The following is a 144,179-nucleotide window of genomic DNA, read 5'->3' as shown; positions in this document are numbered from 1 at the left end:
CAAACATGCATCGATCGCACGCCATTTTCCCGCGTCCCACGGGCATTCCACGCATTACAATAAATAAAACCCGCACACTTGGGTGTCACGCGTGCGGGGCAATCCCGCATGCGCGATAGAATCCACACGATAAAACAGCCTGACATTTGCGGGTTATCCGTAGAGTTAATTCGTTTGATAACAAAGCTATCTCTTCAATTCTGCAAGCTAAAGAGGCAGTGGGCTGGCCATTATAGTGGAATAAGTAATAACCGTTAACCGTTGTAGACAATTTCTTGGTCGCGCAATAACAGGCATCGTAGTATGCGACGGCCCCTCCGCTGGACCTTACACTGGGTAGAGTAGAGAAGGAGAGGACAGAATGGTCTGGTGCTCCTTCGCAAATATCCATGTCGACCAGTGAACTATTATTAGGCACGCTCGATACTTAGGCCGACCGCGCACTTAGGCAGCCAGTAAAATATATGGGAATTCGTGGCTGCCTAGTGCGCGGGCTCCCATACAACGGTATATTTTTACCAGGCTGCGCAGGAGCCCTTACCGTATACAGCATGGTGGAGGGGTTGCTGTACGTGGTGTTGAACTTGTGCCGGAAGCAGACGGCCTGGTAGTCCATCATGTGCACCGCGCGGAACACCTCCTCTTGCAGCAGAGTGCTCATTATGTCGGGACGCACCTGGAATTGTTGAAAAGTCCTTTAATTTACTTCCTACATTTTTCTTTTCTTTGTTGGATACGTTTTCTATTACTCAAGCCGTATTAGGTCTGAAAGAGATTTGTTCCTTATAAGCTAGAGGATCGAATGCTTTTATAACAATGGTCTATATTCATTATTCGTAAAATATTGATTGTTTCCTAATACAGTTTCTGTAAACTGCTACCGTTTTGGTATGTTCATCTACTCAAACTGCGTCATCAATATTTTCCATCACAGTAACTATGTAAAGGTAGCGACTAAATTTGCTTACTTTTCCAAAGAACTGTCCCGTATTAGAGGAGTCCTCGCTGACGACGACCCAGCCGTTGTTGTCCACCAGGTAGCAGTCCCAGTTGTCCGACTGGCACGTCACGCACTCCTTGTTGTGCTCACACTGGAAAATGTATTACGAAAATATGTTAGAATACTTTCAATAGATTTCTTCTAGTGATGTTTTTATTGGAAGCTGTATTTCGTTTACGTTACATTTCTTTTCCCATTTCTTCCTATCCTTCGAGGCCAAAACACAGCGGTCAACCCGCAAACTCATCATCAGCCTATTAGCAGTCCACTGCTGTATATAGGCCTCTCCCAAAGCACGCCACCACGCACTGGGTGCTATCTGTAACTTTCCTCATCACCAGCCATTCTCAAACTCACCGATGACGTAATATTCTCGAACCACTCAGTCAGCCTATCATGTCTGAACTGGAACCCGACGGTCGCCGCTGGCGCCTTCCTATGCCCATCAGCGTGGAAGACCGCATGTGCTGCTGTCACCATGGCCGAGCTGATATTCACGGGGAAAGTGTCGGTGTTCAGCTCCAGGGAGTACACGAAGCTGAGCGGGTCCACAGCGTGTTGCTCCACGGCGCGGCGGTACCACACCTCGTCGATGGATTTTGGCCAGCGCTTGCCGAATTCTAGCCTGGGGAGGGGAGGGAGGGTTGTTGAAGTGGAATGCGAGCTGTGATGATGTTGAGGTAAATTAGTTTTCAAGAGGAGATCAGGATCAATACAAAAAGCTCGGGACGCTTGCCACAAAACTTTGATAAACAGTCCAGCTATAGTGTCTATGGGGTGAACCGTTCCGGTGTACCGGTGTCCACCACACACACACTACGATAAACGGAATAACTGCGCAGGCATACATGCACAAGCAGCCTCTCCGATACACCGAAGGCCTACTTAACATTTCGGAATGAAAAGTATGTAAAATATCACAATACACATACTTATCTCCGTCGTGGTCGGGGCGCGGCGGGTGCGTCTGCCAGCGCGTGAGGCCGCTGTGCGTGGACAGGAACGCCACCAGGTGCCCGAAGCGCTGGATGAACTCCGACCTGCAATGTGTGGCTATTGTTAGTGCTAGAAATGGCTATTCTACGTTTATAGAGAGTTCGGTATACTGTACAAAAAAATATGTTTAACAAATCCTTAGGAGTCGGTAATTTTACTCCGATGTCAATCTATTTAAATAAGTACTTATATAGCTGTTTGCTATTTACGAAATGTTATAAAAAATAAATGAAATACCTAGGACCAAAAGTTTAAGGATCCTTGCTACGGTGCTACGCCGTAGCAAGTTCGTAGCAAAATATTGTTTATGGCTTAGTTGCTTGTTTAACTTATAAATAAATAAATAAATAATAAATAATCATTTATTTCAGGTCATCATTTGTTACATTAAAATTAAAATCACAAAATAAACCCATATGTAAATACAATAAAAGTACAATATTTAAAACTGAATAAACATAAAAACACAAAAATATAATAAAGTGCTGTATAGGGGCAATAAAACTATGGACAAATTACAATTAAAATTATAAAAATGTTAAATGCATTCGCCTACTTCTTATTCCCCGACTGGTGCATGAAAAGCCAGTGCTTAATGAACCCATTTCCATAAATATCGTCGCCGACAGCTGCTATCAGCTCATTGCTGGAGCTCCGGACTCGGTCCCAGAACGACGCCGCCCGGAGCCGCAGCACGGCGAAGTAGTCGGGGACCCCGGCGTCGGCGAACATGGCCTTCGCACTGCAGTAGCGCGGTTGTCTCAGCAATATGCGTAGTGCGTCATTGTATTGTACTCTAAGGGTGCTGTATGCTCTCCTTGTGTAATTAATCCATAGTTGGCAGGTATAAAACGTTTGACAAAAGGCCTTGAAGAGCACAATTTTTACATCCTTAGAGCACTTGGCAAACCTGCGTGCGAGCATGTTGCACCGCACCGCCAGGGCCCGCCGCTCGCGCTCCATGTCGGCGTCGTTGTACGATACAGACATGTATGTAGGTAGATGTATGTACATATAGTACTTATGAGTCAGTCACACGTCGTACGCCCTGACAAACACATGTGTAAACTTACAAGTTGAATAATATACAGTCCATTCAATATTTTATGTGGGTTTTATTACCAGTGCCCCACATTATGGTCCTTCATCGGAATTTATAAATCTACCGTTTGGATCAGGGCGCTGTCGCGAGTGTGGCTCATCTTACATTTCATTGCATTGGCCGTACCAACGCCATTTTTTTACATCGGACTCTCGTCGGACTTTTTTGCGGTTGTGCGGAGCACCGGACTCTTACACTAACATTTACAAGTGCCGTCAATCGTGGACAGTGTTACAAAATTACCAAAGACTTTATCTGGTCTTGCGGAGTGTTTGCTGCAAGTGCACTGCTATAAGTGTTTTCACCGGACTTTGGACTTTACATTACATTACAAGTTGGTTGCTGCTATAAGCAATCGACGCCAGATTGCCCTTGTTGCTTCTGGGAATCATCGGGTCTCGCGGCTATAGTATTTTCTGCGAGTGCACTTCTATAAGTGTGTCACCGAGGTTTGGACTTTACATACAAGTGGATTGCTGCTATAAGCAATCGTTTTCAAATTGCCCTTGTTGCGGCATCTTTACATCGTTTTATGATACAGTTTAAGAGTGAGAGACTATACATTCGAGCTGCATTCATAGTTTTACAAACATTTACATGTGCTAAATTTCATGGTTCACCAATACACGTAGCCATTTCCATCGAATACGGTTGGCCAACATAGCTTCAAGAATTCTACGTCGAGGTTCCTGATTGGTGGAAATCGCGTCAAATTGACCGTTTCCGCTACTGCGAGAGGAGGATAGCTGATCCAATCCGTAGAGGGTTAGAAAGGGACGGCATATCGTCGGGAGCGCTCGTCCCAGGCGGGCCAACTTCGAAAAAAGCAGCGACGCGAGCGCCATCCGCGGTCGGGTGACTGCAACTCGTCGAGTCGGCAATACTCGGAAGCGCTCGTCACAGGCGGGCCAACCTCGAAAAAAGTAGCGACGCGCGCGCCACCCGCGGTCGGGAGACTGCAACTCGTCGCATCGGCAATACTCGGGAACGTTCGTCACAGGCTAGCCAACCTCAGCGGTCAAAAAAGGCGACGCGCGCGCCACCTGCGGGGACCGCGGACCAAGCTTCGATTGATTCGAATTCGACGTTCGACGCCATTTTATCTCTTTGAAAATTTCTTTGTTGTTTGTGTTTTTAGTATTTTTCAAAAATATAATATTAATCTATATTAATATAACTAAATACAAGTGTAAAAAGTTATAGAATCTCCAAAATGGAGGAAGATTTAAAGAAATTGAAGGCTGCCAGGGGGCAAGCCAAATGTAGTATCACGAATATTTGTAATTTCACAAACGTGATTAAAAACTTAGAAGAATGTACGTATTCTCAGCTATTAGTAAAAAAAGATAGGCTTGTTGAGGTATTTCAGAAGTACTGTGATTATACAATAGATATTTCTGTGTTGGATATTTCAGATAAGGAGGAGTTTTTAGAATATGAGGAGAAGTATTTTTGTGCTTTGTCTGCCTTGACTGAGTACCTCACCATGAAACAAGGTTACTCTGCTTCGTCATCAGGAAATGCTTCCACCAGCTTAACTAACAACAATCACACATTCCAACGCTTGCCACCTATCGATATAAAAAAGTTTAGTGGAAAGGTATGTGAATACTATGATTTTATTAATCTTTTCACCAGTGTAATTGCCAATAACTCAAGCTTATCGTCCTGTGACAAGTTTTATTACTTAAAAACATCATTAGAGGGCGAGGCTGCTGATGTAATCAAGCATTTAGGCCTAACTTCTGAAAATTACACAGTAGCATTACAACTTTTGGCTGAGAGATATGATAACAAAATGAAAATAATTAACCACCACATATCTGCTTTATTAGACATAGAATGCCTAACAAAATGTACTGCACCTGCCTTAAGAAACATTGTTGCACAAGCTAAACAGCATCTAGCTGCTTTAAAAACGTTGGAGGTACCAACTGATCAGTGGGATCTCATCATCATTTGTATTTTACAAAGAAAGTTGGACCAACAAACGTTGCGGTATTATTATTTAGAACTTAAAGACGGCTTACATAATTTGCAATCTTTTCTCAAATTTATAGAACAACGAGCTGCTGCGTATGAGACTGTGGCAGATGGCTATAGTTCCAGCTTAAAAAGAGGTCATGCAGTGAGTGGGAGCCGCACCGCAAGTCTGGTAACAACCTCCACCCAAAATAGCAACAACAACAATGACAACTGTAAGTTTTGCAATTCAAAATATCACTTGCTTCACCAGTGTGAGAAGTTTAAGCTATCTAACTACTCAGATAGAATCAACTTTATTGAATCCAATAAGTTGTGTAAATTATGTTTAAGGTTACATAGCCAAAAGTGTAGGTATGCATTTAGGTGTAATATTTGTAAAGAACGGCATAATTCTTTACTGCACCAGGAGAAAAAACCAAAGCAGGTGGCATTGTCTATGAACATGGGTAATAATATTTTATTGCCTACATTAAATGTGGGGTTACATGATAAAAGTGGGAATGTAATTTACACTAAGGCATTATGTGACTCGGGGAGTCAAGTTTCATTAGTGTTACATGATTTAATTAAATCAATTGATTGCAATATTTACAATGAACAGAGTGTTATTACTGGCATTGGTTATGAGACAAATAATATTTCACAAAAGGCTGAATTTACAATTCATTCAACCACAAACCAAGAGGCACTTACATTATCATGCTGTGTAGTGGAGAATATTACGTGCAACATGCCTCAATTTTCAATAGATGCAAAAGAATTAAATATTCCTGATCATGTACAGTTAGGAGATAAAAACTTTTACAAAAAGGAGAAGATAGGTATCCTGTTAGGGTGCGATATTTTCTTTCAATTGCTCTTGCGGGATCAAATCCCAATTGTACCTGGAGGTCTTTGTTTGTATAAAACTTTGTTTGGGTATGTTGTGGCTGGTAAGGTCCCTAGACAGGGTAATACTATACAGGGTGATGAAAATAGTTCAAGCAGTCATCTTTTGAACGTTGAGTCAGAGTCGCAACATAACTTAGAATTATTAAATGAGTTAAATACAAATATAAGTCAACTCTGGGAGTGTGAAAAAATTACTGAAACATTCACAGAGGCTAACACAGAACAAGAACTTGCTGAAAAAATTTATAAAGAGACAGTAGAATTAAAAGAAGGCAGGTTTCATGTTTCATTAACTTTGAAGCAAGATTATGATAAAATAAAGTTAGGAGATTCATTGACAAGAGCTTTACAAAGATTTCACAATTTAGAAAAAAGATTTGCAAAGGACAGGGACCTATTTTTAAAATATAAAGCATTCATTGATGAATATGTATCTTTAGGTCATGCACAGTATATTGAAATTGAAAAATATAATATAGACGATGTTCCATTTTATATTTTACCGCATCATCCTGTATTCAATGACAAAAGTAAGACAACAAAAATGAGGGTAGTTTTCGATGGGGGGATGCGTACAAATGAGAATGTGTCATTAAATGACATATTGTTAAATGGACCCACGGTTCAAAATGAATTATTTAACATTCTAACTTTGTTTAGATTTCACAAATATATTCTTATATCTGATATAAAAATGATGTTTAGAAATCTTATGTTAGACGAAAACCACTGCTCATTGCAGAACATTTTATGGCGTGAGACGCCTGAAGAGAACATAAAGGTCATTCAACTTAAAACTGTGACGTATGGGCTTAAATGTTCAAGCTTCCTAGCAACGCGATCTCTGATAGAGCTAGCTGATATGTATGAGGAGGACTATCCCCTAGGAGCTTTTGCATTGAAGCATAATGCATATGTTGATGATATTAATACAGGGTGTAATGACATTGAAGAGCTCAAAGAAACAAAAAGGCAGTTATGTGAACTGTTACAAAAGGGAGGGTTTGAGTTACACAAGTGGTGCTCAAACTGTCCAGAACTTCTCAGGGACATACCACTCGATAAACAAAGTATAAGTGAGGTCGATTTATTTAAATCTGAACATGTTTTGATCAAAACTTTAGGTCTTACATATGATGTCAGTACAGACACTTTACGAATTAACTGTCCTGAGCAAAATTTATTAGATATCTACACAAAACGACAGGTATTGAGCTTCATGAGTAAAGTTTTCGATCCGCTAGGTCTAGTAGGGCCAGTTGTAGTGTTAGCAAAAATTATTATGCAGAGAACTTGGGCTTGTAAAATTCAGTGGGATCAGCCTATCCCTCAAGAACTAAACAGTGTTTTTATAAATTTTGCAAAAAATTTATTTAAAATGAATGTTAGCGTTCCTAGGTGCATAAATACAGTATCTGTTAAACAGATAGATCTTGTAGGATTCTCCGATGCATCCAGCAAGGCACATGGTTGCTGCTTGTACATAAGGGTCATTGACTCTGAAGGAAATATAAGTGTAACTTTATTGTGCTCCAAATCTAGAATAAATCCATTAAAACAGCTTAGTATTCCTAGGCTTGAATTAAACAGCGCGTTGTTATTAGCGCATCTTGTAAAAAAGGTTTACGATGAAATAAACAAATTAAATATTAATCCCTGTGTGTATCTACATTCTGATTCACAGATAACGTTGGCTTGGCTTAAAACCGAGCCCCAACAGCTGACAGTTTATGTTTCAAATAGGGTAAAGACTATACAAGAAGAAACTCAGGGTTTCTCGTGGTTTTATGTAAACAGTCATGAAAACCCAGCAGACGCCTTATCGAGAGGAGTTGAACCTCATTTATTAGAGACAAATGAGCTGTGGTGGCGAGGACCTGGCTTTTTATATTGTAAAGAATTCCCCAACAATAGGGACAATTTCACGATGCCAACTGATATACCTGAAACAAAGGTTTGTTTGGCGGTAGATAAAGCTGAAAAACAAAAAAAACTTGAAGTGTTTTCTAAGTTTTCAAGCTTAAACAAATTAATACGTGTGATGGGATATGTTTATAGATTCATTAACATATGTAGAAAAAAGGCTAAAAGAAATGCAGGTCGTTTATCTTGTCAAGAAGTAGATGCTTCATTAAAAATGATCATTAAGTATGATCAACAACAGCATTTCAAAGAGGAAATCGCAGGTTTATCTTTAGGGAAAGAAATTGCATCACATTTAAAGGCATTAAATCCGTTTGTTGACGGCATGGGTCTTATGCGAGTAGGTGGAAGGTTACAACATGCTGACCTACCTTACTATCAAAAACACCCAATCATATTAGCCAAAAAATCTAATATAACCCATCTAATTATTGAAAATGAGCATAAAACTTTGATGCATGCAGGTCAAAAATTGATGTACGCTTCCTTGAGCCAAAGATACCATATAGTAAACGGCTTAAGGGAAATTAAGCATGTAGTACACAAATGTCTCATATGTTTCAAATTGAAGGCAAAAACGTCAGAGCAGCTGATGGGATCTCTGCCTCCAGACCGAGTCAACCCAAGTAGGTGTTTTGAAAAGGTAGGCATTGATTTTGGAGGTCCATTCATAGTCAAAATGCATCGTATAAGAAAAGCTCTTACGTACAAGGCATACATATTATTGTTTGTCTGTTTTGCCACAAAGGCAATTCATATTGAACTTGCATCTAGTTTAACAACTGAATGTTTTTTGCAGTGTCTGAAAAGATTTATAGCTAGGCGTAATAAGCCCTCTGTTATATATTGTGACAATGCTTCGACCTTTAAAGGCGCGAATAACGAATTAAACGGATTGTATAAGTTACAAGATAATCAACAGCACCAAGACCTGATTCTTGATTTTACTACTAGTGCAGGCATAGATTTTAGCTTCATTCCAAGCTACTCACCAGTGTTTGGAGGCCTTTGGGAAGCCGGAATTAAAAGTGCCAAAGGACACATTAAAAGAGTGGTGGGTAATCAAATATTAACTTATGAGGAGTTAAATTCAGTTGTTATACAAATAGAGGGAATTTTGAATTCAAGACCACTGTTATCTTTACAAACAGCTGACTTTAATAATATGTCTTACATAACACCAGGCCACTTCCTTACTGGTGCCACCTTGAGCACTGTTCCTGAACCTAATATCAGTAACATACCAATCAACCGTTTAAAATTTTGGAAACAGTGCAGTCACATGACTCAATGTTTCTGGAAATCATGGTCTAGAGAGTACCTCATGCAACTTCAGAGTAGGCCTAAATGGCGTAAGCCACTACCTAACATATCAAAGGGTATGTTGGTCATCTTACGAATTGATAATGCCCCTCCTTTGGTTTGGCCTATGGCTCGTGTGGTGGAGACATTCCCTGGTGCAGATGGGAAGGTAAGGGCCTTAACTGTCATCACACCAAAAGGCACAGTAATGCGTACTAGTATAGGTAAGGTTTGTCTTTTGCCTATAGAAGACAATCAGAATCAAATCTGAGGACATAAGGTTGCTATCTGGTTGTTTTCAGGATTGCTGTGTGAATCTCACTCACTCACGGTTAGGTATATAATAATAAAATGTATTCTAATACATAGGTTAGGTCATAGAAAGATTCTCGGCCATTGTTAAGTTTTGTCGTTAAAATTCCTAGTTACTACAGGAAATTACGAAGTAAAAAATAACTTAAAATAAGATTTAGTTTAAGTAATAAAGTAGAAATAAGCATTTGTCATAAGAACATCTTGTTCCTTTTTGTTGGTTGATGTTGTGTAATGTTTAAACTATTCAGTATCATTTCAACACATTCTCAGTATCACAAAAATAGTTTAAAAATTGCTCATAGTACCTAATTATATGAAAGGTTGTAAATTGTTAATAGTTTTTCATAAGTACTTACAAAGGTATAATATAATAACAGCTCTAAGCATCAACATGAAAGAAATTGATAAAACATTAATTTGTCTGTTTCCACTTACTGATACTTAATAGGTACATACCTACTGTGTTTTCTTACTTGCAAAAATAAAACCACCTTTTTTAATGTTTGTATAAATTTATATTTGTTAGGATATATCTTTATGATGTACACATCATGTTGTCAAGCAATAAATTTAAATTGAAACTAAATGAGTAAACTCCTAAAAATATGTAGTAGGTCAATCCTATTGTAACTACTTTAAATTAAAAATAGAAAACTTTTAATGTTTGTTTAATACTTTTAGCTTTTAAGTAGTTTATCTTGCTGGGCCCCCAGTTATGTACGATACAGACATGTATGTAGGTAGATGTATGTACATATAGTACTTATGAGTCAGTCACACGTCGTACGCCCTGACAAACACATGTGTAAACTTACAAGTTGAATAATATACAGTCCATTCAATATTTTATGTGGGTTTTATTACCAGTGCCCCACAGTCGTCACTCAGGGTCTCCGTCAGCACATGACCCAAGTACTTGAACTTATCTACAACCCGAATCGATGAGCCATACATGTAGACCGGGGGTATCCTCTCCGGACCTCTCCCCACTCTAAATACCATTACTTCACATTTCTTGGCGTTATATTTTAAACCATTACTATTAGCGAATCTCTCACACACAGCAATGAGCTTTCTTAATCCGCCGACCGAGGGGCTGAGGAGCACCATATCATCTGCGTAGCTCAAGTTATTGAAGCATACATCCCCTACGTGACACCCAATGCCGGTGCTCCTCAACTCCTCGATCAGGTCATTTACATAAAGGTTGAAGAGGTCCGGAGAGGTCAGCCCTCCCTGACGAACGCCACACTCTAGTCTATATTCACTAGAGTGTGCGTCGCCCCATCGTACAGAGTTAGTTTGGTTCTCATACCAGTGTCTCAACAGACCCACTAGGTCAGAAGGAACCTTAGACTTTAACATCTTCGACCAGAGCAGGTTATAGTTTACCAAGTCAAAAGCACGACTTAGGTCTAAAAAACATGCATAGACCGAAGTTTCTCTATGTCTGTAGTAATTGACTGCGTGCTTAAGACTCAGTATCGCAGAGTCTGTTGAGAGACCAGGACGAAAACCAAACTGCGCGTCACTGATCTTAACATTCCTCATCAACTCGGGCTGCAGAAGCCGTTCAAGCACCTTGCCAGCGACGGTACCCAAGGAAATAGGTCTATAGTTTGACACACTCGAGAGATCTCCTGTTTTATTTTTGATGACTGGAACCACCACCGTCCTCATCATATGATCCGGTAGGTACTGAAGCTCTAAGCAATAATTAAATATTAAAGCCAATATTTTATATACCTCATCACTAGCGTACAGAATATGCTCGATGCTGAGAGAGTCATGCCCGGGGGACTTTCCCCGGGTCATGCAGCGCACCGCGCGAGCCACGCTCGCCGCCGTCACACGCAGCTCGGCCGCTGGGGGCTGCGGGGCGGGGGCGGGGGCGGGCGCGGCCGGCGGGGGCGACGGGGCTACCTCCGCATCGGGCACACACTGTACCTTAAGAGGAGCGACTTTGAAATGGTTTGCGAAAATGTCCGCAATGGCCGCTTCATTACTTTCATTCTCTACAGATACTGGCAACCCTCGTTTGTAGCTTAGAGCTTTAGTACCCTTCCAAAACTTATTAAAGTCTTTGTTTCGTTTCTGTAGTGCTAGTATGTTCATTTTAATTATCTCTTCGTTATTTTGGCACCAGCGTAATTTACTCTTAAATATTTTCCGGCTAGCGTGCATTTCATCATAAATTTTACCCGTATTGGGTTTACCAAAATTTATCCACATCTTAAAACAAATTCTAGCCCGCTCATGATTATAGCATGAAATTTCATCATGTGGGAATAATCGCAATAAATACTTACCATCCCAAAGCTGCATAAATGTTATGATACCTTACGAATTCTTACCGTTCCTTGCTGCGTTATTTCCTAATGTTTCGAAAACGTATGTTTTGTACAATATTCGGATATAGTTAGGTGCTTACTTTAGTCATGTTCTTTCTAGTATTCTAAGATTCGAACTCAGAATGCGTACGTCTTCAAGTCTTACAAGATTGAAAGCCGCGAAGGATAGATCCACCCACTTTTCGCTGTATAAATTTTGTGCTTGATGGTTATGTCCTTATCATCATTATGAAATGCTCATTTGTTGTAGCTGTACCCCTAGAGACAGACCTTATCATACACATATTTTAGTTTACCATAAATTCCTCGCCAACTGTTTCAAGATAAAATCTCATGCAATATTGGTAGTTATCAGTTGGAGCCATGAGTTACTTTACCTCGGCAGTAGTCCGATCACTTTGGTCAAGGGGCTATCCAGGCGAACGTAACATAAAAGTGTGGTTGCTAATTACTACATTTTTTTAATTCACTTTATATGAAATCTTCATATTACAGCATTTTAAAAAATAACAAAACACGTGTTTAATTAGAACAAAAAAAAAAAATTTTGTGTGATTTCATTCAAGTATCAAACATAATTTAACTTTTATAGTAACTTGGACTCGACTCTGTATCTCAACATAAACATTATTATAAAATTAAAAACTTATTCAGTTCTGTTAGTGTGCCTTCTCGTTTGTGAAATAAATTGGAACGAATTAATACGAAGGAAGAAACAACAAAAATAGGTAAATACTTACGCTTTATCATCCGAGGCTGAGTCTGAGATGGTCTTGTTGAACCAGGCCGTGTTGCGAGCATCGTAGACCAAGGCCTGCATCAGACCGTGGTCACCTGAGACACACAGAAATAACATAAGTATACATTATCATCATCATCATTAGCCCGTAATTTTCCACTGCTGAACATAGGCCGAGTTGTTGAGCCCGATAGACCTAGATATATTAGACTGTTAGTTGGTTATGGTTTGGTAATATAAGTCAAGGACGGAGACAATAGAAATTATAAAATCTTGGGTATACTCACAATAATACTCATTCCTTGGTGTTGTGCTAGATACCTTGTTCCTCTCCTTTTCCGATGATCCTATTTAAAACAAAATACAATATGAGATCAATGCAGTTCAATTACAGCAGCCTAGAAAATTTAAAGCTGTACATGACGATGTCGGTTTCAAAGTTCGGTCGGTCATCACATCATAGCTAGAGTCCGGATAGACTTAATGAACGAAGTTTCTGTTGCTGTTGTTGTTGTAGCTTTGCCGGACTCTTCTGATTTTTTAGCAATAGCAAATTGGCTAATCATAAATAATCGACGACGTCCGTAGTTGTTAGTGACCCTGACTGCAATGCCGAAGGGCCCGGGTTCTTTGACCCGCTGGTGCAGATATTTGTTATTACTACTCGTACAGCTAACCTACTCACTACGTACCGTTATTATGTCGCTCGTGCTTGTTCCTGTGGTGCTCGGGTGGGCGTGGCTTGGCGGGCCAGCGCCAGCCGGGCAGTGACGGCAGTATACGTACCGTTGTTATGTCGCTCGCAGTGACGGCAGTATACGTACCGTTGTTATGTCGCTCGCAGTGACGGCAGTATACGTACCGTTGTTATGTCGCTCGCAGTGGCGGCAGTATACGTACCGTTGTTATGTCGCTCGCAGTGACGGCAGTATACGTACCGTTGTTATGTCGCTCGCAGTGACGGCAGTATACGTACCGTTGTTATGTCGCTCGCAGTGACGGCAGTATACGTACCGTTGTTATGTCGCTCGCAGTGACGGCAGTATACGTACCGTTGTTATGTCGCTCGTGCTTGTTCCTGTGGTGCTCGGGCGGGCGCGGCTTGGCGGGCCAGCGCCAGCCGGGCCGCGCAACGCGCTCCAGGAAGTACAGCAGCTCCTCCTCGGGGGAGGAGAAGGTGCGCTCGTAGTGGCGGCAGTATAGCCTGGAATGGAGGGGGAAATAAGTGGCCGGTATTTTTTTTATATAGGGTGTTAAAAAAATATGTAGTAAGCTGAAAGGAGGCGATACCAAGATTCATTCTGAATAAATTTGCTCTTAAAAACGGTTTCATTACTATACAAACTTTGCTTGTCGCTTATGACAAAGTTTATTATTTACCATAATGGGTTTCTAGTACATATATTTTAGAATTTATTTCTAGTAACTTGGAATACTTGTTATTTTCGGCAACTAGACGCCCTTACACAGTAAAAAAAACCATTCACCCTCAAACGAAACCCAATCAAAACCCAAACCATGCACCCACCAATCAGGATGCACGCTCCACTTCTCCGACAGGTACTGCCTGGCAGATATGTTCTTCGACGTGAGCGACAGACGGTGGATGTCGTCCGTGGGCGGCGGCGTGAGGCGCTGGCGGCCGTAGCCCTCGGGGATGGCGATCACGAGCGTGAACGGCGAGTCGGCGATGCCCGTCCAGTAGAAGTGGCGTTTGCCGCGGGACATGCGTTTCTGGGAATGAGAACATTGAAAGAATTTAGGCCGGCAATCTAATACCTTTTGCGCCAAAGTCAGTATAGATAAGCCAAAATAATATTATTTGTAACACTTGTACATCTAGGTATATAATTATTCTACATGCTATTACTGATTTCACAGTTGCATAAAACTATGAAAGTTTTTCTCGGACACAAAGAGGCGCCTTTAGCGGAAACTGTCATCAAACATTATAAATACCTAATAAATACGCATAAAGCCTCGTATTCACTAGGCGACAAATTGTCGCAGAACCTGTCTAGGCACATGTCGTCTACGTGTCGCCGCGACGTCGCGCTCTGTTCTGCGACGTCGCACGCGACTATATAGCGACAGTCGCGTGCGACGTCGCAAAACAGAGCGCGACGTCGCGGCGACACGTAGACGACATGTGCCTAGACAGGTTCTGCGACAATCTACGTGTCGCAGAACAGGTTCCATGTTTTGTCTCGCGAGACAGAACTTCCAGCGACATCAGTCTAGCGACCGCTGTTGCAGAGTGTGGACGCGTGCGCGACTTCTAGCACGCAGCACTAAAAGCCTCGTATTCACTAGGCGACAAATTGTCGCAGAACCTGTCTAGGCACATGTCGTCTACGTGTCGTCGCGCTCTGTTCTGCGACGTCCCACGCGACTATACAGCGACATCTACGTGTCGCAGAACAGGTTCCGTGTTTTGGCTCGCGAGACAGAACTTCCTGCGACATCAGTCTAGCGCATAGAGTATATTTTTTTTACTAGGTCTAGCGACCACTGTTGCAGAGTGTGGACGCGTGCGCGACTTCTGTATCACGACATGTTACCAAAATGTTCTGAGAACACGCACCGTAGATGTTCTGTAACAGTCTCAGAACTTGTGCCCTAGAGCCCCCCTTATACGAACGGAGAGTAGTTTGTAAAAATTGACGTTCATCAGAAAATTTTATATTTTTACGATGAATAAAAAAAATTGAGTTTGAGTTTGAGTTTAGTGAATTCGAGGCTTAAGGGCCCGTACAGGGTGACGTGCCGCGCCAATTTTGGGTTTTCAATGCTCTTCACACAGCACACGCAGTGACACGCACACATTTAAGTTTGCACAGTGGGTCGATAAATTTTAACTCGCCAACTGGGGCAGATATTTGTTTAAACACAGATATTTGTTCTCAGGTCTTGGATGTGCCCGTAAAATGGCAATAGGCCCGCCCCCTATTACATTGGGACTAACATAACACTCTGGCGAAAAGTGGGTGCAGCAATGCACCTCTGCCTACCCCGCAAGGGAGTACAGTAGTACAAGGCGTGAGTGCGTGTTTTTTTTTTTTTTTTTTTTTTTACTTGTAGAAAGGTAACTACAAGTATTAAAGTGTAGATAATAAGTTTCGGGCATCCTCCAGCCAACTGAACCCCGACGACAAAGCAAAGTAAATACATAGTGTCGCAAAAGGGCTATACTAAGCCAAAAGGGGATGACTCAAGGAGTCATTCTGGACAACTTTTGTTCTACGAGATTGGCAAATTCGCGAAAAAAAATATTCGTTTTCCATGGTAAAAAGTCACATGTCCAACAAAGTTTCTATTTTGACGTATGAGGTATTGTTAGAAGCGTATTGATGGCGCGATGGTTATAGGCTATGTGACGTTCCATTAAAATGTACATAGCGCCCTCTAGAGGACATAACGTGATGATCGAAAAAATAATAATTCAACTTTGCCGTGTAAGGTATCAAATGAAAGGGCTTGATTTTCACATTACAAAAATATGCATATTGAAGGTATTTAAATAACAACACCAAAATTATTGAAATAAAAAATGATCATGAACTACTGACGTAAAATTTCATAAAATAAATACAACTAAAAAGTTACAAATAAAAAAATACAATTATAAACAAACGAAAAACCCGACTGTACGCTAAAAACATGAAAACAAGTCCCAATGTTAATGGAAAGTATCGCAGGCGGGGAACAACTTGACCGCCACTCAAGGCCGTTTTCTAAGTAACATTCACAGGGTGTCCACTATCTGGAAAGTCAGGGAAAGTCAGGGAAAAGTCAGGGAAGCTCTAGGTGGTCAGGGAAAGTCAGTGAAATTGATGGGCCACCTGGAAAGTCAGGGAAAAATGACCTTTTTCTAGCAAAATTGTTAGTACTTTCCTTTAGTAGAAATACTTCTTTTTTACGTGAAATACATAAGTCATAAAATAAAATCTCGTTTAGTTTTGGAATATTTTTGACTGATATAATAGTAATATTATACTATAATAATTACTTATACAATTAATTTTTTAAATCTACGTGATTTAATAAAATATGACAGTTGTAAAAAATAGTAGGAATTCTAAAAGATTAGCTAGATCCCAGACTCAGCTCGTATAAATACAGGTTGATGCAAAAGAGGGTGACTCATCTCACCATTCAAAACAAATGATGATGGGCACCAATGTATGGAAGCTGGGACCATCACCAATAGAAATGAGTGATACGTCGTTGAAAAGGTATTTTTTTGCAGAATATGAATAACAGAAGCGCCAGTCCTGATTTACTGTTCTCCCATTTTAATAATACGTGTTTACGTGTATGTATAATATCACCGTATATTGTACACGTAACTGCCTCTGTGGTCTAGTGGTAGAAGCTTCGCTTCATGACCCAGAGGTCCCGGGTTCGATTCCCGGGTGGGATCATCAATTTGTGTTTCTAAATTGTGGTTCTAAGTTTGGTTAGGACACACAAGGCTGATCACCTGATGTCCGAAACAGTGAAACGATCCATGCTGTCGGATGGGCATGTAAAGCAGTCGGTCCTGCGCCTAGCTCTCTCCAGTCGTGTCGGTCAATCCGTCCCATTGGGTTATGAGAGTGATGGAACAGAGAGTGCTCCTGTGTACTGCGCACACACTTGGGCACTATAATCTACTCCTGCGTAGATGGCTGATCTCAAATGAGATTGGCCGCCGTGGTCGAAATTCGGCTAGGAGGACATTATTATTATTATTATATTGTACACGTTGTTATCAGACCATAGATAGGAGATAGTCACGGAAGGACGCGACTGAAAATCAGTGCCGCGTCAGGTGGGTGGATACCACCTCACTTGAAGCGGTGTAAGCTGAGGCGCGGGCCTTTTCGGTGCTGGACAGCACACACCGCTATTAATAATAAGTTTAAGTATATTATATAAGGTTTTTCTTTTTTTTTTGTTTGTTTGTTTTGTTTTACCTATTTGTTATTTTCCTTTCTTTTTTTGTTTTTGTGTATTTTTGGTGAGTGGTGCTGGACACCGAATAAGGAATTTTTATCTTTATATCTTATTACGCCCTAACTGTCATCAGGAGAGTGAGTGCAATCCCATAGAAAAATACTTCCTTCCGACGAATATATTTCAAAATGGACAACTTATACGGATTTGTCGTCATAATATTTTTTTGCTCACTTGAAAAGAGCTATCCAACGATGTATGACTCATCTTTATTGGACATAGGTCCCAAAACGCCCATTGTCATTTAGTTTAAAGACTTTTAGAAAAACGTCATTTTGTTGGTGCAGATGCGCTGAGCGCAGCTCATTAACTGACTTGGAAAAAAGGAGGAGGTTCTCAATTCGCTAATTATTTTATACGTCAGCGAGATCGCATACGCTGCCTCCGCGCGGCGTCTATTTTAGATTTCAATTTCTACTTTTATGGTAGGTAATCAGTAAAATTTTGGTCAGACATTAAACTAGGCAGTATAGCAACTTGGACTAAGGAAGCTGCAAGGCGGATGCGGATGATGATTTTTTTCGGACATTTTCAATACTCACACAACAAAAGTTGTTTAGAATGACCTCCTAAGGCTCAAGAGGGAACCTCGAGAAATAGGTATTTAGGAAAACGTTTGCTATCGTTTGTGCACTCATGCCCCGGGGCTCGGGTGCTATAGAGATAATTGTAGCTCGTGACAAACATAGGTACTTTCCTTGAATCTATAGCAAATTTAGAGAACAGAAATAACTATAAACCTAGTAATTTATTGTGTCGTTAATATCCTAAAAAATCATGGAGATTGGATAATATTTCGAAGTAGAACAACGTTAGTGTGTGTTAAGTGCTTTACTTCCCTATTAATATACCATTTTTGCCGACCCTGTATACATATTTTACGCAGTCAACTTATAATAAGTGTCAAACAAATGAATGTAAAACTTTGAATTCAAGATTTTGTCTTCAAAATACTTAAATTTGGTTTATATGTTGATATTTGGTCAGGGAAATTTTCTGAAACGGTCAGGGAAAGTCAGGGAAAAGTCAGGGAATTTTTTGGAGCATTCTGAGTGGACACCCTGATTCAGCTAAATGGTGAACCCTCTGCTGGTCCCCGCCTACGATACTTTCCATTAACATTGGGACTTGTCAAGAAAACTCAACAGGGGTTTCCATACTAAAGTGAACAGGACTGAAAACCATCACACTTTTTACCTTTAAATTGCGCTAATTTTGTTAGTTTTTCTGTTGAATTTTGTCCACCTTTTCTGATTGTTTTGGCCATATCTTGGTGATGCCTAAATCGATTTGATATTGAAATATCTCATTTGAAAGCTTATAAGTTGACAATGCTTTTAAGCTGAAGTGCAAAAAAATTGTTGTATGAAATTCTTTTTTAATTTAACTTATTTCTTTTTAGGTTTTGAATATTTTTAAAAAATGTTTATCTATTTTGAGGTATTGTGTCTAATTTAAGTCAAATAATGCACATTTGATCATTTTAATAAGTTTATTAAGATGTTACTAATTCAAAACAAACAAAAAAAGTATTGAAATATGGCTAGTTTTTTTATTTTCGGTTTTAAACATGAAATTTTGGCAAAAATTCAAAAAATCTTTAAATATTAAATATCTTAGAAATGGTTAAGTTTCGGATAATGCATTATAGGGTATAATCGACTGGAAATGCCTTCCTCTATCACCTCCTGAAAGGATCAGGTCTACTTACCAATAACCCTGTATACCGCTTTTTCAATACCTTTAAGTACATTTTTTGGTAGCAGCATAATATTTTTACTTAATTTTAGGGTTTCGAACGTCAAAAGAAAAAAAGCAACCGTTATAGGATCTCTTTGTCCGTCTGTCTGACTGACTGTCTGTCACCGCCCTTTTTCTCAGAAACGGGTAAAGATATCAAGCTGATATTTCGCATAGATGGGGAGTACCCCCAAAAAAATATTATGGTACTCCCTGTCCCACACAAGTAAATTGGGGCTTATATTTTTTCCAGTTATTTTGATGTGTATCCTTTCAAGTCGCGCGCCTTAGACTCGCGCGCCACGCGCGAGTTGCCCCTCCCGTATTAACCTACTTTTTTTGTCGTCAACTCGCTCGACTGTGAAAATATGTAGAGTCAGCCACAAAAGTAATAATTTATTATGCTTAAGGTAACTACTTAAAATGTATAGGGTATTTTATAGGACTTTACTTTAAAATAAAATCAGTAATTAATCTCGCTTGGCAAACTGTTCTCTGCGAACACCTCCAAACACAGGAACCATTTTTATTTGTTCGGTCTTTGTTATATTTATGACCTGCACGAAGCAGTACCGACTTTCCTTGCTGGGATGTTATGATTTCATGTGCAGTTTTATTACTAAATGGACCTGCTTGCGATGAACTTCCTGGAAGTAATTCTTACAGTTAGGTCTGTCTCTTTGACCAATGAAATAAACGAAATTTGTTTTAAATTTTAGTGCTAATTCGATATTTCATGTAACGGTAACACAACGAAAACGTAACACTGTGTTTATATTACGGCAAAGTAGACTTGGTAATATAGTAAAGTTAATTTATTATAGGCTTACCCCCACAATACATAAAAAACAGTAAAAACTGCCACATTTTAATATTTTTGCGCTGTAAGTAATGCACTGTACATCTCTGCTTCGAATTAGGAGTAACACTAAAACGACATCACTAAAACAATGTAGTTTTAATGACGGTTTTTGCAACATAAACAAGGACATAGCTATGGCAGGTAAAATTTTTGCATTTGCGCACGGCATGAGAGAGATAGCAAACTTGGGTATCATGCGTCATAGGTCACATCCCCTTTTGCCTTATTCCGCACTTCCAACAGAGGCTTTATTGTATCTTTATCCCGAAATCAAAGCATCTTCTTTAATGGCGACTGTCTAGTCGGTACCTTCTTATGCTAATCAGCCAGGGAGACAATATTTAACTATATTTTTTAGTTTCAATTCGTTTGCATCTGACCGTACTTTACATGGGCTCGCGAGTTGACGATATAAAAAAACAGAAGATGCCAACTCGCGTGGCGCGCGACTCTAAGGCGCGCGACTTGACGAAGGACTCCTTTTTTTTCTTTGTTGTTTTGTATAAGTATGTGTTTCTTTTCTTTAAATCTGTATTTTTTTTGTTGTTGCTGTCTATGTGTCGAATAAATGTATCTTTATCTTCAAATCTACTGTCTAGGCTACTGTCTATAGAAGAAATTCCGTCATTGACAATTTTACGTTACGAATTTATTTTTATTTTTTATTTTTACATTTTGTTAATAAATAATTATTACTTATGAACACATAACAACTTGATGCCATTAACAGAATGAACTTAGTAAACCCAGTAAACCTAACACATCCAGAGGAAAAATAAAATCTCTTTCTCACTCTCTGAAAAACATACTTAATAGCCTAAACTCGATGCTTTTAGCTATTAACATCTTTGAAATAAAATTAAGCCACCACCGTGTTACTGCCCTCATCAGATCCTCACGTGACCATACCTCAACCAGCACCAAGAGACTGTATTTTTGATCCCTAACCTAATGTTCGTGCGTATTGTCATCACTTAGATCCATTCGCTATATTCCTGCCATCAGACCTTTACGAGACTGTAATGTCACGAGAATATTGCACACTATCTAATTTAATTTAATGTATTGAATATACTGGAAGAATTATGCTTCCTCAATTTCAAATCAAATTATGTTGGTGTCATAAAAGTTGAAAAAGTGCAATGACAACCAATGTGCAGTGATTTTGTATCTGTACACGATAAGATCGCGAGCTGTCAGTGCTGCCTAAACCGACGTGACCCTTCTTTGGAGGCCAGCGGCCAACTGAGTCAAACGTCACTTGTGTTTATGATTTTATAACACAAAAAGCCGCCATAGATATTTGTATGAAGATTTGAGGGAAAAAAATTGCTCAAGTTTGGGATTAATTTACACAAAATAAGTGTGTGTTTATTAAAAAACAATGTATTTAGCGCCTAGTCCAAGCCTTTAACTTTATAATATGATAAAAATCATATGAAAATTCTTAATAATTACGACAAAGTTGTTACAATACGGGAGTGTGATTTTCTGGTTTTTCGTCATATTCTGAATTTTATTTACAGTTATCCATAATCATTTACTTGAATTCGAATCATTCAGCACCTAGCTAGACTCTTCGGCTACCTGTGTGATTTTTTTCAAGGTTGTAGAGCATCGTTTACTACATAATTCTATGACAATGCCAACCCTCGATTACCCCTTGCAGACCCTTAATGTATACAGATGACAGAATTATGACGTATAATATGAAAAGTTTTTCGTATAGGTACGCAAATTCCAAAACCCGTACTATACGTAAACACTTTATAGCTATAGATACGTACGAAATCATCCATATGGTATTTCACGTTCATGATCTTGTTTCCTGTCTTTTGATCTATTATCTCTTTGCGGAGCTGAAACAAATACACATCTCATTTAACATAATTGTTAATAGTGCTACTGCTTCTACTGTAGAAGGTAATCCATCTTACATTATATTTAGTTTAGTAATATAACGTACCGCATTTAGTTCTTTACTGAAGTTCCTGGGCCCTCTATCGTCGTCGAACAGTTCCACTTCGATCATGTCGACGCTGTTGTAGCTAGGTTTCAGAATTTGCTGAAACTGTATACAAAGAGCACATAAGTTCTGTTGATAGGGTCGTAAAATTTACCCTATCATTGCTTTTCACAAGAAAAGTAGATGACGTGCTACCAGATCTTTATTTTTTTAATATGATAAGAAGTTTGCGAAGGTTTTTTTATGGTGAGTTATAATAAAATTATAAGCAGGTTTTCGTACCACGGGGCGCAGGTCCGGGTGTATGAGTATGTACCCATTGTTTGTTACTATGAAAGCGTATCCATTAACTCCGATCTGAAAATATATCAAACATCATTTTCATTTTTTCACTTAATTATATTTTATTTCCTAAAAATATTTATCTATGTAAGTATTCAGTTTTATAAGTGTAAGTATAAGTTTAATTTGAATTTAACCTACTTAATACCATGTAAATGGCTGAGATTACATTTACGTACCTTATAGGGAGTCATCAGAGCTTGTATTTCGGACAGAGGTACATCGGTACCCGCGACTCCCAAGAGTCTAGCGATTCGCATCTGAAACGTTCGGGCAGTGCCTCAGTATTCACATTTACTATAGTTATTCAATACTACTTGTATCAAAATGTATAGTTTACTGTAAAAATAATGTAATCAACAAAATCACTCCAAGTGCACTCATACAGTACTTAGATAAACCAAAAACATCTCGTTCAAATCACAAATTCAGTAACGTGTTAAAAGTAATTAAAGTAGTTGTTATTGTATGTAGTAATAAGGTAGGTATATAATCACTAGTTGCTACGTAAATCCCAAAAATGCTAAGTTAAGTAAACAAACATTAAATAAATCTGTTGTGTTTTTATAAACGAACAACAAATTTATGTCTAGCTACAAATTCTTAGCAAATATAATTATTATTTAAATCTACTCATTGTCCTAGGTCTAGCAGTTTTACTGTAATTAATAAAATATGTCTGATTAGCAGCTACGCCCCGTTAGGCGACAAGTTCAAAATATATTGGTATGCTAGCTTAAGTTTGTCATAGTTAAGGGTTCTAGCTAAATACAAACGTTAGGTATGTAAGTATTAATAAATAAGATCATTTACTTTAAAATACTACTTGCTCTATAAATGACTACCGTCGTTGTCAGAACGGGTAGTACAGAGGGCTCACAAATCCTTCATTGTATCAGATGCCACTATAAGGGGACAGCAAAATTAACACATTGATCAGAAATTCGCAAAATTGCAAGGTTTCGAAAAGTTAGCACTCGAAGTTTGGAAAACTTACAAAATCTGACTCTCCTACCCCAGAAATTAAAACAGAAATAGATAAAATTATAATTAAGTGATATAAATATCCAATCGAAATCATTATAACTGTGCTGGCATTTGGTTCGTTCCCATGATTTAATGTCACGCTACATTTTAAGTTTATCTTAACCATTAAAATTATGATTATATCTTCAGTGTATAGAATATAATATGTAGGTATGTATAGTAACATACATGGTATTTATATGACGGGTGAGCCAGTGTCCCATGGTATAATAAGACCATGCAGTATCCCAAGTGCCAGCTCAGCCCATCCGTCGCCTCACACTCGATCCGCTAGTAAGTAAGGGCCTACCTCTTTCTGGCCGTTCTCCTCTACGGACTGCATTGGGTTGTGGACGAACGAATGCAATAAAATATAATCATATATATAAATGCACTTCTCAAAACCTAAACTAGAAATCAAAAAGTTCCCTCCATCGATCGAGGAAACTATATTTACACTAAAGACTTTTATTGCCAAAGTTTATCATTCGAGGAAAGAGAGCTTTAAATTCAACAAGTTCAGACAAATTCAAAAGCCCCAAACGAGTCACAGGTCGGGCGACATGATAACCATTAGTTCAAAAGTATTTACATTTCATGTAATACAAATCAACCAGTTATAAAATGTCTCTACGAAGACATCACTAAGCTCAGGCAAAAACATAGTTTATTCTCAAACAGTGTAATGTAATATAGTCATAACTCTTGCATACATAGTAGATAATTGATAGTAAAGTTGTGTATAACACCCTAGTGGTCTACTACTGGTACTAGAGGTAGCTACGTCTACAAGCCAAGAGGGCGCGGCCAGGGCTAGCCTGGGCGCTGTCGGGGACGATGCACGCTAACGGGGCCAAATAACAAGTTATCGTTACTGAAATCCAAAACTAAATCATAAAAAGTCTCTTGTATCTTGCAAAAACTTTACATTAAATCATCAAAACTTTCTAAGTGTAGTAATACCTCTTTCGTAACTGATACCCAGTAAGCTTCATTTATGAGTACATTCTCTGTGATGTTCTGAGGGGAAACCATCAAACAAAACGGAGCGTTATTAAACAGGTATTTGGTTATAGTCATCAGAAATACTCGGTACAAAATAACATAGATTTTACACAACAATGGAAAGAACACAGCTTACGGATTATATAGAAGTTGTAAAGGTTACCAATCTGGAAATGAAATTTCCCAAAATAAACACTGTTTTTGAAGAAGCATGCAAAATAATTATTAAAAAGTACTTAAGTATAAGGAATTAATTCTTAATTTCAGAATAAGAACAGTCTAAGCCAGAGGTTGAAAGACAGATAGATTGATAGTTATATAGGTAGGGAAGTCCAAATAGATAGTCGTTACTTTGGATAGGTTCACATTAATACTAGGCTTGTTCTTTTTCTGAACAACATCATTATCGTTAGACACGTCCTATCTCCGCGGTGGGCGGGGCTCACCTCGTTGTGCCGCAGGTCGTACACCGGCATGGACACCGACGTCATCAGCTGGTACTGCGAGTTTCCGATCTCGCTGTACTGACCCTGGTTCATCTGAAACGATTATTACTTTTTAAAGTTGGTGGTTCTACCTAAACTCGATTCAAACGACCTATAGTTCAACAATTTTCTATGAAGCAGACGTGTTACTTACTCAAAGTGCTACAGCCTCTCATCAGATTATAGGTACTTAATGAAGATTATAACAGTGAAGGAACTGTTAGAGTCCTCCGGTACTGTGCTGTGTTGTGTAGCTGCCCTTATTTGTATCCGTATATACTCTTGAATTATCCAATATACTCAGTCTTTAAGCAACCGGCGTATCACTCATATGTCCCCGTAGCGACAACACTTATAGCTGTGTGCACATAAACTTTACCTAAGCAATATAGTTAGGTAATCTACCTCTGCGCAGATGGCTCATCTGAATATGAATACATCATCCCCCGCCGTAGTTCGCCGCTGGTCCCACAAGAAGTCCGCCACTCGGGATCCTACAGGTGCAGGGCTCACCTTAGTGATCCTCCACCTCCGCTCCTGCTCCTTGTCGGAGTTGAAGTGCACCTTGTCCCGGCGCTGCGCCATGAAGCGCTCCTTCTGCTCCGCGCGCTCGCGCTGGTCCCACAGGTAGTCCGCCACTTTGGGATCCTGCAATTGAAAATTACATATTTGTTTTTGCTTACTTTCAGGAACAACACGAAAATAATTTAGTCGTATACTTAGGAAACAAAAATAAGTAACTATGACCCTAAAAAGGCTATAAAACATACCGCTTGTTTTCAGCTGATAAACTGTGCTTCAAAAATACTTATGAAGGTAGAGTGATTGTTACATAATTGATAACATAATCTGAATGGGGATAACCAACTCGTCATTCTGAACTACGTGTCTTCTAAGTAACTTTAGTAAATCCATGAAAATGACTAAAATCCATACTATGAAATTCATGTTATAAGCATGGTAAACTTAATGAAGTATTTATAATTCATGGCAAAATAAACCCCACAAACTCACGGTAATATTCGCATAAACCGGCGTCCACACTACAGGGTGCTTCTCCCGCTGCAGCACGAGCGGGCGCGCCAGCACGTCCACGTGCTCCAGCACCCGCTCGCGCACCTCCGCCAGCGTGCTCAGGTGCACGTAGAACCCGCGGTTGGCGCACGCCATCCACTTCACCTCTCTCACGTCCGCCACCTGGGTGGGTGGTGGGTTAGAGCGAGATAGCAAGAGTTGGAGAAGGTGGTCGTAGGGTTCGATGCAATCCTTGTTTTACATGAGGAGGATACAAGACTATTCTTTGCCTCGTCGTAGATACTGTTTTTACGCAACGCTTGCACTCTTTTTGATGTATTAATGAGGTAAGGATTGCGTAGAACCCTGTGGTAAGCCACCTAAAGTGCACAGCTATGTGACTGCGCCTAAGCTGCTTGGTTGCCTTGTAATCTAGGTAGTTACGGTTGCTTCAATTCTACGGGCAAATATACAAATTATCGTTCAATATTACTATACATAGGTACAACAACAGATATCTGGGGCGATTGAATCATGCGTTATGAAGGGCAAAATTAATTTGTAAACAATAAAAACTTACAGCTAAAAATTACACGGAACATACAGAAAACACTCGACTTTGTACATAGATAACCACAACTAAACGTAAAATACTAACTACTTACCTACATAATACATATATATCACACACACAGCACATTACTGCAAAGCGGGAAGCTTCAGAACGGAGGAAAGGGTCTAGAAAACCCCTTGTGAGTGGGTACTTTATTTGATATATTTAAGACGGGCAAGGCTACCAACCAGGTATGTGATTTGAAAATAGTGAATGATGTTTTATTCATCTAATGCACACTTACACCTATAGGTGTGGACATGTACTTATTTTTAACCTGATGCATTGAAGCCCAACAAGGGTCTACGTTGCAAAAGTGGTATATTTTATAGTAAGAGGTTGGCTAGCTCGTCATTCTGAACAAATTTTGTTCTACTTCGTGAAAAACATCCCTTAAAAAGTCACGGTGATCTAAAAATTTTCTATGGAGAACTTTATAATTCCCTGATAGAGAAGCAATATTTCTCCGTGAATTTTCAAATGTTGTTTTGTTCACTATGATACTCTTTTGGCTTAGATACCGATAACGTATACTTCATGAGCATGCAACCGCATACACATCGAAACTTCATAGAAACAGAACTCATTCCTAAAAAATATCGTTGCATCAATCCCATCAATCGAAATCATTTAAATATAGTTGAAAATTGGTACATGCTTGGATAGGATAGATACGAGTACCTACATCAGGTGAGGTTCTTATGATTGTATTATAAAAGGATTTTTTAGTCTAGTTTGAGTATTTGTAAAAATGTATGTGTAGAATGTTATGAGGTTGTTTTTTCACTAATCCACATCGATCATTAAAACATTTATGGATAAAATGAATTTTCAGGTTCATCGTTTGTTTTTGATAGATAATTTCCAGTAAAATTGATAGATTTTCTCATGAAACTTGCCTATATGTAAAAATGTATTACCAATGGGCTTGCTAACACCAATCAATCTTACAATTTATTGTGATAGGAAAGTATGGAAAGTGTAAGAACAATGTAAAGGAGGTATTCATTCCATAGTACATTTCCATGCTATGCAAGTACACAATTAATACACCTATTCCAATCACAGAGTTTATCAAATAAAGTATCTACACACAAAAAGTTATAAACTACTTTCTACACATGCTACAGAGTGGCGCCAACTTATCTGTACCGTTAACGTAAACTTATCGAATTATTTCAGTTATCATGGTTTAGATTCACGTATACATTTCAAACACCATGGATTATGGGCAATCTCATAGTGCACATTTGGATGCGAGTTGGTAAACAAGGCCAGGGAAGTCTCTTATCCCAATGGAACGGCTCGGCTATGACAAACTCGAGATATCAGGAGGGTCGACTTTTTTTTAAACCCAATTGAATGTAGAAACATAAAATGATTTGATGATAATTGGAACCTCTAGTTGTTTATATGAAGCTCATACATATGGATCAGATAAGTTGGTTTCACTAAGGGTTGCTACATACATATAAGCGGGCCGGCACTGTTGGTTTGACATTTATATCAATCGAATAACCCGAACCGAAACAGGATATACCTTGTTTCAGGTAAGAATTCCCCTGATTGAAGACCCTTACTAAAAATAAAATCCCTTATCTCTTTTCATATATGTAACTTCATAAATGGAACAAGGTAAACTGCACAAAACATCTATAGATCAGATACATTTGATCAGACATTCGATAATTAATCTGCAGACACATTCGATGAATGCCGACCCGCTCGCACGCAGCCACCCCGGTACGTAAGTTCGGAAGAGTACCACGGTCTAGGCGTACTGGCACGGGTACGGGGCCTGCACTGGCACACGTACGACACACAGTAATACCTGCAGTGTGTACTACCTTTACCTCACGCCCTATCAGGTACGTGAACACGCGGACTGGAGTGTCGTACTTCCAGTTGTACTTCTCGAATAGCTCCTTGTAGTTGTAGGGGACCCCGTCGGTCACCAACATGATCGCCTGCGGAATAAATAAAGTAATGTTACGGGTGATGACTATGAATACAATCCCCGCTGCACTGGTCCGTTGTCAACATAGATAAAAGTCACTTTATCGAGATATCGGGATAATTACGGCGCTATGATTGATGAAACGCGTTATCGACATCGATAACGGATTCCTGGCGTGGGGCCTGGAGTACCTATAGTGAGAGAGTATTAGGGCCTCCGCTGCAATGAGTGAACGTGGAGCAGTTTTCTTTTGTTTTCTATGTCTCTGGTCATATGCCACTCGAAAAAAAAACTTAAGAGTTTTAAGGTATAAATTACCTGGTTGCAGTTGGCCCCGCCGCTGTTGTTGCGGTAGATCTCGAGCAGCTCGAAGGCCCGCGTCAGCGCCGCGGAGAAGTTCGCGATCTCCATCGTTTCAAAATTATCTAACGCCAATTTGATGTCCCGTAGATTGCCCAGAGTTGCCTGAAAAAATAATCAATCAAATATTCTTTCAGCCTTCGTACATTTTAAATGCTGAGTATATTTATGGGCCAGGTTTCTTACAAAGATTGAGTGCAAGCCTCTTTCAGTACCTACATTGTTTGCAATACTTTGTCTAGTCATACTGTATACTACTGATCCTGTAAAGAATTACATATATAGACTACACCACTATTTAAATTAACAAATATTACCAACCTGCACAAGAGAATCATTGAAACACGGCACCAGCTCGACAACAGTATCCGCAAACGTCATAACATTCACAAAATCATTATTTCCCAATGTGTCCAGAATATTCGTCACCACATGCTTGGCAATGTCCCGTCGCTGGCCGGTCATTGACCCGCTACGGTCGACGAGGATGACCACGTCTTTGGGGCTGGCGGCCGCCTCCATGTACCACGCGCGGGTGCGGCAGTCGTAGATGTCTACTGGGTCGGCGCGCCATTGCATCGCTGGAATTGTTGGGTTTTGTGTTACATACAGGTGTAGTTAAAGTGGTACCTATAGGCACAGATTAGCTATATAATATATATAATAATATATTTATTCATTATCAGACAAGAAGTCCATAGTAGTTAGTAATACAATGTTCTTACATCTAGTGTTAGTAGGCATACACAAGAATGTTTTAATTGGTGTAACGTGTAGCCGCATCCATCTCTGAGACAATGCTTACTATACGTAACTATCTGGTAACTATAAGTAAACCGAAAGGGGTTAACACAGTGTGTTAATTTTGAACGACTTTTGTTGTACAAAATTTAAAAATTAGGAGAAAAAATGCTTCTGAAAAGATGTAAAACAGCTGAAAGTACGTGAACTTTTGAAAAAGTGCTGATACTACTATATCTACTGGTACAGAATTCAGTGTTATAAAGAGCAGTATTTACCTGGATAGTGCCTCATGAAGCCTGTAGAACTTCCGAAGAATTGCCAAGACAGTGTCGGATCACTCTGGTAATTGTTTATGAAGTGAGTATCCAAGCCTTCCGACCAGTGGATTCCTTTGATAACTTCAGGCGCTGACACATTGAAATAAAATAAATAGTAAGTCACATTAAGTTTCTTTAAATTACCCAATCAAAAATACGAGAACTTAGGTAACCGACATAGCTCTTAAGACCTGCAAGATGAAGTGGCAGGTGGGCCGGCCATATATGTATAATAATGTTAGCTTAGCACCCCTTGAGCTAGCCGCCCCAAAGGCATTACGTTGCAGTGGCTAAGGACAGAGCGTTATGGAGCTTCTTATATGTACAGCAGAGGATGATTACAGACTAATCATAAAAACAATACTAACCCCAAGCATACACATTGCTCGGCACGTGCACGGAGCTAAAGTTGGTGTTCACGGGTATGTCAGAGAAGTGCGCGTTGGGCGCGGTGTGCGCGCTCTTGGTGGAGGGGCGCAGGATCCAGTTCTCCAGGTTGAAGTCCGGCTCCACGGTCGTGGTGGAGGAACCGTCGTCGTACGGCTCGTCCATCTCTTTACTGTGAAAAAATACGAATAAACATTTCTAAGCAATAACTGTTACCGTACCACCACTGACACATTAACAATCCATAAGCGCGTCGCTCGTCGTCAAACCTCTGTCAGATTCATAAAGTTACCTACGTCAGATTTGATAATCGGGCGATTCGAGGATTATTAATTGCTAAGTTCGTTCGGTGGTGGTAACCACACAGGTTGGCAGTGTCGGTCAGGTTGTTTTTCGAATAACAAAGCTGCCCGGAAATATTTATACAATTCATCTGATTTATTACACCGCGCCGCGCCGTCTGGCTTTTACAATGCACTAATGCCACAAACAGACACGTTAAAACTCAAAAGTCATAACACATCTTTATTAGTTTCAACTATAAGAAAACGTATAAGAATTTAAGAATAATGTACTACAGTCACATTTTCATAAATAGGTACTTCTGATATTAAGTTAACATTTAAATGCGATTTCTGTCTGTTTCTTTACCAATACATTACTACGGTCCTTTATTGGTTCGCATACTTTATACATACCCTCACAGAACCCGAAGTTCGCTATTTCCCTAACTTTATGGGCCGGTTATCCATTGGTAAACCAGACACAATAGATTTTTAATTGTATCTAATTTCTCAGGATGTGACGGGTTAAAACACACCTGTTATAGAACTGGAAGTCGTCGGGCACGGGCTCGTTCTGCTTGTCGAAGGCCATGTTCTCGGCGGCCTCCACGATGCGCTTCACGGCGCTGATCTTGAGCTCCATCATGGCGCGGATGTCGTCGGACATGCTCTGCACCAGCTTCTCCCCGTCTCGGGACTCGATCTGCGCTGATTTGAAGCTCTGGAATTAGGGGGTAGAAAATGTTGGTGTTAGTACAGTCAGCTGTTAATGTTGTTAAACTTACACTGGGTTGCAGAAAGGAACATTGCTAAAGTCGGATTTAAATCTATGTCTGTCCGTCTGTCTATCTGTCAAAGCAAGGCAGCTATACATTTAAGGTGGACATTAGCTTAGTCATTTTCTGCAACTCTGCGATAACCGTAAGTACTATAACGCATCGGTAGGTATATATACACTTTACTTTTATTACGAACCAATTAAAATATCAAGTTTCATGACGTGCATGAATATTCTGAAAAGTTGATCTGTAGGTATACTGAACCACTTTTTTAGCTTTCAGCTTAGCTAACTAACCTATGCACTAAGAAGATTATTAACAACTGAGGTAAATTTCATTAATAAACCCTGATACCTACATCTTGAACCTCTTTCTTCCTGGTGATGAATTCTCCGAAGTGGTACAGCTCTGTCCCGAGCTTGACCGCCCACCCCTGCACCCTGCACCAACAAAACAAACGACATTAGCCTTCGCACTGCGAAACAAGTGCCTAACAACAAGTAGGCACAAACTATGCCAAGTTGCCGACCTACTTTCCTCTAAAGAAGAATAAAAATGAACTTTATGGTAATGGTACTTACGTGTTAAGCGATATCTTGCCATCATATTGAGCGCTGGCACATTCGTAGTCCCACGAGAGGAGAACCAGGAAAACTAGCGCAGCGGGCTTGCACATCAGAAACTCGGCACTAATTTAATTTTCACCTTCCAATCCTTGTTTTCACTCAAAAGCTTCCCCTATTCATGATTATATGAACTGCCTAACTATTTACTTGGTAATAGGGTTGTTAAAATTGTATAATTTGATAGAATATACTGTAATATTGTGTAAAGTGTGGATATGCCTGCAACGCCCGTGTTCCAGCGAGCCACCGCGCAGCCGCGCCGGCCTCGCGCATGCGCGGAGAGACACTACAAATTACCCACAGATAGAAAGATTGAAGCCAACCTACCGCGGGCTTGATTCTGCTGAACGAATTGTAGGTCACTGGTGTGAAGTTGTGATGGGATATAACTAAACTACGTAGTAAACATTCTTGCATGCATAGTATTGCATTGCAAGTAGATCTATGAAGAGAACATTTAGATTTTCTAATATACTGAAGTATATTTATATTTCGGACTAATATTTGGCATGCCATAATATACTTAAACAATTTTTATATTTTTTATTAGCAGAATTTAGGCACTGTGCGGACAGCTGACCTTGAATTTCCATCATATCATGAAGTAATCTACGTTCACTATAAGTAGTTTGTATGTGTTCACTGCAGCGGAAATTTGCATAATGCTTATGTATTTTATTTTCTACTTTGCATCTTGCAGAATATCAATGTAATGCTGAAGTCATGAAAAGAATTAACTATAGAGCTTCCACTATGTAATTGTATTTTAGACGTTTCCTTATGTCTGGTAAGTAAAGTTGGTTTTCCTTTGCAGTCGTCAAATATGTATGGGGTTTTGAATGTCAAAAAACCAATAATATAATGGATAGAGTATAGGAATAAACTTACAGAAAAAAAATACACAAGACTAGGTGCAACAAAGTTTACTGTCAAAGTAACAAAGGTATAAATATAAAGTATGTAGTAAGTACTAGTATTCAATCACATTAGTAGAACAATCTGGCGGCGGCGGCGAGGGCCAGCACGACGAGGCTGGCTCGCTGCCGGCTGCCCAGCCCGCACGCCGTGATGCGGGCCTCCTGGGGAATGGAAACAAATGAATGAGTTCTAATAATAGCATAGAACAACCGGTAATCGTGTAAGGCCTACGTAAGATAAGTGCTTATCAGCGCTGGTTCGGAAATAGTATGGAACTAACAGATCGACGCAGGTAACACTGTAACACGCTTAAGCCAGCTTTCTTTCTTTCAGTATAAGGCCTAATTTCAGAGATTAGTCGAGACTGGACGCAGGCAAAACGGACTAGCCGTCCGCTAGACCAACGATATCATACAGGTAGCTGTTACGAGATGGGTGATGAAGTATAACTTCAGCAGTGGACTTTTATTGGCTTCCACGTAGCTGGCGAAAAATAAATCCGAATCCTGAGACAGCCTACTACGTCATCAATCAGCAATCATCAAATGATCCTATAAAAATGATTGAACCTACTTATAAGTAATTTACATAGTAAGTAAAACTACACAAACAAAAATGAACTTACATCGTCATGATAGGTGAAGCAGCCCTCCAGTCGGCGGCGGTGCAGGCGGCCCAGGTCCAGCTTGTGGCAGGGGTCGGAGCTGGTGGTGGAGTTGCTGGTGGGCACCGGGTGCGTGCTGGGCGCCGCCGGGCACTCCGCGAACTCTGCCGCGTCCACCCTCCGCACCACCGCCAGCAACAGGTTAGTCTTCGTCACGTACGAAGCCCAGTACGGCGGGTGACACTCCACGTTCTCGCTAGATGTCGCTATCTCGTCCTCGAAGTGCTGCTGGTTCAGGATGTACAGGATGATCTGGTGGTCGCACGAGAACGACGGAGCTGGTTCTTTAGCGGACACGGTCTCGTTTTCTGCGGCAGGCGTCGCCGTACTGTTCACGTCTTCCTCTGCATTGTCAGTGTTTAAGATATAGTAGTCTGCGAGTGACACAAAGCATGCATGCGATTAGACAAAGCAGAAGTATTAGGTTCTACTTACAGTACCAGGCGTGGACATCGATCGCTAGTGCTACAACAGTGACAAGTTTATTATCTGTGGTCATTCAAAGCTTGGGGTGCCTTTCCGAGTGCTACGAAGTGGTAAGCCAATACACGAGTTGCTGAGATCGACGGTATTAATTTTGCATCATTCTACGACCAGCCTATACAGTTGCCAAATTGCTCACATATTTGTGCTAAATTATAGTACGTAAATCCAAGAATAATTTATATAGTGATGATTACAACAAATAAATATTCTACATTAAAAATGAATTATTTCTTTACTGCCTAAATAAATTACTTTTTTATTTTGCAAAAAAATCTATAATCAATTGTAATTAAGATGTTAATAATAATAATACTCGTATTACGCTACACTAGAAAAATGTACTCGCTAAACTCACCATCATATTCTCCAATAACAAATGCATTGGTGCCTTGATCATAAACACTAGACATCATTATAACTGCCTCGACAAGCAGCCAACGTATAAAACTGCCGATGATACTGAAAGGCTAAAACATAACAGTTAATATTTAAGTACAAGGTATAACTTCATCCGTTTACCTTCAATGTAACTTAATTAAATGCTGGAGGAAATGAAGTGTTAACGATCCCCGTAAAGCTGAAGAATTTCATTAGCTTCATCAAACGCTGAGCATCGTATAGATTAAAAAACTTTGGCAGGTTCGTTAGAGAAGAATATTAATTGCGACCTGCTGATTAGATAGCTAGCATACATAGCTAACTGCGTATAGTAAAAGCTGATGATTAAATTATCTCGATTTATATGCACCAATTTTGAGTTGGTATCTTTTTCAATTTAATTTGTATATGTGCAGTGCAATCTGCGATCGAAATCGATATACAAAAGAAAAATCAAAAGCAAAATGAGACAGTCATAGAACTTGTGATAGTAATATGTATTTCTGAGTAACAGAACCTTCCTGACTAAAATTATCATTTTCAGAGGTGCTTCCACCCATACTGGAATTATCAGATGTAAACAAACAAACCCTACAAAAATACCATTACTACTTACAGAGGTCATTGACCACGCGTGACTAGGTTCCTTGCTCAACGTGGACACTGGACACAGCGCCTGGTAGTTGAACACCTCCACGTGCTCGAACACGCCGGTGTCCAGGAACGACTGCATCACATACGGCTGGACTACTCCGAAGAACTGGCCGACCTCTGCCTTCTCCAGGGAGAGCACTATGTAGCCCGAGCTGTCCACTATGTAGCAGTCGTATACTTTGCCGTCGCATGAGAGACCCTGTGTGATATAAATTGCCGTTAGCGGTGCTTTTAACAACATAGTAGGGTTTACTCATGAGTCGTTATCGGTCAATTTATTGTTTACAAAGCAATTGGTAAAAGGTGGAAGTATCGGGGTTCGATTTCTGGCCTAGATAGATATTTGCGAGATTCAGATTATTCAGGGCCATTACTTAGTAGCTTTGGATGTAAATACATTTATGTTTCTTAGAAAAGTATAAAATATATTCTTTGTTAAGTATACTTAATTAGTTAAATAACTTAAACTGTGTGCTATAAATATATAACGAATTCTTACCTCAGTCTTGTTAGTAATGCTCAAAAATCTCGAAATAAAGTTCAGATACGAGAACTGAAAGCCGACGACCGACGCCGGCGTCTCGGAGTTCCCGTCTTTGTAGAAGATCGCGTACGACGCTGTTATAGTAATATCCCCCTCTTCGTTCTCTACGGAAGGTTCGTCTTGTATGGTGTCATCGAGCACGGGGAGGGGGGTGGCGATCACGAGGGACTCCTTGTTGATCATGTGTTGCAGGACGGCCGCCTTGTACCACGTCTCCTCTATGGAGTTGAAGTTGTGGTTGTCTCCGAACACTCTGAAAGGCATGGTTATTTAAATTTGATATATGTTTTTTGCAATTCAATAGAATTTAGCACTTCTTCTCTTTTTAGAAGTCGATTAAATACAATTGAAGTGAATGTGGATTTCACTGAGCGGTTACATCAATATAATGTAACCACTGTTTGTATAAAGTATAATAACAAAACAACGCCAAAAACCATACTAACTCTCCCTTAAACTTCTTCTCTCTAGTACCATCCTCCCTCACGATCTCATTCTTATCGCTGTCCTCTTCCCTCACATAGTGCCATCTCGTGAGTCCGCTGGCGGTGGCTATGAACCGCACGCTGACGTCATACTTCTTGGCCAGCTCTCGCTCGAAGTCCAGAGCCTTCCAAGTTCGGAAGTAGGGGTCGGTGAGCTTGGCGTCGAACACCAGTTGCTTGACTAAGTCTTCGTTGCAGTAGTAATCGTCTTTGCCTATGCTGGTGTTGCCGCAGTGTGCTGGTGGGTGATTGTGATATTAGAAACAACAAAAAAAATGTGTGATGGATAAAAGTAAAAGTACGAAGTTGTGTCGGATTTTGTTTTCAAAGTAATAGGCTCCGGCAATTCGGCTTTATCAGAAAATAAGAAGATTTATTCAAATTATCTGTGTAAGGAAAAGCCAACTCACTGATTTAATAATAATAAGGCTTGTAGATTTTATCCCGTATACCAACATCCGCTAATGATTTTCCTTTGAAGGGTATTAATAACGAAAATATACACTGTAAGTACTCACTGTCAACATTAAATTTCTCCTTCGCCTTCTCAGTGTAGTCCTCGTTATACTGCTTCTTGGTGATATCAATTTCATTCTTGGAAATATTCGCTAAAAACTTCCACATTTCTATTTCAGCGTTGTTGGACTCGTGACCCTCCAAATAGTGGTATTTACAGTACACCCTGCGAAAGTATATTATTTGTTTGACGATATCCTAAATAAACTTTCGCAAAAGGGATAACTTCCTTACTTGAGGTCGGAAATCCCAGGCAATAATGATACGGGTTTGAACTTTAGATACAATTTTTGTCACATGAATACTCTCGATCCTGACAAGAACGATACACGTGCAATATGTATGAATTGGTAATCCGTCGAAGTAACATTGTCATGTACATCACAAATCAAACTAAACAGTATAATAAACAGCCAAAGGTGCCTAAATAATCAAATATGTGCAAATTAATTTCGTTGAAAAATGCCTGTAATGAAAAGCATACGACGGCGCTACGAGCTACGGCGTAGCAACAGACCCCGACTTGCTACGCCGTCGTAGTCAATTATTTTTTCTTCGCTTCGGTTAGAAAAGCTTACACGTCGTAAACACGGGATAAAAAGAACCAAGTACGTGATATTTCAAGGTTTTTTTTTAAAACTTATTAAAATATTTGGTTTTGATATTGGGGATGCACGGTATACTTGGATCCGCGTTTTTTAATCAACTTAAAAAACAAAATAGAATTTTATGAAAAATATGAGTAAGTAAAGATAGACGTATATAAATTCTGAACTTACCAATCAGGATGAATCCTAAAAGTGTAATTGAAGTAGCTGGTGACATTGACTCCGATCAGCTCCATGCCCTGTTTGGCTTCCAGGGGGTTATCCTTCAGCAGTAGTTCAGTATCCCCATACCCCCTCGGCAGGGATATCCCCATGGAGAACGGGGTGTCATTCAACTTGTTGAAGAAATAATCGTGTTTGACGCGCGCGATCCTCCTGGGGGTTAATCATATTGATTAGCGTTATCTTTCCGTTATTATTGCTCGCGATAAAAGTTAGGAGATAAACTATGAAGAGGATTAAACGTTACATAATACAGTTGTGCTTTTAATGATATCGATATTTTCATTTAACATATACATATATAGTAAAGGGAATTATTTTGTTCATCTATTTATGTAAGTATACCAAGTTCTGGTCATCTCTACCTTCTCAGTCTTGTGCTACGAAGAGCAATAATTTAGAGCTATAAATTAATCGCATCCGACTATTGTTTCTTTTTAATATTACTGTAAATGGACTCGTGTGTATACAGGCAGATTTATAAGTCGATGTCCTTAAAATGGATTAAAAAAGAAAGCATTTTTAGTCGGTTGAACCATATAATGCCTTATCCGAAACAAAAATACAACAATTGTAAAGATACCATTTAAAAAATAATAAATCGACTTGGCAATCCCCCTGTATATGTTACATTAGAACCCACTGACCTCATGCTATCATAGTGGTACAGCACCTCCACGGCGGTCATGTTGCCGTCGGTGCCGTTGACGAGGCTCTCCCGCAGCCGCGTGATCTTGTCCCCGAGCTCGCGCGGGCCCTTCCCGTCGTCCACCTGCTCCACCTCCACGAAGTCCACGCTGTTGTAGTTCTTTTGGAGTCTGCCGTTTATCTGGGGGTGGTGGGGGTAAATAGAAAGTTTTGAATGGGGAGAAAAAGTAAAAGCTATTTACAATGGCACCTTAGGCAACTGTTCCCGATTCCCCAGTTCTAATTGGTTGGTTCAGTCGCCATTTTTTCTCCAAAGCTAGACTTGGTTTTCTTCTCTATTTAATGTCTATAAAAGTAATAAGCGTCCACATCTATCGGTATCGTACGTATCGCTTCAAACGGATTGCCATGAATGTTTGGAGAAACGACGTCGGCAATGCCAATGAAGTGGACGCACTTGTGTTAATTTCTTTATAAAGAGTACTGAATGCGATGCGTCCTTTGCGTACAATGCCGAAAAAGCCGACCTCAAAGTCTAATTATTGGAGTGAGTGTTGATTTCTAACCGAGCCTCATACCTAGTTGCAAACTGATGAACGCTTTAAATGGACGTGAGAAATACGCACAAAACCTGAACGTAACTGATATTTTTAAAAAGTCATAATAATATTGACAAAAACTATTACCGTAGCAATCAGGAGTGGATGCAAAAGCAAGTAGCCGTTGTTGCTCACGATAAACGAATACCCATTAACACCGAGCTGAAACAAACCGAAACATTTTTTAACACCTTGCACATAAAGTTTAAACTTTGTCATTTTAGAAGGTTAGTGCTTACCTGATGTGGCTGAGCTAGCTTGGCTAGACTGTCTATAGGAACGTCGGTACCGGCTACCCCAAGCAGAATAGCGTCGTTATTCAAATCGTTGTATTTCATGTCGAAAGCCGGTATTGCCACAGATGTCACTAGCTTATCTTCGTCGGGCTGAAAATTCAAAATATGAAGAATCCAGTATACTTAACCATCGAAAACGATAAACACCTAACTATTGCGTAAACTTCACAACCCACAAAAATATTACACTTTCTTTTTAATTAGCGGTTATTAAAAACAGAAATTTTCATCAGCCAGATTTATTTCCACTGCTAAGCTGATTTACATCCCTAATCCCCAAACGCTCAACATCGTAGGCAAAAAAATAATACCGGAAAATATTTTGCACTAAGTATATAAAAAAGTTTATTAATTAAAAAGTGGTGTTGAGAGAGACTTGTTATTTTTAAATCTTCATTACGTTACTTTTATATCAATTTACACTTCCTCTTGTTACGTTGTGGACGTTCATTAATTTAATTAATCAATTAAGTGTTTGTTGACGGAAGGTTGATAATGTAATTTGATGAAACGTACCTTCCACACATCACCACTCACGTTCCACGTAATAGTTCGCTGAAAATAAAAATATTTAAGTATTTCTTACATAATTATACAATGAAGTAATATTTCAGTTGTTGTTATTTTATACATTCAGAGTTAATCAACGTAACTCGTCATTCTAAAAACTTTAATTCTTATACAAATTGTGTTTGTCACTTTTCAGTATGAGCTTCTTAGAATTGCGATTTGTATCACCTCCTACCTACATGAAGTTTACTAACGGAACAGCCTGTATAAGCGACTATAAAAGCAAAATCGATCTCTAACAATTTGTCTGTGTCCTACATCGACAAAAACCATCCTTATGTTATCAAATTGTCCGTAAACTTCGTTCAAATACACGAGTACACAACTCACTCAAGTATCCGGACACAAAACAATATCACCGTCGTTACAAAACAAACTCAGTGCTCAGTACCGTGTGGTCTATATTGGCGTGCGTCCAGGTGGGCGGAGGCTCCTCATTCGCCAGGATCATGGGTCTGGCGATGACGTTGATGTACTTGAGCACCTGCTGCTGCACCTCCTCCACCGAGTGGATGTGCACGAAGTAGCCTACAAACGACATTATAATATAAATATGGTATAAATTGCAGTTAAAATAACCTACAGATGTTACATAGATTTCTAGGTAACTATTAAAACTCTCGTAAACCCCTATTAGTTATGATGAATTCGCGCATAACTTACGAATACTTGAAGCACGATTTTGATGAAACTTACAAACTTACACGTTACATACGACACTTTCAGTAAATTTTATATAAAGAAATAGTCAAGTCAGTCTTATAAAATAATACTGACAGACAAATAAGAGGTCCTATGAGTTTTTTGCTTTTTACACGTACGGAATCCTAGAACTAGATAACTTCCTACCTTTTCGGTCGGTCTAGTTGCTGAAACTTTTACATTATTTTATAAAACCATTTTAGTTTTAAGCCCTGGGCATTACCTAAAGCTGCCTACGTAAATTATGCGAAAAGTTATAAACCGCAAACACCCATAAACTTTGCGGCATAATTTAAAAACGCTGTAACTGAATAAATTTCTAGCTCCGTTAGAATTTTTAAACTGCATAAACAGTCCATTCCCCCGGGCAAGTAATATTGCGTGACACGAGTCGGGGACCGGGGTCACAGCGGTTTCACTACACACGAAGCTCAACTTTACACAACTCAAATATTTAACTGTAAACCGACCTGTCTTAACTAACTGGTGGGTACAAAAGGATCCTCACTGTAATATCTACTGTAACCTATGTACGTACCTACATATATAAACTCACGCGCAATGAAAAAATTCCACTCACAAAATGTCGACACCATTGAGTATGAATGGTCTGGAGACGAAATAGGCAGACATTCCCCTCTGGCGGGGTGGTAGGCCAGAAAGGCCCACCGATTTATAAAAACTAGTTGCAGTCTCAATTTTCACTAGACTCAATCTAGTTGGCAAAGCGTTCGTTTCATAGAAAATGATTTGTTTACATACTAAAATGACAGCTTTAATTCATAGAATATCCGGATTCCGGATTTGATATCAGATTTGGTCAAGGTTTATTGTTATTAGCTGTTTCTTAGCAACCAATGTGAAAAAAATGCAATAGTGATGTACCGGTATGTAATCGACAAAAAAGGTCATAGTTGGGAAGCGTCCGTAGTCGAATTGGCTTCAGTAATCGTAACTGATCACTGAGGTTAAGCAACAACTGACACGGTCAGCCATTGGTAGGTACAGCATGAGTTACCGATTTCAAATGGTTCTTTTCTGGACGCTTCCGTGCTTCGGACAGAAGTTAAGCCGTGGGTCCCGGTTGCTGCTTCGGCAGCAGTCGTTAAGCCTAGTCAGAGGCCGCCCGAAGGGGCGGCTTGAAAGCATCTGACCGTCGGGTTGCCCACTTACTCGACAACTTCAGTGCATTGTACTCATTAAAAAACGGCGATACGGCTCGCGACCTATCACGTGAGTATAAATGTACAGCGAAAAGCGAGTGACTTCTTTTATTAATCATTGCTAATAAAATTTAACTATACCTAGGTAATTAATTTGAAATTAGTATTTCTAACCCATGTTCTTGAATTCATCGATAACACTTATCGATAATTGTTACATCCATTGGCAAGAAAAATGAAGACACTGTGTTCATTATTAAATGTCACTTCACGTAACCCTTATTGCTGGGAATTAAAACTCATAATGATATGTCCCATGAGACATAATCATGGTAAACGGTAAAATTTCCCCCCGCAAAAATTGGCAGACTTTTTTGTATCAAGAAAGATCGCTATGACGCTTCCCGAGGGTACACCCGAGTCCGCGTTGTTCTATGGTCGACACGAAACGACCCCAATTTTTTATTTTTCAAACATTTAATTTAAAATTGGAACATTTACGTTTTTGGTCGATATCGCAGCTAGTAGTATTTGGTGCTAATGTCACTAGAATCACTGGAACTTTTTCATTGGTCGTGAGTGTATTATTCGTGCACCCTGGGCAGTCTAAGCGACTGTCTTCCTAATTATTTGTAACCGACACACTAAAAATTCATCACGTACCTCGATTAAGGCACGCCATCCACTGAGTCTCCCTCACATTGGTCACCTCCTTCCCAATAAGGTACGTGAAGACCCGGACCGGTATGTACGTCTTGTTGCCCACGGTCTCCCGATTGTGCTCCTCGAACACCTCGGTGAGGTTCCCGGGCACGTAGTCCGTGATTACCATCACCAGCTGGTTGCAGCCCTGTGTGCTGCTCACGTTGCAGTGGGACCTTCTCTGTGGTGCAATAGATGAGGGTGATTAATGCATGCGGTCCTAGTAGTCAGTTAGCAATTTAGAGCGTGCCTTGTAACGAGTGAGCAACTTGCAAACGCAGCTTAACCCGCCAGTGGTGACGTGAATTTTACTTACATCGTTGGTGACGCCGGTCTCACGCACCGGGATTTTCAAACTAATTTTTTTTACTTAATTAACTACACATGCTACTTAAAATTAGTTTAATTTTAAAGATAAGTATTTGTTTGACAATAAAACAAAGCATTATCATAAATCACGGCTCGTTTATTAGTCCTTTTACCATGGTACTTAGAACACTTAAGATTTACATAATTTTTCACCTACCATCTTAAAAATTAAAAAAATACAACAATGATGTAATTTTTTATAACTAAGTCCACCTTTTATAGTTTTATAACACTACGAACTTCATAAGAAAAAACAAAAATTTATATACTTCTAACAAAAAAATAATAATAATAATACACTAAAAGTCATTGTTTCTCCACAGTCAAACAGTCTCTGCAAGACGGCACTTACATGGTCGTAACACATATATATCTTACATTTTGTGACAAATATATTAAATTATTCTGTTATTTTCGCTATCCACATTCATAACATTGACAATTTTTTGAAGGTCCAGCTATCTCCGTCGTCATTTTCAAGGACATGCTGAAACTAGCTGATATTACTGTAAAAACTTATTGAAATCTATTAAGTACTTTTATTTGTATAAATACCTACAACTATCTATTAAAAATAGTTCAATCATGAAATTTACAATCACAAAACAAAAATACAATCAAGAAAAATAAAAAAAATGTATGAAAAATTTAAAAAACATCTTAAATTTGACTTACATAGTCGGTGACCCCGGTCTCACACACCGGGTTGGCGCCAAAACTCCGAAACCTGCGCACGAGTCACCGTCGCAGGGTGGACTGACGATGGGGGATGGGAAATGAGGCAGCTACCCGAAATCACAACAAAAATCGATGGCTAGTGAGAAAGTTATTCGACTTTTTCGAACCACCCGGTCTCACAGACATATACGTCACCACTGGCGGGTTAAATAAACCTAACAAGTCCAGTGACATATGGGACGGCAATGATAGGTGGAAGTTTTTCATTGCTCGTGAGTGTAAATATAAAATACAAAGGGTGTTTTAAAGTGTAAGGCAGAAGCTGAAAAACAAAGCTGACGGTCGAATGGCGTAGTGGTCAGTGGCCCTGACTGCTATGCCGAAGGTCCCGGGTTCGATTCCCGGCTGGGGCAGATATTTGTTTAAAGACAAATATTTGTACTCGGGTCTTGGGTGTCAATATTTATATTTAATATGTATCTATCTATGTATTTGTGTAGATATATCAGCTGTCCGATACCCATAACTCAGGATCTGCCTAGCTTGGGGTCGGATGGCCGTGTGTGAAGATGTCCCCACATATATTTTTTTATTTTTTTTAAGAGCGTTTGAACAAATGCTAGAGGGATACTTACTTCCTTCAACTTTTTGAAAGCTGTAATGTAAGCTATAGTCAAGTTAGCGTAGCCCTCCAGCTTGTCCTTGTGCACGCCGGTCTCCTCGTCCGGCTCTAGAGTGTTCTTGATGGACTCCAGATTCTCCGGCGTGGCCTGCACCAGGTCCACGAAACAAGCTACCACCTCCTTCGTTTCTTTCTTGAAGGAGTACACATTCACATAGTCGTTATTGGACAACGTGTCGAGCAAAGAGCGGAGGGTCCTTCTGGCGACATAGTTCTTGAACCCGGTCATTGACCCTGAGACGTCGAAGAGGATGATGACGTCTTTGGAGCAGGTGGCGGCCTCAATGTACCAGGACTTCACGCGGCAGTCGTAGGTGTCGGTCTCGCGCATGTTCCACGGCATGGCCGGATAGAACCGCATGATGCCGTGAGAACTGCCGAAGTATTGCCACGAGAGAGACGGGTCCGACTCGTAGTTCCGAGTGAATATCTCGTTGAGACCTTTGGTCCATAATATTGCGTTTAGGGCATCTCGCTCTGAAAACGAGTAAAGCTCATAAAATCCAATTAAAGTGCATACATTTTATCACGTAACTCCATATTCAACTCAACATTCTTGCTTGACTCATCCCAACTTATAAAGCTTGCTCTACACGAACTCCTATTGACATGAAGAACACAAATAGTTTTAATCAATAATCTATAAATACCTCTATAATAAATATTAGTGGGCACGTGCACGCAGCTGGTGGTGGTATTGACACTGATGTTGTAGAAGTGAGAGTCTTTCTCGAGGTGCACCGTATTGTAGTGAGTATTATTGATGGCGAACTTCGGCGGATCATTAATTGGCAGCTCTTCGCCGTTCTCCGTGATGAACGTCGAATACTTCGCCGAACAATAGTCGAAGTCGAAGTCAGGATCCCTGATCTCCGAGTAGTTGTGCTGCTTCGCCAACTCCGTGGCCACAGCGTGGATGCACTGAAAATGAGACGCTTCGTGAATAGTTTGCGAGCGACGTAAGTTATGCAGACTTGCTGCCAAGTCAGCGGCTTAGCGTCTACTTGAGATTATGAGTACTTACTTTGACTGCATTGATTTTCCTCGTCAGCATAGCGCTCACGGATTTCAGTGAAGACTCTAGAATTTGCTTCCCGTCTTTTTTCTTGACGCTCGCGTTCATTTGTTTGTATTTCTGCGCAAAAAGTAACCATTACAACTTTATAATTTGCTTATGAACTTACTTAAATCTACGTTTCTTCTTCTATTTCAGCTTATATCACCCCACTGCAGGGCCTAATCCTTATTTCACCCATTTTCGCGTTAATCTCCAACGATATTCATAAAACAAAAATTTGTTTAATCCCCAACATTCAACTGTTTTCTTTACAATAAAATAAATTTCGTATTCCAGAACTTAATTTAAAAAGTGACTCGAAAAGTGAATTTCGACAAACCGTTATTCGACAAGGTTCTACATCGACAGCATGAAACTCAGATACGTCTTATTTTCGACAAAGCATAACTTCGAAATACCTGAATTCCGATACTACTGAACTCCGACTAAGCCTTTATTCGACATGACTAAACTAGGAAACGACGCGAGTTCGACGTCATTTTTGTTAGACAACAATGCTGGTCCGAAATGTGTCAATTCCGACGTATTGTACTCAGACGTGCTGCACTCCGACATTACTTTACATCGACTTTACACATATAAGACACGATACTACTTTGAAATTACTCTGCTTCGACATTCGACAGAAAGGCTAAAATTTTATAAAATAATAAAGTTGCCAACCTACACATATGCATTTTCACGAATTGTTAGGCATCAATAGTGCACATCAATATGAATTGCGTAAGTATGGCATGTAGATATGGATACCCTGTCCTAAAGTCCTAAGCTCGTTCATTCCGTCTTTGCGTGTTTGTGCCAAAATATGATTAGATAGGGTAAGTTAAAAATATGAAATTAATAATAACTTGTATTATAGAAGCACATTTTTTATTAAGTATAATATACTTGGGTATCCTAATTTAATAGAGGTACCTACTTATATGAGCAGTATACGTGATAAAGTAATAAAATGCATCAAGAAAAAAAAATCAATAAATAGCAACATAAAACGAACACAAAATCTTTGTCAAGTGAACACAAAAAAAACACTTTATTATACATATATTAGTTAACTTAACTAACTAACTTATCTAAAATTAGTTAAGTGATTCTAAAAATGTAACCACTCTTATTACTTATAAAAAAAAAATGTATAATTATTAATATCACAAGTATCACAACATCAAAAACCTACAAACAAAACTACAAAATCTCTGCTCAATTACAAAAACAACATGAAACAACAACAACGGGGACAAATGTCTGTTAAGTGATCAAAATATACAATGTAAATATACATAACAGTAATCATGTCATCATGTTTTTTTGTTTAATTTCTTATTTCACTATTTATAAGTATAAATATAACAACGAATAAATAAATAAAAAACAACAGAATAAGGAGACAAAATCTCTGTCAACTAAAGAAAAAATATCATACATTATAAAGTGCATAATACATAAACGTGTCAATCAAAATGCATCGCATTCATTCTTAAAGAAATCAATATAACAAAAAAGTCAGTCAATGAAACAACTGCACTATAAATTGTAACCTATTTCTTTTTGATGTACATAATGTATGCAATTCCTTCTAAAAAGTCAATTGTTTCCATTGTTTCCTTCATTGCCAAATGGTTTTTTAATCTGTCATCGTGTTTTTTTTGTCGGAAGTAACTCGGTTTTTGTATTTGAGCTGTAATGCGAGATATTTCATTTTCTGTGTTTCTTTGTTCTTTCTTTAGCTCTGTAATAGTTTTAAAAATATTCATTTTCTTTCTATTTAGGAGCGTGTTCCATCTGGAATGCCAGCTTTCGCAAGCATTTTGGGTTGTGGGAACATTACATGCTATTGAGTCAGAGATGGACCACATTTCAGGTGGAAACCTGGGTGGAAGGTTTCGAATAAAAACTTTTGAATGGCTTGCTTTTGAGACACATTGGCGTGTTCCAGTCACAAAATCTTTTTCAAACTTCTCACAAAAAGCATCGGCAGATTTTGGAAGTACATTTTCTTTTATCTGCTGATATGCATCTGGGATTTCGTTGGGTGGCAAATATGCCAAAGCTGTGATGTGTCTTAGTTTGTGAGCAAACCGGCTGTCTTGGCTGTACCTTTCTGATAAACCTGCTCTTTCAATACGTTGCCATACAATTTGAACAAAATGAAAAAAACAACACTTGTGTTGGCTTTGCGGAAAACTAAGATTGCAAGCGTTAATAGCGGCTTTTTCAAAATCCGTAATGATTATTTTTGGTTTCAATTTTAGGCCAATGCTATTATAAGTGTAACTTTTCGATAGCTCAAATAAAATATAATAGCAGTGTTCACTCTTGCTTGACAGCAATCCGTACACTAATGGTAAAATTTGATGAGCTGCGTCTTTTTTCCCCACGATGGCATGAATTGTATAAAGCTGGTAAACAAGTTCAGGACTGCATCTAAATGTGCCATCCATAAGCCAAAAATCTGCTTCAAAAAGTAATTTTAAATTTCTCTTTTGTTCCAAAAACAATCACAGTATCTCCCTTAAAATTGTAATGAGCAATCAAAAATTGTTTGTCATTCAACGTTTGGTACTCTTCGGGTATAACCAATTCCTCAAGTGTGGCAGGTAGTTTAGGAACATCTTTGTTTCTGGCTCGGTGAATCATAGATTGCATCGCGGCTTTGTTTGGCATGAATGGGGCACTTGTAGATGGAATAGCATAATTGCATCTTTGTATAATTTGTGAGGGTCTATCTCCACAGGAAACAGCGTTATGCTTTAGGTCATTGTGTAGTTTTCTCACCTGGACCAGTTCCGGTTGTGGCATGTGGGAATGGCTTCTGATAGTTTTACTGGCCACATGGTGCTCATTTCCGTGTTTGATAGTCTTCAGCCATACGTCACATTTATTGTTGCACTTTTCAATACAATGCCAGTAATAAACATCGTCACGATTTTTATTTATACAGTAAATGAAACCATCCACTACTAACTGTTCTTTTCCATTTCGCGATTTAATAATAGTACATAACGACATTATTATAATTTTTCGTGATATAAACAAGCTAAACACGTATTATTCTTTGTTAGTCAGTAAACACACTGATCACTGAAAACAGAATGAATGCGACTTAGATTGTGAAAGATTTTTCAAAGTACCCACATTCAAAATATGTAAGAGCATTGAAAACTTTTTTTATAGGTAGTTTTATTGTAGTTAGATTAACTTTTATAAGACTAAGGTAGGATTAGGTACAAACATATAATTAAAGTATAATAATATTTATTAATTATTTACGTAGTTCCTATAATAATATAATATAAATAGAAAAAAATAACTTCCCATTATTAAAAGCCACATGACCAACAAACTTTGTACGGACGATCATTAATTTTTTGATGATGATAAGTATGTAATGCTGCTCCCCCCATATGATAGCTAATACGAAATATAAAACAATACCACCTTTAAAAAAAAACAAATTGAAGTCGAATGTCGAAGCAGAAAAATTACGAAGTAGCATCGTGTCTTATATGTGTAAAGTCGATGTAAAGTAATGTCGGAGTGCAGCACGTCTGAGTACAATACGTCGGAATTGACACATTTCGGACTAGCGTTGTTGTCTAACAAAAATGACGTCGAACTCGCGTCGTTTCCTAGTTTAGTCATGTCGAATAAAGGCTTTGCCGTAGTTCAGTAGTATCGGAATTCAGGTATTTCGAAGTTATGCTTTGTCGAAAATAAGACGTATCTGAGTTTCATGCTGTCGATGTAGAACCTTGTCGAATAACGGTTTGTCGAAATTCACTTTTCGAGTCTTAAAAAGTATGTAGTATTTTAGCAAATATTTTGCAACTCTTTTGGGGAATGAAGTATAAATAAGTATTTGCTTGAGAAAAGAAGCATTAGAAAATCTCTTTTAAACTTGTTTCAGTAATGGCTGTTTCGTGAGTGCTTCGGGCAGGTACTTCCACATTGTAACAAATTACAAACTCGAGGACCGAACAGCAATTTTATAAAATTCTGTTAGATTTACATACGATGAACACCCTAAATTCATCACTTTCTATTAAAATTTTACCTTCTTTACGATTCAAAAACTTTACATAATATGGACTGTAATTCGTGTACTAGTAAATTTTTGGCATAGCGAGTATACGGTTAGCTAGTTTCTTACTGTACCTGTATAGGAATATTTATTCCATGGAATTCAAATGGTATACAAATAATAATATTTACTAAAATAGTTCATAGCTCTTCATTCATAACCTTTTAAATTCCACTGCATATTCATTTCAGTTTTGTTCGTGCTTTTATCCACTCTCCGGTCTATATGAATATTTCATTGAAGTATGAAATATTCCCCCGGGTCAGATCCATACACTTAATAGAAATAATGTTAAAGAAATGTTGTGATTTGGATAAGATAAACATATATTTTATATCTTGAATCATAAATTTACATGATGAAAATAATAGGTACTTAATTTATTATTAATTTTGACTGAAATTCTACCATAGCCATAGTGGTCTAAAATTCAGCACGTAATGTATTGTGGTGAATTTCATACTTCAACGTTATATTATTGGTATACTAAGGTGCTGATGGTACATATACTGTTCAATTTTAACAGTCATTTAATCAAGATAATTCCTAGATTAGAATTAATTTATCTTCTGATTATCCAAAAAACATAATCCGCAAATATTCCCTACACTAGAAAGGGCAAATGGTTCTCAAAATTGTCTTTTATGACGGGCAAAATTCTTTAATTAAAGAAACTTTGAAGAAAAAATATACGTATTGGTATTATACTTACTATCCTAATCTCATCGGATTTAGTGAGCGACTCACTAAGTCCCCACAACTCCTCACCGATAGTCTGCGCCCATTTCTTCACACTGAAACAACACACAATTTACAGGAAATTCCGAGATTTCAGGCATTTGATACGCATGAGAACGTTTCATTCTTGCGGCACATACCTCTGCGGTTTCGGGTATGACTGTGATACGAGTATAAATCCCTGTACTGAAGTGTACCTCTACAGACAGTGTAAGTAATGTTTTCTAAATTAGAGCAATACCGTAATGAATTCACGATGTTAGCGAGTTCTTGTTACAGAATGTAACTCGAAATTTTTAGGTCAGGTCTATATTTAATTCTTTTACAAAGTTAACATGCATAATTGTACATATTCCTCGCTGTGATTGGGTGATTAACAGATTAGTATTGTTGAATTTAGACATGTTGTGTGTCTTACATGAGCAGGTTGTCGGCGGTGGCCTGCGAGTGCGCGCGCGCAGCCGGCAGCAGCGCCAGCGCCACCACGCACGCCCACACACAGCCGCGCATCTCGCTCGCACGCACACGACACTCCAAAAGAGCAAGCGAGACAACACATACACTAATAAAACTTAAGGCACATCGTTACACTAAATTTCTTGTGCAAATTTAAGGCTAATTGTCAACCGTAAACTTTCTATCTAACACCAAAACTTCCGATACATACGAAGTACATCCAAAACTTTAAGCACTGTACGAAACTGAAAGCTCGCTGCCGTAAGAGATAAATAACAAGGCCACTACGATAGCGCTGCGGTTATAGTAACTATCCGCTGATGTCAACAAAACTTATAAATAGTTCTCTACAAATATGAGGCTAAACACTTATTATTGTGGCTCTAATGTGAGTTAATTCACAACGCGGTTGCTTATAGTTAAGTTTATTCTTGTTTGTCGTAGTTTCGGTTGTTCCGGCGCGGCGAGCGGGGCCGCGAGCGACGTGTGTCGCGCGGGACGCACGTGCTGCGTCTATTCCGGGCGGGCGGCGGCGGGGCGGGCGCGGGGCGAGGGCGGCCGGGCGGCCGGGCGGGCGGCGGCACATCGAGCGAACTCGATGTGGGTCGGAAAAGCTCGGCGCATCCACACCGGACTGCCGCACTGAAAAATTCACACTCCCGTTATACACACACTCGCTCACCGTGCCTTCTGTATAAACAAGTGCTTTAAAAGCTCGCAGTTCCCAAGTTGGCGCGATAAAAAGTTGTTAGGAGCTTTTCTGGAACCTCATTAAAATTTACGGCTCATGAAACCGTTTTCAAACTTGTTATCGAAACATGGTCCAATTTAATTACATACTTACATATTTTTTTATAGTTGATGTACGCGATGATGTCATCTCATTACATCGCTTGTAGATGTAAGTACATTAACTTAACTAAAAGTTTAACGCAAAAACTTTTAAGATTTTTTTGTAAAAACATACATCAGTTTTAACTTCAGAGAAAAAAAGCTCATGTGTTCTTGTTCAAAAACTTTTGGACCTTAGTATAAAAATGTAATGTTCGATAGCAGAGCAGCTCAAATTGTAGCCACCTGTCTTATTGGAAGTGCTCGGCTAACAAATCCTATTTGCTGGCTTTCTCATAAGAAAGCTCGCTAGCTGTTCTTGACTACATACGGCGTAGACTGTAGAAAGCTTTCACCTTGCGCTTTCACTGTATCTTTATATTCTCCTGATTGTCATAATAATTTTGCTCTGCTATCATTAGAAACCCTTGCATTTTTCTCATATATTCAACCTCGAAGACTGTAATGGAGCATAGAAATTTTATCTGTGTATTTGAGAGCATTTCTCCACATTACAGTATAATATATTTTTTTTAATATATAATTATATTCAAGGTGTACTTACCACGGTGATGCCACATAAAGGAAAAGTACCCTAAATACTGAAAATAGGGGAATTTTACTGTATGAGACTTTTGAAAAATTATACAAACTGCATTGAAAGAGTGTGACAGGAAAGTATAGAATATTTTTCTTAGAAGTAAGAAAATGAATGATCAGAAATTTCAGATTTAATTTCAAATCCATGAGAATGCGAGAGACTCTGAATCCCGGCAGATTTTGCAACAAAAAAGACTAAACACAATCGCTGAAAGACGAAGCGCGGATCTCTAACTTCATTCACAAAAGAAATGTAATTATATCATCCTTTTGTGGCATCCACTTCGAAAGGAATAAGAATTTGATTCATTTTCCAATAATTATTTTTCATTGATTTATCATTTCCTCTGCAGCGTTTTGCTTATGAATATTTAAGATACTTACAATACATACAACAACCTGCATACATATATAGTGGTTCGTGATATCCAAGTCATTCCGTGGTGCACAGTTATTAAGTTATTATTCTGTGGCTGCACTCACAAATTCATTGTATAGAAGTAAGAGTTGATTAAATTTCAATAAGCATTATTTATACCTTAAAAAGAACTCTCTTATCAAGACAATTAAATCTGGAAATGGAGATCCCCTGTGACACTCAGCGATCTGTAAGCATGAGTAAATCGATATTGGTTCAAACTGAGACTGCAAAAAAGGTATATAAACCTGAGGAAGACATGGCGACGATTTGTCCATTACCTACGGAAAGCCATCGTAAACAAAGAGTTCATCTGTTCTCGGACGGTGAGGGAAGGGGAATGCGGCCTTTCTTGCAGAGACTTCTAGGAGAAGATTTCGAAGTCACGACAACCTTAAAACCAAATGCCACATTGGACCAAATAATGGCGGATTGTGAAAGTGTTTGCAAAAATTTCACCAAGAATGACTATGCCATTATCTTAACTAGATCTAGTGATAGGAACCCGCTTAAATTGCAATCCTTCCTTTTCTACAATTTACACTTGCTACAGCGCACTAATGTTTTATTTGGTGAAGTGTGTAAAAGTCTGTTTTTAAACGAACTTAAACTAAATAATTTAATCAGGATGATATGTAACAATTTTGAACACACAACATTTGTAGAGTTTACAACCTTAAATATAAATACACATAATAAGTTCCATAAATGTCGGGTATTGTTACGAGAAATTTTAAAGCAATGTTATAAACAAAATTATACATGTTATATGGCGACAAAACAAGTTGTTGGTAAAACTCAGACTGCTGAAAAATTCACCCAAACCATCCATGATGGCACTATGGATGAGTGTAACGTAGAGAAAATAGATGTTAAAACTATTGTTAATTCCACAAATAAGCTTTTTCGAGAATAATCCGAAACTGGATAAATTGGTAGTATTTCATCAAAATCTCTGTGGAATATCGAATAAAAAGGATGAGTTAAACGTGTACCTAAGTGATTTCAATGTTCTTCCTCAGTACTTAGGTATAAGCGAGCATTTCTTGTATAAAGATTCTATCTCACATTTTAGATTATAAAATTATAATATGGTGTCTTTTAATACTAGACCAAAAAAAAAAGAGGTGGAACTCTCATATTGGGGATAGAAGGCAGAGATTGTGAAGAACTAGAAATTTGTAAAAAACTTTATAAAAGAGAGTCATTCGAAATATGTGGTGTTAGGGATTGTTCAACTTCTCTGAATATTTTTTGTGTGTATAGAAATCCGAAAGATAATAACTTTGATGACTTCCTAGAAAAATTGGAAAATCTCTTAGAATGAGGCGTTTGTTAAAAAAAAAAAAAGTTCCTTTTTGGAGAAATAGATGGCGTTGTCTGGGGTTGTACCAACTTTCGAACCCTCAGAACACACTCAGATCACAATATGTTATTCTGTGAGGCTAACGAAATGTGAAAGTGACGTACAGTGCCACAAACTTATCTGTTCCGGTAAGAGCGAACTTAATTGATCCATATCTCATAATATTATTATAAATTATATATATTGATATAGATTAAATGGGTTTATTGAAACCACAAGAGCGAATTACCACTACTGGGAAACTTAAAATCTTATAGAATGAAGAAATATTACACATTTACGTGAGCTGTCACCGGAACAGATAAGTTTGTGGCACTGTAGGTAGGTAGAATTGTAGTATTATTTTCTCTATGATGTCGATGTCACTGTTGCTTCAGCGTTCAGTGCGATTGTGCGTACAGCCGTTCTTTTCAAGTTTTCTCAGTTTCCTTGTGTTAGATAGGTAGGTACCTACATAATATATCATGTTATGTAACAATGGTTAATTTACATTACCGCGAATGATTTAACTTACTTACGTGAATGAAAATCACTTGGTATGAAATGATCCGAACACAACCATGAATGTTTTCGCAGTTTCCAATCAATTTTTCGCACATTTATCCGAGTCACCTTAATCCATTGCTGCGCCTGGCTTTCATCATTTGGAAATTTATGATGTCCTTTATTTTTACAAGTTGCGACGGCACACATTCTCATCTTGTCTTGTAAGTATTTCTTTGGGATCTTATTTAGGATCATACAATAAATAAAAATAGAAAATCAGTTCTCGCACGCAGCACCCGTTCAAACGGCGCGCATAGAGAAAAGAACACTACGTGACGGCGCGGGTAGAACTATTCACAGAATACTTAGCACTATCCCAAGCCACATGCAGTCTGAAGGATGGAAGGATGGCTCGCGCTACCACCCGACATTTAATCACAACTAGTGAGTTCTTATTCTGAGTTTAGTACTCTTTGCTCTCTATGTAATTTTTGACAGTTGGTACACTGCGTTTTCACGCCATCTATCGGCTTACCCAAAAGCTCAACTGACAGCTGTCAAGGAAAACGGCTCATTCTCTTTTAATAAAAAATGTGTGATCTGTGGCGATTTCAATGTCAATATTTTGGCGGATAGTAAACAGAGAAGTGCATTTCTGAATCTACTTGAGTGTTACAACTTCAGACATCTAATTAACTCAGTCACTTACATTAGGAACGAAGCGGAATCGGGACTCGATAACTTCCTCACAAATGTACCTGAGGCACATATTTCTGATACGAATATTGATCATAATGGTCTCGGTGACGGCCATGCAGGTATATTGTGTTCGTTAAAATTGGAAAACACAAATTCTAAAAAGTGTAATCAGTATGTAAATATAGAAAGACGACTTTTTAGTGAGAAATCAAATACAATATTTAGGAATAAAATACTAGAGCAAAATTGGAATATTTTCGGAATAAACACGTTTATTTTAAAGCTTGTTAATGCTTTCAAAGAAAGTTTTAAGAAAACTAAAAGAAGAGTGAATGTTAAATCCGTACAGAAACTAAAATGGATCACAAAAGGCATCAGGGTATCTAGTAAAATGAAGCGAATATTAAATGGAGAGAAGGGAAAAAATCTAAGTAACAATAACTATCACAAAGTATATATACAACTGTACAAAAAGGTGATCAGACATGCCAAAAGAATTTCTGTAAAAGAAGAAATTGAAAAAGCCAAAAATTCTACTAAATGTATTTGGAAAGTAGTTAATAGACACAGAAATAAACAAGGTATTAATATTAGAAATAAATTAATCTTAAAAATCAGCAACAAAATTATAGAAAATCCAACTGAAGTGGCTAACATACTTTCAAGTGAATTCGATAAGAGTAACGTTAATTCGCATGGAAACTTAGATGACTCTATATCAATTTTAGAAAAAAATACAAACCGCATTGCAGGTAATATAAACCCAAGACTTACAACTCCACAAGATATTTCAAAAATTGTTAAAGAAATGGAAACAAAAACGTCAGTTGGTCATGACGAAATTCCAATCACGGTTATAAAGAATAATATAGATATCTTAGCAGGGCCACTCAGTACCTTTTTCAATAACTGTTTGGAACAGAATGTTTTTCCAGAACAGCTAAAAATTGCCAGAATATTGCCCGTGCATAAAAAAGGTTCTCGTGCTGATCCCCAAAAGTATAGACCTATTTCTCTTTTGCCGACACTATCTAAAATTTTTGAGAAAATTATAAAGAAGGAACTCGTTCTTCACTTAAATCATAATAATATTATCAGCAACCGACAGTTTGCTTATCAGAAATGTGTTGGTACAATCGATGCGGTTGATTTTTTAGTTTATGATGTCACTTCAAAACTTAATGATAAAATGAAAGTAGCAGGTATATTTCTCGATCTAAGTGCCGCTTTTGATCTGGTGGATCATTCTATTTTACTGGGTAAACTTGAACACTACGGAGTAAGAGGGAACTTCCACCAATTACTTCAGTCATACCTTAGTAACAGATACCAATTTGTGGAAATTGCAAACATAGATAGTGATTGTGAAACCTTACACAGATCAAAATTAGTGAAGATAACAAGAGGAGTACCGCAAGGATCCATATTAGGACCGATGCTATTTATAATATTCACAAATGATATGATTGATTACATAACCAGATCTGTACCAGATACGAAATTGGTGGTTTTTGCTGACGATACTAACGCGGTAATTTCCTCACCTGACATTTTAACACTTAATGAAAAGTCTCAACTAGCTTTATCGGCCTTTACAAATTGGTTCAAAATAAATAATCTGATGCTAAATACTAGCAAAACATGTGCTATGCTCTTTAAATCGACATGTAGGAATGATGAAAAGATTGACATATTTATTGATGGTAATAAAATAGAATTAGTAGAGTCTGTAAAATTTCTAGGCATATATATAGATGCCCACCTAAACTGGAAGGAGGAGCTTAACTCAATTGGAAGTGTCTTGAGCTCAGCCTGTTTTGCTCTACGTAGTTTACGTGATGAAATAGACATAAAACAACTTCTTCAAGTTTATTACGCATTGATAGAATCAAAACTACGATACAGTATCCAGTTCTGGGGAAACAGCTATGAGTACAATATGAGCAAGGCATTTATCATTCAGAAAAGAGCCATAAGGACCATGTTACGTATCTCACAGAGACAATCATGCAGAGAACACTTTATTAAACTGAAAATTCTAACAGCACCATGTCTATACATCTTAGTTTGTACATCTAACTTAGTTAAACACTTGCACAGATACGAGTCGGCTTTGGAAAGAATTGACAGACTGAAAACAAGGAGGAAAGACCTAAAAATTCCCATATGCCCCCGGATAAATATAGTGAAGCACTCATCTAGATATCAGGCTCTTCATCTGTTCAATAATTTGCCCTTGGAATTCAAACAAATTAACTCATATATTTCATTTAAAATTAAACTTAAAAAATACCTCATTGAAAAGTGCTATTACAGTGTTGAGGAATACTTAAATGATAAGGGACATTAACTCAGTTCTTTTTTTATTTTGTTGGTAATTTTAACGTTAATTTATTGTGTCTTTTATTTCTGAATAAGCATATTGTTAATTAATACTATTATTTTTGTAAATGTTGTAAATTGCTAATAAATCTAATTAATGTAAATTTATTAATTCTGTATTAGGTAATGATTTTTGTAATGATGTTTACTATAATAATTTATTTATATTGTTTTAGTTTAACCTGTAAATATTGATTATGTAAATACTTTTTCAAATACAATGTACATTGTTTTATGAAATAAATAAATGAAATGAAAATGAAATGAAATACTTAACACCTAAAACTGTAATAAATTCTTGTAAAATGAACTCGTGACAAATGGGTGAGAGATTCACGCCGCCGCCGCCGCCGCCGCCCGCCGCCGCTCGTGACCCGGAAATTAATGAAGAGAAATCCTTTTAGAGGCGGATACAAATTACCAAACTGTCCTTTGTAACTCTTTCAAAATAAATATAATTACTTCAGTGTATTTAATTTAAATACATTCATAAGTTTATGAATAATATTAAGGCTAGACGTGTTAAGGTGAATCTCATGCAATAATTAATTAGCCATGCTAACTTTCTGAATAAGAATGGAATGCTTAAAACCGTTTCGAGGAATATGCTTTCTGTACTATTTCTAGTTATCAGATTTAAAATTAAGTCTGTATTTTTTAAATTATTCAATAAAAACTAATGACCTTAATTTGCCCTTTCTATGACGCCACATAAGCATAATGCACAGAAAAGTACTCTGTGGCATTTGCCTACAAAAAAAGTAAATGCCAAATGCAAACTGAATATATAGTGCCACAAACTTATCTGTTCCGGTGACAGCTCACGTAAATGTGTAATATTTCTTCATTCTATAAGATTTTAAGTTTGCCAGTAGTGGTAATTCGCTCTTGTGGTTTCAATAAACCCATCTAATCTATATCAATATATAATTCATTAGTAAATAATGAGATATGTATCATTTAGTTCGCTCTCACCGGAACAGATAAGTTTGTGGCGCTGTAATGCTGAATGCTGTGGATTGAACTATCAATGATAATATTTATGTAAATCTTGTTTTAACTATATTCTCTGACTTCAATAAAAAATATGAATGAAAAAAAGATCTATAGATACAAAGGGTGAACTTTCTTTGTGGGTGTCGTCTGAAAGAAGAGTCTCTGTCTGTCGCCTCTAATGAACTGAAAGCTTCGTTAAGCCACTTTGTGCCAATCTGCAACTGAATAACGCTTGTTAACTTCGCTACTAGGAAACACTAACTGAACCAATCAAAGAACCTGGATTACCTCATTAAGTGCGAGAAAAATAACACAAATAAATACGTGACTATAATTTATAGGTATAGTGAACATTGAATGGCTTTACTACGCTTGCTGGGATGTCTGTAGAGATAAAGCTTAATATATGCATATATATGCATCATCTCGCCGGTGGAAAAGAAGATCAATTGAAGCAACACCATTTTTCAGAAGTGATATGCCATAAAACATACACCGTAGAATGCTGAAATGCTGAAAATAATGATTTCAGCATCTTAACTCATTATCACTTATTTTTCAATTCCAACGATTCTATTTTTCAATCATGGAGTTTTACTTACTGTAGGTTTATGACATGATGACATCACGGCAGGCTGCAAGGTCAAGTCGTGGCCCGGCAGGCGACGCGAGGGCGGCACGGGGCGGGCGGCGCCAGGGCGGCGCGCCCCGAGGCCCGACGTCTGCTCTTAATCTTACAACCCTGGGCGGCTACTATTGCTTCATGAAATGTGATGTTTCTGGGAGAAGCCATGGTAGCTGTGCTTTTAATAGAGGAGTGATATGAAGCTCCTTTTTTCGTGAAGCCAGAGTTTGCCTTCTGTATCATATACTATAGGGTTTGTCACCGCGGTGAAAATAAGATATAAAAACAAATGATTTTCATAGAATGAATGAAATTGAAAAAAAATATATGCAATTTATCAATAGGTATAGGAAGATAACTTTTATGGAGGATTGGGACATTTGGGAAGCAAAATCTATGGATTTTTTTACTTATTGCTACTTATCTAAATATGTATAGTTCCATGCTTTGTAATTGTAACGCATTTGTTGCAATTCAGAAAATCTATCTCGAATAAAAAAAAATATCATGTCTACAGCTACAGTTTGTAGAAAAATAATTATATCGTGTAAATAATAATAACCCATCGCCGGGATGAAAAAGACAATGAAGGAGTATAATATTTCAAAGGAAATACATTTCTTAGTAGAGTTCCATATTGTATTCTAACTGCGGTTTTATTACAAAGACACCACATTGAAACATTTCAAATTTAATGAAACAAGAAATTTATGTTACCTTTACTGTAGAACTTGGCATGAAGAAATATTCAATTTCTACACCAAATTGAAACATGGGAAAAGGCGGGACGGGATCGATTTGAATACGAGAATTGATTAAGAAAGTGTAGTGTATTGACATATGGGGTATATTAGTGTAAGACAATAATAGTGAATGTGGGTAGATTGAAGATCTTCAGTCTGGACCTTCCATGAGCCTAACCTGTGCTGCTCATCAATTCTGAGTGCTAATTGTGAGTATATAATAGTGGCGACGAGAGAAAAACGTAAAATAGTGTGATAATTGTGTGTACAAATAAGTGTTGCATATAATCAGTGTGATATTCGGCAAAATGAGTGCAGTAAAGTTTGGTGAGTTTGATGTAGCACATGGCTGTTGGGAAAACTATATTGAAAGGTTCTCTTTTGCCCTACAAGCTGCAGGTATTGTGGATGATTCAATTAAGAAGGCTAATTTACTTGCTTCAGGCGGCCCTGATTTGTATGATTTGATAATATCACTGATAGCCCCATCAAAAATAAGTGAGGTTACTTTTACAACAATCAAATCAAAATTAGACAATCATTTTCACCCGACACCTAATGAGATTGTACAATCATACAAATTTCATACTAGGAATCAAGAAGAGGGGGAAATGATAAGGGATTACATTGCACAACTGAGGAAATTGAGTATTCATTGTAACTTTACTGAGTTGAATCGTACTCTAAGAGATAGGTTGGTTTGTGGTATTCTGGATAAGGACATACAAAGGAAGTTATTACAGCAGGGCCAGTTAACATTCGAACAAGCTTGTGAAATGGCAGTATCTCATGAAACAGCAAATGTTGACTCGAATATTATTGTTTCATCGGGATCACGTCCAACTGTGGATATAATGGAGGAACCTATGGAAGTAAATAAAATAACAAGTAAAAAATTTCAAAAACCTATGGATAAATCATGTTTTCGCTGTGGGAAAAAACATGGTGGATATTGTAGGTTCCGTTGGAGCAAATGTAACTTTTGTGGAAAAGTAGGGCATATAGAGTCAGTTTGTATGAGCAAATCATCAAAGAATAATGATACAATGAATTCTAACTGTAATGGTCTTTATGAAGAACAGGTTAATTTAATAAAACAGGAGAGAATTGCAGCCTTCATGATACAAGTTATGTTGAATAAAAAACAAATAGAGATGGAGGTTGATTCAGGTTGTGCTTTTACAATTATAAGTGAAGCGACGGCCAGACTCATTTTTGATGGAAAATTGCCTAAATTAGAAATGGTAGACATAGCACTAAAAACATGGACTGACAGTAAATTGCAATTATTAGGGAAAATATCATTGAACGTTTGCTACAAAGATATTAATGAAAACCTCACAGTTTATATTGCTCAAGGAAACGGACCAAGTTTAATTGGCCGAAACTGGTTTGCTGCATTGAAAATTCAGTTATATGGAATAAACAGTGTGAGAGTTGACTGTAATAAAGTATTAAATTTATTACAAAAATATAGAGAAGTATTTCAAGAAGGATTAGGGAAATATACTGGACCTGTTGTTAGTATTATACCAAGAGAGGGAAGTATGCCGAAATTTTTGAAGAGTAGGCCAATACCATTTGCTATAAAAGAACGTGTCATCAAAGAGATAGAGACTTTAGTAGCGGATGATGTGTTAGAGCCGACGCCTCACGCAGAGTGGGCCACACCCATTGTGCCGGTACTGAAATCAAATGGTGGAGTGAGGCTGTGCGGAGACTATAGGTCTACTGTAAATTCCGCTATTGATACAGATACATACCCACTTCCGACCCTAAATGAAGCTTTTGCAGAATTACAAGGAGGGGTATTATTTTCAAAAATTGATTTGGAGCGAGCTTATACGCAAGTGGTAGTAGACGAACCAACATCAAGGTTACTCACATTAAATACACCTAAAGGACTCTACAAAATGAAAAGATTAAGTCAAGGAATTAAAGCATGTCCTGGAATTTTTCAAAGGCTCATGACATCATTACTGGCTGGCATTCCTGGGGTATCAATATTATTAGACGATGTGGTACTTTGCGGAAAAAATGTAGAGCAACACGACCAAAGATTAGAAATGGTGCTGCAAAGACTACAAAAGGCAGGACTTCGGGTTAACAAAAGTAAATGTATGTTTGCTGTGAAGAGTGTCGAGTTCTTAGGCTTCATCATCGATGAATTTGGTATTCACCCATGTGAAGAGAAAATTCATGCGATTGATAAAACACAAGCACCTAAAAACATCAAAGAGTTGCAAGCTTTCTTAGGATTGCTAAACTTCTATGATAGATTTATACCGCACAAAGCTACTGTAGCAGAACCACTATATAGATTATTGGAAAAAGATGCTGCATGGAAGTGGAATAAAGAGCACCAAGAAGCCTTTGAAAAGTTGAAGAGAATGTTGTCGAGTAAAGACACATTAGTCCACTATGATATGAAGAAAAAGCTAATACTTTCGTGTGATGCTTCTCAATATGGGTTAGGAGCTGTATTAGAACATGAAATGAACGATGGCTCAATAAGGCCCATAATGTTTGCTTCAAGAACGTTAAATGTACATGAACGCAACTACGCGCAAGTTGACAAAGAAGCTGCGGCGATCATATTTGGACTGAAGAAGTTTCACCAATTTATAAGTGGAAGGAAAGTTTTGATCAAAACCGATCATAAACCGTTATTGGGTATATTTAATCCGAGGAAACCAATACCAAATATAATATCACCTAGGATGCTCCGTTGGGCACTACTTCTTAATTCATATGATTATGAAATCGAATATGTTGAAGGCAAAAAAATTGGCAATGCTGATGCATTAAGCCGTTGGCCGTCAAATACAGAAGAACATACGGAAGATGAAGAGTACTTGGGCGTTCTATTGATAGAAGAAACCCCAATAGCACTAGATTTGTCAGCTTTAGAAGTCGCACGGTTGACAAGGAAAGACAAGATACTTAGTAAAATAATGTATTGGATAAGAAATGGATGGCCTGCTAAAGTAGAAAATGAATTTAAAGTATACTGGCAAAAACGAGAGGAACTATCTACATACCAAGGATGCATTCTATGGGGTAGTAGAGTGGTTTTACCTGAAATAATGTGGTCTGCGGTACTTGAAGAACTACACGGGAATCATGACGGCATTGTCATAACAAAGGCATTGGCTAGAAGTTATTTTTGGTGGCCGGCGTTGGACAAGCAAATTGAAGACATGGTGAAGAAATGTGATACCTGTGCTGAACACAGAAACATGCCGCCTAAAGTAACACATCACTGGATCAGACCAGACAAGCCCTGGTCTAGGCTACACGTAGATTACGCAGGACCATTTCAGGGTAAAATGTTCCTAATATTGATAGATGCCTATTCAAAATGGCCTGAAGTTAAGGTGGTTAATGATTTAAGTAGTGCCACTTTAATAAAGGAACTTCGTCAAATATTTGCTGAACAAGGATTGCCAGATTGTCTTGTCAGTGACAATGGAAGAAGTTTTATATCTAAAGAATTCAAAGAATATTTAGTAAAAAATGGTATTAAACAGATATTAGTAGCGCCTTATCATCCGGCTTCTAATGGTCAAGCTGAACGAACAGTTCAAGTTATAAAGAATAAACTGAAAAAGCAGACATCAGAGCCATGGAATGTGAAACTCCCCAAAATATTATATGGACTAAGATCTACTCCAAATACGGTTACGGAAACCACACCAGCTGAAATGCTAAATAATAGAAGATTTAGAACAATTTTCGATAATCTGAATCCCTTATCATACAAAAACAACAAAAACAATGACACCATGGAAAGCAACGAAAATACAAAAGTAAGAAGCTTTGAAGTAGGCCAAGCTGTCTACGTTAGAAATTATTGTGGAAATCCTCGTTGGCTGAAAGGCATTGTAGAGAAGAGAGTCGGAGTATGTCGTTATTTAGTTAAATGGAATGGCAAATTGTTAACACGACATATCAATCAGATGGTCACTGCTCTTCGTGGGGAGGAACATGAGGATGTCCCACAAGACACAATTGTACAGCGGACACAGAGTGAAGATGGAAGAGACATCATATCCTTACCACCGCGAGAACAATGGGCTGAAATCATTGGAGTATCAGGGCCAGCAGATGTCATCATACATCAAAGTCCTGAAGTAACATCAGATACAGCCAGAACCAAGAGAATCCGTGAATCTCCTCCAACTTCTCCACAACCTCAAAAGAAATATGTCATGGAAGACATTGATGATAGTGATTTAGATAACATAGAGCCTCTTGATATGGATGTAGAGACTCAGTAGATTAAATACCATTATAGCAGCCATGTTAGCATTAGTTAGGAAATAGGTAGATAGTAAGTGAAACAAAACAGTGATTGTGAAAGTGACAATTAATTAGTGTTAAGTTAAAATATAAAGTGAAGTGTACCACATATCTCGAGGGGAAGGCATGTAGTGTATTGACATATGGGGTATATTAGTGTAAGACAATAATAGTGAATGTGGGTAGATTGAAGATCTTCAGTCTGGACCTTCCATGAGCCTAACCTGTGCTGCTCATCAATTCTGAGTGCTAATTGTGAGTATATAATAGAAAGTTTTATCTAGCTATATTTTAACAAAATCGATTCAACTAATGAAGTATGTGGACAAAATTTACGTGCTCCTCCAGAACTTTTTCTTTCCATTCAGTTATATACTCATAACAGAACAGTCCTCGTCTTTAAAACTGCAACATTTTAGGACGACAAAAGCATTTCAAAATGCAACATCGCACAGAAAAATATCGAGGAATGAACCTGAAACATTGACATATACACATACATGTATACACATATGAAACCTTTCGCCTGGTACAAAAGCACTGCACCAACGCAGCAGAGTGAAAGCTCCCGTCTACCCATTAAACTTTAGCATTCCCGCCACTTGAGCTCAATCAAGATAATAGACGTCTATTAGTGTCAAGTTATGCGCCAAAGATTCCTCCCGTGATTAATTAAGTTAACACACCCACTCGCAAGTTACGGGGCATCTGCACGATCATTGCATGGGTCCGGAGTGGTGCATGTACAGTAAGGTGCAGAGAAACCTGACCCCCCTCAGAAACATTGTTACTATGAGAGGGGGGTCAGGTTTTTCTGCACCTGACCGTACATATGTACTAAACATAGACGGGTTACTATAACTAAATAAAATTTAAGCATTGAAGGACTGCTGCGCTAACAATAGGTCCACGACACTTGTATAGTATAGTTGCAATAAAATTTTGATTTAAATTGTTTACAAAAATAATAAGTAGGTAGGTATCTGAAGTCTACGATGTAGGTATTTATTCGTTTTGTAATGTTTAAAACGAGTAAAGCCCAACCAGAACCTATATATCATACAATACATACTACACACATACGTACTTGTTTAAGGAAAGTATGAGTATTTCCTCCCACTTGTTCATAATGTACATGGGTACTTTTACCGTAACCTTTAAATGAAAGCTTAATTAAAGGGCATCCCTTTGAGTCTATTTACTTACCGAAGTATTTAATTAGTTGGGAATGTTCTACCTGTCTATTTACAGAGAGAAGCCTTACTACAAACTCGTCTTTGGTTACGTAATTTCATTAATTATTTATTCCATCTACCTAGGTACTTAAGTTTACAGAGTCAACGAAATTACCTAATTCAGTTGGGTATTATAGGTTGGTTAGTACATATTGTATGTACTCTGCACGTCTACTAATACATTGAGTATAGTTACTAAAAAAGCTTAATTAAATTTTATTGTGAAGCGTGTTTAAAATTCCATCCTGTTTAATCTATCCATGTAGTTTCCATATGATTGAGCTTTAATGTGGTTATCATGAGTTACGCCTGAAATTCAGGAATTAGCTGCGACACAAATCTGCGCTTAATAATAAAATCCATTACAGAGACTACACACTGAAATATGAATTACAATAAATAGGTTCTGCCTATATAGTTTGAAAAACCCCAGATAGTTTTCTTTACACAAAGAAGGTCTAGCTTGCTAGATTACTAACACTAGCTAGGTGTCCAACTTGTAAACTAGAACTAGGCTCGTGAATCGTGATGTCCGGCCATAACTGTTCTTGAATTAGGAAGTACACAATTAATAAAAGGCACAACATTGAAAAGTTGAGAACACCCAATATCAAATTTATTCAATACTTACAAATTTTTGGGACACAAACTTCCATTTAATTTCTATGGCAACTGTGAACTTTTATTTCCAGAATAAGTACTCAGTTTTTTTCTAGTTCAGTAATTACAAAAAAAATCTTGAACAACTCCCTGTATTACAAAACTGAGTTGTGAATATATTTTTATAGTTTACATTGTACTTAGGCCCTGTTCCACAATGTCTGGTTAGTGGCTACTTGTGAGATAAAATACAAGCTGTCACTCTCTGTTATTATATTTTTGACAGTGACAGCATGTATTTTATCTCACAAGTAGCCACTAACCAGACATTGTGGAACAGGGCCTTAAAATACTAATAAAAGTAAGTAATTAGAACAAGATATTAATCAAACTCTGGTTAACAGGCTCTAGAGATCCTTTCGATCCATACTCTGGTTATTATTTTGTGTCCATAGGAACCTACATAATATTATTTTATACATGTAACAAGTAAGATAAATGGGGTTCATAATAAATACCTACCTTAGCTGTAAGTAGATATTTAGAAAACCACTCACCCGGGGTTAATTAAATTATCATTTTAGGGGTTTACTCCTTTACCCCTTGGTGTTGTTTACAGTTTGGGGTCGAGCATTAATCCGCGCGGAAAATGGGATAAAACTCCAGTCATGGAGAATTTAGAATAAAACCTTATTTTTCATTTTAGTAATAAACATTAAATAACAATATTATACAATTAGGACGACTATAGGACGTTATTATTCTTCTTTGGCTGATTGAATACTTGATATCTATCACATTATAATAAATTAAAAGTAAACAATAATGAACATTCTAGACCAAAACATTACTTCGCCAGCAAACTTTGGGTTTCATTTGTATAATTTCAAATTTAAAAAACATTTGAAGACGTAAAACGAAAAATTATGTTATGGGTGTCGCGTATCACTGCCATACTAATAAAAAAAAATTATATATATTTATATTTATAAAAATATTTTTTATGTCTCTGTTTCAGTGTTCTTATTAAAGATATATAATTTCTTTCGTATACATAGGTACCTGAGTAATTTAAGTAAGTATCGTCATTTTTAGGGTTCCGTAGCCAAAATGGCAAAAACGGAACCCTTATAGTTTCGTCATGTCCGTCTGTCCGTCTGTCCGTCTGTCCGTCTGTCACAGCCGATTTACTCGGAAACTATAAGTACTACAGTGATGAAATTTGATGGGAATATGTGTTGTATGAACCGCTACAAAAATATGACACTAAATAGTAAAAAAAAGAATTGGGGGTGGGGCCCCCCATACATGTAACTGAGGGATGAAATTTTTTTTTTCGATGTACATACCCGTGTGGGGTATCAATGGAAAGGTCTTTTAAAATGATATAAAGTTTTCTAAAAAACATTTTTCTTAAAGTGAACGGTTTTTGAGATATCAGCTCTCAAAGTCGTAAAAAGTATGTCCCCCCCCTCTATTTTTATAACTACGGGGTATAAAATTCTAAAAAAAATAGAGGTGATGCATGCTAATTAACTCTTTCAATGATTTTTGGTTTGATCAAAGTATCTCTTATAGTTTTTGAGATAGGTTGATTTAACTGTAATTTTGCTGCTACGGAACCCTTTGTGCGCGAGCCCGACTCGCACTTGGCCGGTTTTTTATTATGTACAATAGATACTTACTTATAAGAAACGTTGAAACTTTATAACCTTTACTTAGTAAGTAGTGATAATGCTTAGCTAGCCATTAGATAAACGAAATCGATACAGTACGAACTTCGTGAATAATTGATAAGTACGAGTATCTGACAGTTTGGTAGCGCTTTTTTTCCAAAATCAATACAGTACTCGGTGCAGCCGATGCACGACTGACCTACAGAAATTCGCATGCGGTAACATCACCTGGCACCCGGACCGTTTAACAACAATAGCAGTGCATTGGAATCCCAATCCTAACTGCGTACAGTTACAATCGATTTTAGCTATGGTTACCAGGTTGGGTGTAAGCCGTGGGATTATGGGCTTTAGGTGGATAGTAATAGAGGTTATGTGGGTAGGGCGGAGTGCGGAGCTCGCTCCCCGGCGGCACGTGGGGCGGCAGTGTCGCGCCGAGGCCCGCGCCGGCTCCACTTGATCAATACACATTACCTAATAGGTAATCTAAAATACTGAAAAAAATACGTACAAAATTATGCATTTATAAACAAGCTAGTGAAAGTTTTGAAGAAGCAGTTTAAGTTAATAGTTCTCATTTAAAGTATGTGTAAGCACGTGGTACTAATTCCCATGAAGACAGTCGATACAGGTAAGTTTTTTTCTGAAGTAATACAATTGCTTTTAGTTGACGTACATTGTATGGGTGCAATTTGTAAACCCTAGGTCTTATATTATGATTTAGTGGTACGGCTGAGCGTATTATTCCATCAAGTCAGTAGCGCGAGTGCGCCGGTGCGAGAGTTCGCACCTCGCGATCAGCTGTTCCCCACAACATGGACAATGTTTTAGTGTTAGTGATCAAGATGGTATTATTGTTACTGCGACGGTTCACTTTCTGTGCAAAATTTCAATTTAAATGTGAGTACCTAACCTATCGCCTCTTATCCTCGGGACCGTATTCAACGGTAGCAATTGGCGAGGCCATAAACAAATCATTTGAGCTATCGTTATTGACTTTTCGTATGGCCATTTGTTTTAGTTAAGTGTGTCATGTGGCGGTTTATTAATTGTATGAGGCTGGTGTGATTTTTGCGGGTGAAGGCCCTGGCGCGGAAGAGTTGGTTGTTTATGAATGAATATCGATTGACGCCGGGGGGAGGACGTCGGGAGGCGTCGGGGGGTTCGGGAGGCGTCGGGAGGCGTCGGGAGGCGTCTGGCGGAGTCTCGAGCGGCGCGCGCGCAGTCTCCGCCGCGGCGCGGTGCGGGTCCCCAAAACACCTCGCATTTGTTACTTATTAAAATACTTCGCGAATCTTAAATACATACATATACGAGCAGATTAAATGCCGTATATTAGCTAAAATATAGAATTAATATAAATTGTGCTTCTGTGTAATATTATGCCAAAGACTGAAATTTCAGTAAAGTGCCTTGAAGTAATGAAAATCGTGAAACTTGAATCTGGTGAGTAAGGAAAATACTGAGTTCATTTACAAAACCTGGCTAGGTGTGTCTTTTGCAACAGTTATATGGTTCTGGTACTATAACAGCTATCATGGTAATCTTTTCTTATACTTATAAAAAATTCTAAAAAGTACTTAATAATTTCAAAACATATATTACCCATTACGCATCGCATTACCGGTTACCACATAAAGCTTTCTAGGTTTTATCTAAGACCGTATTGTTAGGCGCATAGATATAGGGTGTAAGTATAACAACTATAACAAGCGGTAAGTTCCTAAGCCGAAAGGGTTGACACTGTGAAATTTCGATCAACTTTTTACTTTGAGTTTCGATGTTCTTTTGAAAATTCACCTATTTTTCATGTAAATACAAACTAAACTACGAAATCACGTGACGAGAATATTATAGTACTTACGGATAGTAGATTATATCTTCACATATTTCCAAAACTTCATAATGAGCCAAAGTCAGGTCAGTAATTTTTTTAGCTTACTACCTGGTTTTACTACTACGTGGTTTTATACCATTTTTGCAACACACCGATTGTTGCAAAAGTTGTGTAGTCTCAACTATAAAATATTATAATTAATTCTTGCGGAAGTAGCCAGCTACGATCTGTTTCGGGAACTGAAAGAGTACGTTGATAATTAGTGCCTTGACCTAAATTCTGAGCTAGATCTAGACACGGGAGCTATCTACGATCTACGCCTGATGACTGACATGCCGAGAATAGGCAATTAGCAAATTAAAAAAAGGAAGAATTGATTGATGGCGGCTTGAAACTGTACTGCTGCTTCGGCAGCGAGAGCACACTGCCAACACTTTACAGGTCCTCCTTTAAATGCATAGGATAAAATACCAGTTTATTCTGAATAAAACATATTATCTATCTATGTAGGTATAGATACAACATAATAACATTTGTAGATTAATTTAATTTAATTTTTTTTTACTCTTAAACAGAAAACTTATATTTAACTAGATGTCTATATTTACAAATGTTATTTAATATTGTATACCTACACGTACCTATAAATAACAGAATCTAAGAAACATCAAATGATTTATTATCTACTTGTTAAACTGAAAAACTTTTCTTATTATGATATATACCGAATACTTACAACTTGTAAAGGTATTTTGACACAGATCTTCCGGCAATCTTATAAAATAAAGGTCACTGTAAAAATAAAAATAAAACCCTTTTTTACATTACCTATATTGCCTGATACAATATGAACCACGCGAGTTGGAGCCTGATGGCTTTTAGATTGTGTGTAGATGTGTATCGTGCCCAGGCTTGTTCCGGTGCAGCGGACCGCGGCCCCGTCACATCCTCAACCCATTATTTAATATCGTACCCTATCGTGCCGCTGAACACACGATGCCATTGCCAAGATCACCATGAGAGATGAAATGGTGTATTCGATTTTCGAGTGGCGCTAATAGATCGCATCCAATGGCGTGCTTTGGGAGAGCCCTACGTCCAACAGTGGAATGCTATATAGGCAGATGATGTTGATGATGATTCCCTGTTGGATTGTATTAATCAGGGCTTCATACTGAAGATTTATATTTTTAAGAAGAATAAACTGTGATTTATTTAATAGCTAGACTAGATGATGGAAAACTGGTGGGTTTATTTGTCATTTAATTACTTACAATGTATATCAATGGCTCTTGCGGTGAAAGAAAACATCGTGAGGAAACCTGCACATCAGTCTAGATTAGAGATGTGCACGCTAAGTGCGTTGTATACTCATTCAAAAACGGCGATACGGCTCGCGACTACTGCCCATCACAAGTTTACACGTATTATTTTCAAAATCTATGTAATATGTTCTTATTACTTACCAATGTAGGATATATATACAATCAGGTTGTATGATTATAGAGTTGTTTTCAGTAAAGTAATGTTGGTAAAATAGGAATATTTGCTCCGAAAAGCCAAATTTCAATTTATTTACAGGCAATACTGTACTTAATAAAAAAAACCCACAAAAAGCACCATACGAATCCAAACCAAACACTCACAACAAACCTAACCACAGCACCTGAAAGCACCACAGTACAACTGAATATCTAATTAGAACCTAAATATTGTGTATTAATTATTATCTATCTACCATTTTCTAAAATACACGCCGACACAAACATAACCAACGAACCTACAAAGAGTTTCATTTTCGTAGCAACTAGCAAGTTAAAATATCATCCGATTATCCCTGAATCCCTTCCATGAGGGTTACTATACAGGGTGAGTCTTTCGTAGATGTACATACGAAAGTAGGTCACAGAGCGCAGAATGAAGAGCTTTGTAGCCTACTTTCGGAGGTGAACCTACGAAAGACTCACCCTGTATATAGTACACGGATAAACGTGTCCTCCTCCTAATCAATACCATTCATACCGTCTCTGATGAGCGCAGATGGTCCGTCATTATTCGCAATTGATATCTGCGGAACAATTGGCAACAGGCACCACCGATGTTTGACCATCAATTAACTGTTGATGGACTATTGACATTCAGTTGAACATGCTTGAACTGTCTACACTTGGTCATTTTTATTTTGGACCAATTGCCCGGCGACAACATGTTATTGATTGGTATAACATCTTACATCAGGCTTCCACTTGAAGGAATTGCAAAATAAAAATAGATTTGTGGAAAGTTTTTGGTCATATTTCTGAGTGCTGGTAAGATTTTCAGAAGTATGGCGTCAAAGCTTCCCGCTATCAATGGCTATCAATAGACTTTGATTTGCAGTGAGTGAGACGTATATTGAAGTACAATTTATTCCTCACATACCTACTTAATAAATTTCGTATTTTAGTAAGTACTTATATGGTTTCAATTAACTTTGTCTCATTTCCATAATGAGTAGTAAAATTGACACTACACGTGCACATCTTCCTTTGATATAAAACACCTATTTTTTTGTTCCAATATCGAGTACTCCGGTGAATCACCACCGACCGAGGTGGTCCTTAAAAAAAGTCGATTCAGATAACACGAGTCATAAAATATGATCCAGAAAAATAACACTTACATTTGGTACTAACTGTCTGACCCGAAATGGCTTTCAATAATTATTACGAGTATAGTACTCATTTTATTTTACAACAGGCAGTCCATTGAGTGATTGATATCAATAAATCACTTTCAATCTCATTCTTCATCGACGATCATGGGATGAAGGACCTTTCATTGCACGAGACGAGCATTCGCTGTTATCGCAACACCGGACTGTTTACAAATTCTGTCATTCTGCACAAAAAAAAACTTCGAACGAAAACAGGCCATCTGAGCTTAGATTCCCATGTCACAAACACAGTTGTGCGACCATTATGCAACCGTTAATGGATTAATTCTCACGAAGGTCTTAAAAAAGTTTTTTTAAATCACGACGTTCACGCCAATTTATAACAAAGCTCTAAAAGCTCGAAAACGTCGAACCGTATGTTTGATTTGAGGTCTAAATGAAAAATTATTGTTTGAGATTTGTTTATGACTGTATTTTATGGAGGAGAATAGACTCTCAGGTGACGCGATGGCACTACACTGTTGTGCTGTGGCAATGAATGCCTTTATTGATCGCGTCGAGTAGCGGCTAGCCACGGTCATCGTTCACATTACACTTAACGATCGATCAAATCTGATTACTGTGAATTATTAATTTCTAAAGAAATTATCGTGACTAAAGTACCTATATAGGTACGAGATATTTAATTAGAAAATTATATGAAGAAGCGTATTCGTATGTAATGGTTACTAAGCCACAACAAAACTGTAATAAACGTATCTCTGCTAGATAGATAATTATGTTACAAGGGTTTAGTTTCAAAAGCCTTATTACCTATTAAGTTAAACTTGTTCAGTAAAATTTAACACGATTCTTCCGACCCATACTAAAATAACCGAATTCACAGTTGGGCTCACCTCAGTTAAAATAAAAAGGAAATTTCGGTTAACATCATCTTTGATGTACAACAACGTGGAATAATTAGTATCAAACGTATCATTTCCACGAAAAGCCCTGCCCATTGAGTCGTGGAAGCGGAGGATTCATCGACTTGACCCTTTCCTAGTAACCTTGAGGTCGAAGCCACCGCCGCTGCCGTGGGTGTATCGATCGATTTGACACAATCTAATTTCCTATATTTTTATAACGTGTGCTCTATTTTCCCTAATAAATCTCGATATTCTTCAAGCTGCTTTAAATTACTGCCTTAATTGCTTTTACTGGCAGAAAAATAGAGGATTTAGAGGTATATGGTCGACCTTATACTTTAAAGTTTCTTCATGCTGTTAAAAACAGCCTTAGGCCATGTTCCCAGTAGGCAAACTGTTAGCGACCGACTGAGTTTGTGGCATATCGATTTAGTACGCTCTTCCGTACATTTCAAATGGAGTGTGCACAAACTGCTAGTTTAGTACGCAGTTTGCAGCGTTACGCGCGGTGACTATCTCAGTATATCACCGCTAACAGTTTGCCTATTGGGGGCGCGGCCTTAGTGGTTGGGCTCTCCACATATTTTTTTCCTAATCTTCTGCCTTTCTGTCCCCAGCGATGCAGAAGAAGTCGTGCAAGCCGGCCATGTTCGGGCGCGCGTGGCTGGCGACGCGGCGGGCGCTGAGTCTGGAGCACCCCGCGCCGCACCAGTTCGCTTGCTACCAATGGCAGCGGGGGCCGCGCCCGCCACTTGGCTATGTTATCTACAGGTAACTATTTGCTGACTGTAGTTCATTAGCGGACGTCGTCTACAAGTTTTGTCCTCGGCAGTACCTATAGGTATTGTTGCCACCACACAGCTACTATTCATCTCGTCCCACCACGTCCCCACTGCTGGGGAACGGATTTAGTTATCCGATGTGAGATGGGACAATCTGAAAACCAGCGCTGTAACGTTGGCCACAACTTACAGCAGATGCTGAGATTGTTCCAATTTGCCATTTTTTCATTCAATAAGTACATTTTTTTAATTTTATTGCATGTTTTTTTTTTGGCAAATAAATTAATTTTCTTTCTTTCTTTCTTTCTTTAACCCTAGTCCACCACGCTGGCCTATTGCGGGTTGGTGGAAAAAGCTACTATTACTTGCTGGAAATCACGATTCAAAAGTAATTATTCAACAATGAAGCTAGTGTCGCGTAACGGAGCGTTCGGGATCGGGAGCAAGTCGGGAGCCGGAAATTGGAACAAATTGTCACTAAGCAACTCTGTACGGCATACGTGCGGACTTTATCAGGAAGTCGACTGAATCAATTCATAATTCAATTGAGACTCATTGCGCTCTTGATATGATTAAAAAAATTTAATGATATATTCTGTGTTGTGTCGACAGATGGGTGCTGTTTCTGGGCGTGCTGTGCGTGGGAGTGAGCAGCTTCGCGCTGCAGCACCTGCCGCCGGGCTACGCGGGGCCGGTGGCGCGCGTCAACTACATGAAGTGGTTCATCTACCTCACCAACTGGGGCTACCTGGTGCTGGTGCTGCAGAGCGGGCTGGCGCTAGCACTGGCGCAGCGCGGGCGCGCCGAGCGCTCCCTCCACCTCGGTGCGTGACGTCCTTGACTCGCCATCAGCCGCCGCAATGTCAATGTTCCCGCGTGGGTTCGCCTATTAACTCGTGCCCCACTTGTCCCAACGGTTCCGTCTGAAGTCAACATTCGGATTAATAAAACTCGTGCGCTCCCGTCGTCGTAAATGTTTAATTGTTCTTGGAACATGCGAACATTACGGAAGTCGCGTGATTTTTTGAGTCCGTCTGTCTGTGGCAACTACACTGCGAAATTAAGTACACAACCCGATCATTCAATGGGAGTGTCCAGACAAAATTATTCTGGGTCACAGTCATAATCAGGCATGTGGCACTATTGAATTTGTGCATAAGTCAATTCTTTCAGCATATTATCATATTAATATACCAATTGACGATATTATTTTTTATCTAATACTTGAACTACTCCAGATTCAACATAATTATGCACTCTCTGTCTCATCAATCCACCATTCCTCTCTCACTTATCATCACTCAACTAAAAAGCGAACATTAAAATTATTCAAACGGCGACCTTACATTATCGGCTACCATTTAAATGTCCATTGACCAAGAGCAAAACTATTGAGTTGGTGTACGGTCGAACGGTCGATTGAAACAAATTACGTGACAATTATAGACGGTCGCGGGGGCAGGTCGCCATGCATTGTGGCTTTAATTATCCTCATTGATTCCTCATTCTCGATCTCAGCTGAGCATCCAGGATGTAACTAGGTCGTATTATTACATACCAGAGTCTATACCACAAAGGTATTGTCATGTTACGTAACCTACCCGACTCATACGGTTAGCTGTGTAATCTTTTTGACTTTTCATCAGAGGTCACTGGTAGATTCAATTTAAAAGCTAATCTACTTGGATTCTTGCGGTTGACTGACAATACAATCTTCATTGGAAAATTCCAACACAGCAATGAATACGACGGTCCTGTGCTCATTTAGTATCTTTTAATACAGAATCAGGCAGCAAATTTTCGACCACACGCCTTTTTAGTCGTATGTCAAAACTCATTGCAAATTCGTTAAATATTGAACGTGCCACTATACTGATAAGCGAAATTAATGACCCATGACTCCCATGAGTGGGAATATTATACTTTATACATTTATACTGTTATACAGGGTGTTGCAAAAAGGGTATACTAAGCCGAAACCTACATGTGCAGCATGGTACTTACATCTAAGCCCGAAACTGAAAGCAGAATTTCAAAATTCGCGAAAAAAAAGTCATTCTCCATAGTAAAAAAGTCAAGTGACCAACATAGTTTCTATGGAAGATAATATATTATTTTGGCGAATTCTGAAATTCTGATTTCAGTTTCGGGTTTAGATATACCATGCTGCACATGTAGGTTTCGGCTTAATATACCCTTTTTGCAACTCCCTGTATACCCGATTTATGATTACTTACCTTGTAGATCATTCAAAACAAATTAAGTGGCTAAATAATTTCATAACAAATATACAATATAGTAAGCCGATAGAGATACTTACACCAAACTATCTTTAGTCGCAAGCAAAATCTATAACATCAAACATGACACTTACTCACCTCTCTCTCCAGCCAACGAAGAGGACAACAGTGGCATGCTGCGCCGGCGCCGCACGCCGCTGCTGTGCCGCGTCTACTGGATGAGCCACACCGTGGCCACCGACCTGGCGCTCGTCATCACGCTCGTCTACTGGACCCTGGTGCATGACCCTAGTGAGTACCATTACACTAAGTCCAGGGTTAAGACTGTTGGACGCGGTTGAAGGCTGATGTCGATGAAAATGCTATGAGACACAATTTACGCGCTGTAGTTGTATGTTGGGATGCAGAACAGAATTTTTGTAGGTAAGTAACTTTAGAGTACACACTGCCTACTATATGTATAAGAATGTAAAACGAAGGCCTTTACTTGTGCATTTGTTGCTGCAAAACGATGGTAACGACCCAACTAACATCGTAGCGTTAAAAAAACTCTCATATAACTTGTATAATGGTTCCATTCGAAAATTAAAGTGTTAAGACATAGCTGCATAAGAGTGTAGGAGGAGTGTGGCTCTGTTCATGGACGGAAGCAGTGAAAGACTCGGCATCAGCTTCTGTATCTCAGGGGCGCGAAAGAGCGTGGCCATATCACCCGGCCTAGCCTCTCTCCTAAATGGGAGCACATCGAAGGCTACCATGAAGCGTAAAGCCTACGACGCATTGCCAGTAACCCTGGTGGGAAATCAGCCCTGCAGACTAGTGCGATGGCGTAACAAGACCATCGCACTATTCGAGTGGGCCGACGACACCCCGTTCGTTCAGGCATGCTCATGGCTCAGTAAGCTTGGAGAGATAGCGCTAGACAGTAACGTCCCCAGGATAATAAGCGTAGACGCAATGGTGATCGAGTATAGGAAAGGCGAAATTGTTGACCAGCTGGGTTGCCTAAAAGCCTCAAAACATCATGAAATAGTGGTGTACGAGGACAGAGGCGAAGATCTAAGCTTTCTCAAAGGTCATATACTTGCGAGGTGCATTGACAACTGCCACCAACAAGCCGAATACTTGGTCACCGGATCTGAACGCCTACAGGAGAGGATGACCGCTGGGGCTGTCGCCGCTTCAGAACAACGGAACATGGAAAGGAGGATGCACAATTTAACATCGCAAGGGCGTGTCCAAGGGTTCCTCCAGGCTTTTAAAGCAGCTGCCTCAAGCCTTATAGGAAAACCACAGAGGACACCCGAGAGGCGCCAAATCTCCAGAGAACCTAAAACTGGAAAAAGGCTTGCCCAGAGGAAAATTACTCGAGCGGATATGGGCCAGGTGGTCCCACCGAAGCTGAAAACAGCTACCACCTCAAACGACCATCTAGAGAATGCCGCCATCGAATTTATGGCAATTACAACCGCCACAAAGCAGGTAAATCTCTTGTCCTGCAAAACGATCATGCAGACCTACAGGCAAGAGAACGAAAGCCGGCTAAAAGTTTTACTCGAGGAGGCCGAAGCCTGCATATACGATAACAGTAGTTGCCAAGTCCTCAGAGGCAAAATGACTGGAGCGTATATGGCGGCTTATAGCGAGGAATGCGGATTCGTGCCCTGGGAACGCAACATCCCGAAACTCACTCTCCCACACAACAACCAAATGGTGGTCGTAGCTCAGTGTACCAGGATTATGCTAGAGGACAAAATCCTAGCAAAAGCGGAAACCATAAACGCTACCTGGAATAGCTGGACGATGCCCACCATCGCTTGGGTGAACGGGGTACCTGGATGTGGGAAGACAACCTGGGTGGTAAATAACTTCGATGTGAGCAAAGACACCATTATCACCACGACAACTGAGGCGGCCGTCGATATACGAAACAGGCTAGCGCATAGGATCGGGGGGGTTCCGCTCATCTTGCATAATCTTTATTGACCAAAACTCATTTCGCATAACTCGTATGGTCTAAACTTTTTTGGCCGAACCATCACTTTGCCTAGACTTATGTGGCATAAGGCTCGTTTCGTCTAAAACTCTTTAGGCACAATCTTTAAACACCTAAGTTTCGTTTGCTCAAATTTATGTTCGTCTATACCTATGTATAATCTTGTTTCTCCTAATGTTATCTTAATAAATAATATATTAAGTATGTAGTAAATGTACAAATTGTGGTATTTTTCTCCTACATCCCGAAAATCACGATATTGTATGATCAAAAAATTGAAAGTTAACGACCAATATATTTGTTACAAACCCCATGAGATCGAAACCTAAAAATAGGTGCGACGACGAGCAAAGCGAGGAGGAGCGTGTTAGGTGCACATGTTCATCAAAACCAAAGCGGAGCGCAGCGAAGCGGAGCGGAGCGTTTTCCAAACAGCGGAAACAATACAAGGCACCAGTTTGCGCTATGTAGGGAGACGCTCCGTCAAAGTTAAAGCCAAACGAATATTATTACTTTGTATAAACCTATGCCATAGCATTATTAGGCTATTCAAGATTTGGCCATACCATTATTAGGCTAAACAATGTTATGCGAAATAACTTTTTACTAAACGAGATTTATGCCATACGATTTTCGGCGTAACGAGACTTTGACCAAACGTTACTATGCAATACGAGATTAGGCAAATAAATCTTATGCCAAAAAAGGTAGAACCGGATCGGGGACATGGTTAGAACTAGGGTACGTACGATGGCATCAGTCCTAGTAAACGGCTTTAGAGAACATGTCGGATGCCAACGCCTGATAATTGACGAGGCCCTGATGAACCATTTCGGGGCAATCGTAATTGCCGCCCGCCTGTCCCGTGCCAGTGATATTGCTCTAATCGGAGACATCAACCAGCTACCGTACATAGACAGAGAGAACCTATTCGAACTAAGGTACAGTCGCCCAACACTGGTAGCAAACATCACCCAGGAGCTGTTGTGCTCATACAGAAACCCCATGGATGTTGCATACGCCCTAAGAGAAGTATACTCAGGCATATACGCAGCCACAACGCGTATCCAATCCCTGCAGCTGAAAAGGTTTACAGACGCAGCAATTCCAAAATCCCAAACCAACACTCTATTCCTGACGCATACACAGGAAGAAAAAGAGACCCTGACCAGCCAAGGGTTTGGAGAAGGAACGGGATCACGCGTCTTAACCATACACGAAGCACAGGGATTGACGTACGAATCCGTCATTATCATAAAAACAAAAGATAAAATAAAGTTGCACGATAGCATACCTCACGCAGTAGTGGCGCTGTCGAGGCACACCTCCGCCTGCACCTACTATGCGGATGACACCGAGGACGCTATCGGCAACCTCGCTAAAATGGCAATAACAGCACCGAAGAAACGGATCCTCGAGTACAACCTAAAGATGGCAATAAAAAATCGGGACAAAGAGGTCGTTGCCCAGCAATCAAGGCTTTTGGCAACGCAAAATGGAGCGGAATAGGAGAATTTTGATTTTAATTTTATATTGACGGCCAAACCGTATTGCATGTATTTTATAGTTTTGTTATGTATAGTATATAGCATGTATTGTATAGTTTTGATATGTAGGTATTGTATAGTATATCATGAATTAATATTATCTGTATAAGAACTAACCAATAAAATTAAGATAGTTTTAAGAACACTGTCACACATTAACACCAGGCAAAACAACAGCGATGACAAAAGGAGTGTGTGGCCACTGACAGGCGTCTGTTAAGTTCTCTGAAGACAGCTGACACTGGCCCTACCCTTCAAATGTTTGTTGCCATTATAATTGTAAGTGTGACTGTGTGAAACAAAGAAAAAAAAAAAAAAAAAAAAAAAACAAGAAATGCACAACTGGGGGTTTTTAGTCGGTTAAAGGCCGACACTACCTGGGTCCCCTTCCCAGGTGTCTGTGTAGATTTTCCTCCAGGAGTGCAAAAAAAAAAAAATATTAATAATATATAGGTATATATATATAAAAGATAAAATATATATATATTATAAGCTTCCACATTGAGTAGTGAGTAGTTAAAAGATGAAGACAAAAAACAACCAAACTCTCACAATATATTGATCTCTCAAAAAGGCACGGACATAAAGTCTGTGGAGTGATAATAAAATCTTAAAAAAAAAAAAAAAAAAAAAAAGATTGTAGGAGAGTGCTCTAACTCACTTATAACCACGAAAGAGGCCCACGATTTTGAGAGTAAAGGCTTTAGAAAGTCTGTAAAACGGTGTCATTGAAGTGTTTAGGTTATAGAAAGCCTATAGTACGGTGTCATTGAAGTGCTAAAGTTACCATTGAAGAGCGTTTAATCACTCTCAGCTAGAACTTTTACCGGTATAGTTGTGGTTGTAGAATGGTTATTTGACTCCCTGACTCTTATTTGTTAGTTAAAAAAGGGCTAAGTGAGTATGTTACCGTTCGTTCGAATACACTTTTACCATACAAGATGTATGTCTTTGAAAATAATAGTGTCAACAGCAATCATACGCGACAGTATTAGAGTGACAGTATTGATTAATAATAAATAACAGTAAATATAATATATTAACTTGACTTAACATGTTTTATGAATTGAAAATAATATGCCATTGTAATTTTACTGTAATGTATACCATATTTTCCACCTCAATTTTAATGCGCTCCGAATTTATTAAGGATTTCAAATTAAACATAAGTAAATATAAAATAGACGACTCAATTTTGTATTTTTTTGTATCCTTACTGTATGTCCATTAGTTTCATAAATCGATTGGTATGACTGGAATTACAAAATTCACATAAATAAGTAAGTATTTTAGAGCAAAATATTGTTTATCCCAGCAATTTATAGGTTAGGTCGCCAATGCAAATGGCGAACTTACATTTAAGACATATAGACTCACCTAAGTCATCTATTACACTTTTTGAAATAGAACACCCTTAGCCAAGGGTATTATGCAGTCTTAGTCGATCCGCACAGTCTTGCTTAACACCGTTACTTTTACAGTCTACTTGCCCAACGCAATAAGCGTAAGTTAAGTTAACCTTAAAGATTAAAACTGCATTGTTGAGTTTTCCAACACTGTAAGAATCTTGTCTTACTGCACTCTTGACAAAATCTCTTTTATAACCAATTCCTGCAGCCTAAAGTCAATATGACACCTAAAGATGTATATGAGTATTAAAGGAAACCACTTAACAACCATAAGTGTTAACAAGTGTCAGTGAGCACTCTTGTATAGCTTTAGGTTCTAGAAACAGTTTAAACCTATAACATCTTAATTATAATTGCTTTGACTAATACCATTTTAACACTTAAACCTGCTGTTAACACTAATTTCATTTTTTAACTCATCTTTATAGCTTTATGTTAGAACTGAGATAATTATAACACAGTTATACAGCTTAAAGTTATAAAAATAGCTGTAACTGAGGGTAAAATGTTTGTTGGGGATAGTATGTACTTACATCGTTTATTGTTATTGCATAAAAATCCCGGACAAATCGCAGATAGCATATAATTTTAACTAACACGTGCAAAAAACGGAGAGCAAAGCTCTTCTGCCTTGTCTGTTAGGAATCAGTGGTCTACATTCTTAAAGCCAAAACTTATCCAGCCTAACTCTCCACTTCCAGAGATCCACGAGGTGAACGCCCTCAACCTGCTGGTCCACGGCGGCAACTCCGTCATCATAGTGGTGGAGCTGGCGGTGACGTCACACCCGGTGCGCATGGCGCATGCGCTGTACGGCGCCGGCGCAGGGCTGTTGTACGGAGTCTTCAGCGCGCTGTACTGGGCGCTGGGGGGCACTGACCGGCTGGGGGCCAGGGCTATATACCCCTCGCTCGATTGGAGTCGACCTGGTAAGTTACTTTGCTTAAGTATGTATCTGAAGAGTTGTCGGAGCCTGGGGATTATGAAAATTTTTGATGTAAATAATTATGTGCCTCGTAGCCTTTATATCTAAATTCAAAATATCGCTTTTAACTTTCAATGAGTATCTGACATATATTACGTTCTCTTATTTCCAGGTGTGGCGATAGGCTTCGTGTGCCTGTGCGCGGTGGTGCTGGTGACGGCGCACGCGCTGGCGGCGGCGCTGGCCGGGCTCCGGACCCGGGTCGCCGCGCGCCTGCTGCCCGCCCCCCGTGAGCCCTTCGCGCTGCCGCACCACTGATACAAGACATTCTAGAACCAGAAGTACCTCCAAGACTGGATTGTGAGCGCCTGTGTGTTTAATATAGCAATGTGAGCGCCTACACATTGTATGTAGCAATGTGTGTAGTGGATGCTGTTGCGGCGAAGGCAGAGATACAATTGTGCTTTTTTGGGGTTTTTAGGTATGTGCTGTAGTCAAACCTCTGAACTTAACGTTCTGTCAGATGTTAAGCACAACCAAGACGCATACATAGATGTTACTCCACCCGAATTGATGCAACCATCGAAGCGAAAATAAAGCAGCCATATTGCAGCTAGTGCAGTGGTTTGCCTCAACCTGTAAGATCACCATTGTGTCTATTTACAATAAGTTGACACTTTTTTTTTGCTTCTGTAAGCATGTATTTAATTAGATACTTTTAAAAAGTGTATGTAGAGCAATTATTCGTAAGACGTAAGTATTTAAATTATTCACTGTAAAATCAAAATCCATTGAGATTTACCTACCAAATATCATACTTTTGGGGTAGACACAGCTAATGAGTAAATATATGAACCTATTATAGGTACTACACAAATGTTACATGCGCTTTCTCGACTGATTACTCGTATTAGACATACATATAGGTATTATAGGTACTAGAGTTCAATAGAGGCTATTATCCATAAAGTGTCAACGTCGGTATACATTTTTATTCCAATGTAGGTAGTGACCATGAGTAGCTAAGGTGTTTGGGTCAACGCTAATAGGTATTTCTTTCCATAAAATACAGACACAGACTTTTCGTGTGCCCACGCTCTAGTCACCCCATGCTGCCCGGATGACCCACATTTAGAGATACACATACATGGAGATACATCAATTCCCCTTATTAAAAACAAAACAAGTTTCAAGACCACTACCTACAAATTTGTCAAAACTGAAAAATCGGTGTTTGGAACGCATACCGTCACAGTTTGAGGCTAATGGCCAATAGTTACACACAATACAACACACAACTATCTGTCGATAGATGGTATTTACTCACATTACATTACATACAATACAACTGTCAAATTGCTAATAATAACACTCGGCGTACGTAGCTTTCGTTGGATGATTCGTTGAGAAATTAAAAAGGAGCCAAGGGTTAATGTAATGAGTAGTATAATATAATATAATTACTTAAAGTAATCACAGGCAATGAAAAAGTTCCAGTGACTCTCATTCGTTTGTTTTTCGTCAGTATAGTACTCTACTGACGAAAAACAAACGAACCCTCAGTTCATTGATACTTTTGATGTTTTTTGTATGAATTTGATCAACTGTTTGTTTTGATTAAGTTTGTAAGTATATTCTAAATGTTCATGAACTGTATGTGTGTTTGGTATGTTTGTATTCGTGATATATCTTCACAAATACTTATTGCATTTGATCAATTAACTTCTTATTAGGAATTATTGAGCACAATGGGGTGCAAAAAGGCTCCTTTACCTTTACTAGGCAAATACTACATGCTAACATACTAGTACTTAGAAATGTCGTCAACGGTATCCTTATTCCTTAAGCTCTTTTTCAGTCAAATATTATTATGGAAAAATATAGATTTGGCAAAGTAATATAAACAACAAAAATAAGTGTTTTACTATTGATAAGTTACTAAATAAGAACTTTTATTTTTTAACGAAACGTAGGTTTAATTTGGTACTCTTACCTTGTATAAAAGTGGCTGTTCTAGAAAGTATATAAAAATATTTAAGAATGATTATTGTTTTGGTAGGACGAAGTTTTAAAATAAGTTTAAAGGAACTTGTTTATTTATAGACATACGCTAAGCATTTCTATCGATGGATTTCTAGGTAAGTAATCGTGTAGTCTACGAACATAATATACCTTACAGCATTGTAAACCAAAAAACTTGTATTTAGGAATTCCGTATGTTGTGATATTTTGTGATCGGAAGATAAGATATAAATAATGAATTAGTAAATAATAATCTTACCTTTTTAAATTAAACATTCCGTAAATCACTGTCAAAACTTACTTAATTTGTTTAAAATACTCAGTAGGAAGATAATCCTAATCATTTATTTATGTTTTAGGATCGACAGCTAAAGTTGCTCTACTCCCAGAATTTTTCAGCCATTGCTTGAATTTATACATGGGAGTCGGTGTGCTAGTGTGTGAACATCCGAGCAAATTGAAGTGCTCGCGAATCATATAACAATTAACATAAATAAACCAGGAGGCTAATTTCTTGTTAATTTACCTATGTGGAAAGAATACACCAGATTAATATTACAGAGCTATTTAAAATGTCCTCACAGGTTGCACTTTGTTTATACGTAGGTATAATACCTAATTCATATTACGGTGTACACGTTGTGAAGCATGAAATGTCCAAAGATTTAAAACCGTATGTTCCTAGCCTATTTGTAGGAAGTATTTGATCTGTGATTTTTCATTTTAAACTAAGAAAAGTGTATACCATTGCATATCTTATAAAGCAATATTAACACTGATAAGCAATTATTTGTAGATAAAAACCTGCCTACCTATAATTTTTCTGTATGTCACCAGTCACTTTGTATTTGTATTAATGTTATTAAACCATTATGATTATTATAATGAAATATATAATATTCCTTGTTTTATTCATTTAATCCTTTATAAATCATGTATATCTTTTTTTTTTATATAAATATAAATAAATTATTAGCGTGTCGGTGACAATTAAGTGACAACACACAAGGGCTGGACTATCATATTAAATTTGTCACCGTAGCCAAAGTTGTTATGTATTTGTTAGTCGCTGACTACATATCAATATAAATATATTATACTGTATGCTCTAGGGTTCGCCGCATGTAAAATATTTGGTACAGTTGACACTTGCGGAAGTTTTTTAAATTTCTAATCATAACCTTAATTACCTATATCTACTAGGACTACTAGGTATACGTATAACTAAATTATTACTTTCCTCGCTAGCTAGTTAGACCACGGCAGCGGCACACCGAGAGAACAAGACGAAACCCCTGGATGTGGTAAGAATTGTGTTTTGCTTTGCTGCGGAGCTACGTTAGAAACCGGTTGTTGGCAAAATTATCAAAAACAAGAAAAAAATATTTCTTTGTAAGTAATAATATTACTTTTGCCTCTAAGATGACTAAGACAAAAAGAAAGGATAATTTTTTACTTTACTAACTTTAAAAGTATAAATAATTTGCAATTTACCTGACTGTATATATAATTTGCATATCTAACTGTAGTGAACCTCGTGAATATGAACGTGATACCCAATACACACAAAATATGTACAATCACGTAAAATTTTTAATGGCTGTAAAGTAGATCGAAATTCAAAATAAATTAAAAAATGTGTTATACTAGTCATATACACCTTATTTATAGTAGAATTAGAAGTTTTTGTATGAACAATCTCGAGCAAATAAACTGGCCCCTGTCAGTTACTGTACTACGATAAACAATATTAAAACGTTAGAACCGTTAAGTCTCACGTCTAAGTACTAATGCAGTTAAAAATATAAGAAATTGGGCGAATCTGATTTTTTATAGCCAATTTTTCTATGCTTGTTTTAGTTCTATTGTACTGCAAGTGTGATGATGAATAAAAATCACACAATAATATGCGTGTCCGCGACTGTACCCGTCATTGTTTCAATACAAGACTAGGATGGGTCGTAGGGCGCGCATCATTTTCTTAACAAACGTGACATAAAATAAATGTTCCGTCCGCTGAACAATCAAAAGTAAAGAAACAATACGTAGATGAATGTATTAAAAAAAACAATATGTATTTGTAAAAGTATTGTACTTCTTTCACCTAATGACACTAAAATTTACACAGGTGTGTACACATAACTGTACTTACTTCCCGTTTTTTGAACTTCCGATAAAACTATGTTCCCTTAATATTACTATGCCTACTGGGGTCGGAATCGGAAGTAATGTTATTGTTTCAACGGAGAGTCTTCACTCATCAGAGTAATCAGTCTCATTACAGTTTATAAACTTATGAGCTCATGTTAAACCAATACGGCTTGCAATCCAAAGAATCGGAAGGAAACACAGCAGATCTGATACCCACTCAGTAATACATTCCTTCCGATGGCATCCTCAGGGCTGCAGTGGTCGTGCATTGCGCGCAGCATCGCGTCAGTCGCGCGCCCGCACGCGCACTGCACGCGCACACCTGCGCGCGCACGGGACTTCACACGTATTTTTTTTATTTTGTTAGTTTGTCAATTTAATTGATTTTTAAGAATATTGTGTCTGTGACTGCTTAATTGAATTGTAAGTTGGTTTAATGGGTTTTGTAATTAATGTAGTTATTTTTATGTTTAATTATTTTTTCTACATATAAAAAAAATATTAAAAGTTTAACATTTATGTAAATACTTAGATAATTTATAGAATTACAATTATTTAAATTAGATTACAGCACGGCATCATAAAATTATAAAATAGAACAGCAGGATAAATTAAAGATCGATCAAATTAACTCGATGAAGACGGATTAAAATATCTGTAATAGTAACATGTACATTATACATGCATAATATCCATAAACTTTTACACAAGCGAATGTCATCGAACGCACGTGATAAGATCTAATTATACTTTCAGTAAAACTACTCGTGCATACTCGCCTAGTAGTAGGCACCTACATATACCTACATATGTCTATCAAGTACATCGAGTATACAATATTGAAATATGCAAGTATAGAGTATAGATGTTCGTAGCGTGACCATTACCTATGCCAATATTATGAAAGAAACTCGTTATAATTATTGCTGTAAGTGTTCACTTCATTTTCTTGTCGCGCCCACTTCAGGTACCTGAAAATGTGTTAATGTTTAGGTAATTATACAATTTCCATTTAATCATTTATTTGTCCCGAAACTTATACATATGCGGAAGATAATAAAATACATATGATTTTAAAAGTTTGTTCTTATTACTAATTTAAGCGGATGCTAATATGTCTGGCGTAATGTTTTGTCACAGTGACAAACCCTAATCTAGCTCTTGGGTTTGTCTTCGCAGAGATTGTTTACGATTATGAAAAAAAAAAAAACACGCACTCACGCCTTGTACTAATGTACTCCCTTGCGGGGTAGGCAGAGGTGCATTGCTGCACCCACTTTTCGCCAGAGTGTTATGTTAGTCCCAATGTAATAGGGGGCGGGCCTATTGCCATTTTACGGGCACATCCAAGACCCGAGAACAAATATCTGTGTTTTAAACAAATATCTGCCCCAGCCGGGAATCGAACCCGGGACCATCGGCTCAGTAGTCAGGGTCACTAACCACTACGCCATTCGGTCGTATGGTTCGTACGATTATGAATAAGCATAATTTTCATCAAAATTTTGTTGTTGCTAGATAAGTTAGTATTCACTTATTAGTATATTTACTATTTTTATAAATTTTACATATTTATTATCAGGGGAGGTCATCTTCTGCAGTAATTACTTACAAAACTTTGACACAAATTCCTACACTACAAAGCATATTTAATTACAAAACTATTTAATAAATACCGTGCAAAATAAATATATCGCTTATTGGTAGATACGTTCAATAGTGAAATACTAAACAGAACGGAAATTGGGAAACTTATAATAATTAGTATTCGCATCCTTTCAAATTATCCTCCATCTTCATACCACGTCCGCTCCGAGGATAATCAGCTGGAGCTACATTTATTCAAACTTTGATTTCTAGGACCTTGTCTTACCAACTCCATGTCGATTTGCCTATGCTGATTTCTGTGTACTTAGTAGATGCCTCATTTTAATTGTAAACCATATAAGCTGCGTACGAAACTAAGTAAAGTATTTTTTATAAGTTGTTCAGCTGGAAAATAATGCACCTGAACAAGGAAGTAAGTAATTAAGTATTATCAGCAGCTCACTTAATTTATATTTTTGTTCATGACCGTGCTTTGTATTTTGAAAAAGTTTAACAAACAATAACAGTTCCAATTGTTCTCGTTATATTGCATACAAATAGACGCAAGCGTTGGTGGAAAATCTCAAACCAAACCAAAGTCACGCGTCACGCGACCAAACACGAGAGTAAAAACTCGTTTGACTTGAACTTGAAACTGTTCACGATATCTTGTAAACACGAAAACATCGCCGACAATAACTCATGCCGACGATTCACTCCCCGAGACAAAACATTTAAGATATTAACATTTGGCGGTTTAGATAACTCCTCTCACGTTGTTTGAGGTTTGGCGAGGGCTCCGGGCGCCTCGCGGTAACCTTACGTCATTCGTCACACCGCCACCACGCAGGGTCATTCCGACCTAGGCATTCGAGCATTTCCCACGTTGTTATGCAAAAAAAACATTACTAAAGAAGATTACAAATTTATACTACACCGGCAGAATCTGCGATAAAGAAAGAATAGCGTGCGTTGCGACAGAAACACTTTATTACCGCTATAATTTGTCAAAAATAGGTTTTGAAAGAGCAACGCCCGTAGCCATGGATATGCCGATGGCACACAAACTCGAAGACGATCTCATCCACAAAGTACAAGTTTATGTTTTATTTGCAGCTCGCGACCTCTACATCAGGCTTGAGTTTGTGTTATACAAATACCTGTATGTACTTATGAAGTGAAGAGTGAGCAGCATCAAGGATGACCCAAGGAGTAATGTCGGGCGCGGGGTGCGCGTGCCAGCCGGTGGAGGCGGTGACGGCGGAGACCTTCGCGCGGTCGTGGAGCGGCGTGTCGGCGCTGGCGTGGCGGGTGCCGCTGCTGGCCTGGGCGCTGCTGGTGGTCGCCTGGTCCGGAGCCTCCTTCTGGGGTCCGCCCGAGATGTGGTTCCTCTACATGACGCACTGGGGCCTGCTCTTCATACTGCTAGAGATGGTGTTCGGTGTGATAGTGGCTGCTGTGAAGACTCCGGAAAAGAATCCTGGTAAGATATTTTTCATGTTATGTGCAGCAACGTAGTCAAGAAATCTAAACGTGAATATACTGCTGATGATTTTTTCTTTATTACTCGAGAAAACTTTGTATGTCTGAAAAACTTTGTTTTAGTTTAGACTGTCAACTACGTATAGCCTAGCCTTTTTCTGCACCCTGTAGTAGGCATAGGCACAACTAGGTCCTAAATTAGCCACCAATATAGACATCGGCCTCACGAACACCAGCACTGCTCCCCTTATTGCCCCGTGTCACGCCAATTGCTCGTAATATCTGGGGCACAGCGCGGGGCGATGACCAGTGACGCTCGTGGATATTTGGTACATTTATTTGTAACCCAGAGCAGTATGCTTATGAAGATATGAAGTAAAAAAAAGTATCAGTTGAGAACCAATAAGTTAGTTGTTATGTCCTACAGAGATAGAGCCAATTTTCTATTTGATTTATCTCGATACGCGAAACATTTGTTGTGCTCAAGTGTGTCGCTCCCTACATGTAGTCGCTATTCTATTACTGGTTGAAATGGAAATGTCAGTAATGATGATCGGATTGGCCGGGAGCGATGTTCCCGCACGCAAATAGCCGTGGCACGCTGAAGACGGGTCACGTATTCTCGTGTGTATTGTAAACACGACTTTATTGTCTTTCCAACGCGTCAACTATAAAGTAAATAATCGCACGCGCATCTCACTGTCATTGTCGCATTATTCACTGAAAACTAGATTCGTTTCAACATTGGACACGCAATACAGTCACGTATGAGAGTCTGATTGCGATATTTTCCCATAGATCGGTATTCATATAAATAAAAGTACCAATGAAATAGGTACACACGCTCGAGTTGAGAGTAAATCATTAGTGTACTTTTTACAAGATTATTGCTTTGTCTTAAAATGACAAAATATTGATTGTGTTGTGTCTGGAATCAAATCAAGTACTTATCTGTATTTGCAAGAACATGCGTAGCACAGTAGTAAGTTAGATAGGATTCTTCTCGGATGCACAATATGAGTGGCTTGTGAGTGGCTCCACCAACGATGCCCTCGAGCCCTCCCACCTGCACGCGGGTGAGCTTTGTTGGTTTGTCGTCGACACGGTAAGAAAAATAACATAGAAACATGGTGCAGAGTAAAAGATGCATTGTACTTAAAAAAAACTGATGGTTCTCTTAACATAATGATAATGATAACATATATCTTATCGTCCTTATTTTAAACAAATAAGTATTGTATTATAGTAAAGTCAGCAAAACAGATAAGTATGTCATATCATATTATGAGATATATTATTATTCTTTGACCCAGTCGAAGGTCTACCTCAAGTTGACTGGATGAAATTGCTTTTTGGCAATAAGCCCGCCTTTGTATTGTAGGTTCTAAGTGTTTTTTTTTTTTCTATTTTCATCTGTTATGTTTTGTGTATAGGCATGTGTACAATAAAGAGTTAATGAATATTCTCTTTGACCTAAAGAGAAAAATTATTATCTATACATTTCTATTTCAATCGAACACAGTTAGGTCCTTCTAAATTAAAACTATACTTAATATAAATAATCTTACACATTTTATTCAATGATGAAGGTAACACATTGCATTTGTATTTTTAAGTTCATGGACATACGCTATCATGGAGGCCTATGTACTTATGTACATCGATTGGCAGACAATCAATGCTATTGCGGTTTGATCGGAAAATTTTGGGGATTTCAACATGCCTCTATAAATCATTTATTGTTCTCTCACGTTGTAATGTACTTAAGCGTATCCGAATGATTTTAGCTATTAGTGAATAGATATGTAAAACCTATTATTTACTTATTTATTTTTCAAGGAAAACTCTTAACAAAATTAAATGGGAGTAAGTAGGTATACTAAAAGTATACTTATATAGTTCAAACCCAATGTATTTGTCTGTTTAAAAATTGTCAGGTGCAAATACTAGTAAGTACCTAGCAGGCGAGTGTCAGCCTTCACACCTCGTATATAAGCCTGACTCGATCGAAGATGAGCTGCAGGTTGTAGGTCAACAACATTTTAACAGCTACGAGTCAAATATTTAAAGGTTTAACGACTCATTGGCCTCTCACAATACTCGTAAATACAAAACAACTAAGTATTAGGTACACTTTAGTTAAAGTATGAACAATAGTCTTTATTAGGCATTTTAACTTTAACTAAACAAAATATTATTACGAGTAAAGTATAAATTCTGTCCCTACTACCTATACATCAAGTTCAACCAGTTCAACCTAACATATCTTTGCAAGAGTGCGCTTCTGTCGACCCTCTAATACACTGGAAATTGAATACATGCAATGAAAAATTTCCACCTGCCATTATTGTTCCATAATAATATGTCACTGGAACCTTTTGATTGCTCGTAAATATAGGATTTTAGCAAGAGTAAAGTACCTATTACCTGCCTTTATGTATATCGTGTTATGTAAATACTTACACTTATGTAGTAAGTTGAGATATATAACGAGAGGACACACGTTGTCCACCGCGACGGCCGGCTATGGACACCTTGACCTTGCCGTGCCACCACGAGGCCTCCACATTAACCACACTCACTTACAAGCACCATTAATCATCAATCGCTCATTAAAACAATCATCTCACTAAAAATAGCTAACTGCTAACGTTACACAAAGGGCAGCAATTATTGTTTTTTCCTCACAGTAAAACCATGACAGAGTGGGATATTCAGAACTTCCAATTAAATATCCCGTGCACGCCTTTGTCTCAAAGGTTGAATAGATATCTCGAGGATAATTAACATGCATCTATTAACTACCTAGTTGATAAAACAAAGAATTGAATTGGCTCTTAGATGGAATGAATAAATATGAGGCCAACGTTACATGATATGCTGCGTATTATTTATATTTTGAGTAAAAAATGCGCGTTCGACGCATGTGGAATGATGCAACGACACGTCGCCTTCACCTTGCGCTGGAGTCGCCGTGAGGCGCCTATTATTGCCTCATTTCCCGCATCTCCTTATAAATACATATTTCCCAGATAAAAGCCGAAGAAGATCCACTCATCAATTATTATGGAAATAATACAAAAAAACACCTTATAAACTTAAAAAAACTGTGAGGCGGCCTTATTGCTTAAATCTCTACCAGACCACCTTTGATAATGAACATATTTTAAGGTACCTATGGTGCACGTATATACTGCAAGTTGAATACGTATTATTAATGTTTGTCTCATAACGACCCATCACATCCCCACTGCTGGGGCACGGGTCTCCTTCCAATGAAGGAAGGGTTGAGGCCTAGTCCAATGTTTGTCTTATTGTTGTGACTGATTGCAGATGAGGAGAGCGGGCTGCCGTGGTACGTGCGCGTGTACTGGCTGCTCTACAACATCACCATCCCCGTCGCCTTCCTCATCACCATCTTCTACTGGTGCATCCTCAAACCTGGTCAGTACTTCTCACTTATGCCTAGTTTCACCATAGTCTGTTAGATCATTAACACATCTGTTACATTGTAATGCCATCAATCGTCATGCGTCATCTAAATATTAAATTCTTGACAGATGTGTCAAAAGTCAACAACTCATCCCTTGTTATGAATTATGATCTAACAGAGTATGGTGAAACTGGGGCTAACCCTGAAAAGACGCAAGTTAAGGTCGGTTAAGGTAACGCCCACAAACATTCCAATAAACGTAATAGATAGCGAACACTCAATATAAATATTAATGAAAATATGTTTAGAGGTAAATTATTGAATCGTTATATTAATCGAAACCTCTGACCTCTATTATCTAGTTCAAGGACAGTTTACCTACGCACATCGCACATGTATGTAATTTCAGGACATCCGAAACTCATTTGGTTACGTATCTAGACCTTCATTGTTAAAGATGTGTTTGGTGGAACGTGCATTAAACGAGTTTATCTACACCGATTTTGCTGCTTTGCAATCTATTCTGTTATTGCAAAGAAAAGAGAGCTTATCTTTTGATTAGCTAAAGATTTTGCTAACTCTTGCTATGAACACAGAAAAACAAACACATCGATTCATTGATTCAAGTCATAGAACAAGCCTGAGTCAGGTGTAGTCGATACTAGACATCCTGCTTAACCTCAGTAGATAGACACATTCATAGGCACTCGCAGCTAAACACCTATTAACCGTATAAACCTTACTAGATTGCTCTAAAGGCGTCAACAAAACTAACAAAGACCCTCTTTACCACAGCCAGCAAAAACACGCACGTGAACTACGCTCCAAACCCCGTGCTGGACGTGATGCTGCACGGGGTGAACTCCGTGGCCATGCTGGTGGAGCTGGCGCTCTCGCGGCACCCCTCGCGCCTGCTGGACGTGGTGCAGCCCTGGGTCTTCGCCAGCGTCTACATGTTCTTCACGCTCATCTACTTCTTCGCTGGGGGGCTTGATCCGTGAGTTTTTTGCAACTTATTGGTTACAATTTAAACGAAACTTTTTTTTTCGTAAGCTAGAGTAAACTTTAGAAGATGGCATAATACAAGAACACTTAGGTAAGGTGTTTTATAGGAGCATTAAACATGGTTAGGTAGAGGATGGTAGGTTTTGCACCAGCAGTTTCTGATTGAAATGATGTAAACATAATACCTACGACAAGAATGTAATTTTAAATGCAGTTTAGATTAAATAAAACAAACAAAGCAACAATTGTTATAAATATGAATACAATAGGACATGCGCAGGCGTTGTCAACGAAAGTCACTTCAAAAAAGATAAATATGATTTAAAAAAATATAAATATGATTTACATTTTCGTTTGATAAATAATATACATACCTACTAATTATAAAAGCAAGAGTGAGTGCCATATAAAAAAAAGCATAGGTACGCAGTGTTTTTGTTTTTTGGCACGAGAAACGTTGGTGTTTGTGTTATTTCTCTTTGAAATAACGACTACCAACCTAATAAAATACATAACTACCTTACGTTGAAAGTACAATAGCTATCTACATACAACTTTATTGTACAACAAATTATAATAACTACCTACTTAGGTAGGTGTATCAATAGCCGTAAATTTATTTTAGATTGTCACTGTGCGTTTCCCAACAGTTTATTTATGAGACAAGACTCACACATGGCTAGAACTGCTTGGTATGTCGTGCCTTACCAATATATGGGATAGTCAAGCCACGACGGTCCTCAAAGTGCACAAGTTGTTTATGTCCCTAAACTGCTCAATGTCGTCAACTCTTACTCCTGCCAGATAGGTGTTGCAGTTAGTCCTTGTGCTTATACCTTACAACCTAGAATTTAACTTTTATAAACCAGCATTAAGTACCTACACCTTAATAAACCATGGTAGTTACATTCGCGATACATATAATAATGTACTCACAAGGCGGAATTTTATAAGTGATCCCGATTGCTTTAGATTTAGATACTTTGTGAAGATAGCTGCTTAAATCTGTGTAATTTTGAATTCGTAAAGTATCTCTATTTACTTTTAAGTAGGTACCTAACATTATTTTTTTCTAGATTATTAAGAAATCTGATCTGCCTTCGGGACAAAAGCTGAATTAAAATCATACTACGAGTACCATCCTCTACCTATGTTTCCATGTAAATATCATAAAAGGTCAAAATTTAACATCCACTTTAGTAGCAAAATTTAAGTAAACTGACAAACAAATAGACCTTGCAGGTATTTGTGGACGCAAAGACAAATATACTCTACCTCTTAGCACTTACAATAAATAACTAGCAATTATTTAGCTGCATATAGACAGAGAGGTAATAAAGTAACAGCTTAATACGAGAAAAATGATAAGGTCACTGATCTTAATGATGATTTATTTTGCAGTCGTTACGAAGCTAATTCAGTTGAAATCTTGAAATAAATTATCGAATCAATTTATTGTGACCTTACTTGTTGGTTCCAAACAAATCACACAAATTACACTTTAATCCTCATCACACTATTTGATTTAAATAATGGTTCTATCTTTGTTCAGAAATGTCATGATCATGATCTTACAATAATAGGTACTTGACCCAGTTCATTATTCAATAGCAAGACCTACGTGTACTTCTAGTTCTCCATATGGGTAGGGCTCCCATTAACTTTATAGATAGTATCATTGTCACAAATTAACTACTAACAAACGTATGCATAAGTATCTTTGTGGAATATAATCTAAATTAACGTAAACCCTTTTTTCACACGATGCATTTTGTAACGAAAAGCGTGTGGTTCGCTTGCATCTGCGGGGATTACAGTCGTTAACATAATGTATATTTTGGTTATTGACTATAGTACTAACAATATTATCTTCATTAAAAAAAAGTGCCTTAACATTGAAATTGAACTCCAAATTATTCCGAATATAAAGTATGTCAAAATTCGAAGGTTTATTGACAAGTTCAGTAACCTGACATTGCGGCGCCCACTCCAGTAATCGTCTCACGCACGCGGACAGTCGCCGCTGCCTGCTCGTCATTGCCATCCATCACTCATTGCCTTTTATAGACACAACTGTTTATTAATTACATTCATCTTGCATTTTCCTTCACACACAGGTTGATTGAATGCGACTATCTCAGCAGATGAGCAGTGCAATAAGTTGGAACTATTTCAGTTTAACTTTAGTTTGGTACACGAATTAAATGCTATTCTACCTAAGCTTAGAAATCTTAGAATACATCTATCACACATAAACATTAAACATGCATCTAAAGGCAACAAATTTCACTATAAAACTATTTTAATTTACCATACCTTCAACGCATTGAAACATAAAAGTGTCGTGTTGCTAACACATCATCAGGCTTAAATGATTAATCAGCATAAACTTATTATCAATTCCAGTTGGGGCAACGCGTTCATCTACCCGGTGGTGGACTGGTCCAAGCCGGAGCAGACGGCGGTGGTGATCACGCTGACGGGGCTGTTCCTCACGCTCATGCACCTGGCCACCATCGGGCTGGCGAGCCTACGCGACCGCATCATCCGCCGCTGCAGCAGGGACTCCGCCGGCGTCTACAACGAGGGGTTCACGGCTTGAAACCAAAGACATACCTAATAAGCGGTTTCCATTAGCTGTCACCGGCAAATGTGTATGAAACCGGGCCAGCGCCGGCGCTGGTAAGTGAAAAAGCGAGCCATACATACTTATATTTTCATACACTTTTGCGCACCGGTGCCGGCTAATGGTAAAAGGCCAAATAGCTTTGGGCTATGGGACTGATCGTCGCTTCAAATCAATTCAAATGTCGCCTGATAATCCGTTCCTTTATACATATGTGACACTAGCATGCGAAATTCCTACGACTAGCTATTTAGGTACTTGGAGTCAAAGTGCGCCAAGGCAAATCGGATTTAAACCTTGATTCTAAATTTTAATGTAGATAAACTCGGAAAACTCCTTTCCACGATCTTGGTAAAACTTGTTGATAGCTATTTTATGAAGGTTTTATATCTAGTAATTATAGACCACAGTTTCAAGTCTATATACCTAGACACTAACCTTATTACGTTTAGTCTCACTTTGAAATTAGACGACTGAATTAATATCTGACTGATCGCAGGTATTTTATATCTCGTTGTTTAGAGTGTTTAACATAAGTTTATTTACTTATAGTTATAAACATATCATTACCCGTTTTGTTCTTATCTTATCTTAGCCTTAGCTCGTCTAGTCGTTTCCGTGTGACGTGCTAGGAATGTCTAAATGTGCCCCAATGTGATATTAGATAAGTTTAGAAATGGTCATAATATTATTAAAATAATTTGACCATATGGCGTGAATGAGATAAGTAAGTATTCGCAGAGCATCCCATGGGCATGGCCTGGGCACAATGAGTAAAGGTATCCTAGATAATTTAGGATGCCTAAATATCATTTTCGCCAGCATGTAACATGTACCTATGTACGTTACCCGTATACATAGCTTTACCTAAGTTGGTATTCTACCTACATAAGTAGGTGTGTATTGATGTATTCTATATGTATTTAGTTTGTAAATAATGTAGAGGAGCAGTTTTATCTTGTTATCTTTAAGAAAGTATTTGGGCCATAAGTATTAAGTAGGAACCTGTGTATGTTTTTATTCTTTGCGACTGACGTGAATTAATTTTCTGAAAATACCTATAAAAAATATTTTAGTGTTGGCATGTTCTAAAATTAAAATCAATAACGACTTTTTGTGTTTTGTTAGAAATATCATGACTTTCGAATAGATTATTCATAGTATGAGACACTTTAATGTAAATTTTACAGTAGAAAGAAAACAATGGGTATGCTCTCTATCAAAATAATAAAGTTTGTCTTGGTGACCAACACACATTGTAAGATAGTTGTGGATTTGTAATAAATATTCTAAATACTTAATTGTAACCGTCCGTCATTTAATTTTCTCCTCTCCGTTCTACATTCGGCTGAACAGTAGAAACACCGTCGCGAAGGCCAGCGCGTGCAGCACATGCAGGACTCCTGACGTCCGCTCAGCAGCAGCACCTTGTCTACTGCGTACTCTTGGCCTTTAGCTGGAAGTGGAGGAAAGGGTTTATAGTTTTGGTACGTGTCCATCAACCCGCGCTAGGCCAGGCTGAATCATGAATCAGTAAGCATCTTCACGACCGGCCCATTTTGGCTCAGGAAACTGATTTGTTGACGGACTCGATAACCCATTGTTTAAATAAACTGATAAGCATATCCTACAACAAATAAAATATGACGAATAGGTACGTTAATTTTATTTAAAACCATAAATATTCCAAATCACATTAGGTAACAAGAACAAGTCCCTTAGGTGTGTCATACTGTGTGTGGCAAACATGTTTTCATTTCCTATCTCTCTAATTTATCTATCGATCCGTCCAAATTCTGAATTTTACGTATTACGTGGACGCTCGCAATCAATGCCGTGATAACGATACGCAGTCGTAACCCTGAGACTGCTTAGTGTTATAGCAGCACTTCCAGGAAGAGCTCCTTCTGAAGTCGCTATTTTATCGTAAACATGGGTTATTTACGAGAGAACCTATCAAGGGAGTTCAAGTGGAGGCAAGTGTTCCTACAGTATGAGAGTTCTCAGGACTTCTACTACAGCAGTTGGCAGCGCGGCCGCTCGCTGCTGCCGCTGCTCGTGGCCCGGACCCTCATCTTCCTCCTGTGCCTGGCCATCGTCATAGCATCCGTGGTGCTGACGGTCAACATGAACTATGGAGGGTACTGGCTCATCTATATGACGCACTGGGGGCTGTTGATCAACACGCTGGCCGCGGGCTGCGGGGTCTACGTGTCGTTGCGAGGGTACTTCGGGGAACCTGCCGGTAAGATAATAATGTTAAGATGAATCAAGTTAAAGAGAAGTATATAATTTTTTGTGGTTCGTTATCGATACTTTCATTGCATATTTTTATTAGGTAAGTAGGTATATACTTTACTGAATTAAAAAAAGTATCACATCACACTGATATTATGAGAGCGAAGTGTGTGAACCAAACTTGATAATGTGTAGAAAACAGACATCTGGGGATATACAAAACATAGGGTACTTTAAAAATTCCTGGTCCACGGCTAAACTTATGCGGGAGAAAAATATATATTTTAAATAAATATGCAAAAGCAATTCCTTATCAGTTACTGCATGAACATCAATTACTTTACTACTATAATCATAATCACAGATGTCATTGATCGTAGTGGCTGGTGATAACGTGACAAACATTACAAACAGTGCGGACACGGAACTATGCGCGTAGTGAGCAATACTAGGAGGATAAACAACAAACGCTTACCTTCACCACAACAGTTGAGTTCAGAAAATATCTCGTCGTCATCGTCTTTGTGGATGTAAATGGTCAGCTTAGGAATGCATGCAAAGAAACATACAGAGAATACAGAGAAAGAATACAAAATACCTAACTAAATGATTTCTCTATTTATGTACAAGATTTGCTTCTTCTCAAAATTTTATAAACTCAGGAATCTCAGGAATCTCAGAATATGCAGCACAATAATTGCACTCACAATAATTTCTATTGGTGGAATAATTTGATTTACTTATTTTTTTTTGGTTCTTATCTACCAGCACTTGTTCTACGTCTCTTGTAACACTATTTTTGGAAAGCTTATTTACAGCATAACCTTAACTCAACATCTAGAAGTAGGTAATGGGCAAGTTTGAGCAAGAGTATCTAATTGATAGGGTAACGTAACGTACCTTGGGACGCTTGTACCTCGGGACATTGATTGTATTTTAAAAACCGGCTAAATAAACACATTAAAATTCTACCCTAGGCATAGTATTTTACTCGCTTGGCAAAACTAGTGAGTCTCGTGATCATACCAGCATCTAGTGTGTGGTGAAGACAGTATGAAGTTTTTTGGAGTCAAAAGTAGCTTTTGTATAGTTTTTTGTGTTGCTTTATCTCATTGAGGCATGCTCAAAATAAAGACATGGATGTCACGTATAACTTTTAAGTTATTTAATTTTATGACATGTTAATTATCTGAAAGATTCCTATTAATTAAAAATAAAAATATTTAAATTTTGGTTAAATATTGCTGTTTTGTACCTTGGGACACGATTAAATTTGTACCTTGGGACACTGTTTCCTATGGTTTTGTACTATGGAAAATGCAAACATCTAAATAACGCCTTATATCTCTGTTCTTATTAATGCCAGAGTGAAACTAGACAGAATAGAGATGCAGTAAATAAATAAGAACAGAGATATAAGGCGTTATTTAGAAGTTTGCATTTTCCATAGTACTCAAACTCAAACTCAAACTCAATTTTTTTTATTCATCGTACAAATATAAAATTTTCTGATGAACGTCAATTTTTACAAATTACTCTCCGTTCGGATAAGGGGGGGCTCTTTCTGTCTAAGGAGAAGAACGGAGGCAAGAAACTCCTGAGCCATCTTTTCAAAAAAAGACTTAAAACTAGTTGGTATACAATACATATAAGCTTAATAATTATTATTATAATAATATGAGCAGAGCTAACTACTTATCACAGCCATGCATTAACGTCCTCTAAGTAATCATCAATTTTATAATAAGCTTTTTTACTGAGTTTCTCTTTAATGTAACACTTAAACTTATTCTCTGGCATTTGAGCAACTTCTGCTGGAAGCTTATTATAAAATCTAATACAGTACCCTAAAAACGATTTATTAACTTTCGCCAGACGCATCGCTGGAAAAGCCAGCTTATGCTTGTTCCTAGTATTAATGTCATGATTACTGCCAATTGTATCAAAAGTTGAAATATTCTTTCGTACATACATTAAATTGGAAAAAATGAACTGACATGGAACTGTAAGGATGTTAATTTCTTTAAATAGTTCTCTCAATGAATCCCTGGAACCAAGTTTGTATATAGAGCGGATGGCTCTTTTCTGTAATACAAATATAGTTTCAATATCAGCTGCTCTACCCCAAAGCAAAATGCCATACGATAATAAGCTGTGGAAATAACTAAAGTAAACTAATCTGGCGGTTTCAACGTCGGTCAGCTGTCTAATTTTCCGTACAGCAAAAGCTGCGGAGCTCAACCTTCCAGACAATTTTTCAATGTGAGGTCCCCACTGTAACTTTGAATCTATAGTCATCCCAAGAAAGACAGTATCATTAACTAGGTCCAATTTATTCCCATCAAGAATAATGTTAGTATCGCATTGTCTAACATTCGGCAGTGTAAATTTAATACATTTCGTTTTCTTAGAATTCAATAGAAGATTATTAACGGTAAACCAATCGTGTATGTCAGATAGAATTGAATTAATTTCATTAAAATTATTTTCTCTTCTTTTAACTTTAAAAAGCAAAGAAGTATCGTCAGCAAATAAAACTATATTAGTCAATTTTTCAACCATAAAAGGCAAGTCATTAATATAAATGAGGAATAAAAATGGTCCTAGAATAGATCCTTGAGGGACGCCTATTTTTACATGAGCCCCCTGTGATTTAGTATTGTTAATATCGACCCTTTGTTGTCTCTTGTCTAAATATGAAGATATCAAATCTAAAGCCTTTCCTCCTATTCCATAGTATCTAAGTTTCGAAATTAAAGTCTGATGGTCTACACAATCAAACGCCTTCGACAGATCACAGAAGACTCCAATAGCATCGTGATGGTCTTCCCAGGCGTCAAATATGTGCTTAATCAACGCAGTACCGGCATCGGCTGTTGATTTGCCTTTTGTAAAACCATACTGCTGGCTATGAAACAATCGAGCATCATTGAAATGCAAAAGCATCTGACTGAGTATGACCCTCTCAAATATTTTACTCAAAACTGGAAGAACCGAGACAGGCCTGAAATTTGCAGGGTCCTCCATATCCCCACTTTTGAACAGAGGTATAATTTTACTAAATTTCATAAGATCTGGGAACACACCTTCAGCGATACATTTATTAAAGATGTTAGCCAAAATTGGGGCGATTTTATTAATAATAGAAAGAACAAATTTAACTGACATTCCCCACAAGTCTTCAGTTTTCTTCATATTTAATGACTTAAATGTTTTTATAATAGTTAATGTATTAATATATCTGAATTTAAATTCCTTATCGGTTGAAGGTGCGTTCTCCTTCGTCAGGGTTTCAGCTGCTGCAGCCGAAGAATCTAGGTTACACGTAGTCTCTAAAGGAATGTTCGTAAAAAACTCTTCAAAGACCCTCGCCACCGCATCATTCGATGTTATAATGTCATTGCCTACCTTCAAAGATAAATTTGTCTCGCGTGTTCGATTCTTCCCCGTTTCGTTATTAATAATAGTCCAAACGGCCTTAGATTTGTTAGCAGAGTCTTTAATCTTGTTATTAATAAAAATTGTCTTCGCACAGTGACAGACACATTTATACATCTTGCTATATTTCTTCACATAAGATTGAAAGTCAGGTCGGAGTATGAATGTTTTCATCTCATACAGATCATATAATGTCGCCCTGCTTTTGCGAATACCCTCTGTAGCCCAGTCACAAAATTTAATTTTATTGTCAATCAAAACTTCCTTCGTTTCAAAATTACTCTCAAACTCATCAGCTATTATCTTAAACAAGTTACTATACATCTCATTAGAATTGCAATCTAATTTAACATTCGGAAGTTTTTCGTCTAGTTTCTTCAAGTAATTGTCAATTTTCTTTGTAGTAATCGGTCTGCATCTCACCTTAGTTTTATTTGTCTTGTCAGTGTTTACTAAGGTAATGGTCTGCCCACTGTGGTCTGACCTCAGGCAATTAATCACACTACTGTCTTTAAACTCACAGTTACAGAATATGTTATCTAGACAAGTGGCTGACGTGGGTGTAATTCTAGTTGGTTCCAGAAAAACATTAAAAAGATTAAATGATTTAAAAAGTAACAACAATTTCGACCTATTAGGAGAGTCACCTAATAGGTCAACATTAAAGTCACCACACACTATTACTTCCTTTTTACTATTGGAAGCTAACCTTAGAACATCCTCCATGACAGTCTCAAAGGTAATAAAATCACCAGTAGGTGGCCTGTAGGTACATACTATTATATACTTATTTAGCTCTGTACAAAGCTATAGGAAACAGTGTCCCAAGGTACAAACGTGTAACGTACCTTGGGTCAAAACAAGCATTTTTACTTTTATCTTAATTTAATAAAATCTGGCCACACTAAAGCTTAAGCACAAATACCAGTGATAATAGATTATATATCCTACCGAATAAAGAAAATTTCACATTAATATCTTAGTTGTACGCTGCGATAGAGTCATTCAAAGTTGGGGTAGTCGAAAATGTCCCTAGGTACGTTACGTTACCCTAATGATGTTGATGATTATTTACTTTCAGAATCCGGTTTCGAGCTGCCATGGTATGTGAAAACCTACTGGGTACTCCACAATGCTGCTGTCACTATGGCGCTCCTCATCTCCATATTCTACTGGGCTTTCCTCACTGATTCAGGTAATTAAATCCACGGTCATTATTTATTTGTAAAAAGTTCCCACGCTGGGGGCTAGCTAATATTTTTATTACATTGTTTACCGTCGACATGATGATGGTTGCCATCGACTAGTATGTATGAGCTCAAAAAAAAGGAATGCACGAAAAGAGCCTTCTCGACTTATTGAATGATGAGACTATTAACCGATAGCCAAACCTGCCCTAGTGTTTGTCACCGATACGCTAATAAGAACAAACTATAATGAAAAAGTTTCAGTGACATAATGGGACGGCAGTGGCAGGTGGAACTTTGTCATTGCTTGCAAGTATACATATGTATCCTTTCGTTCGTTTCCAGCCGAAGGCCAAGAGTACGCGGTAGACAAGGTGCTGGACTACTTCATCCACGCGGTGAACTCGGTGGCCATGCTGCTGCTGCTGCTGAGCGGCCGCCAGGAGTTCAGGGTCATGCACGTGCTGCATGCCTTAGCCTTTGCCACCATATTTCTGCTGTTCAGCTTGATCTACTACGCTGCTGGAGGGACTAATGGGTATGTTTATGACTTTATTATTTGGTCACACAGTTTGAAATACATAAAGAGTCTAAAATATATTTTACAAACATCAATCAAATACCGAAAATTTCTATTTCTGATTCTGATTATGAAAATGTTGCTACGGCGCGGCGTAGCAAGTAAGGGATGATGACTACGCCGCGTCGTAGCAATAGTCGTAGCGAATGCGTAGGCCTAGGCCCGGAGTCCGATGATTAATTCTACAGAGTGCCAGTACGAATCGCATATTTTTTCAACTTTAGTGATAAATATAAATTAATTGTTGTTCCTTAGCAATTATTATACAGTATACCATACATCTTTACTGACGTCAGGTTCAAAGTACAGTCCATAGGTAGCTTTTAAACATTTGTTCGATGAAATCAATGATGCGGATAACGTCTCTAATCAATGAATGATATTGATCTATGATAACGATAGTTTAGCAAAAAATTATTACTGAAATCATAGGCTTATTAGCATACCTAAATATAATAACAATAGACGCATTTTTCCTGAAATAAAAATGACATATTATGTATCTAGCCTATCTGAAACCTAGTTAAACATTGTGAGATATGGCGTTTCGACTTTCTCCGTGTTCGGCATCATAAGGGTCACAGTGACAGTTAAATAAAGTCCATTTTTCTCTCCACCTTTAATTTGCAAGGTGCGGGTGCCTATATAAATAGAGTGAGTCGCCCGCGCGCCTCAGTTGTAATATCACCATGCAGAAATGACTAGGTTTCAGATAGGCTAGATACATAATAATATGTCATTTTTATTTCAGGAAAAATGCGTCTATTATGTAGTCTGAGCCTATCTGAAACCTAGTTAAACATTGTGAGATGTGTTTATTATCGCATGGTGGAGAGAAAACCAACTGTGACCCATAAGCTACTGATGAGTATATCAGTAGATAAATATTTGAATCTATAAATTTATAATGCATAGATTTCTAGGTAATAGATATACTAAAAAGAAAGGTATAAGTAAGTATACATAAGACTTAAGTACTTCCTTATTATTCCTGACTTGTCAGAAAGTTATGGGAGGTATGTACCTATACATATAGGTACATACCTATGGATACACACAGTGCCTCTTCGAAAGCAATACTTATAAGTAATTATTGATCAAAATCTTGTTATTGTCAAGGCAATATTTTTAACATACACTAGCCGAATGGATGGAACCAGTGAAATACTTTGCAACAATATTTAAAAGCTGTAAAATGTAGAATATCGATCCAGGCCGCTGGGGCTCAGGTCAGCACATGCTGACTAGGGTATGTAATTCTGGACTGACCTCAGAAATGCAGCAGCCGACTCTGGAGCCTCGAGGACCTGCTCAGTTAGCCCTGTACGACGACACGGCCTGCAACACCTGGCGCGGCATCTAGTCCTTGGAACGAGGAGTGGTGCTTAAAGGGAAGATAATTTTACTAAATATCTCAGCCTCATCAGCTACTGGAAAAGATTAGATGAAGGCTGTGACACTGGCGGATAACTAAGTATTCAGTTTTTTAAAACATGATGCAGGTCACTATATTCATATTCTAGATTGACAAGTAACACACAGTCTAATTTTGTATTCTAACTAACTCGGCGGTTAACGAGTTCCTGTGCAGTCCTACTAGGAAGGAAAGTTATTTTATAAGCCTTTGCACCGATTTTGTGGGCTACTATCATTTTGTATCATCATGTGTGAATATTATGAGCTCTGGCAGCATTCCTTGGTAGATAACATCAATTAATAAAGATTGATTAACACAACAATAACAATTATAATAGTTGATAAATGAAACCTGGCTAACATGTCTTAACTGGGTAAGTAAATGATCAGTCATGCCACCAGGATAAGTAAAATGTTCAGTACTTCATATGAAAAACATAAACAAGGTCACCTTTAGGTATGTTCGTCAACACTAAGGGCAGGTCTCGGCCAAAACATTAAGGCTTCGCCTTGTTGCAACTTCAAAGGTACGTAGGTAGGTACCTACTTACATTGTTGTAGGTTCGATTTTGAAACCATTAAGTCAACCTAGATAAAACAAAATAAAATAGCTCGATTAAATAAAGATGGTACGTAAAGATGTTAGTTGTACCTGATCAGACCTGATGCAACGACAGCCAACATAGACTCTCTAATCTGTGGAAGCAACAATCATGGTGGCGGGAACATGGACAGTTGGACCAGCCACCTCGAGCCTGACTTATCAATCAGACTATTAATTGACAGTTCGCTAACAGCAGATAGCTTGCGGATATCTATAGGTAAACTTAGGTAGTTAGCTATACCCAAGAAAAAGTCCTTGGACATCGATATGATAGTGGAACGGCGAATAACTGTGACATTCTTTAAAACAAAAAGGCTTGTTGTTGTTGTCCAGCTAAGGAAGGTTACCTACTTCAGCGACCTGGTATTGCATTCTGAAAGAACTGCGAAGAGTTAATATTATGACTAATAATTATTACCTAATTATTTAGAAAGTTTTCAGCAAACTCTAATAAATCAAGCAGCTACCACGTCACCGCTGCCCGGTTATAACTCTGTACTAGCTTAGTAGATATATATACCAGTTCTAGCCTTCAGCTAGAGGCCAGAGAGCTCCTAAATGAGATGCGAGTACGAGCATGACACAAGTAATTTTTTACTTGGTAACTAGTTACGTAACTAACTGAAAGATCCATAAAACAGTTGAGGATTACTCAAAATGGAACTGTGAAAACGCCACGTCTGCATCTTAACCAGTCAGTCTAAGTAGTTTCAGCAGATACAGTGTTGAAAAATAGTTATGAAACGTTTGCGCCAGAATCGAATTAAAAATACATTTTCATTAGAGAAGCCGTTTAGGCATGAATAGGTACTTTCACCCTTTGGATTGTGCTCTAAATGATGACCTTCGAAATTCATAGAAATTTAATGACGACTGCCATTGTTTATTATCTAGCCCCGTACATTGAGTAGGGCTGCGGCTACACGTGATGTGATACACAGTACACAGTAGGTATATGCATGTTCCCAGAATAGTGGAAGTTATAATTTTACCAAAAGGTAGTCGTCTCGTGCAAGAGCACCGCTACTCGATTTATTCGATACACAACTAGTAGACAGCTGCTGCGTAGGAGGTTCACGCATTTTTCAACAAAGAGCTCGGATACACACACACAATCCACTGGGACATAAGGAAGACAGCTAATATGGTGCCACTCAGAAACCACGATGACACTCCGATCATGATCACCCGACAGTAGGATCATAATAAATTCGGTAACTTCTGAAGCGGTATGGTATAGCAACAGCGACTTTCACGAAATCAGGAATTAGCTCAGTGCTTTTAGGTTGAACACTCGCCGGTGGGATTCACTTTGCTCACAGCCGAGAAAAGAAAAGACTCAAAGCTGGAATCTGCCGATGTGTCATGACACTTAAAGATAGTGTCTGGGGGGTCACTTTATATGACGAAAAACGAACTTTCAGTGCACTGCGGAGCGAGCCGCTCTATCTTTTTGTATGTATTAAACGTGCCGATTGCACGACAGCTCTCGTTCGTTCGTTTCTCATCAGTATAGAGTAACGCTCCTGTACTTACCGTGCGTCGCCATTCCCATGAGCAGTCCAATGATCTTTAGGCAGTTTAGAACAAAAGCTGCATTAGACAGTTTCTTCAGCAGAGACATTGAAATAAAAAATTGATTGCACAACTATCCCCAGGAGCAGTCTACAGGTCACTTTGGGCAGTTCAGAAGAAAGCTGCTTTAATAGAATACCCTACCTCAGCGGAGGCATCAAATTGAAGTGCTATAACACTTTTAGAAGCGGTGCACGTTACCCGATTTGTCGTCATCCATGCCGATGCGGCTACGGCGACTGCAGGTGGTTACTCAGGCTTCGTTGGTGTGCCCTTGTATGGCTAACATGACCAACCTTGGCAGTAAACGTTCGTCTGCATATGCCAAAATCACTGATGAATAGCGCACGTTACTCGATACCTTCTAAATAAGTCACTCATAATGATGGCTGATGATGATGATGAACGTGCTAGCAATAGTGCAGGCGGTTCCGCTGAGCATAAAATCTCTTCCCAGACAGGGGGCGTTTGGATCTGGCAACCAGAACAGGAGTGCCAGGTGTGCGCAGCGATGCAGGTGGGACAACACAGCTGCCAGGGCAGGAGTGCATGGCTGGGTCTATGCAGCGATGCAGGTAGCACAAACCGGTGGCCAGGGCCAGGACCGGGTGTACGCTGCGATGCAGGTGGCACGAGACGGCGGCCAGCGCAGGAGCACAGGGCCGGGTGTATGCTGCGATGCAGGTGGCACGAACCGGTGGCCAGGGCAGGAGCGCAGGGCCGGGTGTACGCTGCGATGCAGGTGCCACGAGACGGCGGCCAGCGCAGGAGCACAGGGCCGGGTGCAGGTTACACGAAACTTCAATTTCACCGAATCGGCCTGCCTACCCTCAGCGGGTAGGTACCGGCGGATCACATTACTCACCTCACATGCCACAATGTCCCAACATACTGAAACTCGGAGCCACGTGCTTCCTGTAAAAAATCCTATGACGGTCCTGGAAAGCTCCTGTTTGTAAAGCCTTACATAAGCTATAATCAAGTGCATTATTGTAATAGCAAAGTTTTTATCAACTGTTTTCTAAAAATATTAGAAATTGAGGGTAGAAAAATATATTTTTACGATTTTTTTTTCCTGTATAAAATTAACATATGCTTTACTTAAAGCGGTCATTAATGTAAGTATCTAGCTCAAGCGCCACTAGTAGGACCGGAATATGTGATCAATCATCACCACGACTATTGAATCGGACCCTACTGCGTGGGATAAAAACCCCAAGCGCCGGAGCATTATGACCAGTGGCTGAGCTTTTAAAAGCAGTAAATAATAGCATTTTACTCACGGCTTATTAACTCAAACCTTCGTTGCAAAATCCTCAGCAATGGCTGCGTGCGCAGCAGCCGGCAGGTCCCGCTCCCCGACGCCACGTGTCGCGGCGGCCGCGCCCCGCGCCGCCTGGTCCGCATCACGCTACAGCTCCCGGCAGCGAGGACTCCGCAAATTCAATATTATATTTTTCCTCGTCGGAGCGAAGCCGACGAGAACCGTGGCTACATTGAGCCATTTTGCCGAAGTGTTCACTTCAAAAATCAAAAACCAACTGAGGCGCGCGGGCGACTCACTCTATTTATATAGGCACCCGCACCTTGCAAATTAAAGGTGGAGAGAAAAATGGACTTTATTTAACTGTCACTGTGACCCTTATGATGCCGAACACGGAGAAAGTCGAAACGCCATATCTCACAATGTTTAACTAGGTTTCAGATAGGCTCAGACTACATAATAGTCATCATCGATAGCAAAATTCCTAATTTGGTTGGTTTTACGGAATTTGGTGTGTTAAATTTCATTCATCGTCTTTTTCATCGTGAATATATTTAAATTTTCTGCCCCAGGGCAGCAATGGTGCCCAGGCACTCAGTAACTGACGATGACTAATCTGACTGGCTATTTTTTTTTCGGGTGAAATTACGCCAGACTTCTGGACGTAGGCGTCTCTCAAAACTCTCACGCCACTGGATGCGATCTTTAGTTTTCCGATCGATGTAGCTCCCTCTGATTACCCTGGCATCCAACAGTTCTATTAACCCTTTCATTCCACCCCAGGCTCGGCAACGACTTCATATACCCCACGATGGACTGGTCCCGCCCCGGGTTCTCTGCGCTGAACTCCGTGCTGACCGTCATCATGATCGTGCTGATCCACCTGCTGGTGGTGGCCGTGGCCGCCGCGCGGGACGGCCTGGGCCGCTGGTGGCGCGGCGGCAGCAATAAACTGTCTGTGTCTGAAGGGTATTAGGTGTTAAGTGGTATGAGAATGAGATGATGCGGCCAGCTTCGGTAGTAGCTTTACTTTTGTATCTTATCAAACTTTAAAATTGTCATGCTGGTACCAGACTTGTCTATTCATATTTGCATATTTGCCAAAACTTTAGTATATTCGCCAAACTTATTGCCGTATTTGGTTATAAAATGCATATTTGGCGAATAAAGCCAAAGCTAATTTTAGCAAATACGCAAAACGTGGTAGGTTCCAGCACTACCAGCATAAAAGGCGGTTTACGAGTTTGGCAAGGTAGCGACATAAGTTTACAGGTGATTATGAAGCTGACTGTAGTTATTTGTATTTTTTACGTAATAATGTAATGATTCATGATAAGTTGTTGTGATAAGCGATTAAACATTTCTAAGGAATGGTTCTTATCACTAGGATTTTGTTAGTGAATAATGAGCCGGCGGTGATTGTAAACTAATTCTGTTATAGGTACTTGCATACCTATAATATGTAGGTTGGTAGGTACAATAGGTTCATTTAAAAAAAGACACATATTGAAAATGAAATAAATATGAGTCTTTGATTAAAATCACACATCATTTGATCACTATGATGATGATAAATCAATAAAATAGTGGATAAACTCAAAAATTTTGAGCTTATCGACTATTAAGAGATTTAAGAGTCTAAATGATAATCCTCTCTCTTATTTAATAAGTCTCTCTTACATACAAATTTACTAAATTCATATATGTATAAATATTTTAAGTGTTGTTTAATAAATAATGCTTAGTTAAAGTTTAAAGTGTTTTTATTTTTCTAGTACCTAACTATACCTTATTTTTCCAATTCCAAACACGGCACCCGTAGTACTACTGGATGATTAACTTTTTATCGCATCCTAAAGCGAGCTTAGGGTAGTGTAGGTAAAGCCTAGACGCCCTCCTGGACCCAATGATGGTCAAATGGTAGGATGGAGCTGCAGATAAGTAGTGCTTACTGTTTAGTGGAAACAACAAATCGTCTTTAGAAGTCATATCATTCATGGAAATGATTGAAAATAAGCAGTTCTTAAAAACTCAAGAAGATAAGATAAAATACCGGGAAACCCAGTTTAGTTTTTTTACACATTTTACATGTGTAAAAGCAGAGATTAAGGTAGAGATTATGGATTTTTACATGATCATCATCAGTCTGTACTTAATCAGGCAAGGACAATTGAAAAACGTTAATTACCAGACTAGTCGACATTTTAATCTACCTCTACTAATATTATGGATAAATATATAAATTAAAAAAGCAGTTATATCATCATCATCATCATCATCACCGACAGATGATTTCAGCCTATCCTGTTATGGTGAGATGACCTAAAACTTTACCGAACCCACTCAATGACTCATCAATCATCAATGGTTCAACACTGATACGATATCTAAGGTAACGTAACCTTATCAGGTATCGATAACAGTTCAGCTAGTTTCGGCTGTCACCTCACCCACTACAGTGCGATCTAACAACAACAACATGGGTGCCATAAAACAATACTTCAAGGAGCAGTTTCAGCTCCGAATGCTGTTTCTGGATCACATAAAGCCTTCGGACTTCTACCTGAGTTGCTGGCAGTCCACGAGGTCTTCTGTGCCACTGTTGTTAATCCGTGTTCTTTTGTTTCTGACGTCACTGGGCATAGCGCTGTATTCGTCCATCCTGTATATGAAGTTTGGTTGGTTCAAGTTCTGGTTCATCTACCTGACGCACTGGGGGCTCACCCTCAACACGTTGGCTACGGGGTTCGCGGTGGCCGTCTCAGCACGATGCCACTTTTATGGCCCGATAAGTAAGTTTACCTCATTATTTTGTTGCTGGTGTTGTAATTTACTGGAATTGCTCAATTTAAATGTTAACTGTTACCTAAATGGAATGAAATACTTCGAGAATTCAGTTTAATTTTATGTTTTTTAGTAGTCCAATAACTGCACTAAAAAGGTGCAAATATGTAAAAAAACAGTAATTTAGTTGTCAAATACCTACCTAAATAATGTATCGTTTTGAGATCGCCTTTCTTTTGTTTTTCCTAATTTGTTATGATTGGTTTTAATTTTCCCATAGGCTAATGTTATTTTCTCTCCCACCCGTTATCTACACCGTGTAACAGTTTGCCGTGCTTGCAGCATCAGGCACTTTGCCGTGGTACGTGCGCATCTACTGGCTTCTGTTCAACATCGCGACGCCTCTCGCCTTCCTCATCACTATATTTTACTGGACTTTGCTTTATAATGGTAAGTGCTATGGCAGGCGGTGGTTGAAACCAGTAACACTAGTTTTTCTTGGCAGCTTTTCGTTATTTTCCCAAATGTTTTCCCGTAAGGATGTAATAGAGAAAATAAATGGTCCCCATCAAAATCATTATTGTGTACCGAAATCGTTACTGTACCGCAGGCGCTAGATTCTACTTAATTTCAACACTAATGATACCTACTTACAGTTTGATTCAAACAACTTGGTAACTTGTTTTCAAATATTGACAGTTGGTTAGTTTGACAAAGCACTATCTACTAACTACTGGAACTATCAAATTCTTAAGACCGAACTATACCAACTAATATTCACGTACCTCATCCAACAGCGGGCGTGGAAGAAGAGCTAAACCATGCGCTAGACGTGTGCGTGCACGGCGTGAACTCCGTGGTGATGTTCCTGCTGCTGCTGAGCAGCGCGCAGCCCGCCCGGCTGCTGCACGCCCACCAGCCGCTGCTGCTAGCCGTGGTCTATGTGGTGTTCGGCGCAGTGTTCTACGCGGCTGGGGGCACTGACCCGTGAGTTCGCACATCGATGTTTAGTGCGTGGTAATGTTCCTGCTTCTCCAGAGCCGCTGCTGCAAGCTATGCTGTATGTGCTGCTCGGCACGGTGTTCTGCGCCGCTGGGGGCACTGACCCGTGAGTTTATAATATCGATATTGTTAGTTGTTACTGCCTGAACATAGGGGGGCAGGGTGATGTGTCAGCCTCACAATCCACCACATGACAACAGCTACCACTTTAATTTACTTGTCCCATAAGACGCCATAACTAATTATATTAGCCATCTCCCACAACAGTGCGCAAAATTTGAAATAGTAAGTAAATATGAAAATAAATGTTGCATGTTTTAGTAGGTATTTAAGCTTTTTAACACATTGACTTGGGTTTTCGGGTTCAAAAAAGCCGCGTAAAAGATGAAAACATTCCCTATCCTACATGAACTCTTTCGCTATGTCCAATTCCAACTAGTTATTACTTCATAACCACTTCCGCAGATTCGGCAACCCATACATCTACATCGTGGTGGACTGGGCCAACCCCGGCCCGACGACCGCCCTGGTGGCCATTACAGGGGTGCTCCTCATCGTCCTCTACGCCGCGGTGGTGGGCGTGGCCGGCGCCCGAGACCTGGTGGCAGCTAAGCTGATGAGGAAGAGCGAAGTTGTGGTGGAGGAAGCCGGGGTTCCGTTGAGGCAGCGGCCGCAAGTCTAGTGACGCCGCGGATGTTGATGGATAATTGTGTTTTTTTTGTAGTTGTAGGTTATTGTTACGGCTCTGTGAGTTAAATTCAATTGACTACTTATAAGTATTTATAGAAGTTTTATTTTTAAGCATAAGTACGTGTTTATTTTGTCACAAATAAATAAGTATGTTTTTCCAATAACTTCGTTATTTATCAGACTCCCACGGAAATACTTACACCGAGTTGCAGAAAGGATCTTTAAGTTAATGACGGCATTAAATGTATTGTTGCCTTGCTTTGACATTGACAGTATATGGACAGAAAGAGACAGACATAGATTTAATGTCGACATTAGCTTAAAGTCCCTTTCTGCAACTCGGCATTAGTCACATTATTCACAAAAAAAAACTTCATTTGTTCAGTTGTTAGATTAAAAGGTAATGAGGTATTAATTAAATTAATTAAATTTACCTATTACGTATGCAGGTAGGTTTATATTATGATACACAAACCTGTTCGAAAGGGCTCGTTGTCAGTCGTCTTGTATGGAAAGCAAGTAAGCAATTAATTCTAAAACAACACTTTACTATTTAACTGGTAAATCAGAAAACAATAATGTTGCTGTTATATCAGTATTATCGGCGCTTCCCATAACAGTCATGCTCTTGCTCAATTGAAAATATTATCTGACAATAGAATTTTTTATATATACAGAAACAGAAGAATGGAAATCCAAAGGGAATTGCCAATCATGTAGGTACTTAAGTACGATCATGGTTCGACAGAGGGAAATTATCTGCTCTACATTTTACTTCATATCCAAGTGGCATTGGGGCTAAGGGTAGTGTCCGCTCGACAATCTTATAGAGGTAGGGCAGGTTTGTGGCATGTTGTAATAGCATCAAGTGTCGTGTGATGCAACTGTCAGCGCGGAGAGCAGTGAGCGCTGCGCCGGCGCACTGGCGGGCCGACCGTCGCCGCGCACGCCGCCGCCGCCGCCGCCGTCGCCGCCAACCGGATTCCTACATTACTGCTAGTTTTTATAACTTAAACAAACCTTTGTTCGACCTCGCGAAGCCCTAGAATAACGCGCTACCACAGCACAACATAACTATCGCGGAAAACGAAGAAGTACCGTAGTATTTTTTACGATCACATTACGACCCCCAATTGAAATATCGGGAAACGGATCATATCGCGAATTATTGCCGACCGATAACAACAATAGATGCCAGATAAAGGCCCTTGAAGAGCCGCGGCTATCTCAGAGTGACTGCGCCTTCTCGAGAGGTTGCAACACGCGGGTAATCTCAAACGTAAAATCACTAAAAGTTGGCCATCTACGAAATAGTATTGTGCAAAGCGGTGTGTTGCAACTTGCAACTGTGAAGTGGATGAAAATGGTGAAGTGCTGGAGGAAGAATGTGTCCCTGTCTTCGTTCTGGGTGGGCCGGCACGACGGGCAGGCGAGTGACTTCTACGCGTCGAGCCTGCAGGCGGGCGAGGGGGCGCTGCCGCTGCTGCTGGCCCGGCTGCTGCAGTCAGCACTCACCGTCTCCTTCCTGGCCTGGTCCGTGACGTCATCGCCCTCCCCCTACTGGCTCATCTATCTCACCAACTGGGGCCTGCTGCTGCTCACCTCCATGACGCTATGCGGCCTCCTCGTCTCCGTCATGGCCGTCTGCAACCAGTTTCGCGGTAATTTGAGGTTTTGTTTAACGGCGTCACGATTATCGTTCCAGCATAATGAGAGATGATTAAAATTCTCCTCGCGGTTGTAGTGAATAAAGGAATTTAAATGTTCATCTTAAGTAAGTAATTTGTGGTAGAGCAATACCCATCATACACGTAAATTTAAAAATATTTATCAGGTGTTTCAGACTAACATAACACTCTGGCGAAAAGTGGGTGCAGCAATGCACCTCTGCCTACCCCGCAAGGGAGTACATTAGTACAAGGCGTGAGTGTGTGTGTGTTTCGGTTTATCCAAGTCACCGGATACGCCACTCTGTAGGTATTTCATCTCAGCAACTTCTGAGAGTTAATTATTGATTCATGCTAAGATGCTTATTATATCACACCTGCCAACTACCTAGGTATAAACATTTGTAAGAATTACAGTAATGAAGAAGCTGTTGCAATGGAATCTATTGACAAAACAATTCACACACTAGCATTGTTTACTAACTCGTAGTGGCTAGACCACCTCGAGTGTGCGAGTTAGCACAGTTTCCGAAAGGATTATTAAAGTTAACCGTCTCCTAGTATGTATGCTATGCTAGAGATAGAAGTGATAACAATGCATTTTACAATATGAAAAACGATTTATTTACTTCATGACCTGCAAGGGATCACAATAGCTTAGTTACTAACATAGAATCTTAGTTAGCCGGTAACTTCGTCTGAATCATCGACTAGGAAACTGGGCTACCCTAGTAGAGCTTCACTTATTAGCCTTGCTCTACTTTTAATATACTACTTAACAAATATCTAACGTCGAGTTAATTATTCTTCTAAGCTGAAATAAGAAAATTTTCTAATAAATACGTTGGTTCAATTACTTACCTACATTACTCCCACCGATAAAATTAATGGGTACTTAATCTAAATTAGGTATGCATTCGATAATTTACCCAATTGCATCAACGACAAAGGGAAAAGCCATAATTATTATTATTTAGATCAATGATTCCTCGTACAATCTACTGCATCTATCGTAGGCATAATATTACTGATAGATAAAATCAACTGAAGATTGTTATATGTACTGTGTAATTATTTAAGTCTATTCCAAGAATTATTAAATATACTTACTTATACCTTTTCCAGTTTATAAATAAGTACCTAGATCTACAGATACCAGTGTATATCGTATTGATCCCAAAATCTGCTATCCAATGCAAACATTCCTTATGATTCTTGATGATAATGATAAGATAAGAGATAGATTTATCCTCCTAGATATATTGTAAGAAATGGATCTATGAATTCCCGATGAATGCTCAATCATTTTTGGCGGTCTGTAAGCAGGTGTCACTTAATCATCATCATTATCAGCCAGTAATTGTCCTCTGCGTTACACAGGCCTCTCCCTTGAAACGTACCTAAGACCGAGAACTCGTTCCTCATTCAAATATCCTGGGCTTCCATTTTTCAAAAACGTTCTTCGGATATCCAAATTCTTCCCTAAACATTTGTTATTATGGGGATTCCACCCTCCTTTCCTTGTGAAGTGTAAGTAATTAACTGCTGACTCATATAATTATGGCTAACCTTTTCCGTGTTCGTACACTACTTGTGCAAAGTTCAAGGTGGCTGTCTATTACCTAACGGCACTTCATCATCATCATCAGCCACCTCAGACCTCTCCCAAAAGAACGCTACCCACAATAGGTACTCTCTCTACACAACCTTCCTCATCCAAGCTTCCATATTCCAAGTGCCAAAATTAATGTTAGAAATATATGCATCTACTAAAATAAAAAAAATCCCTGGTGCCCTACATTGCGTGTCTCGCAAGTGGTGTAAATGTGACATAACAATCGTTTCACCGGCCTTGACCACTCGCCAAGCGTTCTGAGACATCATGATGCATACTGATTCAATAAACCTAACTGGTTTATTGACGAAACAGACGCTTTCGTCTTTCGCTCGGTTACACCGTAGCCGTAGCCCGGAGGCCACCTTGAACCTTCTAGAAAGAGTTACATTGGTTTGATGTAATGGTAGATGTGATGTGCTCATTTTGAGATATATTCAGAGGCCCTTTTCCGCTTTGCTTCCTATACTAACTAGGTTTTCATATCACTCTCTAGACTAGCAATCGTATAATATATATATATATATCTTGACCACAAAGAACTTACTAAACATCACTCCGTTATTAGAGTTAGACAAATAAATACAGTCATAAATATTATATTTATAGGTATAGTTCTGGTACATTAACTTAATCTAGGTGTATCTATTCACCGAAATGCATATTTAATTAGATTGCTCTACTGTCTTCGTGTCTCTACCTCCCTAATAATATAATAAACTCAGCGGTACAGTTAGGTGGTTATTATGAAGCATTCACTTTATTGAGCAATAAGGTAAAATAACTAGATTCCACCAACTACCTTATAAATCGCTTTATATGTGCAGGTGGCTGATGTGCATAATAAAGAAATATACATGTTAAATTAATCTAATTACTTTAACGATCACACGAAAGGGCAAGCTTGCCTTTGTGTGTAAGTATTTCTAGGTTGAGGTTGCAACGAATTAACTAGATTTGCTTCCTTGGCAACTGGGTAGGCGATTTACCACGTACCTACTTACCTATCGTTAATTTCATCATATGTTTTTTTAATGAAATAAAATACATAGGTATAATATACAATACACCCATAAACTCGAAGTTAATCCTTAAAAAAACACAGTAAACGGTAATATGTAAACGTTTGTACTTAAGTATGTATGGATGGATGCTAACGGATGTTTATTACCCTATCACGGGAAAATGGCTAAAGCAATTTTGATAAAATTTGGAATATGTATAGGAAGTTAACATTGGGCAATTTTTTATCACAGAATCCCCACGTTTAAACTATTTGAGGCTAAGATTGCAACGAGCTAACATTACAATCTCAGTATGTATCCCCTTCTGTTTCAGACGGCTCTGGTCTGCCGTGGTACGTGAGCATGTACTGGCTGCTGCACAACGTGGCCGTCAGCATCGCCATCATGATCACCGTGCTCTACTGGACCCTCATCTACGACGCTAGTACGTTCTGGTTGTTGTTACTATAAAGTTTATCAATATACCTTACAGAGTGCACGAACGGAGGCTTGCTACTGTACTTATTAATACCCTGGGCCGCCAGCGACTGGCGAATCTTTTCACTACGGTGACAGACCCTAGATCAGCTCTAGTGTTGGTTCCCGACATTCAAGAGGAAGGTAACAGCTAGGTAGCGAAAAATCTAAAATCACAATACAGGCTACTGCATGTTTACTTTTATATATGGAAGTAATTTAATATAATTTTTATTAGTAGTGTAGTGTGGTTGTTGACCGTTTCACAAGCAACATAGCGTTGCAAAATTTTATGAATGTATTAAATTTAATGTAGTTAGTAACCTGCTTCAATCGGTTATGCAAGGATTGATACCTCTGAAATTGATCTCAACTGAATTATATAGAGCAGCCTATTACGGCTACTATTATTTTATTTGACTTATACTTACTAAAACAAAACTTACAACTAGGTAATAGATAGCGTTAAACACCTACCTATCCTGAAGTAAACATTGACTATTGACTGAAAAACTGAAAGTTCCATCATTTTTCACGACATAAATTCTTCATAAATTACATTTATGAAACTCAATTAAAAACTTTATCATACTTTTCACATAAACACAGTCGTAAATTCAAACTCAGAAACTTAATCATGGTGTGAAAATATAAACAATAATTTATCTACCATAAGATTGGTATTATATGTACTGGTAGGTACACACATGAATGTAAACAAAAAATCATGTAATACACCTCACTTAAAGTCAGTTTTTCAATATCAGATACTAAATTGACAGATTCTGAACAGTTCATCAACATTCGATTGTCCCAGACCAGAAAAATAGAACGTAGACTTAGTAACTATCTGATATTAAAAAAACAGACATTACCATTCCAGACGCAACAGAAGAGCCCGTCTCCAAGCCGGCGTTCTGGTTGGACGTGGCCACACACGCGTTCAACTCGTGCATCGCGGTGTCGGAGCTGCTGCTGACCCGCACCCCCGTCAGCTACCTGCACCTGTACCAGCCCGCCGGCCTGGGCCTGTGGTACGCCGCCTTCTCCGGGATATATTACCTGGCTGGCGGCACTGATGCGTAAGGACTTTTGGATAATTTTGGTGTATGTAGGGTGTTGCAAAAACGGTATACTAAGCCGAAACCTGCGTGTGTCGAAATCTTATATCTAAGCCCGGAAATAAAATATGAATGTCAAAAATACCCTTTTTGCAAAACACCCCGTATAAGTAAACATTGAAGAGCATAAGCATAAGTAAAGAGAAGACGTTCATATGTTCTGACGTCAATATATTTGAGGTCTCCGCTGCCTTGAGAGTATATCACGACAACGGTGGCGGGGGCGTGGAAATTGGCGTAACTAATTATCCTAAATATACAAAAGCAATGCTAAAAATAAATATCGTGTGGCTCAACTCGCGTGTCTGCCATATGATGTGATCACGTCGTGAAGGCAATCAAATCACAATCATGGCTGCGGAGGTTGTACGATACTCGGTGCTGCTGAAATCAATACCCACAAGACACAAAATCTATACAGGGTGTTACAAAAATGGTATACCTCCTCTCGGCTTCGTATACCCTTTTTGCAGCAGCCTGTATAAAATCCTATTAATAGCTTCAGTTACTCCAGTAAACTTACCTCCCTCCCTAACATTTTACAGGAAAGGCATGCCGTACATCTACGCGGTGCTAGACTGGCGGCAGACGGCGGTGACGGCGCTGGTGGTGGCGGGGTCCTTCGCGGGGCTCGTCATCATCTACACGGGCGTGTGGGCCGCGGCGCGCGCCCGCGACCGACTCTCCGACGCCTGCATCAGGACTAAGGGACATGACCTGCCCTATGTAGCGGATAATGCACAACCGGCAGTGGTTTGAGATGATGAGGTTTTGTGTTGGATGTTGGATGGTGACTTGAGATGTGCTGGTGGAGTTAGTTGTTAATTCGAGACGAAGACTTTTTAAAGTCTGTCCAGTTTCTAAATTGAGAAAATCTATTATATGTAAGTCTTGCTCAACAACAATCACAGCGGCAACAGCCTTCGGCGGTTAGACAAAGATCTGGATACAGTTAACGTCGATGAAACATTTCCTAACCAACACTGAAGTTGCAGGACAGGATGTAGTTAGGTAGTTAATTACAAAGGACAGCGCTTGGTGACATCCTGTACTGTAATTTAGAGACCCACCGGCCTACACTTACGATCGCAGTCATAATAACGCGATAGACACGCTAGTGTTAAGAATTTTGTGTTCATTGTACTGTAGAGTTATGTCTCCTAGACGATGTTTTTTTCAAAACATTACACGATGTTCTATGTAAATTATTTGAAACGTTGGAATATTTTGTCTATAATATTTCCTATAGTCTAATCGGTGAAGGGTATCTAATGTGCAATAGGATCCCTACTTTTTACTAGAGTAGATTCGACAACATAGTATAATTGTCACATTCACGTGTGTGACTATTCACGTGTCAAATGTACTTACCTATATTTTGTGATATACTTGTACTGTATTTTTTTCTCAAAACTGAACCAGTCCAAAGATAAAACAAGTTATTTTGTAAAAAAAAATGTAAGTACTTAAAAGGACTTGGAGGCTTTTATGACTGAAAGGGTACAAATGTGTAAATACCAACTTTTTGTAGATAGGTAATTCTGTATACTTTGAAGTAAATAATAAAATACCTAGGACTAAGTTTAGTACTTACAGAGATGGGAGCATCGCTGGGAGAAGTGTGTAGAGTTACAAGGAGACTATGTAGAAAAATACAAAATAAATTTTAAGAAAAAAAATCTTGTATCTATGTTAGGTAGGTCGGAAACTTTTCAGACCACAGGCGTATAAGTACACCTATGTTTGTAAATCAGTAGGTACAACCTTTCATTCATTCTGAAGCTGTAACTTAACGTAAATTGTTTCTAGTATTATTTCATTGTTTACAAATTAGCAAAATAATACACGATGTTATTAATTAAAACGTTTATTATTAAATAGCAAAGTCTGCACTCATAACACGAAGCAACTTAATAATAATAACAAACTAAACTTGATATGTGTATGTGATTATTACTTAAAGAAGATTGACTTAGCAAAATAATGTACAATAATGTGCTAACGTAAACTTTAGGAACGATAGACAAACCAAGAATCCATATTTCATCATTTAAGTATAGGACAATATTATGTTATTAGCGATCATCTGACGGAATTGTTTTTATTTATGTTCAACAGATTGGACAACGCGCGCGTCGCGTGCGCAACGTAGTCATTAAAACAAATACATAATTCCGCGATTCTCGTGACGTCAACATAGAGTCGAAGACGCAATCATTCGTTGATAACTCCATGTGTAAAATACACACAATGCGTTTGTGGCAAAAACATTATGTACATAATAAATAATAGATGTGATAGGAACAATGGGATAATAGGAATAAGCTATGTAATGATAATAAAACCGGCCAAGTGCGAGTCGGGCTCGCGCACAAAGGGTTCCGTAGTAAGCACAATAACTTAACCAAAATTACAGTTAAATCAACCTATCTCAAAAACTATAAGAGATACTTTGATCAAACCAAAAATCGTTGAAAGAGTTAATTAGCATGCATCACCTCTATTTTTTTTAGAATTTTATACCCCGTAGTTATAAAAATAGAGGGGGGGGGACATACTTTTTACGACTTTGAGAGCTGATATCTCAAAAACCGTTCACTTTAAGAAAAATGTTTTTTAGAAAACTTTATATCATTTTAAAAGACCTTTCCATTGATACCCCACACGGGTATGTACATCGAAAAAAAAAATTTCATCCCTCAGTTACATGTATGGGGGGCCCCACCCCCAATTCTTTTTTTTACTATTTAGTGTCATATTTTTGTAGCGGTTCATACAACACATATTCCCATCAAATTTCATCACTGTAGTACTTATAGTTTCCGAGTAAATCGGCTGTGACAGACGGACAGACGGACAGACGGACAGACGGACATGACGAAACTATAAGGGTTCCGTTTTTGCCATTTTGGCTACGGAACCCTAAAAACAGCTCACTAAGTGGCTTCGTTTTTTACTTGTCACTACTATAACTTTAAAGATGCGACACGTTGTCTTCCTCTTATAGTATACTGTCAAAGCAAGACAGCAATAGATTTAAATTTCATTTAATGTTTGGTGCAAGTCTGCCTCAGAGATCTGTGTTAATTGAAAAACTTATTACTGTCATCAAAATCCAATACAGCCTGATTGATTGTTTTGCGACATAACCTATTGTAGGATTGTACTTGGTATGCCTAAACGCTCATCTATTTTCCAACGCATTCAACAAAACGATAACAACAACCAAAATAAATTTTATTTAAAATAATTTCGAATAGTACGCCTAAATCTTGTAAGTATATAAACATTTAACAAAAATTATCATGAAATTTGGACAACAGTCTCAAAAAATAAGCCTTTTAATCATATTACTTTAATATTAAAATATATTTCTCTTATTTACATATAATAATATAAGCTAAAATTATAAATACATTGTATAAGTGTCCAGGCGCGGTTGGGAAGAGGCCCCTCGCGAGCGTTTCTCAATACTTTTATTGCACAACCAGTATACGTATAATAAAAAGAAATGTACGCATATGAAGGTCTTTATACCAGTTTACATTAAGTTCAATGACTACATTATTCGAACACCGTGACTCAGCAAGAACAGTAAGAATACATTTTACGCCCAGTTAGTTCTTCTAACTACATATTTAGTTTCAAGTATACAAATGATAAAGATTCTGCCCGCATTTATACCGATGATTGTAGACATAGATCATGCGCATATGAAGACTAATGCAGGATTATATAGGGCAGGCTCCAACCACATGAGTAAAATGAAAATCACTTCCTGCGTGACTGTTGTTTTGTTAAAATACATTGCGTCACGTGTTTATACGCTCGTGAGGACTCCCTACAAGGACACGGCAATGGACAACTCTAAGCTACGAAGGACATCTATTTAAATTTCTAACATATTTCTGACTAAAGTTACAAGACAACTGTTTATTAATATCATCTTATTATTATAATTTAACATCTTTATTAAATTGACATCAATTTTATTTTATGCTAGATTACATTCTAAACGACCATGAAACCAATTATATTCACTGTTTACCTACTTTGAACTGGCAAATGAATACTGCCAGGCAGCATAATTGTATAAGTTATAGCAAAGGGGACATACCAGTGGGCTCTTGCCACTGCAACTGACATATCGTGATCCTACGGAATAGTTGAATGGAGCTTCCTTAATTAAATCTCACTCTTTTATAAACCTTTTTTGAGATAGTGACAAAGCTTCTGTAAGAGTTTAAAACTATCAACGTTAATTATTTCCATGTTTCTAGAGTACGGTCAAAACTATATCTAACTGGGATATAAAACGGAGGCCGTAAGAGACGCCGTACGCCTATTGCACTGAGATGTATCTGTTGAGACTATTAAATCAACCAGGTTACTGTGAGACTAGAAGGGCTAGTACGGGGCGCATTTAAGACGTGACAAAAGTTCTTCGTCGCGCTCGCTCGCGCGATGTGAGTGAGCGTCTAATGCGCCCCGTGCTACTATCCCTGAGGTCCACTAGACGAACGCCAAATGATCAAGGAGATGCAAGGTTTTATCAACGAAAGTTACGACCACTCTAAAAAACGAAGGTAAAAAATTCTGTGAGCTAACAGTTCATGGGTCAATCGACTGTGGATGAATCGTTGCAGACTCACGATCAAACGGCTCAGTTCGAGTCATCGACGTGATGGAATGTGCTCCATGAGCCGACTACCATCATCGGTAGACCACCTCGATCATACCCAAGTGAGATCCAGTTTAACCGACATTCACCGCGGTATCCAAACATCCGACGGACCTAATATCTAGTGACTATGTCCTATACGAACTACATTCATGCACATAGGTACTACATACCTGCAGATGGAATATACTATAATATTTACCATTTATATCATAACAACGATTCACAAAGATCCCGACGAGGAACGAACAACACCTCCACACATATCAATATCCTACTTCTTTAAAAGGCCATTTCAAGAGATCAATATAACTTATCAATCTATTAGTCTGTTCGAAATATGGCAACATCCCGTCGAGTCAGTCCACACTTAAACAATCCTAGGAAATATATAGAAACGCTATGGGTAAAGCTGCTGTATAGGTACATCTGTGCCACCGAGCTACCATGTTTCGATCAAACCACCACTATCACTAGCACTTAACTTCATTATAATGAAATAAATCATACTTATAAAATATACGAAATTGCATAGCGAGTAACTCTTAAAAATAAAATTAGGGCTAAAATTAAGTTAAGATAGGCCAAACTTAAGTAGTTAAAACAAAACGTGATGTAATAATTATAACTTTAGTAAAATTAGCAGTTGAAGACCATATACATAAGTCACATGATAGGTAAGTATATTAAATGTAATTATTACGTTATTATTAGTTATTAAGAACTACATACTAAAATATGCTATGTGTAACACAGACACGTTATACTAAATATTGCACCCTTAACGTTCGAGTAACATTGTACAGGTTTGTCAATAAACGCCACATAGTCGGCACATAAATAAGGCATAGTTTTTACTAAATACATAATGGATAGTCTCCACAACCCAAACTAAACAGTTCTAAACATCGTCGATATCACATTGCGCTGCAATAGACAGGCTCTTAACATATTTGTAAACGAAATCCAATAGTAAATACTTATACGATATAAAATTTTGAATTTTTCGTTATCACGTCAACTACATTAAATGCCTGGTAACGATATTTCTATACAAATAGATATACACATTCACTTGAATCATATTCTTACTTATTTAGTTCAATCTGACTCTTTCCTAAACCTACTCATGTGCGAGATCGAGTGAAGAGCTTCTTCCATTCCATTTGGTTTCATTTTGCTACAACATAGAACCAAGAGCATTACTTTACTTTAACCTATATATGCAGTTAATTGCTATTTTTACTAATTAATAGATTTGCAGTAAGTATCATTAAACTACGATTCCATAGTTTCTCTAGAGAAAATGTCACCTACTTTTACACTATTGTCTATGTTTTCTTATCCAGCAGATCTTCGATAGCCGAGACTATGTATGTACAGAGAAAGTCTTCCTAAATAATAACGTCAAGAGATGCATATTCTCAACTGCACAATGGACAACATTTCAAAAAACTAAAGCTGCTATAAATCGAAAACCATTTCGAGATTTAGCTCTAAAAGCCATAAAAAAAATGTTTTTGTATTTTTTGGATGTATCATTTTCGAGAAAATCATAAAATAGTAAAAAAGTGCTGATGACGTCATGAATCAGGTGCGATGCATTTTGATGATCATAGCCTATAGATTTAAAAACAAAGTAACTGTCACTTTCATTTTTGATTGACGTTGACGTTTTATCGAGTCGTTGTTGTTTATTTGGGTAATTTTCATAAATTCTGTTCGGACACTTTCTGACTATTTTTTTAATTTTTCATATAAAATGGTTAGTACTTATTAAGAGATGACCTCTATTTAATATGTCCCAGAGCATGCCACCGCCTACACAGCTGAAAAAATGCTTCTGCTAATTTTTTTACATGATAAGTACCTACTTTGTATCATCAGAAATATCAATGTCATTTGAAAATGACCCATTTGTTGGTTGGCATGTAAACAAAGTTTAAATGTCACTTGTCAGTGTCATTTATGTTTTTTTTCGAGACTAAGGCAACAGACAAAAATAAAAATTGAGCCTAATATGTGATGTCACTTCCGGTTTTAAAATAATTAACTTTAAAGTTAAAAATAACATGCAAAAGTTAATGTATATACAAAATAAAAAAATACGAGTCCTCTAATTTTTTATAACCTTTCCGAATAGCTAATAAAAATATAGGGTAAAGAAAATGAAATGTTGTCCATTTGGTATTTATATTAATTTATCAATAAGACATTGCATAGACCGATTTTCCTAAACCATAAAGTCAATTTTAAAAATTGATGACACTTTTATAGCTATTTCTTACTATTTCAACATAATCTTACAATTTTTTATGCAATATTGCCTTTTTCCTCTTTAGTCTAAGACAAAGAATAAACAGTAAAATATGTATATCCTACATGCTAACATACAGTGTACTACTCAGTCAATATTGCTCTAGTACCCATTTTTTACACAATTTCGTTATTATTTTACAAATGGAACTCCCATGTTTAATTGACTGAGCAGGTACAAACATAGTTGCACTAATAAGACTTTGTGCTCTATACATACTTGCAATAAGGTTGAGTATCTAGCGGCGCGGCGCGGCGTGTGTGTAGAACGTCTGTATGTCGCCGTCACTCAGCAAGTGGTAAGAAGACTCGTTGACATCCGTGTACATTAGCTCCTCCTGCATCAAAGAAAATGTACTTTTATTTCAAGTGATATTTGGTCAGTTAGAGTTAGAGTCAGTTAGTTGTAGAATCGATAACTGGGTAAACGAATAAGTAGGCATAGCTGCTATACTTTGCACTTCGAACTAGTAAAACTACCTGCACTTTAATTTGTAGGTCACTTTTGAATTTTGAAGGCCTTTTATTCAAGCTTATCTCTTCCTCCAAGTAGAAATCTATGTTAGCAGCGATCCCCGCATCTAAGTTATAGTTTTTTTTACACCATCCAACAACGCAAAATAAACGTAATTTGTGAGGCACGAGACCTTTCGGTACAATCGTAATGATAATAGTAAGAAATCCCCCATAAGGCCTGTTACGTTTCTCAACATTAAAATTACAACATGAACTCTACGGCTTACCTGCATAAGGTCGATAGTGGTGTGTGCGTCCAGCAAGCCGAGGTCTTCAAGCGGAGCGCCCTGTTCCGCCGCACCCGCCGCGTCCGCCGCTGACTCTGTGGCCGCCGCTGACACCGCCACGCCACTCCTGATAACATAGAGAAACGTTTTTAAACACAAGACTAAGGCTGCTGGATGTTCACAGAGCGGAGCGGTGTGCGAGGTAAAAAATTGACAATGAAATTCCACGAGCGGAGTTTTTATACGATTGGTAGATTTTCAACTCGCAAACCGCTCCGCTAGCCCGCTCCGCTCTGGTACAGGCAGCCTAAGCGACCTCAAATCGCAACAACGTCTCTGGAGTGGTACTTCAGATATTCCATAGGAAGATAGACATAGAGTTTTTGTACGGGCTCTAAAAGCGGTTACCTACACAATAACTCTGATTTGCTCATTAGTTATCTGAACCTGCTTCTTGATTTATCTGTTAAAGTCTGTCCATTGGAGTCTACGATATGTGGTGGTAAACTTTGATATAGTCACTAAACTACCTATGGTTATTTAATAGCTTTGATTATATACAACCCTAGATTCCCCATAGGAGAAGCAATTGCTGCCATACATAAACTGGGGCACTACTGCCCCGCTACAAATTTCGCTCTAGCAGTGTCTATTGTGTCATCGCCGGTGCTACACATATTTGACAGTTAGCATTAATTTCAGTTTTGTCCTTTTAAAATGCGTGTATGTGCTTTAAAAGTGTGCAGAAACTACAAAGGTCGACTAAAAACGCCATACAAGGTCACCTACCATCTGTAAATAATGTATTAATATAAATAATTTAATAAAGTAAATATTGATATAATTTTCGTCGGTGTTGCCAGTTTTTTCTTGAAAATAAATACCAAAAAGTGATGATTATTTATATGAACCGCTTGAATGTCCTGTCGACACCCGGTCGACATGAAAAGTGTACCATAAATTGTTTCGTGATTGGATTCTTAAAATTGGAATTAGGTACTTACCTTGAATTAATTTTATATAAATTTTCTTTAACCTTTTCTATGCCGAGCAGCCGCGCACATGTAACCGCCGTCTGCCGGCGCTTTTTGGCAGTTGAGAGCGCCCGCGCGGGAATCACATTTATATGAATATTTGGGTATTATTGTTTGGTACTCAATAATGTATCGATTGTAATTTATTGTCAGATAGCTAAAGAACATGTTACAATGAATTTTATTGGTTATAATAGTTTTATTTGATTTCTATAGGTCATTGATTAGAGATTTTTACTTGAAACTGCACCCATCACAGAAAAATATCTCTATTTCAATATAATTTTAGTTTCAATCCAGGTTTTTTTATACTTATTACTTGAAGAGATTATATAGCTATCAACTGATATCAATAAAGTATAAACTCTAGAGGAAATAGATTCATCATTTATATTTTGAAAACTGACTATAATTTGCTTTATTTCAAAAGACTCCATTTTCTGTACATGTGCATGTGTGCGTGACAAGAGCTTGCTCCAGTGCGCCGTGTGCCAGATCTGTCCCAAATCAAGGGTGTTCAATTTTGATGAAATAAAACAAGAATGATAATATTTTTATACTGTTTCGTATTTTAGCATACTAAATTATAAAAATTTAAACGTAAGTTACTTACTGAATCATATTTACTTATGTGTTAACCTACTTTCAACAAATATGATACTATAAATATATACATATATAAATACATATATTTATTTATATAAATAGTACAGGTGATCACCCTCTCAGACTCATCTACACATCGATATCATTCTAAAGAGCCTAAACTTCACGTTCACTAGAGCGATGATCCTAAAAAATAAAACACGCTGTATAAAAACCCAACGCACTTCGTGTACATACACGAGCGGCGGCCATTTTGTTTGCGTATGTGTGTGTGTGAATTTTGGATGCACCTTGATAAATATTGATTTTCTCTAATATTTTGGCAATTTATTGAATAAATCGATATAAATATGTATTATCAATAAAATTATCTTTATAAATGAAGTAAATTATTTATTGATGTATTAACATAACAGTGTAGAAAACCGTTTACAAAGTTACGCACCCTTCAGGCAATAATCCGGTACAATTTTAGATCGATAAAAACTAGATTTTTTGTATTTTTTTATACTATTGATTTATCAATATACCTTCAAAATTGAATAAATAACAAGTAAACATAGTATTTACTTACCTTTTGAGGTTTTTTGCATACGAAATCACTATTTTATTACCAACAGTCGCGTGTACAAGGACTGTTCAAGGTACCAAAATTTGAATTTCGCGCTACTAGTAAACAAGTGAAGTTTTTGACTCAATGAATGTTGTCGATGGTTGTTTCATTGATATAGAATAAATTACAGGTGATTTCATACTCTATTTCATGGTAATTAATAACTAAAATCACAAAAATCGCGATGAAGTGCTCTTGGGACAGATCTGTCACTAGGCAGACAAGGGGGGTTGGGACAGATCTGGCACACGGCATTCTAGAGGTTAATGGTGCAAAATAAATAGTATTCTATTCTATTCGGCGACTGGTGTAGTGTAGTGGTTAGTGACCCTGACTGCTATGCCCAAGGTCCCGGGTTCGATTCCCGGCTGGGGCAGATATTTATTTTATTTATTATAAGCAGCGGAGAGAACTACTGGAAACCAGCAACCTCCTTAATAGTTTACCTCAGGATATACGACAAGAGCCTATATTATCTAAATTTAAAACTAAATTTTTAAAAAATATGTTTAACCTACCTATTTGTTGTGATACTACCAATTATGTACAAAAATACCTACTTAAGTAATTTTTTTTTTTATAAAGAGACTCCGATCCCTCCGACCCACCGATTGTATATAAACAGTTTTGTGGAACACATTGTAAAACTACAATTATTATATATGTGAACCTAATAAATAAATAAATTATTTAAATTCCACATTCCAGGCATTATTTTTATTACCAGCGGTGGTAACCCATTCGGGTGAGTCGGATAAATCATAATGTAAACGATTTTAACTAATTTAAATTTCCCTAAAAAATATCACCACATTATTATGAATTTTCCACCAACTTAGTAGAATTTTCTTACGTTGCCACATTTTTTCATGTACTCAATGACATGACAGGAGGGAATGACAGTACAGTCACGCACAAAAGTAATAAAATATTGGCCTGTTTTCAATGTAGGCGATGTATGGGATGAGTCCGTCTAGGGTTGTAAATGGTCGAAGTTTAATAGGTATTATGTCTAAAGAACTTACTCGCTGTCTTCACTGTGCAGTATGTTCCCGTGCAAGAAGAGGTCGCTCCGGATCGTGTACACCTTCCTCTCCGCGCCTTGCGACAGTTCCACCTGGAGAATAACACAAACATTTTTACAGACCGTATATCTATAAAACTACGTTAATACGCTCAATACGCGCAAAGTGAAATTATACATAAACACACTAACGCCTTAACTAATGTACTCCCTTTAGGGGTAGATAGAGGTGTAATAATATCAATAATAATCGCCAGTCATGATTATTGTTTAGGCCCAATGTAAAAGCCACCATACATAGGTAATAACTACATATATTTCAATATCTGAATGAAAGTAGTACTAAAAACCAAATTATTTACCTGAACATCTCCCTCCAACACCAGCACGGCATCATCCCTGGGCGCGAGCGGCCACGTGCAGTGGGTGCGCGCCGCGCGGCCCTCGCCCTCGCACCACGCGCTTAATGAACCACACGCCTCCAACGAGACTGCCTCCTCCAACGAGCCACACGCCTCCAGCGAAACTGCCTCCTCCAACGAATTACACGCTTCCAGTGAGACACCCTCCTCAAATGAACCGGACTCCTCCAGCGAGACTCCCGCCTCCAGAGAACCACATGCTTCTAGTGGGCCGCCTTCAAGTGGGTTAGCCTCTAGTGAAGTAGCTTCTAGTGCGCTGGGAGGCTCCAGGGTGATAGTGGATGCGCTTGGCGGACGCATCTGTAAGTGTTGAAGAGTTGTTAATTGTAATGTCTGAGTTGTAGCGGTGTCTTGGCTGACTATGATGTCGGGCAAGTTATCAGGTGGAAACTATGTTAAAGCATATTCTACTAGATAACCTACAGGAGATTCATCGCAAATTTAAATATTTTTTATACACATTTCGTTGTATCATATCTTTAGAGGTTCCCTTACTTATTGCTTACCCGTGGAAAGATCGACACAAAAAATACAAACATAAATGTAACTAAATATTTGTTACCAAAAATTTTTAAAGTAACTACTAACCAAGAAGGGGTCCTCTCCGTCACTCCAATCGGACTCTATCTTGGAGGGAGCGAGAGGCGCGACGATGGGCGCGACCGCCCTCTCTGTCTCACACGCGCTGTCGTCGAGGTCTTCAGACTTCGATAGTTGCAGACAAAACACTGCCTCCGCTGTATCTCCTCCGTCTGTATCCTCCGCCGTCGTTTGAGAATCTGTCAAGTAGAATTTATTATGAACAAAGTAAAATTAATTTTAAAACCTAGAAGGAATATAATATAATGATCGCTCTTTTCGGATAAACAGACTATAGTACCCGAATAATTACTTCTGTAGCAGTGTCCTATCCAACCGATCACAGTATCCTTTGTCTACGTCCATGTTTAAAACTCGACAGGTGATAGGCACTTATACAACAGCATGTCATGATTTGTCGATATTTACCTCGCACACTGCTCCGCTTCTTCCGCTTTCTTCGTTCTGGTGGAAAGGTAGCCGCCTCTTGGCATTTTACTAGCATGCTTATTCGCAGCGGTGTGGCACTATAAAGAGTCTTATAGGAACAGTATACTTACTCAACATCGTACTATTATCGCTTGGCTTCTTTATTCGCTATCCATCCATTAGGTAATAACCTTATTCCTTACCCAACATCGCCACAGTGTCCCTCTTCTTCCTCCCGTGCTTGCTGGGTCGCGGCGGGCGCGGCCGCACTACTCGTAGCGGTGTAGTGTGATAATGACCAGTGTAGTTAGTAGGTACTTACCCAACATGACGACAGTGTCCCTCTTCTTCCTCCCGTGCTTGCTGGATCGCGACGGGCGCGGCGGGCGCGGCCGCACTGCTCACAGCGGTGTAGTGTGATAATGACTCTTATACCACAGCAATAGGAAGAGTATAGTTACCCAACATGACGACAGTGTCCCTCTTCTTCCTCCCGTGCTTGCTGGGTCGCGGCGGGCGCGGCCGCACTGCTCGTAGCGGTGTAGTGTGATAATGACCAGTGTAGTTAGTAGGTACTTACCCAACATGACGACAGTGTCCCTCTTCTTCCTCCCGTGCTTGCTGGATCGCGACGGGCGCGGCGGGCGCGGCCGCACTGCTCGCAGCGGTGTAGTGTGATAATGACTCTTATACCACAGCAATAGGAACAGTATAGTTACCCAACATGACGACAGTGTCCCTCTTCTTCCTCCCGTGCTTGCTGGGTCGCGGCGGGCGCGGCCGCACTGCTCGTAGCGGTGTAGTGTGATAATGACCAGTGTAGTTAGTAGGTACTTACCCAACATGACGACAGTGTCCCTCTTCTTCCTCCCGTGCTTGCTGGATCGCGACGGGCGCGGCGGGCGCGGCCGCACTGCTCGCAGCGGTGTAGTGTGATAATGACTCTTATACCACAGCAATAGGAACAGTATAGTTACCCAACATGACGACAGTGTCCCTCTTCTTCCTCCCGTGCTTGCTGGGTCGCGGCGGGCGCGGCCGCACTGCTCGTAGCGGTGTAGTGTGATAATGACCAGTGTAGTTAGTAGGTACTTACCCAACATGACGACAGTGTCCCTCTTCTTCCTCCCGTGCTTGCTGGATCGCGACGGGCGCGGCGGGCGCGGCCGCACTGCTCGCAGCGGTGTAGTGTGATAATGACTCTTATACCACAGCAATAGGAACAGTATAGTTACCCAACATGACGACAGTGTCCCTCTTCTTCCTCCCGTGCTTGCTGGGTCGCGGCGGGCGCGGCCGCACTGCTCGCAGCGGTGTAGTGTGATAATGACTCTTATACCACAGCAATAGGAACAGTATAGTTACCCAACATAACGACAGTGTCCCTCTTCTTCCTCCCGTGCTTGCTGGGTCGCGGCGGGCGCGGCCGCACTGCTCGCAGCGGTGTAGTGTGATAATGACTCTTATACCACAGCAATAGGAACAGTATAGTTACCCAACATAACGACAGTGTCCCTCTTCTTCCTCCCGTGCTTGCTGGGTCGCGGCGGGCGCGGCGGGCGCTCGTGGCGCGCGGCGTGCTCGCGCAGGTGCTCGGCTCGCAGGAAGGCGCGGCCGCACTGATCGCAGCGGTGGCGCCGCTCGCCCGTGTGCCGCCGAGCGTGACGGTGCAGCTTGCTCGCGTTGCGGAACGACCAGCCGCAGTTCTGGGAGATTCGAAGTTAGTTAGTTAGTCAATTGCAATCTTAACTACAATTTAGCTTGAGAAAGTTAATATGCATGAGAAATAAATGACACAAATATCCCCGCTAATGTCCACTTTAAAACGGTTTTTATCCCAGAAAAAAAAACATTGAGCCTGAATTGCAGCGGTTAATAACAAAGCGACATCAAGTTTCGTAATTCGAAGCTCAGGGTCGCAGTTCACAAGATAAGCAACAGATTCTAGGAAGACGCTAATCGAACTTGCAAATCTTTTAACCACTTTGGCAAACCCTAAACCAGCTCCATCTTGTCACCGACACGCTAAAAAAATCTCCCAGTAATACTCACAGGAAACCGGCACGGGTACGGCTTATCCCCCGTGTGCGCGCGAGCATGCTCCTTCAGGCGGCAGGGCTGGCGGAACTGGCGGCCGCAGCCGGGCCACGCGCAGGCCAGCGGCGCGCGCCCGCCCTCGCACGCCCGAGCGTGGGAACGCAGGCCCCCGGACCAGAAGAAGCGGCGTGAGCAGGATGGGCAACTGGGAAAGTGAGGGCATTTGGTAGGTTGTTTGGTGCTATGTGCTGTTAGATTCATAAGTTGCTATTGCTATCACATGTTGTACTTTACCAAACCAAGAAAACAGCTATGTGATGCAATGGACAACATTTCAAAAAACTAAAGCTGCTATAAATCGAAAACCATTTCGAGATTTAACTCTAAAGGCCACAAAAAAAATGTTTTTGTATTTTTTGGATGTATCATTTTCGAGAAAATCATAAAATAGTAAAAAAGTGCTGATGACGTCATGCATCAGGTGCGATGCATTTTGATGATCAAAGCCCATAGATTTAAAAACAAAGTAACTGTCACTTTCATTTTTGATGTTGACGTTTTATCGTGACGTTGTTGTTTATTTGGGTCATTTTCATTAATTCTGTTCTGACACTTTCGTACTATTTTTTTTATTTTTTATTAAGAGATGACCTCTATATAATATGTCCCAGAGCATGCCACCGCCTACACAGCTGAAAAAATGCTTCTGCTTATTTTTTTACATGATAAGTACCTACTTTCCATCATCAGAAATATCAATGTCATTTGAAAATGACCCATTTGTTGGTTGGCATGTACACAAAGTTTAAATGTCACTTGTCAGTGTCATTTATGTTTTTTTTCGAAACTCAGGCAATAGACAAAAATAAAAATTGAGCCTAATATGTGACGTCACTTCCGGTTTTAAAATAATTAACTTTAAAGTTAAAAATAACATGCTAAAATTAATGTATATACGAAATAAAAAAATACGGGTCCACTAATTTTCTATAAACTTTCCGAATAGCTAATAAAAATATAGGGTAAAGAAAATGAAATGTTGTCCATTGGTTTGTAAGTTTGACTAGCCGCAAAAGTATTCGAAGCTGTCCATACTATCTTGCAAAAGTATTGCAGGATTGCCAACGTAGCCGAGTCAGGTTGGTGTTTGGCGATTGAATAAGGAATTTGTGTATTTAACATACATGTATGTCACTCCATATCTTCAACTTATCAGTCATTCAGTCATACCTATCATATCATTAGACCTATCTTAACATTATTAACTGTGCAAATGGTTGAACCCGATAAAATAACCCGTTGATAAAAATTTACCTGTACAAAGCATCTTCTAGAGTGTGTTCATCTTTGAGATGTTGCAGCATGTCAGCCCTCACGGTGAACACTTTGTCGCAGGCACTCTCTGGCCCTCCCCCGCCTCGGCCCGCCGGGCACTCAATTGATTGTTTCAACACTTTGTTCAGAAACGTTGCATTTGTGTGAGTAGTCTTGTGCTTCTTCAGCTTGGCTTCAGTTGCAAACTCCTTGTTGCAGTCAGCATGGTCACACTGGGAATAGGCAATATGATAACATTTATTAACATTGAATAATGTTATTATAATGTATAGGTACATATTTCATGCAATAAGAAATATGTAAGTATACACCTACTTATTATTTCAACAAATATGTAATTAATAACACTAGCATTACATTGTTTGGTTATTTGACCATACGTTTAAAAGCATATTTGTGGTATAATATTTTAATTTATGTATTAATTTTAGAAAAACTTACCAAGTATGTTACTACTACTGAATTTATGTCCAATTGTAAATTAGAAGTTACGACACAACCCTCTGCATTTGAATAGTCACTGCCATTGCATTGTTCAGTTTCAACATCTGCAAAAAATAATCTATTAGTATAACACACACACACATGTTGTTGTTAGACTGATTGTTGATATGGAGTATAATAAGATAATTTTAAGGAGAAAAGGAAATTTATAATTTAAACAACACATTGAATACAAGTATCAACTTGCATTTGAATTAAATAAATTGCATTTAATTGATACTTACATTGCACCAAAGGGTTAGGTTTTTCATTATCTACAGATGCTAAACCCCAATTTATTTCAGCATTCCCATATGATATTTGGCCATGTTGAAAATCTTCCAATGTTTTTTCACCAATGTCAAACATGCAATTCTGTAAAATGAATAGATTTTAGGTAAGTACCACATCAATGTGATTTTTCTATACTATTATCAACAAAAAATATATTATCACCTCTAACTTGAAATCAGTATGCATCTGCCTTGTGAGTCCTCCAATTTCTTGATTATCTGAAATAAGAATATAGTTTAAAGTATGAACATTGTGTATCTTTAGTTCCAACCTTTACCCTTAGTTCCAAGTTCCAATGTTCTTATACTTACTATTTAATATCACATTATCATTTCGAGCATTGCTGGTTTTGTCATCTATCTCTTGCATTTTGATTTTATTGTCTTCTGAGACATAGCTGTCTAGCTTGATCCGCTGCATAACTGGTTTCTTCATAAAGTGAGCAGGTTTACTGCATTTGTGCTTCGAGAAATTTGCCGCACTCCAGTCAGGCAATTTAGTAGCAATCTGGGGCTGGTTCACTACTGCCATATCAGTAGTGGCAGACAATAGTGATGATTTTGCAGCCACTTTCACTCTTCTTCTGAGTATGTTTGGTTTTTGAAATTTCATTTTGCTTGGACTTTTTTCATGGGAGATAAACATGGTTTTAAAGATGCACTGCGCTGTGGAAATTACAGTAAGAACTTAAAAGTAAAACCTTTGACATGGGAAGAAAGTAGCTATTTGGGAGCAAGCAGGTGATGTTTAAGAGCTGGCTTACTGCATTCGTGATTTGAGCAATTCTCCATTTTCCAGCAATAGTTAGTATATTTTTTAATCACACATCATATTTTATACAGGTACTACTGTGTGTAAACGTTTGCTGTAACTAGGTACATCTCAAATCTGATAACCAAGAATGTACAATTGCAAGTGAATTTAAGCTTATAATTTATATAATATTAATAAAATTGAAGTAGTACAGTATAAAAATTAAGACTTACCTAAACCAAGAATATAACCTTCGCTGAAAGAATATCCGAATTTTTATTGCAGTGTGCATTACATTTTATCACGGTAAATTACGATACATGATTTGTTGTGATGGTACATGAATGTCTACACCACAAGTCTACAACTTCTCTTCATATTAAGAAATGTAAAACTAGATCTAGATAGGAATTAATCGAAGAAATACCAATAAATTAAAAATATTAAAATACAATACAATCAATGGATGAGAGAAATGAGACACAGAGAAAAAAAAACACTATGAGACAAAATCACAGATTAAAAAAGTAAAAAAACAATATGTCAAAAAATTCAATAACACTCTGTGGAGTATTTCCATAGAACACATAGTACCGACACACCATCGGACGCGGCTACATAAAACAGGGCAGATTGGCACGAAGTGTCCCAAAAGACCGTGCACATTTCCCTGTATTATGTATGACAAATATCCATCGTTGGAATAACCGTTGGCGTTCGTTGGGCGTTTGTTGGCCCGGTGTGTACGCATAGCTTTAAGCCGCGTCTGATAATGTGTCCCGACCTTAAATCACAGAACAAATACTCTCTATATTTGTCATGACATGTGACATGTTGATATATGATAATCTGTGACCTGCCTGTGTCTGTTTTGCAAGATCCATTCTTGTTAATTAAGTTTCGACTTGTTTTAAATTTTTAGTTTGTTTTGTTAGTAAAAGTTGAAAACCAAGAAACTAAACTTAAATATAATATAGAACAGAAATATTCATTACCATGCCAACTTATAAAAACCGTAAACATAAACGCTCGGTACCACAAACAGGCAAAGTAGTTGAGGAATTCGATGCAATCTTAGCAAGTGATGACGAATTTCCTGGTAAGTACTTACAGTGAACCATAACAACATTGTATTAGTTACGTTCATAACTCATGTTACCATAACCCAAACAAAGCTCATAGTTAAAAATATATACCATATATGTTTCAGACGACTTCATTGATGAAGTAGAAGACATACCCGCCTATCTGAGAGATGGCAGGTTCAATAGTGGTATCCAATTTCCTTGGTTATCCCAAAGAACCACTAGGCAATTTCAAGAAGACCCAGAAGTAGAAATACCTTGCAGTGTGGCATGTGATGGAACGGAGAAACTTATACTAAATAATGAAACAGGGGCAGAGGATGCATTGATATTTAAGTGCATGTTAAAAAAGATAGATGTAATCAGTATACAACACGTAATTGATGCAAAACTGGGAGATGCAATGGTTCTTTGGTTTATAAACTTTTTAATTAATAGGGATTTAAGGTCAGATTATAAGTTTAAAAGTTGTTTAGTTGCAGATTACACCAAAGGTTTATTTTAATGTGATATAAGTAAATAAAAAAATGACAGAAACCAGACAAAATGTATCTAGCAGAGCCCTTTAGATTGGGCATTTCATTTGAATTACTTTTTAATTTTCTTATCATTCATTTAGTCATTAGTTCATATCATTGAATTTGTATGTTAAGCACCTTGTTTGTTGCTGTGATAATTGATAATGTTATGTGATAAAGGTTTATCATTGATTAATAAGTACTTGATTGTAGATGTTAACTAAGTAAGTGGCATCATAAGAAATAAAGAGGAAGTAAATATAATTAACTGAAGAAAGTAACCATGTCTCTTATTCAATTTATAGCTACAACACTAGGGCATGCAATACCGCAATACCGGTATTCGTAATACCGGTATCAGGGACAAAATTCACGCTTTTTTCAATACCGGTATTGAAAGTTAATACCGGTATTGAAGTAATACCGGAATTGGACTTTTTTAGGCTTAATAAAGCGATTAAGATATAGTATTCCTATGTACTGTGAAAGCGCACTTGTTTCCAACCGTTTGATGCAGTTTTCGGCCGTTTGATACTACTGTTGCCCATGCGTAAACAGACACTGGATGTAAAAATAATAATTTATTGTAAAATTTAAACTCTAATACTCAATTCTCGTAAAAATCTATTACAAAAAACTGAATTTCATTGCTTTTTCTCGTTTTGTTTTGACCTATACGACCTTTAATCACAATATATGCCATTTATTACAAGGAAATCTAATACCGGTATTAATACCGGGATCCCGGTATTGAGTTGCAATACCGGAACTCAATACCGGTATTGAAAATAGTTCCGGTATTGCATGCCCTATACAACACCCATTCACCCACGGATACCTTTTATTACCTTATCTTAAACTAAAATTATGATTTATTTATTTATTTCTAATACTTGTATTATCTAACAGGATAAACCTAACACAATAATATAGAAACATCAAACAATAACACAAACTTTCATAACAAGATATACAAATAATAATAAACACAATTAACTAATCAACACTTAGGGTCACTTTTACCAAACGCTAAACGAATTTAAAATTGTATTAAAGTCAAATTTTGAATACATTTTGTACCAACTGACAAACGTTTGACAGAATACTAAATACGTTTAGCGTTTGATGAAATTCCACCTTAACATATTTAACATAACCCTTACGAAGTCACCCAAAGAACATGTGAGAATGTCAGTCCTCTCAGATGCCTCGTTGATAAGCCTAATAGCCCTAGTGACTGGAGCCTCATGTAGCAGGTTGGTGCGGGCGGTGGGCGCCGCGAGCAGCCGGCCCGCGCGCCGCCGCCCTGTAGTCCCGCTGTCCCCGTAATTCTTGTCCCCGTTAAGCGGGGACAACGGTACTTTCAGAAAATAAATAAAATCAGGCCCGTTGTCCCCGTTGGACGTGAGCTCCTCAACGGGGACAGCGGCACTTAATAAAAAAATAAAAATTCAGGCCCGTTGTCCCCGTTCTCAAAATAAACTTAAAAAAACACAAGTATATTTTTTATTTCATGAATTTTTTATAGTATCTTCACATCAAATCGCTTTTTTAGCTTAGACCAATTCATAACTAACCTGGGTGATAATTTGGCAAAATTGATGAACGTGTAAATTTTAAAGGATGCGCTAACGGCACGACGAAATACTGCCGCGAAACAAAAGCACAGATAAGATTGTTGTTTGCAAAACTCTCATTGGCTTATTCCAAATCAGTCAACCAATGAGAGATTCCGTAACTACACTACCCTTTTGAACATTCATACCTGTCACATTTTTTTTTATTGCTCATTGAGACGATGGAAAAAGTCCTAAAGTCCGTAGAATCCCCGTTTTGTGAAACTTGAAATGTTTTTTGCTATTTGCAAAAATCTGAGATTTTTTTAGGATGATACGGAGGGTTATTCCTATCATCAGAAAAATTATGAGAATTGTCGATTTTTTTCGGACATTGCCTATTACCTAAAGCCGCTCATGTAACATTTTGTTTGATTTTAATTTTGTCCTTTTCGTTCTAATAGATAGGGAAAGGGACAACGACACGTCAAATTTTGACGGCCCGTTGTCCCTGTTCACTATTGCCCGCAAAGGGGACAACGGAACGAAAATATAATGACGTCCCGTTGTCCCCGTAACGGGGACACAGTTACGGGGACAACGGGACTACAGGGCCGCTGCAGCCCGCGCCCGCCCGCCGGCACCGCGAGCCCTATGCTCTCTAGCACAGTGGGATTGCACAACGCATGATATTATAAGTACACATACTGAGCTCACGCCTACTTAAATGCTCAGCATTCCGTGGGTCAAGTGTGTTTCTCTGATGCTACCACCCCACTTGGCTATTCATACCTATTTACCAAAACTTCCATTGGCTGTATAAATAGCAACGGCAATAAGTTAGGCCAATATAGGAAGTTTTGTCAAATACGCAAATACGAATAGCCAAGTGGGGTTCTTCTTTCGGTGCCATATCCTAACGGATGTCGGCGATCAAGTGGGGTAGCAGCATCGATTTAAAGTAGGTATCTAGTAGGTTCATAATACATTTTCGCGATAAATATCCTTGTTTGGCCGGTCTGTACGCAGCTTTAGACTCAGGGTAGGTAGGTAGCTCAGACCAACTACACTACAGTAGGTAGGTACCTAGCCAACTTCTCAAAATCCAGCAGTGGTGAATTATGAAAGAAATGTTGCAAAAGAATACAACAGTTGAGTATTGATAGGTATAAATATTTACTCAGAATAATAACTACCTCGTGATGACGTGAGGGGAGGGCCGAGTTATAGTCTGACCTTCTCTTCTCCACTTATCTCTTTGACCATCTCGTTAGAGAAGTACAGAGAAGTAGGTAGGTAGGTAGGCATAGGTAGGCATCAAGGACTTTGTTCTTGGTAGACATCTCGTAGGCATTATGTTCCTTGGTGAAGAAGTCCTATGTCGTTTGAATGACAGATACTTATTAGTTTGGAATAAAGTTCATTTTCCCTTGAAAAAAGACAAATGACAGCTGTCATCATAGAGTTCGATTGGTTTTGGGGTTTTCATTCAAAAAACCTACCAAAACGTCAAGCCTTTATCAAGGTCCGACTAAAGTTATCAAAACAAATAATAAAAATAAAACACTTGCCTTGTACCGAGCGCTGAGCGTAATATTAAGCTACTTATTATAATTTATTTACAGTAGTTATTCAAGAGAAAACAACTTTGATCGGTCATATTCATATTCGTCGTCATATAAAAAGCAGAAAAATGAATAACGTGTACAAAACTCTGAATAATGTGCAAACACACCTGATAACTTGGGGGAACCCCTTTAATTGCGACGGCAGAGATGTAATTGTTTGCATCACGGGGAATCCAGGTGTACCCGACTTTTACATTGAATTTGCATCCACTTTGCATAGCAGCACTGGCCTCCCTATTTGTGTAATTGGTAAATATATTATAGTTTATTCATATAATTAAGCTAGTCCAAATAGATATATCATAAATTATTATACCTATAAGTACCTGTGATGATTATTTCATTATAAAATTATTTTCTACTTTTGAACATATACTTACAACTTTTGTTCTAACTATGTCCTTCCAAGTTATTATATTTTGTGGTCAATAACCATAGTCATCCATCTAGCAAATGTAACTAAGTATACTTATGGTCCTCCTACATGGACCTACAAATAAACCTTCCAGTAAACAAATATATATATTTTACAGGACAGGCCGGACATGAGCATGTCCCACATAAAGAATCCAACATATTGAAAAACCAAGAACATTTATTTGATCTTGAAGGTCAGGTGAAACACAAACTGGACCTTATCAATGCAATTGATAAAGCAAGCAAGCTGCACCTGGTAGGTCACTCTATTGGTGCTTGGATGATAACAGAAATGGTAGAAAAAGACAGCAGCCTACAGAAAAGGATATTGTCCATTAATCTGCTCTTTCCAACATTGCAAAGAATGGCAGAAACACAAAGTGGAATACTTTTGAATAAACTAGTGAGAAGGCTACACATATTAGTTATGCTGCTATTTACATTCCTATATTACATGCCTACTGTTATAAAAACATTTTTGATTGGCCTTTATCTAAAGTTCCACTCATTGCCATCTCATTATGTTGATAGAATAATGAAGTATCTCAACCCTAGAGTGGGTGAAAAGGTATTATTTTTGGCTTATGATGAGATGGATAGAGTAAGGGATCTCAATGTACAAGCATTAACTAAAATGAAACATCAGACATATGTGACATACGGAGTGCTGGACGGCTGGGCACCCGTCAGCTACATGGACGACTTGAAGCAGTTCCAGCCCGAGATGCACTTACATGAAGTACACATTGATCATTCATTTGTATTACGATCTTCAGAGCAAGTTGCTGAAATAGTATCAAAATTTATCAAAACTAGTTTCAATAAATAAAGTAAATGTAGGTATTTTTATTTTACCTGGTGAAATGATATTATATTGTTATGGGTCTGTTTATATTAACTATGCATTAAGTTATTTATTTGCCATTAATTATATTTTAATTTATAACAAAATAAATGTATATTTGGAAAGTAATACCTTTTATGAAGTTTTCTTCACTATTTGTAATAGTACCTTTTAACGATGCAGCTGGTTATTGAGGTGCAAGAATAATAGAACATGGTCTTTTGGTGGTTTTATTTACAATGAATGAGAATAATAGTGTAAAAGTATCTAGCAAAGTCACAATGACATAAACTATAAACAATAAAAGGTAAAAGGTTCCAAATTCAACTATATACATGGCCTCATAATAAGGCGTCGTGGCGTCGTCAACATGCTTCCCCCCTGGGGTGTGTGGGCGGCGGCGGCGGCGGCGCGGCGAGCTGCTGAACCGGGACATCAGTGCCAGCTTCACCCGGCGGCAGCGCGGGACCCACGGTTGTATCCTCAGGTGCGGGCCCCGATCAGTGCCGGGCTCAGCCGGCGGGCGCGCGGGACCTACGGTTGTTACATCATGTGCAGGCCCCGTGCTTGCCCGGTTCTCGCTCTCTGTGTTAGGGCCACCTCTCCATGTGTTGCTCCCACTAGGGACCACACTCCCTACGGTCTGCGTGGTGGACGGTGCTTCGTATGACGCTCATTGCGCTGCTGCGGCACCCAGTCTCCGGTTCTCACTTCGGCTTTGGTGAGGGCTGCGTCGTCGTCGAAGGACATCATGTGACGTCGACGGCACATTTTGTAGCCGAGTTTCGCCTTCGACCGGGTGCACACTTTTTGGCCGTATATCCTTTACACCTCAGCTGATTATAGAGTTGAACTCGAAGGACCATTTTAACGATGCAGCTGGTTATTGAGGTGCAAGAATAATAGAACATGGTCTTTTGGTGGTTTTATTTACAATGAATGAGAATAATAGTGTAAAAGTATCTAGCAAAGTCACAATGACATAAACTATAAACAATAAAAGGTAAAAGGTTCCAAATTCAACTATATACATGGCCTCATAATAAGGCGTCGTGGCGTCGTCAACAGTACCTATGAGTTGAATAATACAAGAGTTATAAATAGATAGATACCTAAAACTCTTATTGATGAATGCCGTTATTCATAGAAGTAGAGTTTATAGACCCCAATAAACAGTCAGTGTTGGATGAGTAATGATTTATTGAGCCGTAATATAATAGTATGTATAAATATCTAAAAGTTTTTAGCAAAATAACACTTGGAGGCTGTTCTGAGTCTTGTTTAATACACGAAACCACTATAGATAGATAGGTACTTGTTTGAATTAATGTTGAAGATTACAAAATCAAACTTTCGATATAAATCATCAGTCATTTGTCAGTCTTACTTATGCCAAACTTGATTGATGTGTGCAAAGAACCGACTATTTACATTTTTCAATAATGAATGTTGATGTATGTAGCTTAAAATAATAGCAACATTATTAAATTACGATTTAACTGGAGATATTACAGTTAACAGACCTCTACATACTTTAAATGAAAAACGTTCTGGTTTAACCTAAGTAAGTATGTGTGGAATGTATAATATGTATATGAATTTGGTCATGACATGAGGGAAAATATTTATGTAGTTTTAAGATATGGTATGTAACAACTTCAGTATACAATATGTATATTAATGTAAGTATTTATAGTATGTACTGTCAATATATTTACAATTTAAATATACGAAATGGAAATATGAGAGGGAGTTGAGGGGAGATTTCACAAAGCAATATTCTTTAAAATGTCTCTATATTCACGTATCATTTGTGCGTAATTTTAATTAAGTGTTTAACAAAAGTTTAGCCATAAATGAAGAAATCGTAAAACCTTATTGTAAGTATAACGGCCACCTAATTAGAAATGAAAATGCATGTATATGTATAATGTGCATAAGAAACACATTCAACCTCACAATATAAGTATTCGAATCTAATGCACAACCTCTCAGAACCTGCAATAACCATAACTTCAAGTAAACATTCATAATATTAAATATACATTTTATGATTGAATATTATACAATAATAATTTTGAAATCTTACACCTAAAGGGATATAAAAATCGACTTAACGTTACATAATACTCATACATCAAAGAAGAACAGACAACACACAATGTTATAAACACGTAATGACACGCTCCACTGGCCCTTACGATTTCA

The 144,179-nt window shown here is 38.5% G+C and overlaps 10 protein-coding genes and 1 long non-coding RNA gene across 18 annotated transcripts in view; 8 read left to right on the top strand and 3 right to left on the bottom strand.

Annotated features, from left to right (window-relative positions):
* Positions 1-32,407, bottom strand: part of LOC105397600 (voltage-dependent calcium channel subunit alpha-2/delta-3) — a 35,194-nt gene extending 2,787 nt beyond the window's left edge. Inside the window, exons 1-24 of one of the 5 annotated variants that reach the window (XM_048633088.1) lie at positions 32,066-32,407; positions 31,843-31,924; positions 31,242-31,426; positions 30,403-30,593; positions 29,993-30,124; positions 29,295-29,554; positions 28,932-29,078; positions 28,504-28,623; positions 26,044-26,226; positions 25,543-25,677; positions 24,991-25,083; positions 23,850-23,876; positions 22,693-22,773; positions 22,454-22,528; positions 22,172-22,276; positions 21,993-22,064; positions 14,134-14,339; positions 13,658-13,809; positions 12,893-12,952; positions 12,607-12,700; positions 1,933-2,040; positions 1,358-1,625; positions 969-1,091; positions 542-676 (exon numbers count right to left, since the gene is read on the bottom strand). In XM_048633088.1, the coding sequence (XP_048489045.1) occupies positions 542-676; positions 969-1,091; positions 1,358-1,625; positions 1,933-2,040; positions 12,607-12,700; positions 12,893-12,952; positions 13,658-13,809; positions 14,134-14,339; positions 21,993-22,064; positions 22,172-22,276; positions 22,454-22,528; positions 22,693-22,773; positions 23,850-23,876; positions 24,991-25,083; positions 25,543-25,677; positions 26,044-26,226; positions 28,504-28,623; positions 28,932-29,078; positions 29,295-29,554; positions 29,993-30,124; positions 30,403-30,593; positions 31,242-31,426; positions 31,843-31,924; positions 32,066-32,160 (3,129 nt within the window). In that variant the 5' untranslated portion in view covers positions 32,161-32,407. The remainder of the gene's footprint in view (positions 1-541; positions 677-968; positions 1,092-1,357; positions 1,626-1,932; positions 2,041-12,606; positions 12,701-12,892; positions 12,953-13,657; positions 13,810-14,133; positions 14,340-21,992; positions 22,065-22,171; positions 22,277-22,453; positions 22,529-22,692; positions 22,774-23,849; positions 23,877-24,990; positions 25,084-25,542; positions 25,678-26,043; positions 26,227-28,503; positions 28,624-28,931; positions 29,079-29,294; positions 29,555-29,992; positions 30,125-30,402; positions 30,594-31,241; positions 31,427-31,842; positions 31,925-32,065) is intronic. The other 4 variants (XM_048633089.1, XM_048633090.1, XM_048633091.1 and 1 more) reach the window with 4 other exon arrangements.
* Positions 4,242-10,362, top strand: LOC125491356. 2 transcript variants are annotated; one of them, XM_048633086.1, is made up of 2 exons: positions 4,242-4,414; positions 4,514-10,362. In XM_048633086.1, exons 1-2 carry the CDS (start codon positions 4,312-4,314, stop codon positions 9,469-9,471), a joined length of 5,061 nt encoding a protein of 1,686 aa, XP_048489043.1. In that variant the 5' UTR covers positions 4,242-4,311; the 3' UTR covers positions 9,472-10,362. The 2 variants fall into 2 exon arrangements, with proteins under 2 accessions (XP_048489043.1, XP_048489044.1); XM_048633087.1 differs by having other exon boundaries at positions 4,242-4,698; positions 5,159-10,362.
* A 611-nt stretch (positions 32,408-33,018) lies between the features above and the next one.
* On the bottom strand, positions 33,019-50,874 carry LOC105397612 (voltage-dependent calcium channel subunit alpha-2/delta-3). Of its 2 annotated transcripts, none has more exons than XM_038112688.2 (19): positions 50,310-50,874; positions 49,866-49,947; positions 45,019-45,129; positions 44,645-44,915; positions 43,948-44,471; positions 42,227-42,446; positions 40,090-40,226; positions 39,645-39,683; positions 39,072-39,218; positions 38,920-38,994; positions 38,233-38,414; positions 37,535-37,738; positions 36,758-36,921; positions 36,201-36,477; positions 35,710-36,007; positions 35,173-35,409; positions 34,534-34,645; positions 33,654-34,066; positions 33,019-33,189 (listed from the first exon to the last, which is right to left on the bottom strand). In XM_038112688.2, exons 1-19 carry the CDS (start codon positions 50,399-50,401, stop codon positions 33,097-33,099), a joined length of 3,678 nt encoding a protein of 1,225 aa, XP_037968616.2. In that variant the 5' UTR covers positions 50,402-50,874; the 3' UTR covers positions 33,019-33,096. The 2 variants fall into 2 exon arrangements, with proteins under 2 accessions (XP_037968616.2, XP_048489324.1); XM_048633367.1 differs by having other exon boundaries at positions 33,654-34,036.
* A 16,868-nt stretch (positions 50,875-67,742) lies between these two features.
* LOC105397032 (protein rolling stone) lies at positions 67,743-84,526 on the top strand. The gene is made up of 6 exons (XM_048633187.1): positions 67,743-67,937; positions 73,325-73,478; positions 74,102-74,313; positions 75,880-76,020; positions 81,383-81,610; positions 81,779-84,526. The coding sequence occupies exons 1-6, from the start codon at positions 67,892-67,894 to the stop codon at positions 81,922-81,924; spliced, it is 927 nt and encodes a 308-aa protein (XP_048489144.1). The 5' UTR covers positions 67,743-67,891; the 3' UTR covers positions 81,925-84,526.
* Positions 84,527-86,077: 1,551 nt separating this feature from the next.
* Positions 86,078-96,719, top strand: LOC105397043 (protein rolling stone). 2 transcript variants are annotated; one of them, XM_038113031.2, is made up of 5 exons: positions 86,078-86,202; positions 88,483-88,849; positions 92,182-92,292; positions 93,077-93,278; positions 95,693-96,719. In XM_038113031.2, exons 2-5 carry the CDS (start codon positions 88,567-88,569, stop codon positions 95,886-95,888), a joined length of 792 nt encoding a protein of 263 aa, XP_037968959.2. In that variant the 5' UTR covers positions 86,078-86,202; positions 88,483-88,566; the 3' UTR covers positions 95,889-96,719. The 2 variants fall into 2 exon arrangements, with proteins under 2 accessions (XP_037968959.2, XP_037968961.2); XM_038113033.2 differs by lacking the exon at positions 86,078-86,202 and adding an exon at positions 87,898-88,333.
* A 1,038-nt stretch (positions 96,720-97,757) lies between these two features.
* Positions 97,758-109,971, top strand: LOC105397634 (protein rolling stone). Its single transcript, XM_011569655.3, has 4 exons — positions 97,758-98,157; positions 102,670-102,783; positions 103,121-103,313; positions 108,998-109,971. Exons 1-4 carry the CDS (start codon positions 97,845-97,847, stop codon positions 109,188-109,190), a joined length of 813 nt encoding a protein of 270 aa, XP_011567957.3. The 5' UTR covers positions 97,758-97,844; the 3' UTR covers positions 109,191-109,971.
* A 657-nt stretch (positions 109,972-110,628) lies between these two features.
* On the top strand, positions 110,629-112,849 carry LOC105397645 (protein rolling stone). Its single transcript, XM_011569666.3, has 4 exons — positions 110,629-111,006; positions 111,341-111,448; positions 111,796-111,985; positions 112,466-112,849. The coding sequence occupies exons 1-4, from the start codon at positions 110,694-110,696 to the stop codon at positions 112,680-112,682; spliced, it is 828 nt and encodes a 275-aa protein (XP_011567968.3). The 5' UTR covers positions 110,629-110,693; the 3' UTR covers positions 112,683-112,849.
* Positions 112,850-113,578: 729 nt separating this feature from the next.
* LOC105397071 (protein rolling stone) lies at positions 113,579-120,511 on the top strand. The gene is made up of 4 exons (XM_038112655.2): positions 113,579-114,351; positions 117,311-117,421; positions 118,337-118,535; positions 119,120-120,511. Exons 1-4 carry the CDS (start codon positions 114,048-114,050, stop codon positions 119,331-119,333), a joined length of 828 nt encoding a protein of 275 aa, XP_037968583.2. The 5' UTR covers positions 113,579-114,047; the 3' UTR covers positions 119,334-120,511.
* A 4,932-nt stretch (positions 120,512-125,443) lies between these two features.
* LOC105397655 (zinc finger protein GLI1) lies at positions 125,444-136,369 on the bottom strand. The gene is made up of 13 exons (XM_048633434.1): positions 136,157-136,369; positions 135,482-135,835; positions 135,333-135,388; positions 135,122-135,251; positions 134,835-134,941; positions 134,373-134,605; positions 133,074-133,263; positions 132,517-132,727; positions 130,602-130,792; positions 129,954-130,313; positions 129,593-129,684; positions 126,315-126,441; positions 125,444-125,909 (listed from the first exon to the last, which is right to left on the bottom strand). Exons 2-13 carry the CDS (start codon positions 135,813-135,815, stop codon positions 125,811-125,813), a joined length of 2,130 nt encoding a protein of 709 aa, XP_048489391.1. The 5' UTR covers positions 135,816-135,835; positions 136,157-136,369; the 3' UTR covers positions 125,444-125,810.
* Positions 136,370-136,519: 150 nt separating this feature from the next.
* LOC105397082 lies at positions 136,520-137,807 on the top strand. The gene is made up of 2 exons (XR_007268304.1): positions 136,520-137,022; positions 137,134-137,807. It is a non-coding gene; the product is annotated as an uncharacterized LOC105397082 (long non-coding RNA).
* Positions 137,808-140,481: 2,674 nt separating this feature from the next.
* Positions 140,482-142,044, top strand: LOC105397093 (lipid droplet-associated hydrolase). Its single transcript, XM_038112779.2, has 3 exons — positions 140,482-140,607; positions 140,708-140,959; positions 141,244-142,044. Exons 2-3 carry the CDS (start codon positions 140,776-140,778, stop codon positions 141,954-141,956), a joined length of 897 nt encoding a protein of 298 aa, XP_037968707.1. The 5' UTR covers positions 140,482-140,607; positions 140,708-140,775; the 3' UTR covers positions 141,957-142,044.
* The last annotated feature ends 2,135 nt before the right edge of the window (positions 142,045-144,179 follow it).

This window comes from Plutella xylostella, chromosome 5, assembly GCF_932276165.1.
Source record: "Plutella xylostella chromosome 5, ilPluXylo3.1, whole genome shotgun sequence".
Taxonomy (NCBI): domain Eukaryota; kingdom Metazoa; phylum Arthropoda; class Insecta; order Lepidoptera; family Plutellidae; genus Plutella; species Plutella xylostella.
Note: the sequence above shows the minus strand (reverse complement) of the source record. Positions and strands in the feature narration are given on the sequence as shown.

Bases quoted from the DNA above. Each gene is read 5' to 3' on its own strand.
- LOC105397071 (XM_038112655.2), top strand. From the start codon at position 114,048: ATGAAAATGGTGAAGTGCTGGAGGAAGAATGTGTCCCTGTCTTCGTTC. The intron at 117,422-118,336 runs GTACGTTCTGGT...TTACCATTCCAG, and splicing joins GACCCTCATCTACGACGCTA to ACGCAACAGAAGAGCCCGTC. The intron at 118,536-119,119 runs GTAAGGACTTTT...AACATTTTACAG, and splicing joins CTGGCTGGCGGCACTGATGC to GAAAGGCATGCCGTACATCT.
- LOC105397612 (XM_038112688.2), bottom strand. From the start codon at position 50,401: ATGCGCGGCTGTGTGTGGGCGTGCGTGGTGGCGCTGGCGCTGCTGCCG. The intron at 49,948-50,309 runs GTAAGACACACA...GTGTTGTTTCAG, and splicing joins ACCGCCGACAACCTGCTCAT to TGTGAAGAAATGGGCGCAGA. The intron at 42,447-43,947 runs GTAAGTATCCCT...ATTGCACCACAG, and splicing joins CTTTCAAAAAGTTGAAGGAA to AGAAGGTCCCACTGCAACGT.
- LOC105397043 (XM_038113031.2), top strand. From the start codon at position 88,567: ATGACCCAAGGAGTAATGTCGGGCGCGGGGTGCGCGTGCCAGCCGGTG. The intron at 88,850-92,181 runs GTAAGATATTTT...GACTGATTGCAG, and splicing joins GACTCCGGAAAAGAATCCTG to ATGAGGAGAGCGGGCTGCCG. The intron at 92,293-93,076 runs GTCAGTACTTCT...TCTTTACCACAG, and splicing joins CTGGTGCATCCTCAAACCTG to CCAGCAAAAACACGCACGTG.
- LOC105397093 (XM_038112779.2), top strand. From the start codon at position 140,776: ATGAATAACGTGTACAAAACTCTGAATAATGTGCAAACACACCTGATA. The intron at 140,960-141,243 runs GTAAATATATTA...TATATTTTACAG, and splicing joins CCTCCCTATTTGTGTAATTG to GACAGGCCGGACATGAGCAT.
- LOC125491356 (XM_048633086.1), top strand. From the start codon at position 4,312: ATGGAGGAAGATTTAAAGAAATTGAAGGCTGCCAGGGGGCAAGCCAAA. The intron at 4,415-4,513 runs GTACGTATTCTC...TGGATATTTCAG, and splicing joins GATTAAAAACTTAGAAGAAT to ATAAGGAGGAGTTTTTAGAA.
- LOC105397655 (XM_048633434.1), bottom strand. From the start codon at position 135,815: ATGTTTATCTCCCATGAAAAAAGTCCAAGCAAAATGAAATTTCAAAAA. The intron at 135,252-135,332 runs GTGATAATATAT...TTCATTTTACAG, and splicing joins ATACTGATTTCAAGTTAGAG to AATTGCATGTTTGACATTGG. The intron at 134,606-134,834 runs GTAAGTTTTTCT...GCCTATTCCCAG, and splicing joins CAGTAGTAGTAACATACTTG to TGTGACCATGCTGACTGCAA.
- LOC105397645 (XM_011569666.3), top strand. From the start codon at position 110,694: ATGGGTGCCATAAAACAATACTTCAAGGAGCAGTTTCAGCTCCGAATG. The intron at 111,007-111,340 runs GTAAGTTTACCT...CCGTGCTTGCAG, and splicing joins CCACTTTTATGGCCCGATAA to CATCAGGCACTTTGCCGTGG. The intron at 111,986-112,465 runs GTGAGTTCGCAC...CCACTTCCGCAG, and splicing joins GCGGCTGGGGGCACTGACCC to ATTCGGCAACCCATACATCT.
- LOC105397634 (XM_011569655.3), top strand. From the start codon at position 97,845: ATGGGTTATTTACGAGAGAACCTATCAAGGGAGTTCAAGTGGAGGCAA. The intron at 98,158-102,669 runs GTAAGATAATAA...ATTTACTTTCAG, and splicing joins GTACTTCGGGGAACCTGCCG to AATCCGGTTTCGAGCTGCCA. The intron at 102,784-103,120 runs GTAATTAAATCC...GTTCGTTTCCAG, and splicing joins GGCTTTCCTCACTGATTCAG to CCGAAGGCCAAGAGTACGCG.
- LOC105397032 (XM_048633187.1), top strand. From the start codon at position 67,892: ATGTGTAAGCACGTGGTACTAATTCCCATGAAGACAGTCGATACAG. The intron at 74,314-75,879 runs GTGCGTGACGTC...CTCTCTCTCCAG, and splicing joins CGAGCGCTCCCTCCACCTCG to CCAACGAAGAGGACAACAGT. The intron at 76,021-81,382 runs GTGAGTACCATT...CTCCACTTCCAG, and splicing joins GACCCTGGTGCATGACCCTA to AGATCCACGAGGTGAACGCC.